The 124,812-nt window shown below is 40.1% G+C and overlaps 6 protein-coding genes and 1 pseudogene across 8 annotated transcripts; 3 read left to right on the top strand and 4 right to left on the bottom strand.

Annotated features, from left to right (window-relative positions):
• Positions 1–11,524: 11,524 nt before the first annotated feature.
• On the top strand, positions 11,525–12,787 carry RpS18 (ribosomal protein S18). Its single transcript, XM_065234531.1, has 3 exons — positions 11,525–11,631; positions 12,059–12,244; positions 12,322–12,787. Exons 1-3 carry the CDS (start codon positions 11,629–11,631, stop codon positions 12,589–12,591), a joined length of 459 nt encoding a protein of 152 aa, XP_065090603.1. The 5' UTR covers positions 11,525–11,628; the 3' UTR covers positions 12,592–12,787.
• A 9,100-nt stretch (positions 12,788–21,887) lies between these two features.
• On the bottom strand, positions 21,888–32,893 carry EndoB (endophilin-B). 2 transcript variants are annotated; one of them, XM_065234685.1, is made up of 7 exons: positions 32,591–32,893; positions 31,977–32,410; positions 31,845–31,908; positions 30,760–30,795; positions 30,356–30,546; positions 23,052–23,229; positions 21,888–22,986 (listed from the first exon to the last, which is right to left on the bottom strand). In XM_065234685.1, the coding sequence occupies exons 1-7, from the start codon at positions 32,666–32,668 to the stop codon at positions 22,876–22,878; spliced, it is 1,092 nt and encodes a 363-aa protein (XP_065090757.1). In that variant the 5' UTR covers positions 32,669–32,893; the 3' UTR covers positions 21,888–22,875. The 2 variants fall into 2 exon arrangements, with proteins under 2 accessions (XP_065090757.1, XP_065090758.1); XM_065234686.1 differs by lacking the exon at positions 30,760–30,795.
• A 1,016-nt stretch (positions 32,894–33,909) lies between these two features.
• Positions 33,910–36,015, bottom strand: LOC135711608 (putative uncharacterized protein DDB_G0286901; annotated as a pseudogene).
• Positions 36,016–43,402: 7,387 nt separating this feature from the next.
• On the bottom strand, positions 43,403–69,085 carry LOC135711713 (kelch-like protein 28). The gene is made up of 2 exons (XM_065234678.1): positions 68,647–69,085; positions 43,403–44,919 (listed from the first exon to the last, which is right to left on the bottom strand). The coding sequence occupies exons 1-2, from the start codon at positions 68,656–68,658 to the stop codon at positions 43,660–43,662; spliced, it is 1,272 nt and encodes a 423-aa protein (XP_065090750.1). The 5' UTR covers positions 68,659–69,085; the 3' UTR covers positions 43,403–43,659.
• Positions 69,086–69,273: 188 nt separating this feature from the next.
• Positions 69,274–83,245, top strand: LOC135711715 (uncharacterized). 2 transcript variants are annotated; one of them, XM_065234681.1, is made up of 5 exons: positions 69,274–69,394; positions 81,821–82,426; positions 82,486–82,670; positions 82,728–82,971; positions 83,029–83,245. In XM_065234681.1, exons 2-5 carry the CDS (start codon positions 81,863–81,865, stop codon positions 83,212–83,214), a joined length of 1,179 nt encoding a protein of 392 aa, XP_065090753.1. In that variant the 5' UTR covers positions 69,274–69,394; positions 81,821–81,862; the 3' UTR covers positions 83,215–83,245. The 2 variants fall into 2 exon arrangements, with proteins under 2 accessions (XP_065090753.1, XP_065090754.1); XM_065234682.1 differs by lacking the exon at positions 69,274–69,394 and adding an exon at positions 70,133–70,204.
• LOC135711703 (SET domain-containing protein SmydA-8-like) lies at positions 83,232–124,444 on the bottom strand. The gene is made up of 7 exons (XM_065234656.1): positions 124,310–124,444; positions 123,937–124,068; positions 112,907–113,459; positions 112,683–112,834; positions 112,526–112,620; positions 83,517–83,839; positions 83,232–83,462 (listed from the first exon to the last, which is right to left on the bottom strand). Exons 1-7 carry the CDS (start codon positions 124,360–124,362, stop codon positions 83,247–83,249), a joined length of 1,524 nt encoding a protein of 507 aa, XP_065090728.1. The 5' UTR covers positions 124,363–124,444; the 3' UTR covers positions 83,232–83,246.
• Positions 102,792–112,439, top strand: LOC135711607 (uncharacterized). Its single transcript, XM_065234477.1, has 7 exons — positions 102,792–102,803; positions 102,863–103,025; positions 103,814–103,981; positions 104,228–104,446; positions 107,531–107,967; positions 108,028–108,623; positions 112,421–112,439. Exons 1-7 carry the CDS (start codon positions 102,792–102,794, stop codon positions 112,437–112,439), a joined length of 1,614 nt encoding a protein of 537 aa, XP_065090549.1.
• Positions 124,445–124,812: the final 368 nt, after the last annotated feature.

Genomic DNA, 124,812 nt, shown 5'->3' with positions numbered 1-124,812 from the left:
AACTGCTTCTCGCTTCCAACAGTTGTTTTGGGTCTTCTTCAGGTTCCGCTTGACGATGGCCCAAATTTTTCGATTGGGTGAAGTCCTGGCGTGTTGGAAGGGTTGCCTTCCTTGGGCACCACCTGCACGTTGTTGGCTGTATACCACTCCTTGGCTATTTTCCCATAATGGTAGGAATACAATGCGTTGAGCAAGAATGCATGGCATAGTAAATTTCACTACATAAATGAGTTCAATTTAAATACAAAGAAACTGCGAAAATGACTATGACAAACTGCATTGGTGAATAGTACTTTTTTCAACATTTACTGTATTTTCAACAATATATTTCTTTATATTGACTGATTCTGTTAATAGTATTTCTAAAATTTGTTGTTATTACAACATTTGTTTCAGTGTATACATAAAATGTATACCCCTTTGTTAAAATAACCGAACGTACACAGAAAAACCCGAATTTATCCACCTATGGTGTGATCAGACCCTTCTTACTTATTCAAGTTTATTTATTTTATTGTCATTATCAGTGACCAAGCCCCCCACCCCCGTGTCATCCAGTGACGCTACGCCACTGCCTGGGGGTACCCGGAATATATCCGGGTGTAGTCTATTTGGTGAGGCTACCAATCACCTTATCATCGTATTTTAATGTGATTTAATGGGTTTTAATTCAATTCATATTCAAGCAACTTCCCCGGGGTACCCGGTGTGGGATATAGGCCACTCTATTATATAAGAACAGCCCTATTGAATGAGAGTTCACTCTTGACTATTATCCCGCCAGTTAGTGCTCACCCCTGCCATAAGTGAATATCTTATTGGAGAGTAATCATCAGCTCTCTCTCTCTCTCTCTCTCTCTCTCTCCCTTTTCCCTCCCCTGTTACGCTTCAATCCCTTCGTGAGCACTTGCATTCTCACGAGGCAGACTCTGCCTCTTTGCACCTCGGACCATCGCGTGGATAGGACGTATTATCAAGTAAGTAGCCGATCATCCAAGCATCGTCCGACCATCCGATCCCCCGCTGAGGATTGGATGGTAGGACGCCACATTGGCGATCCTGCCAGCTTCGAAATTATTTGTGACTTTATGCATCGAAAATAGGAAATTGTGATTACGAAATAACTTAATGTAGATCCTCAGAAAGTGATTTGCCGTATTTCCGATAATCGTTTCATTCTTGATATCAAACATTAGCTTTTCGTAGAAATTTAATTTTTTTTTTTTTTTTTTGCTGGCTGAGGCTAGTACCCAACTAACATTTTCAGCTTTGTAAGCCAACTTTTCCAGCGTTGTGCTGTAAAGTAGCTGAAAAGAAGCTGCAGATACAGCTACAAGCAAAAGTTAGCAAAATAGTTTTGGAGAGCGTTTACTCAACTTTCTCACAACCATTATTCAATTTGTCAGTCGCACTGAATAACATCAGCCAATAAACGCTAATGTCACTTCTATACACACACTACCCAACTTTCAACTTGTAGCTGCAAAACAAAGCTAACAAAGTGAATATATTACTCATTTGATGGCTTCTACACAACCAACCACTCTTGCTGAATAACACAAACATCAAAAGTGCTTTTTCAACAACTAAACAACCTATACTCAGCTTATAAACTGTGTTAGAGCTACTTCGGAAGCATTTTCACATTCAACTAGGTTTATTTTTAGACGGTGCAGTTTTACAGCTTTTACTCTGCTCTTTTATAACTAGTCGAGAAAAGTGATTCATGTGTACTATTATTATGCCTCTACTCAGCGATTTTGTTGTAGAAGGGAATGTTGATTTGTTTACATAAGTTCAAAGTGTTGGCGTAGCACAGTTGGTAGTGTCAAGGTTTGCCAATTAGGTCGTCTCGAGTTCGATTCCAGGTTCTCTCCGGTGCAGGGTAAATAATTTGGTGATGATTTGTAACTAATTTCGATTAATTTGATTCACAGCAAAATAAACTCAATAAATTCCTTCATAAAAAAAGCGTAAACAATATTTAACCCGGCTTCAAGAGAAAGCTGTGTAGTGATTATTGGATAACCGGGAAAAGGTTGAATAAGCGCCTTTCAAGTTCACACACAACTAAAACAGCAGGATAACAGCTGTATAGAAGCGTTAATGGATATGCAATAAGAGCTTCTCCCGACCGTTCCAACAGCCATAAGTAGCTGACTAAGTTCGCCAGATTTGCTTGTATAGAGGTTGAGTAAAGGTTTCCTCATATCGTATAACGTTTGAATACAGCTTGAGACTGTATAAATGAAATGAGTGAAGCGTTTACATTGTGAAAATTGTTAGTTTGGTAGTGCGGCCATTTTCAATAATTTTGCTTTGGATCGGCTAGTAAAAAAAAAAAGAGTAAAAAATAATAATAATATTGTTATGCATGTCGATTACAAGGCTATAGAGCTACGAAAAAAATTGTTACAAACATGGAGTGTAGTGAATCGCGTCGATTTCATTGTAGTGTGGGTGTGCTTGGAGAGTTACAATCGTCGTTTGTGGTAATCGACGGATCAGCTTGGAAATAGCGTTTCTAGCAATAGCGCGTTGAGTCAACCGCTGAGAGTGTGCTGTGGCAGCCATTACGACATGTTTATTTAAAGTAGCGCGTTGGGTCAACCGCTTCCGTGTGCTGTGACAGCCTCGGCGAATTCTACAATAACGTTTTGCAGAAGCGCGTTGTGTCAACCGCTTAGGTGCGCTGTGATAGCCACTGTGACAAAGTAGCGTGTTAGGTTAACCGCTTCCGTGTGCTGTGACAGCCTCGGAAAATTCTACAATAATGTCTTGCACAAGCGCGTTGTGTAAACCGCTTCAGTGCGCTGGGATAGCCACTGTGACAAAGTAGCGCGTTGGGTCAACCGCTTACGTATGCTGTGACAGCCACTGTGAGAGAATAAATGAATAGCGTGTTAGGTTAACCGCTTCCGTGTGCTGTGACAGCCTCGGTGACCGTCTATTGCGCTGTGACAGCCACATTTATGTATTTTTTGTAAATAGTAAGCTGGATCATGTACTTCCATGTAGATTCTTCTAGGAGAGATAATCCAACAGAATGCGTTGAGTCGTGTGCATCAGCAGTGACACTGACATTTCTTGATCCACTAGAACAGCCATTTTGGCAGAAAATAACGTGTAAACGAGTAAATCACTTTAGAGGACTGTGGCTGTCAAAAGTGGAGTGTTAAATTTGATGGCATAGTTTTTTTTTTGTTCGATTACTGACAATTTTGCAATTGCTCGTAATTACTTTTTTTTCAATTTATCCGGGATATTAATGTGTTATTTTTTTTTTTTCAATTTATAGTCACTTCTGTAAAATGTTGGCTGGAAGATACGTACGAGCTCCATCAGTGGAGTCGTTGAGTCACTCTGATGAGCCTTGTGATCCAGATGAAGAGTATTTGGATAACATGGAATCAGAAATTATCGGAGCCACAGTAGAGGTGGAATCTCAGGAATGTGAGGTTAACGGCAAGGCTCAACGGTCAACGACGGCAAAACCTCGTGAGTCGGAGATTGGCTGGCGCTATTCCACTCAACCAGCCGCTCTCGTGCAAGCAGGAAACTCTACTTCAGGCGGTACTCGTTTGGATAACGCCCCGCATTTTCCGAAGAATGTACCTACGAATAGGCTTTGGGAAGAGTGGTATCGTTTTTTGGAGAAATTCGAGATCGCAGCCTCGCTTTCAAATGTAAATGACCCTGCTCAGCTTGCGAAACATCTCTTCATGTGCATGGGAGATGAACTCCAAGACATTGTGAGTATCGCCAAACTGAGACCAGGCTTGAACGATCCACGATGTTATCAAGCCATGATCGATAATATCAATGCACACTTGCGGAAATTAACGGATCCAGTCACTGAGCACGAGACATTCAGCAGGATGACTCAAGGAAAGGACGAAACAATTATCAGTTTCCATGCTCGCTTGAAATCGAAAGTCAGGCTGTGTGAATACAGTGAACAGGATGAAGACCGATTTGTTTGCACCCAATTGTTGAAAGGTATGCGTGACAGAAAACTGGCGGAAGATGCAAGAATCTACGGTCACGGCATAGACCTAATCGTGAAGGCTGCTGCACGGAAGGAAGCGTTCACAGTGAACACAATTGCTCACAATAGCGCGGAGGGTGGATCGGAAGTTCTTGCTATTTCTCGGAAATCATCTCAAGAAAACCAACCATTTCGAAAGCACAGTGGAAATGCTGAATTATTTGGTCAAAGGAAAATGCAGCAATATGAAGGAAACCGTAATCAAGGCCGTCGTTCTCGTTGCTGGAGGTGTAACAGTTCGACACACACACAAAATGTTTGCCCGGCCAGGAACAGGAAATGTTTTGGATGTGGCAAAGTAGGCCATTTTGCTTCAACTTGTCGTCATAAGAGCATCCGGAATGTCCGCGCTAAGGAAGAGAAGCATAATGTACCATCAGGTTGGACCGATGACGAAAATCAAAGCCAGGTATGAATCGACACTAGAAGTAGCTATATGTTGAGAAATAAACGTACAGATACAGTTACTACATTAAAGTTTACTTTCAAAAATCATTACTCCTTACAGAATATTCGCACTCTTTCTCTTGGTGATGTTTTGGTGAATTGTCGTTTGGGTTCGTCAAGTGCTATCTGCTTTCTTATAGACTCGGGGGCGGATGTTAACATCATTGGTGGAAGTGACTGGAAGATTCTGAAACATGAATATCATCAAAAGGTTGCGGAACCAGAACCAATCAGCATTCTGGCGGGAAAGGAGTTACGATCTTACGGTTCAGACAAACCTTTAGAGAGCAGATGTGCTTTCCGTGCTTCTGTAGAGGTTGTCGAAGCCTGCAAACCCGTTGTCAACGCGGAATTTCTCGTGGTGGTAGACGGTCGTCGATCATTGTTAGGAAGGTCGACAGCCAGTGAGCTAAAGTTACTAGAAGCAGGTTTGTCGGTGAACCGCTGTGAAAGTGCGAAGACTGGCGGAGTTTTCCCTAAGATTCCTGGAGTAAAAGTAAAATTCAGCATCGACAAGTCTGTTCCGCCTGAGCGTAATGCCTACTTTAATGTTCCGGCAGCATTTCGGAAGGCGGCAAAGCAACGTCTAGATGAGATGGAGGCAAAGGGCATTATAGAAAAGGTGACAACCGCACCTGAATGGATAAGCGGAATGTCAGCCGTGGCTAAAGGAAAGAACGATTTCAGGTTGGTTGTGAACATGCGAGGTCCGAATAAGGCAATCAAGCGGGAGTACTTCAGGCTTCCTTTGTTAGAGGAGATGAGAGTGAAGTTGCATCGAGCCAAGTATTTCTCTAAACTGGATCTAAGCAATTCTTATTACCACCTTGAACTATCTAAAGAATCTCGCGACTTGACCACGTCCCTAGCTGAGAACGGCATGTATCGTTTCACTAGGTTAATGTTTGGTGTAAATTGTGCGCCAGAGATTTTCCAACGGGAGATGTGCCGTTTGTTGGAAAACGTAGACAACATAATCGTTTACATTGATGATGTACTTCTGTTCGCCGAAACCTTAGAACAACTTCGATTGATCACGGCACAAGTTCTCCAGATTTTTCGTAGTAACTGCCTATCGTTAAACGATGCTAAGTGCGAATTTGAAAAAACCCGAATCCAATTTCTCGGCCACGAGTTAGACGCTAACGGGTTTCACATTGATGAGACGAAAATTAAAGATCTACGGAAATTTAGGCAACCAACAACTGTGTCGGAGATTCGGAGTTTCTTGGACCTAGCGTCGTTTATTAGCCCACATGTAAGTAACTTCGCTGACATTGCTGCCCCATTGTGGGCCACGGCAACTGCCAAAGCATGGTCTTGGGGACCAGAGCAGGAGAATGCATTCGAGAGGATGAAGAACCATATTTTGCGCTGTACCACGACTCTGGGTTATTTTTGTGAGAGTCACAAAACCGTTCTATATACGGATGCTTCTCCACACGCTCTGGGTGCAGTCCTTGTTCAGGAAGATGAGAACAATGCTCCACGGATAATCAGTTTCGCATCTAAGGCACTTACGGCTACGGAAAAACGATACCCGCAAAACCAGAGGGAGGCACTGAGCGCTGTCTGGGCAGTTGAGCATTTTTGGTATTTTCTCCTTGGAAGGCATTTCACGTTGCGCACGGATGCAAGAGGTATTGTGTTTATCCTGAATAGGTTGCGTGAGAGCTCAAAGAGGGCACTGAACAGGGCCGATGGCTGGGCCTTGAGGTTGAGTCCCTATGACTACGATGTAGAATACGTCCGAGGGCGAGATAATATCGCGGACCCATCATCGCGCTTGTACATCGGCACAGACGAGCCTTTCAATGAAGAACAGAGTCCTTGGGAGATCGCTACTTTAGAGGCGAACGCGGTGGGATTTCTAACAGAGCAGGACATTCGGAAAGCGACCACGCTGGACGATGAGTTGCAAAATGTTGTCATTGCTTTGGAAACCGGTCAGTGGCCGGACGGATTGAGACGGTACCAATCTCTTGCGGAAGATTTGCATTTTGTAGACGGGATTCTTGTGAAGAATGGATGTGCTGTAGTTCCGGCCAAATTGCGAGATAGGACCTTGGACATAGCACACGATGGTCATCCCGGCGCATCAAAATTGAAGACCATCCTTCGAGAACGTGTGTGGTGGCCTGGAATGGCTTCAGATGCAATAAAGTGGGTCGACACATGCCGAACATGTGCCACAAACGGTCGACCAGAGAAACCTACACCAATGAAAAGAGTTTTCGCCCCTAAGACGGTTTGGGAATCGATCGCGGTAGATTTCAATGGGCCATACATCAAGTACGGTGGCATTTCAATTCTGCTTATCGTGGATTATCGCTCTAGATTTTTGATTGCTCGCCCGGTAAAATCCACTAGCTTCGACAACACCAGGCCAGTCTTCGATGAGATCTTTGAAAGGGAAGGGTTTCCAAAGAACATTCGATCTGATAATGGTCCGCCGTTTAATGGCGATGAGTACAACCAATACTGTACTGAAAGGGGAATTGACAGAATCTATTCAACCCCGCTGTTCCCACAACAAAATGGACTAGTAGAAAACTACATGAAGCTGGTGAACAGGGCGATGGCTGCTGCTGCTGCAAATAATACGGGTTCCAAGGACGAACTACAAGCGGCAGTGAACGCGCACAATGCGGCGGCCCATTCGGTTACCGGGATTCCTCCTGAAGAGGTAATGTTGGGTCGTAAGATCAAACGAAGACTTCCACTTCTTGTCCACCAGAAATCGGAATATGACGAAAACTTACTTGATGAACGGGACAAACTAGCCAAAATGAAAGCTAAGGACCGAGAAGATGCACGGAGAGGAGCGCGAGCTTGTCGCGTGAAACCAGGCGACAACGTTATTGTGGAACGTCAATCTAAAGGGAAAGCAGTATCCAGGTTCGACTCGTAGAGGTATACCGTGATGGAAGAAAATAATGGTAACCTTGTCCTCAGTAACGAAGAAGGTCAGATTCTGAAGCGACATGTTACCCAAACAAAGAAGGTGCACCAATGGCGGGAGGTCGACGGAAGCGTATCTACAAGCAACGACCCCAATTCTTCTGATGAAACGACTTCTCGACGACCCACAAGAGAAAGGAAAGCTCCGACATATCTCGAAAGCTACGTTCGGCGTGTGGAATCTTAACAATATCCTTAACGTATTAAAATGAGTTACTTTATTTTAAAGGAATAAACATAATGTCTTCGGATGCTCTCTTTTTATTTTTTGTTTGTTTCTAAAACGAATGACTAGACGTTTACTTATCAAAATTCAATTTTTTTCGGAGAAGGAGAGAGATGTGGGATATAGGCCACTCTATTATATAAGAACAGCCCTATTGAATGAAAGTTCACTCTTGACTATTATCCCGCCAGTTAGTGCTCACCCCTGCCATAAGTGAATATCTTATTGGAGAGTAATCATCAGCTCTCTCTCTCTCTCTCTCTCTCTCCCTTTTCCCTCCCCTGTTACGCTTCAATCCCTTCGTGAGCACTTGCATTCTCACGAGGCAGACTCTGCCTCTTTGCACCTCGGACCATCGCGTGGATAGGACGTATTATCAAGTAAGTAGCCGATCATCCAAGCATCGTCCGACCATCCGATCCCCCGCTGAGGATTGGATGGTAGGACGCCACACCCGGAACATGTCCAAGTGTGTCCAATATGGTCTGGAACACTTAACACGACTTGCATTGATCTTATTTTTGAATTCTGTAGTAATTTGATGTGTCGCATGATGGTTTTAATACGTTTTCCGTTAAATCCAGCGTGAAGGCCCATATTCACCGGATCTTATTCCGGCCATATCTCCGGAACCGGTTCACCGATTCCAAAACCGTTCAATAGCGTTCAATTGGACCCCAAGACCTATCATTTGGCGCCGAGGTTGTCCAAATCGGTTGAGCGGTTGCTGAGAAACGTGAGCGCATTCATTTCGTTACATATACACACACATACACACATACACACACACACACACAGACATGTTCCGATCTCGTCTAGCTGAGTCGAATGGTATATGACATCGGATCGATAGTCGGTTTTTCAAGTGATATCTATACCCTTCTTTGTAAGAAGGGTAAAAAAGTTGTTGAATATTACATCCAAACAGCTGCACAGAGGTCATTCCGCCGGTTGTGTAATATTACGTTGTACGATGTACATCGATTTTGCGAACAAAATTACACCTATTGATGTAATATTGTATCTGCTTTTTGCTATTACATCATTATTTCATACATCAGCTTGAATTACGTTGATCGATATTACATTTTTATTTTTTTGCTGTGTAGTCTAAATTCATTGTATGACTATGTTCGATTTATACATTCCTTTTTATGCATCGAATGAGTGAACGAAGGTGAGATTCTATTTTGCATACAGATAAGTTTAAATTGCCTTTTTTTAACTTCTGAGTGTACGGATACCGAGGAGGACGACACATCTTATTCTCAATTCTAGGTGCTCAACAAATCTCACACTATCTAATCAATCTTCGAAAAATCTTCTTTAATTTCTCGCATCTACTTGCATCGTGCATCATCTTTTTGCAAGAAATCTTCAGAATCGCCATAAATCTTCTTACTATCTACTCAGCTTGCGCGCAGCTAACCATTTCTTCACCGTAGATAGAGTCGCCCCCCTCGACGGATACTTAGTCTATATCCGGAAAATTGAAATATCAACAAAATATGTTTTATGTAGATATAGCAAAGATGTCCTATCCCCTGCATAATATTCATTTTGGCATCACTGGATGAAACGCAGATTCTGATCAACTGTCAATTTGAAAATTTATGAACGCGCACTTCCGTTCAAGCAGAGCTGCCAGGTTTCCCTTTTGCTGCTAAAAGCAGGGGGCTCTATCCAGGGGATGGATATGGCTGTCATATCGCTTAAGTTTGCTGCGTACCGAACATCTGCAACGTTGTCAGCGGTACCCTGATATGTTTTGTTGTTTTGATGTTGAGTACGTGTATGCAGCTATATGTCAAACCCCTGGCTCTATCCTCGCAGCATCCATGTCAACTAAAGAGGCTGAATATAATTCTGTTCGAGAGTCCATTGCAGTCATCCTTACCCCTATATTCATCAATCACATTGATGTGAGCAACGACGAAATGCTTGCCCTAATAAAAATGTTATGGTTAATTTGCTTAACGACGTGTTCAAGGTATCATCCAAACCATTTGTGGAATAGTTCAATGATTTGGGTTATCGTTCGTTTATGGTATTTTTTTATTAGGGTGATTGTTGCCCCCGTGGCTAAGACCGAGGCTAAAACCTCAGACTTGGCCGCAGATAAGTTTTATTATTGTACATCCAGCACTGAGGCAAAAGAACGTAAGATTTATGAATTTAAGCCACAAGAAATCGGTATGATTTCCATTGATTTGCCTTAAGACTAGTATCATAAAGGTAACTCTAAGACCAGAAGGTCCCGAAGAAACGTGCTCAACTTTTTGGCTCAGCTCTGGTACTCTTCGGTCCCAAGCTAATCGATGCATCCCTCAAAACATAGGAAAATCCACGAACTCCTCATTTTATATGTCAAACTTTCATAGCGAATCAAAATAAAAAAAAATAGAATTTCGAGTAGAATGGGGAACGTTAATCGATTTGCCAATAGGCTAATCAAGTAGTGAGCCAATTTATAATCGTTAAATCCCAAGCACAATGAAGGTGGAAGCGGAACGACAACGGCAGCGGAAAAGCCCGATCCTAATAAGCTTACTTGTCGGATTGAAAACTTGTTGGAACCAAATCGACTTCGGTTAGGCATCTTGATGTCATTTGTGACAACTGTCAAACTTTTCGTTTCCGTTCCGCTTCCGTCCACATTGCGTTTGAGCCTTTAGTTTCCACTGGTTGCTAGTATATAGTTCAAAACGAAGTGAAATTTGAAGCAAATGATAAATCTTGAAATTTCGCTAGCGCAAAAGGTTGCGAAAAAATGGTTGTGGAACATTTTTTCAATTTTCTCTTTTCGCAGTTCACAGTTCACGTGAAACAAAATCGATCAGTTTGCACTTCAGGTGTAGTAAAAATGTGACAGATACGCTCTTTCTTGAAACTCATGGGAGATCCGTCATCTTTCAACGCTTAAAAAAATCATTCATAAGGTCACGGTTATGAAATTCATAATGTATCGTTTATACACTGGAGTCGCTTTTTACGCGGTTTTTTTTTACACGGTTTTTTTTTACGCGGTTTTTTTTTACGCGGATTTCGGAATTTACGCGGTTTTTTTTTACGCGGATTCCGGAATTTACGCGGTTTTTTTTTTACGCGGATTTTGGTTTTTTTTACGCGGATTTCAGAATTTACGCGGTATATCGCTTTTTACGCGTTTTTTTCTTTCACGGTCTTTTTTTACTCGGTTTTTTTTACGCGGATTTCGGAATTTACGCGGTTTTTTTTTACGCGGATTCCGGAATTTACGCGGTTTTTTTTTACGCGGTTTTTTTTTACGCGGGACGTATCACCCGCGTAAAAAGCGACTCCAGTGTAATTCAAACCTTATGAAATTCGTTAATTTATTTACCTCAGTGAGGGATTTCGTGATGAATCAATAAAATGTAATATCTATGCAAAATATAAATGCGTAATATTTGCTGATAATATAAATGCGTAATATTTGCTGAAAATACATATTGTCGCTAGACTTGAAAACCGAAATGACCCACTCGCGACAATCGATTTTACTCTCGTTCTGTACGTTAAACATAACGTCACATCTATTGCGCTGTATTCGTTAAATGATGCGCTATAGTTCGCACCCGATGCGACGTTATGTTTAACGTACAGAACGAGAGTAAAATCGATTGTCGCGAGTGGGTCATTTCGGTTTTCAAGTCTAGTGACAATAATTAATAACGTTTGTAAAAAAAATTGCTAATCAAGTAAAATAATATTTTAAAAACTTAAATTCAATCACAACAATTCCGAAAGCCATTTCCTGGTAGCACTGCCACGCACTGTCAACACAGAACGCAAACTCTTCTGACAGACCGATGACAGCTAAAGTCTTCTCTTCAGAAACGGAAGTTGAAGATCGCTCTTTTTCCGGCATCTGCCAGTCGATTACAGTAGACACATTTTCGCTCTGCGGAAATAAAACTTTATTAAAATGGTAATTTAAGTGAAAATTGTACGATATTCCAGGTGATTGATTCGGAATACAGTGTCGTGACGAAATGATATCGATTTTTTTTTATTGTTGCCCCAGGAAATAATGGTGAAAACAGTAAAACTTGGTCACTGCTGACAGGTCATCGCTGATCGCTTCTCGGCGGTGGAGGAGAAACGAAAGCAACAAAAATTTGTTTTCGTGTTCCGCGATGTTTTGTCAAGTGGAATTCCAAATTTTACGTTCAAATCCTTCGGGATGGTTGCGATTTTATTCCAGTGCTCAGCAATGTTTCCCAAATTGAATGAATTATTGTAGAAAATTGTACCGTCACGATCCGAATCAACTTCGTGGAATGGGAGATTGTTTACATCCTATATGAGGTTAAGAGTGTTGATTGTTAATCGATTTTCTCGTTCCACCCTGGCAGTCGCTCGTGATTCCAGAGAAGTTCCAGCACATTCTTCGTGTGCTCAGCACCAACATCGACGGTAAGCGTACCGTTCCGATTGCGCTGACTGCCATCAAGGGTGTCGGTCGCCGTTATGCCCACGTCGTTCTGAAGAAGGCCGATGTCGACCCATTCAAGCGCGCCGGAGAGTGCTCCGATGAGGAGGTAAGTTCGAAGAAGCATAAGCATGAATTATTGGTCCCGACATAGTGAACTAACCGGTTTGTGTTTTGCTGTTTCAGGTTGAGAAGATCATCACCATCATCTCGAACCCCCGCCAGTACAAGATCCCAGATTGGTTCCTGAACAGACAGAAGGATATCATCGATGGCAAGTACTCTCAGCTGACCTCCTCGAACGTTGATTCCAAACTGCGTGAGGATCTGGAACGACTGAAGAAGATCCGTGCCCACCGTGGTCTGCGTCACTACTGGGGCCTGCGTGTGCGCGGTCAGCACACCAAGACCACCGGTCGTCGTGGACGTACCGTTGGTGTGTCCAAGAAGAAGTAAGCTCTTGGGCCCAGGAGAAGGAAGTTGCTGGTCTTCGGGAGTGTGTATTTGTATAGTTTTTCGATACAAAGAAGTGGGAGAAAACTGTGTGCGATCGTTTATTCGGCGCTATCGGTTTGTGCTGCGATATGTTAAAAATGGATTTGCAAATTCGATGGAGACGAATAAATGGTTGAAAAGATGAAGGAAAGCTGTTTTGTGCTGATGTGAGTATTGATTTGCTTGGTGACAGCAGATGCTGAATTGAAGACTCTCTGGTAATTGGTGGACAGTTGAAACAGTTAACTTGAATATTATGATGCGGGTGTACCAGTTCTGGCCTACGACGCTGAAAAAGAATAGTAATAGTGCCATAACTGGTACACTTGAATCAAAGGACAACCTGCTCAAACTATTTGAGTGGAGCAAGATGGATCATCTACTTGATTTATTTATATTTGAACATCAACAGACATTGATGGACATTGCTTAAAAACCTGTTGATATTAGAAAATAAATAAATTAATAAATGAACTAGCTGACCCATCTTGCCCCACGTTTCATTCCACCAAAATCCGTTAAAGGTGAATTGACGGATGAAGAAATCGTAAAACGCTTTATTGAATTCAGGCAAATGTTGCAAACCGAGAAACTAATTTATGTGGAGCAACACCTTAGTAATTTAAAGGGAAGTTAAAGAAATGCATTCACTTCTGCAACTCATGTTGAATATCACAGTTATCCCTTTATTGATCGATAAGAACAAGATAGAAAACTAAGTGCAATTAGTACCACTCGAAAGCGCACCTAGGAGCTAAAAAATCGGTTAGAATACGTTCACGGCGAATCATCGCTGAGTTCCTGCACTTTTGGCGATTATGAGTGAACTAAACTCAAATTTGGGTCGTTCTCATTCGCCGTGTTGGTTAAATGCACACGTCCAAAATAACTCAATGGTTCAGACGACTTCGAGGCACAAGGTATGTTCAAAAAATCTTAACGGAGCCGGGATTTCCATCGAGTACGGGAAAGTTTACTGTATTAAGTTAAGTTTTCTTTATTAGGGAACTTAAGTTTTCTCTAATTGATCATGATTCAAATTGAAAAGACATAGAGGTTTTGGGCCTACGGGAGAAGAGGTAGTAAAATTATTTTCACTCCCGCGGGTTTTGCCCTCAATCAATAAAAAAAATGATAAAACACGACATAATTCCTTCCTTTTAATTAGCTACGGGTGTGACAACGATGGTGAGTTCACTATGTTCACCCCTATTCTGTATTTCGTCCGAACGAAATTCTCATACAAAAAAATATTTTTTTGTATGAGAATTTTGTTCCAAAAGAAATACAGAATAGGGGTGGTTATATCTTCATTTTATTTCAGCAACTTTACTTTCCAGCAGACGCTCTGGACAGCAATTTCAACTTTTATAAAAAAAAAAATCTAAATTTGCCAGCAACACTGACTGGGTGTATCCTATGGCTTACCTTCCCTACTAACATTATTCCTAAATTCCCGAGACATTTATGAGGGGTCGTAGAGCGAGACGGTTTTATGACAGGTGGGCAGGAACTCACGGTCTCCCAGTGTTGGTGAGTTCTTTGCCGTTAATGTTCACGAAAAGTTCACTATTGTGCTATACAGAAATTCAAAACAAATTTTTTTATCTGCGGATTTGGACTGTTTTTGACCATAGGTGTATGCTGGTCACAAATGCCGTGCCAAACTGATTTCCTACGCAATTAATCAATCTTTGATGTGAATTTCGCTAATAAACACGAGGAGCATTTCTTATAGCAAAACTTGCCATAACAAAATAGGCGATTCATTTTAGTAAACAAACTAACACTTCTTCCGACTGTGGCACCTCTCTTACTCGCCTCGGTCGTAGAGTTCTCTGCATCTCTCAGTAAATGTTGGACTAACATACCTTTTCTATCCCTACCAGTTGTAAGGACGCGGTCAGGACAATCCTTAACTGTTGGAGCGGGATATGCTTTATCTGGGAGATAGTAATTATTTCCTACTTACTATCTATCCAGTAATAGATATCCGTACTGCTCTTAATAGTTTCGAATTCGTACCACCTACGATATTGTGCAACTTGTTCGATGCTAATGCTAAGTTAAGTTTTCTTTATTAGGGAGGCTTTCAGCCTGAGGCTGGTTCGCTTCCGAGTTTATAGATAGGTATTATTGACTAGTTAAGAAGATAAGATTTTCAAATTTGTGTGTAGAGTTCGGTGTCTTTCAGGAAGCACACACCAAGGCAGATTCGTATAAGGGATCTTTACTTAGAACGTCTCGCACTCTAGCGTGGATACCAAACAGACGTCAATGATCCTCATACTTGGGACAATTCACAAGTACAGGGGTTACTCAAAATAACTAGGATAGGCAAATTTTTGGTCAACTTTGGAGTGTTGTAACTTCGTCAAATATGATCCGATTTTAAATCTTTCAAGAGCATTTTACTGTAGAAACTAGTATTGTTCTACGTTGTAGCCACGAAAATAATCCTGATCACCGGATACCGGAGATATTCCGGGTTTTCGGAGGGCTTGTCTGACTTGCTAAATTTTTGGTGAAATTTTATGTATGATGCTGGTTAAATATAGATATATTTTTAGTAAATATAACGAAAGGAGAACCATTTCTAAAGCGAATCATATGCCAAGAATTAAAATCGGCCTATAATCAACCGAGATATGGCCACTTCCCTGGAATCGGTTCTAGTGGAGGGTTCTGAATGCGGGCAGATCATTTAATCACTCAAAATATGCCGTCAATAGACTTTCGACAAACTTTAAATGCATCATTGACCACATTGGTCACTCTCCAAGCATCCAGTATGCCCCCGGGGGAACCTGGAGCAGGGGACAATTGCATTTTTACACCAAAACATGCCGTGCGACAGCTCATTCTTCATGGTTTTTCAAGAATAGGCTTTCCATAAACTTCAAATGAATCATTGACCGCATTGGCCGCCCTTGGAATCACGGGATACCCCCGAGGGATCCTGTAGCAGGGGTAAATTGCGTTTTTACACCAATAGGGGTAAGAGGGACATAGTGAACAGGTGGGGCATAGTGAGCATCCCGTGCACCAGCTTGGACTTCCGGCCGTTCGGAACAATTTGGTTGGTGGTAGGATCGTAGGATCATTATCATAATGATATTGAACCTACTGCCAGTTGATTTGTTTCATGCAGCTAGAGATCCAGGGCCAAACTACGGGATGCTCACTATGCCCCACCTGTTCACTATGCCCATCCTCCCCCTACATGCCGTGTGACAGCTTTTTCTGCAAGCTTTTTCATTAATAGGCTTTTTATAGACTTTAAATGGATTAGTGACCACATTGGCCGCTTTAGGGACCTCCGGTATGCCCCCGGAGGAACCTGGGGCAGAGGACAATTGCATTTTTACACCAAAACATGCCGTGCGACAGCTCATTCTTCATGGTTTTTCATGAATAGGCATTCATTAAACTTCAAATGTATCAGTGACATGCCGTACGACAGCTCTTTCTTCATGGATTTTCATGAATATGCTTTCTATAGAATTGAAGTGGATCATTGACCACATTTTCCGGAGTCACTGGAATGCCCTGGGAGGAACCTGTAGTAGGATGCAATCACATTTTTACACAAAACAATGCCATTGGGGAGCTCATTCTGGAACCAGCAGATGCCCCAGGATAACTAAGAGGAAAATTGTATTTTCACTTCACAATGCCGTTCGACAGCTCGAACTATCTGAAGTCTACTAGCAGTGGATTAGGTCTTTAAACTCTGGTGGTAGACCATTAAAAGTCTCTTTCTTGTATTAATGTAAGATGTAGCAAGAGCACAACAACAACTCTTTAATGAACAAAATGATTGTCGACGTCAGCTCTGGAGATGTTCGCCAGCACTTTGTGCTCCCTAGTGACCATCAGTTAGTACCATTTCCTGTATTTCAAATAAACAATAGTGACAGCACACACAAACAGACATAACACTCGCAAGTTGTTCATCGAACAAGCATTTAACGGACAATTTAAAAGTATCGTTGTTGGTAGTACCGCCACTTGTGGCGCGCATACCCGCATAAACGCGAACCATCACATGACCTTACCGATAATGGTTATAAATTGTTTATAATCCCTGCTAAACTTCAACTGAAATGGTTATGGAACTTTACATGAACGTTTGTGTGATAAAGTTTTAACCTTATGTATTATGGTTTTTTGGAAGCGGACCTTACAAATAATGGGTTGTTAAGAACCATTACCATTCCAAATTCTTGTTTTCTCCATACACACTTAAACAGAGACCCTGAGTTCGGTAAAAAAAATTACCGTCTTAGATCGGTAATGCTAAAAATTACAGATGTTTCGGTATTTTCTCGCTTTATTGCTGAAAACTGTAAATGAAATGACCAAATTTCGGTAATTTTATTTTAATTTACCGAAAACGGTAAACATTTTTACCGGCAGGTCTGTGAATCAGCTTCATCACTGACTTCGGTGAAATATTTTACTGAAGTTTCGGTAAACAAAGCGTTTCGTTACTGAGTTCGGTAACGGTCTAGGTAAACGTCAAATCCACCATATTGTTATTTTCGATCGACATTAAAAGCGTTCGTGCTTGTGAAAAATAAAAAAGGTGAAATTATGCAACACCAAGATGAGCGAATCGTAGATATTTTCCGTAAATAGGGGAATTTACGTATTCTCGGCAACCTAAGCAGCGATCTTCTTTCTATAGCCTTTTTCTCTATGAAACGCACACATATGCAGTATTGGTTTGTTTACAATCTTTTGCTGCCAGCTGCTCTAACAATTTCAGTCGAAAGAATTGTCAAAAACTGTTTTGAAACGCTTTTACAAAGCTCCAATCTTCTCTAGTGAGAGCGAGTATTGTCGGCAACCGTTCCATTTGAACTGCATGTAAATCTGCTGTTCTATTATCGGCAACTCGAAATCAGCTACAATTTGTAGTGCGTGTGTTGCATTTCAAGAAAATCTTGCTAGATTGCTTTTTCTCAGTTGTAAAAATATAGTCAAATTGAAGCTGAAAGCATAAAGAATCGTTTGCATGCATTCAGCGAAGTGTTTTCGTAAGAAAATCCAGTGAAAATAGTGTTTCAATTTGTGTTGCCGAAAATAGTATGTCATGCCGAAGCCGTCATTTCCCCTAATTAATTTTTGTTATCTAAATAAATACCGATTACAGATGGCCAATGTTGTTGCTTGTTTTTTTTTTTTTTTCTGTCGTTCCAAGTTCCATTCCCGTTGGCGACGATCTTCCAATGCTTCCTTGTTTTCAGTGTAGCGCCGAATCTTTCAGACAAAAACTTAAGTTTTCAGATCTTTGCCAACTGTTTTGTTCATTGGTGGTGCAATTTGCAACACTAGCTTATTGATCACGACTGCAGCCAAATTTTTGCATGGGTTACAGTGACCGCCACATTGAAACAATATTAAAGCAAATTACAGTTGAGTCGGTGACCTTTTTAAAAAATTACAGTTCTCCGGTAAAGTCGACTACAAATCAAGCAATGCACATCGGTAAATGTTACCGATCGTTCGGTAAATTTGACAGCTAATTTTGCTGATCCAGTTTACAGATTTTTCGGTGATGTTCTCGATTACCGAAAACATTACCGACCGTTCAGCCAACAATCAATACGAAACTAACGATTTTAAATTGGCTCACCACTTTAGTAGCCTATTGGTCCCAAGCAAACGATTAACGTACCCTATTCTAGTTGAAATTCTATTACTACACTATGTTTGTTTTAATTCGCTATGAAAGTTTGACAGATAACATCAGGGGTGTGTGGAATCATGCAGAACATGCAGGGGTGAGTGAAATAGCTTGGGACTGCTTGGGACCGTTGTTCTGGTACTGAGTGAGCCAAAAATAATAATGATTTTCTTTGGGACCCAGTGGTCTTAGAGTTACCTCTATGATAATACTATTGTAGTGGTTATGGAATGATAGTCCCATAGAGGTAACTCTAAGACAAGTAGGTCCCGAAGAAACGTGCTCAACTTTTTGGCTCACCTCTGGTACTATCTTCGGTCCCAAGCTTGTCGAATCACCCCTCGAAACATAGGAAAAACCAATAACCCCTCATTTTATCTGTCAAACTTTCATAGCGAATCAAAACAAACATTGCGTAGTACTAGAATTTCGACTAGAATAGGGTACGTTAATCGTTTGCTTGGGACCAATAGGCTACTAAAGTGGTGAGCCAATTTAAAATCGTTAGTTTCGTATTGATTGTTGATAGTCCTGTGTCCAACAGAACTCCAAGATCCTTCACAACTGTCACACGCTGAACTTGCTGGCAGTTTATGGAATAAAGATATTCTATAGTGCTCTTCTTTCGGCTGAAACTGATTACAGAGCACTTCGGTACGCTGATATTGAGCAAGTTGCAAGCACACCATTCATAAAACGTCTCAATCAATTTCTGCATCTTAATGCAGTCATCAACTGTACGAACCTCAAGGTATATTTTAAGGTCATCAGCGTACACGATTTTGCATCCTGGAGGAAGTAATAAGCACACATCGTTGACATAAAGCGAAAAGAGTAACGGCCCGACGTTGCTGCCCTGAGGGACACCTGATGTACAGTGGAAGACTCGCGACTCAGCGTTTCCCAATTTCACAGAAAGTGAGCGATTTGCTAGGAACTATTCTAACCAGCACACAAAAGCATCGGAAGCACCTAAGTGCCTTAGTTTAGCCAACAATATAGCATGATCAACACGGTCAAATGCTGCTTTGATGTCCGTGTACACCGTATCGACTTGTGCTCCTTTCTCCATGTGTTACAGACAAAAGGAGCAGAACTCCACTAGATTTGTATTAATCGACCGTCCAGGGAAGAAGCCGTGCTGTTCAGTTGAGATATACTGCGCAACACTACGCTGCAATAAGCCTCCAATTAAAATCTCAAAGAGCTTTGAGCCAGCACAAAGCGAGGTGATGCCACGATAGTTCGTAACATCTTCTCTGTTTCCTTTTTTGAACAAATGAAAGATGAATGACTTCTTCCAGCATTCGGGAATAGTTTCCTGACGAAGCGACTGATTGATGATCATCTGTAACGGTTTTAATAGCGAAGTAGCACAATTCTTCAGAACAATCGAGGGTATTCCATCTGGACCAGGAGACACTGACGATTTCAACTGTTTCATAGCATCTTCAACTTCGTTTTGTGTGAAGCTAGTTATGGTTATATCACAAACGTTCTCAGGAACGAATTGCAAGGCTTTCTGGACCTCTTGAGCTGATGCCCTGCCAGAGGCGAAAACACCAGAGAACTGCTGAGCGAAGAGGTTACAAATATCTTCAGGTGTGCTGGCTGAATAGTCACCTAGAACCATTTGCGCTGGAAGACCACTTTCTTTACGTTTATAGTTGACGAAAGACCAGAAACGTTTTGGATTTTGTTTCACGCTCATTTTGCTTACGCAAAACATGTCGAATATAGATGACGGTTATAGTTTCTATACCGGTTGCTGGCTTTAGAAAAGTTGCGTTTGGTGATCACATCTCGCGCACGAGAGTATTTCTTCAAAGCAGCAGAACGCTTGCGTTTAAGCCGTTGAAGCCGTGCATTTGACCAAACTGGCCTAAGCTTTGGTCTGGGTCGAGGGACATAGGGTTAACTACCCCATTTTCGGCCTATTAAGCACAACCCGCACTTAGTCTTTCTTAATCTAGCGCAGTTTGGCACCACACGGAATGTTATTATTACTGATGGCTTCCAAGTTTATTTACCTTTCTGTACGTACCGTAAGATTTGATAAAGAGAAAACAATCGTTGAGATATTGTCAAAAGTCTAACACTGCTTCTTGACGCCAAACTCGGCCTACAGATTCTAAACTCGGCCTAACGCCTTGAAACGCCATTGAAAAGCAAATGAATTCACTTCGGCCTATCGGATGAAGATAAAAATTGACTCGGTCGGAGCGCTTCTTTTGTTTTTGTGAATTATGGGTGCAAACCTTCATATCACGGGTTCTCATTGACTTCGTTCGGTAGCTTATAAACTAAAGTATCGTACCAAACTCATAATTGACTTGTTAACTCAGAAATCATGGAATTATTTTGTGTTTTCTGCACGATAGGCCCAAAATGGGCGATTAGGCCGAAATAGTTCTCTACCCTATTCACGAAGAAATGATGTCAGTGTTTGGATGAAAAGTGAAACAGCCACATTCACGTCAGCAACATCCAGAAATGACAAATCTGTGGTCCGTAAAGCATCACTCAAGCCAGCATAATCAGCACGATAGAAGTCGAACTCCCTTTCCTCAGGTATGTCATTGTACCGAACCAGAGGCGGATAGCCAAGGTTGACAAAAACTGGAGGATGGAACGGGTCAGCATCAATAAGAGCTTCAGGTGTTTCAATTACATCACAGTGTTTAACTGCATCGGAATTAGCAAATATGTGGTAGTACATGAATTTCATGTCTACACATAAGAACTAGCGATAGTTGTGTAAAGAAGAATTGCATTATAACACACCTTCGACTGGAAATGCTTTCGGCAACGTGGGGCTTTAGGTAGTGATGAAAACGTCGCTAGAACTATTCCACAGCCGCAGTCAGTAATGAGCAAAAAGGAAAACATACTTCAAGTCTCCGCGTACATCGTACGGGTTAGGCAAAAGATGTGCGTTTGACTTTATACTGTCGCATTGATGGCCCTTTGCTCATTTTAAAATTCTATTCAATCTTCATACTGCCGTACTTTAACGGAACTATCCACCTACCCTCTTCTAAAGATCATTCTCTAGCTAATAAGTGCAACGGGAAGGACAGTAGGTGTATAAACTTAGGGGGTTAGACCCTAGATAAGCCAACTTAGCGGTTGGCATAGCCTATACACTGAACAATTACAATTACAAAATGTATACAGTACACAATGTGACGCTTAAAGAAACATAAATCACTGCAAAATCTATCTTTCGCTGACTGATTTAAACTCATGGAGTTCGGAAATGGTATAATAAAATCGATTCGACTAAAAAAAAGACTAACCTACAAAATGAAACACGTACCAAGTTTAATTTTTTCGCCTTTTATTTCATAGCATTTAAATATGCACAATGTTTGGAAAGATATAGGGCTAACGAGATAAAGTTTGTTTTCTGTGTCGCTGTTCGATAAATATCAACATGAAATATGGAAGAGATTAGGTTTCACACTTTTCTCAACAACGTTTCATCGTTACATCTGTTTTTTCCTCTTCTTGCATTTCGAAATGTGCTTTCAAATTTCAATTAGATTAACGTAACGCTCAAGTGAAGTTGATATTTTGTGTGAGTTTTTTTTTTGTTCAACGTTGATTACATTTTTGCGTTAGGTTTTTCGTTTAAGTATATATCATAGCTTAGTAGATAATAGTAATAAATAACATCTGTTCAATAGTTATTATCATCGACATTCTGAGAAGCAATATGTTTACGTTTCTGCAAGATTTTTCATCAGGTTCCATTACATGATGGAATATCATATGAGTAGAGAGAGATTAAACATGAATCGAGTATCTGTCTTTTATGCGCTTCGCTGTAGCATCAGTATTTTTGGGTGCATCCTTCAACAATATACGTACCAAATTTATTGTTTTATTTATTTAGATATTTGAGTCGTGCCGTGTACAAATTACACAGATAATGCACAATCGTAACAAGATTTACACTCGACTGAGGAATTTGGGCATTTGGGTAGGTTATTTTAATTTCACGAGGAGGAATGTGTTTTTTGTTTAATATTATTGTTCTCTCTTTGTTGTTCACTTTTCTCACATTTTCGTATTTCGTTTTGGTATGCTAAGATAATTGACAAAACTGTATCCACAACATAATAGACGCTGTTATCTGATGTTAGTGTTAAATTTTCTTGTCTCGCAAAATTCGTTGGTGCAACGATTAACTGGTAATGCGGTCTGTCTGTTCTATAACCTGGCCTAAAAGCACAATTTTGTATGTCATAGCGAGTGAAAATATGTTCGCCTTGTAAAAGTTTGATATTCCTTTTGTTTTAGCTTTTCTGCATTATTTATTATCGACGTAACACGCAACCAGGCGTAACAATTCGTATTAATATGTGGGGTTAAGCTTAAACGTAACATATAGATTGCATTTATCATTAAAAATAACAAACTCCAAACTAAATATAGTGAAGCGGAATTTAATAAGATTTTTCTCTCACATTTGCACTAACCAAGTGAGATGATTCTGAAAAAAAAAATGCTTGCCTAAAACACTAAAATTAATCGTAGGAATATCGTGTTTAATCATCCAGCAACTCTAAGAACGCCTTTGGTACCAAACCTTTAAGCAGACCCTGTTTACCGTTCATGTAGTCGCTGTTCGTTGGATTGCACTCGCAGACAAAGATGACCTTGATGTAAAACAAAAAAATAGTTATCTATTGGAATTCACAAAAAAAAATGGTGCAAAATTTACCTCATTAGCCGTAAGATTTAGCTCGGTGCCATCTTTGGCATCGTACGAGCAGAGTACGCGAGCTCGCTTGTAGCCGAGGTTGACACCCAGTTCGATGTTGTTGACCCGGCCGGACAGGCCGTTGGCTTCTTCGTCATTGTAGCCTGTCACCGGAACGTACGGCTGTGGACCTCCCAAACTGTAAATGGGCGCATGTTCAGTAGACTTATCTTATACACGGTAGGCCAATCTTGTAGGCAGAAGTGATGCAAGCAACTAACAAAGACAGCAACGCACTATTTGCAGGATGTGTGGGTTCTCGGAAGGATGTGTACTTTATCGTGGTTCCTTCCAATAATTTTCAATATATTACCTACTATGAAATTACGTTTGACACCGCTCCCAAGAGGGTGCTGTCAGATCTGCTATTCAGAACTGGTATTAAAATATGACTAGAAGTATGGCAAGTGTAACTATGTATATCTGAACATGTCCTAAATCTACTTATTATTTGAACGCAAATTACCCTTGCTGTCTTAGTGGACACTATACTTCAATTCGATTCAATTCATTTTCTAATTTCCTTTAGCGAAATTGTTTCAATAATGACCTTTCCCTAACTAGCTTTTATCAAATCCTATCCATGGGGTGATATTGAAGGCAATTTGGTGATGGGTAATGAGGGTGGGTAAATAGGGTGCTTCATTAAAAAAAGTGTTATTTCTTATAGGCCATCCTCCAGTTTGTTTAATAAACCCAACGTATGGTAAAGATTGATGAAGGTTTAGTATTTTTTTCTTGATTTGTTTTCCGTGCTGAGCACCAATGCTACCGACGCCAGGGAGGCAGCTCTCACACCTAGACCCTACCACCTATCGACCCATCAACTCATGAACCGGGGCCCAAGAGGGGACAGAGCCTCAGAAAATCCCGGCGGCGCCGACTGGGATTGAACCCAGGCCTGCTGCGGTGAGAGGTAATCACGCTTACCACTACCCCACCGGCGCCGCTATGAAGGTTTAATAGAGATCACGCAAATGGGGTTAGCATTTGTATGGGAATTACTATGGAAGCATTTAAAATTTCACTTAAAGACTGGAACGCGCAAAAATTGGTCGACAAAAAATCGTTTCTTTCAGTCAAAATTCATATCACAAAAATCGTCTTATTTTTCTTTTGGTAGTTCAATTCACATATTTAAAGGAAAACATGGTCGTTTATTCTTTTGGTTTGCCAAATCCGAACTGCCGTGCCTTCCGCTTAACCCCTTCCATTACATTTTGTACAGTGGTCTCATCGACCTTATTCGCCGAAAAACGCCAGTTAGATTTAAACTGCTATTCGTTTTCCATGGATTTATTAGTTTTTTTTGTTTGCGATTCCGTTTGACCAAGGCCCAATACCGTTCGATAGGGCGGAGGGTTGTGGTCTTTGGGTACCACAACCACGTTGTTCGCATCGTACCACTCGATTGCCTTTTTTCCCATAGTGGCAGCTCGCCAAGTCCGGCCAGAACAGCACAGGTCTATTATGCTGCTTTAGGAATGGTAGCAGCCGCTTTTCCAGGCACTCCTGGACGTAAATCTCTTGATTGATGGTTCTCGTAGTTATAACTGATGTAAGAACTCAGCACTCACCAACTACCTAAAGGGCGAACACGAAATTATTGCGACACATTCAACAGGGCATAACTTTTTTACCATTGGGTAAAAATCAACCAAATTTTGCACACTTTCTCATTGATGTGTATTGTGTACATGCTGTCAAACTCGAAGTCGTGTTTTTCGATTCAACGAAAATGGAGGTGAACCAACGTGAGTTGAGAGAACAAATTCTTTCCAAACACCTGGAATTTCCTGACCTGTCGCACCGGCAGTTGGGAAAAATGTTGAACATTCACCATTCAACCGTCTCCAGAGTGTTGAAGCGGTTCTAGGAGCGGTTGACGTTGGACCACGGCAAAGGAGCTGGAAGAAAACCGGGACCGGCGAACAAAAAGACGGAGGGAAAGGTGAAGCGGATGATTAAAGCAAATCCCAACGTCTCAAGCCGTGATTTGGCTAAAAAGATCGGCATGTCGCAGAGCTACGTCCAGAATGCAAAGAAGAGAGCTGGACTACATACATAAAAGGTACAGAACTTCCCAAACCGCGATGAGCGGCAACAATCGACGGCTAAAACTCGGACACGGAAGCTCTACGAGAAGATGCTGGCAAAATATGGCTGCTGTGTGATGGACGACGAAACGTATATAAAAGCCGATTTTAAGCAAATTCCGGGGTTGGAGTTTTTCACCGGCAAGAGCAAGTTCGATGTGGACGACAAATTTAAGAAGAAGAAAATATCTCATTTGGCAGGCCATCTGCTCTTGCGGACTGAGGAGTGAGCCTTTCGTGACAAAGGGCACAGTAAATGGCGAGATCTACAAATCTGAGTGCCTCGAGAAGCGCCTTTTGCCGTTCTTGCAGCAGCACGACGAAGCTCCGCTATTTTGGCCAGATTTGACATCATCCCAACAAACAATTTTAGCTGCAGAATAGCTTATACAGGCAAAAATTAGCTGTATAAGCCAATTTTTGGCTGTAAAAGCTAATCTGCAGCTAAAATTGTTAGTTGGGATGCCACTATTCTAAAAGTGTCCTGGAGTGGTATGAGGCCAATTCTGTCCATTTTGTTCCAAAGGACATGAATCCGCCAAACTGTCCAGAGCTGCGCCCGGTGGAGCAGTACTTGGCAATAATGAAGCGGGATCTTCGGAAGAGCAAGAAGACAGTCAAAGACGAGAAAGACATGTTAAGAAAATGGAAAAAAAAACTGAGAAACTGGTACCGGATGACACTGTAAAGGCTTTGATGGAGGGCATCAAGCGAAAATGCGTTCAATTTTACACTCAAGGCTCCATCGATTAACTTTTCTTTTGATTTTTGAAGTAAATATATGTATAAAACTACCCTAAAATTTTGGTTTGATTCTAAACATTATAAGAAAATTGGCATGACATTTTCGGTGTCGCAATAATTTCGTGTTCGCCCTTTAATCGGTAAAAAATTGATAAAACTAGATACAACTTAACTACAACATTTAGTAAAGCAAAATACGTCAGAGACGCAAATGTTAATTTTCAAGAAAATTTGCATTTCAAATTAAAATGCATTATTATTTTTAATTAATGTTTCATTAAATCTAGGCCGGTATTATTCAATAGAATCTCATAATGTAAGGGTGCTTTATTACGTTCACTAATTACTCAGAATTTATACTATACATAAATAACTGTAGATGATACAATGTTATTTAAAAAAAAAATCAAAGGTTACAATCAATACTCCTTTAGCTCAGTCGGTAAAGGCGCAGCTACAAAGCAAGTCCATGCTGGAGGAGACTGAGTTCGATTCCCGTCCGGTCTATTAATTTTTCGGGTTGGAAAATTTCTTCACTTCCTTGGGCATAGGATGGTACAGGCATAGAAAGCTCTCAATTAAAATGTGAATACTTCAAAGAACACTAAGTTGAGAACAGGCAAAAATCTAATATGCTACTATATAAGCAATAAGCTTGAAATGCCATGTAGTAGTAAACAAATGCTATTTTTAGGCAATGAAAACAGTTTGTTTTGTCGCGAATTAGTATTTGAAGTCGCGGATTTCTTTTGAGAAATCGCTGATTTCGCGTATCAAACTTAGAAAATCTTGTAACAGCCCTGTAAATGAAATAGATGAAGAAAAAAAATTACGTCTGTTTGTTTGTTATTTAATTATTCAAATACCAATAAAACATTACACAGATTATGGGCAAGTAATCAAATGTGGTGCAATCTTTGAAAAAGATTAAAATTTGCTCCCTTTCCCTCCAAGCAAAAATGAACTTCTAGAATACTAAATTCAGCATGCTCTTAAGTTATTTAGTTTCCTCTGCATTTTCATAAAAAAAAAACACTTAATGGTTGAATTACAGACAAACAGCCATACTACATTGAATATTTTGAAATAGAAAACATCGTCGCTAAAACACTACCGCCATCTGTTGGGTATACTGTGATGGGCAATACGCTAAACACATGGCGGTAATGTGTAGACGTCAAACGCAAAGGAATTTACTTTGCACACCACAGGTGGCAGTACTACCATAGAGGTAACTCTAAGACCAGAAGGTCCCGAAGATACGTGCTCAACTTTTTGGCTCAGCTCTGGTACTATCTTTGGTCCCAAGCTAATCGATGCACCCCTCGAAACATAAGAAAATCCATGAACCCCTAATTTTATCTGTCAAACTTTCATAGCAAATCAAAACTAACATAGTGTAGTACTAGAATTTTGACTAGAATGGGGTACGTTAATCGTTTGCTTGGGACCAATAGGCTAGTCAAGTAGTGAGCCAATTTTAAATCGCTAGTTTCGTATTGATTGTTGGTACTACCAACTAAAAACATTTAAATTGGGTTTTTTAATTTAGAAAAATATATCGGTTTTTATATACCATCTAAAAGAGCTTCGTTTTCTGAGCACAGCGATATTTTTTTCGAACCTACACTCTTTCATCTCGATTTTTAAATCAAGATTTTAAGCAAAATAATAACTTCACTGTTTGACACTAAACCCTGCACTAAACTAACAAACTGACAGCTCGCTCCCATACAAAGTGATTTGTAGGATGATTTTTGCAAATGTAATCGTACTTATTTAAAATAGTTCCAGTGAACAAAAATTGATGAAATTTTGGGTTTGGGTTCCATATTTAATGCAGATTACGAATATGCATTTACCTCAATACCCTTAAAGAACCCAATTTACCGTTGAATGCGGGTTCGATGGACAACTTGCAAGCATTATGTCCATTTGTCTGTGGTTGAATTAAAAGCACAGACAAACAGACATAGCTCATTGAATGTTTCTCACTGTAAAACATCGTCGCTAAAACATTACCGCCATCTGTTGAGTACACTGTGGTGGGTAGTACGCTGAACAGATGGCGATAGTGTGTAAACGTCAAACGCAAGGGAATTGACTATGCGCGCCACAGGTGGCGGTACTACCAACTACGATACTTTTAAATTGACCGTTAAATGCTTGTTCGATGAACAACTTGTGAGTGTTATGTCTGTTTGTCTGTGTTAAAAGGTTCTATAACATTCCCCAGAAAACCATTCCTCAGAATCTCATTCCCCAGAATGTGGGGGCGACCCCGGTGTAGTGGTTAACATCCTTACCTCTCACGCCAAAGTCACGAGTTCAAATCTCACCCCCGGATAAGTCACGAATGACCCAAGAGTGTTAAAGAGACTATAAAAAAAAAATCCTCAGAATGCACCATTCCCCAGAAAAGTATGGCATGTATTAGATTGACTATTTTTGTTTATCATAGTCACTCCTGGAATCTTCTTTCGCGTATATAAAAAGAATAGAAAAACTTCTTAATGGATCAAGGCGTTTTCCTTTCTTTGAAAAAAGGAAATAATTAATTCTTTGGATATACGATAAAGAAGGGAATATTCCCTTCTTTTAATATATAAGGAAAATATATAATCAATAGCTTTTCGCAAGGGATTCGGGGTAATGACCATTTGGGATAATAACGAGTGGAATAATGTTATAAATTTGAAATCGGTAGTTCAACGTTCCATGCACCGATTTTTTAATCCATCACGAGAAATTCTTCAACTCAGATCGAACAATTCTTCGATAAGGTTTAACAGTTTCCGACTCGTTGAATTGGATTGCATAATAGACCCTTTGACTTATTAAATGATGAACGAAGTGCTCGAAAACTTGAAGGTTGTCATTTTATAAAGAGCTAAAAAATGGAATTGATAAATACATAATTCCATAAAAGTAAACATAGTGTATTATCAATAGTAAAAAAAGAAAAGTGAAAATTACTAATTTCATCAACTTTTCTGGGGAATGGTATTTTCTGGGGGGAATTCTGGGGAATGGTTTTCTGGGGAATGTTATAGAACCAATTAAAAATGTGTATTTTTTATTCCACATAATCATGTTTTATCATATATTTTTTTCATCACACCCCTTTCCTGCCAACCCCCAATTAGTATAGTTTGTGGTTAACGGTCAAAGTTGTTGTTTAACTATTGACCGATTAAAAACCTCCGGAAAATTCCGTTAAAAAAAAATCTGGGTGGTGCAGCAGAACCATGTAGCATGGTTAACTGGACGGCTACATTTTTGAGGAAGTTACATTTCTAACGGTATGAAAACGGATCCATGGAATCCAAGATACCTACATTTTTTGAAAACCTAAAAAATTAAAGAAAAATTCGTTTTCAATGTGGGTCCCACAGTGTTAATATGATGTTTGTTTGAGAATTAGCCTCTGATAGCTTGCAATTTGTTACCTATTTGTTCAATTTAACTACCAAGAATCAGCATTTGATCTTAATACCTAGCTGCCTAAAATTGATTATTGGTTCTATTTTAAAATTAACACTATTTGACATTCAAATATCACACATCCGATTCATTAACTAGTATGATTACCTATCTAAAATGCTATCTAATTGAAATACAGAAAAGTTTGTACAAATTGAAGTATACAATAGCTATAAGCACAGAAGTAGCTAGGACACGTAAATCTATTAGATGGCAATAGCTGCCTAGTTTTAAAAAGACTGTTCACAATAAGACAAGAGAGAGAGAGCAGGACTTCACAATCGTTAGTTTCAGTTTTTGCCTTATCTCAGAGATAAGTAAAGGACAGATTTCGAAAGCTCATGTGTTTGTATGTTTGATGATAAATATTGATGTCGGCATATCAGGAAGAGAGATCTGGAAGAAGATCGACGGAAGCACAGTTCCATGGTACGGGTTTAGAGGACAGAGATATCGTTGGGATCACTATTGGCCACCAGCTCGGCGATCACACTGTCATCCGCGATCGGGAACGAAGCCGGCACGGGTCTCGGCCTGCGGGCTGCCACCTCCGCCGGATGTAGTGTGATCGTCTGCTGCTGCCAGTGCTGATTGCTGCCTTGTGTCAGTGATAGCTGTTGTTGTGATGGGCTAAGATAGGGAGGTCCACTAGCGAGGTCTACGTCCTCGCTGTTAACGCGCAAGCGGGGCGTTGATGGACGCATGCTGTCGTGTTAGTTTTTTGTTTGTTTTGTCGGTTGGTAGAATTTTGTCCGATGGAGAAGAAGCGAGAGAGAGCGAATTGTAGAGAGAAATAGAGTGATAAGTTGTTGTTTTTTTTTGGGAATTGAATTTGAAATGTTCGGTGAAATTGCGAGAGATTGTGTGTTTGGGTAGGATAAGGCATCAAAGCTAACAACTAGTTGGTCTAAACATCGATGTTAGTTGTTAAAATAGACGTACCTGGCCAATTCTCGCTGTAGGTCGTTCATGATCTTATTGCACTGGCCGTAGTAGCGGACTTGAGATTCGACGAAGGCATGCAAATGTCGTAGATGTGTGGCTTGGGTTGTATTGATTCCCTCCAGCAGAAGCTTCGTAATTTCGGCTTGTCGGTCAAATTCCGACTGTGCTACCCGCAGCTCGCGTTCAGCCTGAAATTTAGCAATGGGATTAATCTTCCATCTGGTTTGCCGAAAAAATAGGGAACTAGATAAATTAAGCTGATATATCTAATGTTGACGTCAATGGATAAACAGAATACCGTTTGATGGGAATCTACTAGAGCTACTAAGCATCCTAAATATATATGACACTACAACTGAAACGTCGATCGGGTTATAACGTTAGAACTACAAACACTGTACCTGGTCCAGAACAGCCTCAGGAGAAAGTCCATCCTTCTGTGTCAGTTTTACATTATGGATAATAGAGGGGATAATGGTAAAAGATTAGGTGCAATAGGTCAGTGGTTAGTTTCTGATAGACTGTTATAGGACAATCATGCACGGCACGTTACACCTAGGGAAGCCTGACATTGTCCATTTTCAAACGCCGAAGCGCGATCACTAGCTCCATCCGGAAAAACGGGAGAGAACCCCGTGGTCAGATCTGCTACCCCATTTAGTGTTGATAAAAATATCAACGGAATCACGGTTCTATCTGGCCAAGCTATCAAGAAGTATTGACGCAAGGAATTGTTTGACTGTTTGAATAGATTTGTTCACATCATTACAATCACTTGCTTCTCACAAATTACACACGATGTTTTTTTATTTTAAATTGGGGAAATTTTCAAAATTCTATGACACGAAAAGTTTTGTATGATTGCCAAAGATCTACATGGCCAATAAGATTGATCCAAATTTAAGTTCAGTTTACTCATAAATCGCAAAAAGTACAGGAACTCAGCGCAGAGTAAGTTTTATTCTGGATTTTTTTTCCTGGAAAACTCTGGGAAATTTACTCAACGTAGAGAAAATTCAAGATTGGATTCACTCAGTCTATTGGTACTACTTCTAGACTGAGTAAAATTTTCATCAATTTTCCCCACTTTTTGACAGATTTTTGAGGTTTTCCACAGGAAAACATGAAGCACATTTACGCATCGCTGATTTCCTGTACTTCTTGCGATTCATGAGCAAACTGAACTCAAATTGGGGTGGATCTCGTTGGCCGAGTATGCTCCGATTGTTTTTTTTTTCTGAAAAATTATCCCTCTAAACTAAAAGGGGTGCAACTAACGATAAGACTCCTTTCCCTTGCAAGCCCCACGCTAGAGAAAGAGCATGTTTCGCTCGCAAATTTACAGCTTAATAACCATTGTCCGGAAATCTGCACGTTTGACCAGCGCTTCGACCATTCTCCTCCCTTCTGTAAACTCAAAATCCTAGCAAACCACCTCACATCGATTCCATGATTAACTCAGTTAGCGACCAATAACAACTCTCACCGTTTGCTGTCCCAGCATGCTTCTTGCCTTCCGTACCCGGTTCTTGCATGCATCTAGATCCAACCTAAAATTATAATCCACATTATTTTCGAATCCAACGGATTCCCCCTCGGGCGGCCCATCGAAGCCTACCTCTTACTCTCCAGGATGCCCTTCTCCTTGGTGATCGTCTTCATCTCACCTTCCAGGAACTTTTTCAACGGCTGAACAAAGCACATCCCGGCCGATCCGATGAAATCCCGCTCACACGCGCCCAGCTTCTGCTCGGCCTGACCGACCTTAATCAGTGCGCTCCCATAGGCTCCGTCCTGGCCGAATTCTCCCCCTCCTTCGATCATATCCAGGCCCAGATATTCCAGATTGCTCAGCCTCTTGTGTTTCTGTTTTTCTATCTTCTCGAATATGAAATCTTCCATCCGGTTCGCCGGATTCGGTATCAGTGCCGCTTCTGTGTCGCGAACGATTTTCTCCGTCCACGTTCTGGTGCAATCGGACCGATCGTTGAGATGCTCAAAGTGGGAATCCATTTCGGTTTTCTCCGAGGTGCCCAGCTTTTCCTCTGTCAACTGCAAGCAACGGTAATGTTATAGAATAATTTTAAAAGCACCATCAGCACCCAAACAAATCGATAAATCGAACTCGGTGGTGGTGCAATCCGATTTTTTCACCTTCGATTTCGTAACGAGTGTAATTAGCTCCGTATCGAGTCGCAAACGGAACATCATTTTAATACCCTTCTCCCTTACCTGAACCACTCGGGAAAGTGTGGAACCCGCATCCTTGACGAACTTTTTCACGTCGAAATCTGGCATTTTGATGTTCATCGTGGATTTTGTGTTGTATGACTAGATGAAATCCTCGTTTTTTCCAAGCACTGATGGCTGATAGTTTTATGCAACTGAAATGTGATACACCACTAGGAGGACAGCTTGGACACACGAAGACGGAAGTTGGAAAAGCTGCAACGCAGAAATTAGGCTAAAATTTTCGGAAAGTTTCACGCGAATCGATTGTGAATGCCAAAAATTTTCTCTCCTTTGTGTGTTGTGAAAAAAGTTTGACAGCAAACTGTTATTGATTTTATTTTATTTTTCTTTCTTGTTCGCGGTGTTTTGCGTGTTTTTGCGGCTGCTGGTGGGTGGTGCTGAATGCGAGAAAGGGTTCGGCAGTTGAGTTACACCGTTACTCCGCATTAAATGATTTTTTTTTTCTTTTAACTATGTAGATATATTTTTCTTTAATATAAATTAGTTAAATAATTAATTTCAAGAAGAATTCATTCCAAATTGTTTTAAAATATGTTACCAAGTAATATATTTGACGGCAAAATGTTTATGCATTTCTCGAATTAGAGAGACTGCACTGTAAAAGCTCGTATAACTGAAAACGCATGCATTGACGAGTGCACGGATGGATTTGAGTTCACTCACTCGACAAAAAGTGACACAACAGCGGGGCCCTGTTTACTAAAAATGAACACATGAATAATGCTCGCGTAACATTTGTAAAGGGCCTATCAACTTTTGTAAATAATTTGCTAGGTCCTTTTCACGAGAACCGAAGTACGCCCACACAAACCAAGAGCACTATGGGGAAGGGGAGAATTTCCTTTGCCCGATGGTGTTGGTAGTTTACGTGAGCGTATTCGGTTCGCGCGAAAAAGGCTTAACAAGTTTTGTGTACATAATTTGATAGACCCGTTTCAAATGTTACGTGAGTATTATTCATTGTGTTCATTTTTAGTAAACAGGGCCCCGCTGTTGTGTCACTTTTTGTCGAGTGAGTGAACTCAAATCCATCCGTGCACTCGTCAATTTGTAGTGTTTTTAAATTTATCATTTTTGCATGTGTGTACTCAGTCTAGCTAAAGGCGCATTGAATGCGCGCACCATAAAATTTCCTTTATCTTCACGCTATTTCAAAACTCCCCAAATTTGGGTCAAGTCCACCCAGATCGATCAAAACTGAACCTACCCAAAAATGGGTAAACTATGTTGGGAGTGACAAGCTGACAAATGAACTAAGTCGATCGGATTCATGTCGATGTTGTCCATTTGTCAACTTGTCACTTCCAACATAGTTTACCCATTTTTTGGTATACACTTAATCTAGCTCTATAAACTCTCCGGTTGTTGTTGTTGTTGTTGTTGTTGTTGTTGTTGTTGTTGTTGTTGTTGTTGTTGTTGTTGTTGTTGTTGTTGTTGTTGTTGTTGTTGTTGTTGTTGTTGTTGTTGTTGTTGTTGTTGTTGTTGTTGTTGTTGTTGTTGTTGTTGTTGTTGTTGTTGTTGTTGTTGTTGTTGTTGTTGTTGTTGTTGTTGTTGTTGTTGTTGTTGTTGTTGTTGTTGTTGTTGTTGTTGTTGTTGTTGTTGTTGTTGTTGTTGTTGTTGTTGTTGTTGTTGTTGTTGTTGTTGTTGTTGTTGTTGTTGTTGTTGTTGTTGTTGTTGTTGTTGTTGTTGTTGTTGTTGTTGTTGTTGTTGTTGTTGTTGTTGTTGTTGTTGTTGTTGTTGTTGTTGTTGTTGTTGTTGTTGTTGTTGTTGTTGTTGTTGTTGTTGTTGTTGTTGTTGTTGTTGTTGTTGTTGTTGTTGTTGTTGTTGTTGTTGTTGTTGTTGTTGTTGTTGTTGTTGTTGTTGTTGTTGTTGTTGTTGTTGTTGTTGTTGTTGTTGTTGTTGTTGTTGTTGTTGTTGTTGTTGTTGTTGTTGTTGTTGTTGTTGTTGTTGTTGTTGTTGTTGTTGTTGTTGTTGTTGTTGTTGTTGTTGTTGTTGTTGTTGTTGTTGTTGTTGTTGTTGTTGTTGTTGTTGTTGTTGTTGTTGTTGTTGTTGTTGTTGTTGTTGTTGTTGTTGTTGTTGTTGTTGTTGTTGTTGTTGTTGTTGTTGTTGTTGTTGTTGTTGTTGTTGTTGTTGTTGTTGTTGTTGTTGTTGTTGTTGTTGTTGTTGTTGTTGTTGTTGTTGTTGTTGTTGTTGTTGTTGTTGTTGTTGTTGTTGTTGTTGTTGTTGTTGTTGTTGTTGTTGTTGTTGTTGTTGTTGTTGTTGTTGTTGTTGTTGTTGTTGTTGTTGTTGTTGTTGTTGTTGTTGTTGTTGTTGTTGTTGTTGTTGTTGTTGTTGTTGTTGTTGTTGTTGTTGTTGTTGTTGTTGTTGTTGTTGTTGTTGTTGTTGTTGTTGTTGTTGTTGTTGTTGTTGTTGTTGTTGTTGTTGTTGTTGTTGTTGTTGTTGTTGTTGTTGTTGTTGTTGTTGTTGTTGTTGTTGTTGTTGTTGTTGTTGTTGTTGTTGTTGTTGTTGTTGTTGTTGTTGTTGTTGTTGTTGTTGTTGTTGTTGTTGTTGTTGTTGTTGTTGTTGTTGTTGTTGTTGTTGTTGTTGTTGTTGTTGTTGTTGTTGTTGTTGTTGTTGTTGTTGTTGTTGTTGTTGTTGTTGTTGTTGTTGTTGTTGTTGCTGTTGTTGTTGTTGTTGTTGTTGTTGTTGTTGTTGTTGTTGTTGTTGTTGTTGTTGTTGTTGTTGTTGTTGTTGTTGTTGTTGTTGTTGTTGTTGTTGTTGTTGTTGTTGTTGTTGTTGTTGTTGTTGTTGTTGTTGTTGTTGTTGTTGTTGTTGTTGTTGTTGTTGTTGTTGTTGTTGTTGTTGTTGTTGTTGTTGTTGTTGTTGTTGTTGTTGTTGTTGTTGTTGTTGTTGTTGTTGTTGTTGTTGTTGTTGTTGTTGTTGTTGTTGTTGTTGTTGTTGTTGTTGTTGTTGTTGTTGTTGTTGTTGTTGTTGTTGTTGTTGTTGTTGTTGTTGTTGTTGTTGTTGTTGTTGTTGTTGTTGTTGTTGTTGTTGTTGTTGTTGTTGTTGTTGTTGTTGTTGTTGTTGTTGTTGTTGTTGTTGTTGTTGTTGTTGTTGTTGTTGTTGTTGTTGTTGTTGTTGTTGTTGTTGTTGTTGTTGTTGTTGTTGTTGTTGTTGTTGTTGTTGTTGTTGTTGTTGTTGTTGTTGTTGTTGTTGTTGTTGTTGTTGTTGTTGTTGTTGTTGTTGTTGTTGTTGTTGTTGTTGTTGTTGTTGTTGTTGTTGTTGTTGTTGTTGTTGTTGTTGTTGTTGTTGTTGTTGTTGTTGTTGTTGTTGTTGTTGTTGTTGTTGTTGTTGTTGTTGTTGTTGTTGTTGTTGTTGTTGTTGTTGTTGTTGTTGTTGTCGAGATTCATCTCCACCGTCAGCATTACTGCAACAGACAGTATTCCGAAATCGGTGTGGGGAGGGAGAGCGTGAAGTAACCTCCCCCCTTCCCAGGAGGGAAGTGGATGTTCAGGGGGACGAGAGTGGGACCAGTCACGAGTGTCTTGCACCCTCTGTTTCCTCCTGGAATCCGGCCGATATGTCAAGTCCAACGCGTAGACCGTCAGCATCATCTTCGTCATCAGCAGCAGTCAGCAGTAGTCATCCCACGAAATGTATTGCCCTCCAGTGGAACATACGTGGTCTACGTGCCAACATCAGCGAGCTCAAATTGCTCATCAGCCAGCATGAACACAGCAAAAAAAAAATGTAATATCGATCAACGTAATTCAAGCTGATGTATGAAATAATGATGTAATAGCAAAAAGCAGATACAATATTACATCAATGGATGTAATTTTGTTCGCAAAATCGATGTACATCGTACAATGTGATATTACACAACCGATGGATTGACCTGGTTGCAGCAGTTTCGATGTAATATTCAACAACTTTTTTTGCTGTGAACCGTCCGTTATAGCGCTGCAAGAGACGAAAGTGGATAATCGTGTGGTCGCGCCAGACTTTGCCGGCAAGAACTACACCCTGGTTCTTCAAACCGGTAGTCGTCGATACTGGCAGCAAGGAGTGGGCCTTGCCATCCGTGAAGGGGTTCCATTCGAGCGCATCGATATCAATTGTGATATTCAAGCCATTGCAGTTCGCATCCATCTTCCGACTCCAATGACGGTAGTGTCGATCTACATATCTCCGAACTCCCAGCAACAGTGCCAAACAGAACTAAATGATTTCTTTGAGCGTCTGCCCCCGCCAATTTTGGTACTTGGCGACTTCAATGCGCACCATCCCGTCTGGGGTTCTACGGCATCGAATGCGCTTGGCCGCTACATCGCTGAAAAGACACTGACGGAGCATCTGATAATCCTGAATGACGGATCACACACGCGGGTGGATCCAGCAAACGGTTCGTTTTCTGCCATAGATCTTTCGATCTGTTCAGAGGTGCTAAATCCTAGATTTATCTGGCGAACACTTCCGGATACCCACAGCAGCGACCACTTTCCTATCACCGTCTCTTCACCTGAATTCTCACAGATCGCCACGAAGCGAAGAAGATGGCTCTACGACCAAGCAGATTGGACATTGTTCTTCGTAGATCGGATATTATCAGCAGCAACCGCTAGCATTCCTCGAACATCAGGACGAGTTGGTTCCAAATCGGTACCATGGTGGTGCCCGGAAGTGAAAACGACAATTAAGCAGCGTCGAAAACTTCTGAGAGCACTGAAGCGCAGCAGAATAGCAGGATCAGACACAGCGGATGTTTTGAAGCATTTCCAGCAAGCGAAGGCAGCGGCTAAGAAGGCAGTGAAGGAAGCTAAGGAACATTCGTGGGAGGACTTTGTCGGAAAAATATCACCTAGCAGCACAACGGCAGAAATGTGGCGGACGATGAACACCCTGAGAGGCAAACGACAATACAGCAAGGCGGTTCTCAAGCGACCCGATGGCTACACGGAGAAAGTGGAAGAAATAGCAGAAGAACTGGCCGAGCACTACTGTGAGAGATCAGCGACCTCAAGCTATCCCCAACTGTTTCAAACAGCGAAGGAAAGAGCGGAACGGGATCGCGTGGATTTTCTTCCGGACAACGACGAGCTATATAACGCGGACTTCACCCTGGATGAGCTTCTGTGGGCACTCGACAAAGGACGTAGTGTCTCTACAGGTCCTGACTCGGTAGGGTATCCGATGATCCGACGTCTGCCTGTATCCGTCAAAATCGCGCTGTTGCAGCTTCTAAACAGAATCTGGCGTAGTGTCGTTTACCCTATCAGCTGGCGAACCGGAATAATAGTGCCGATTCCGAAGCCAAACTGTTCTGAATCTGGACCTGCTGCTTTCCGACCTATCACTTTGACCAACTGCATCGCAAAGGTGTTCGAACGTATCGTGAACCGCAGATTGACGACTGAGTTGGAGTCGAATGGACGACTGGATAAGAGGCAGCACGCCTTTAGAGCTGGGAGAGGCGTCGACACATACTTGGCGGTGTTGGATAGGTCATTGCCAAATCGGGACGAACACTGCTTGATTGCATCGCTTGATCTGTCGAAAGAGTACGACACCACTTGGCGGTACGGTATCTTGCGTACTCTGCGTAAGTGGCAGATGGGTGGGCGCATGTTCAACGTACTGAACAGTTTCCTCACCGACAGATCTTTCCGGGTGAACGTGGAAGAACATTTATCGGGTGAAATGCCATTGGAGAACGGAGTCCCCCAAGGATCAGTGTTGTCTGTCACGTTATTCCTTATAGCGATGCAGCCGATTTTCATAGTGGTGCCGCATACTGTTGCCGTGCTTCTCTATGCGGACGATATTTTGCTGGTAGTACGGAGGAGTAAGGAGCGTCCGCTGTATAGAGATCTACAGGCTGCAGTGAAAGCTGTCGACAAATGGGCGAAAAGCGTCGGCTTCACAATTTCCGCGACAAAATCAAAAATTTTCTACGGCAGTCCCAACGCCCGTCGAGAACCCAGCAACGATATATTCATCGACCGTACAGCTGTACCGAGGACGAATCAACTGAAAGTTGTTGGCGTCAACCTTAACCGGTCGCTGTACCTTAACCGGTCGCTGTCCTTCAAACACCATTGCAAGGTAGTCAAAAACACGTGCGACTCTAGACTGCGGATCTTGAAGATGATCGGGGCTAAACTTCCACGAGGGCAACGCGATTCTCTGTTGGGTATCGGATCAGCAATCGTCACGTCGCGACTTATCTACGGTATCGGGCTCGTCAGTAGAGCGAAGGATTCGGTGGTGCAGACTCTTGCACCCATCTACAACCGGATGGTCCGGTTCGCCTCAGGGGCGTACGTCACCAGTCCGATTCCAGCGATTATGGCTGAAGCAGGCACTTTGCCATTCGATTTAATGATTATGCAAGCCATAATTCGTGCTGCAATTCGTTTGATGGAGAAGGATTCCAGGAATATCGATCTTCCAGTTGTGGAACGAGCGTCCGATCGCCTGGCGACGATTGATGTAGAGCTTCCAAACATCGCTGTACGAACACGTCTAGCCAACCGAGAGTGGTATGAACCCAAGCCGCATATTGTTTGGGATGTGAAACAGAAGGTGAAAGCTGGGGACCCCCCGAATACAGTGCGTCCCATCGTGCAGGAGTTGCTGGCTAACCGGTTTAGCCGTGCTTTGGCTATTTATACGGATGGTTCTAAATGCGAGAACATAGTTGGAGCAGGTGTATTTAGTAGCAGCATTCAGCAAGCAATAGGTCTTCCGTCACAATGTAGCGTTTTTTCGGCGGAGGCCTTTGCAATCAAGTCGGCCGTCATCGCTGCAAGAGCATCAACCGAATGTGTTATAATTCTGTCTGATTCGGCCAGCTGTCTTTCGGCCATAGAGAGTGGTAGATCGCAGCATCCGTGGATCCAGGAAATCGAACGCTTACTACGTGGACGGCCTATCCACCTTTGTTGGATCCCTGGTCATGCCGGAATTCGCGGTAACGAAGAAGCAGACCGTCTAGCCAGTGAAGCACGAAACAGTCCACCAATCAACGTTGCCGTACCAAGAATTGATTCCATCAAGAACATGAACCAAGTCTTTCGTCAGCTATGGGAAGCACGTTGGGCACAATTGACAGATGTGAAGCTGAAGGAGGTCAAAAGGGAAACGAAGAAGTGGATCGATCAGTACAGCTCTGCCGATCAACGCATACTCACTCGTCTGCGCATTGGTCATACTAGGGTTACGCATGAATTTTTGCTGAAGAAAACAGCTCCGCCAGCATGTGAATGCTGTGGGACCGTTGTTGACGTTCTTCACATTATTCTGCACTGCAGAAAATTTGAAGCGGCCAGGAAAAATAATGTGGAAAAGATATATGGAAGATCATGAAGAATGAAGATGGTGAATATATATATAGAAGAAGTAAAGAAGAAATTTATGGAGAAGAAGTGTAAACCATGAGATGAGCATGCAGACGATGAACCAGGAAACGAGCAAACGATAAGAAAGCTAAGTGAATTTTGAATTGTATCGTAAACACTAACACTCACCCTCACATCACTCTGAACACACCCACACACTGTTTACACAAAAATTAATTGAACTGACATGAATGCATCCGCAGGATGTAAAATGTCAATAATAAACAACAACAACAACAACAACAACAATGCGGATAGGGGATGAAAGAATAAGAAGAAGAAGAAGATCAAAAGAAAAATTATGATGAAGTAAAAGCGGAGCGGAAAAAGACGAAGAAGATCAAGAAGATAAAGCGTAAATCGTGAAGTCGTGCAAGAGGAAATCAAAGCAATGGAATTAAAGAAAGATGAAGAAAGAAGATGATGAAGAAGTAAAGAAAATAATTTGAACTATGGTGAGAAGAAAGAAGAAGATGGATTAAAAGTGAATGAAGAAGAATACCATTAAGCAACAAAGAAGATGACGCAGCCAATTCAGCAAGATGAAGGAGACACGTCAACAAAATATCAAGATGGTGGACGAAGGCTACGAAAAAACACGAAGATGATGAAGAAAGAAGATGAAGAAAAGGTAGAAGAAGTAAAAGTGAAATTCATTGAGAAGAAGAAGTAAGAGAGATGCAATGTTATGATCAACGATGAACCAGAAGGAGACGAAACAAAGCTAAGTGCAATTAACCATAAACACTAACACTCACACCCACACATCATTAAACTAATCTGAAAGAGACATGAATAAATACAAAAAAAAAAACGATTAAATTGAAGTGCTGGAGGAAATATTCGATGCAAGCTGTTTCGAATCTTGTTGAGAGGAGCATGGATTTTCCATTCGTGGCCGGTAACTTAGATGAATCTACAGCTGTTCTTAATAACGCTTTGAAAACGTGTACCAATCAACTAGTTGAGCAAAAGTTTGTTTCTTTGAAAAACTCGAACAGCTGGTACAATTTGGATCTTTTGCGTCTTAAATGGAAAAGGGACAAATGGTACAAAAAGTTTTGTATATCAAATAATGACAATCATTGGAATAGGTACACAATCGCACGTAATAAGTATCCACAATCGATAAAGAAAACTCGTTGTGAATATGTACAAAGGAAGATTGATCAGCATCAAAACAACAGCAAAGAGTTATGGAAAATTTTGACATCTTTATTAAAACCTAGTAATTGCAAACCGCGGTCCATAACTTTTAATGGCATATTAGAACAGTCAGACCAAGTAATTGCATCTAAGTTTTTAATGATTATTTTGTAGACAGTGTTTCATTGATTAATCAATCTATTGAATTGGTCGATGAACCTGACGAAATAAAACAGCCAATTAATAGTAGTTGTAGATTTGAAGTTTTTCACCCAATTACGTTAGATGAACTTAGAGTTATTTGTTTTTCATTAGGAAAATCGGCTGGAGTAGATAATGTTAATGCTAGAGTTATTCAAGATTGCTTTCATGTCATTGGCCACATCTTGCTGGACCTTAGGGGCTGTTCATAAACTACGTAGACAGTTTAGGGGGGGGGGGGGGTTGAGAATTATCCACGGCCCATACAAATTTTAAATTTTTTGTATGGACATTTGTCTACGCAGGGGGAGGGGGGAGTCAAGAATCACAAAAAAACTGTCTACGTAGTTTATGAACAGACCCTTATTAATGAATCATTACAAACTGGACATGTGCCACAAATTTGGAAGGAATCCTTAGTGGTCCATATTCAAAAAGTTGCTGGAACGATTAAAGCCGAAGAGTTTTGTCCCATCAACATGTTGCTCACATTAGAGAAAATTTTAGAACTTGTTGTTAAAGGCCAGCTGTTGGAGTATTTAAATAGTAATAGTTTTTTGATACCCGAACAATCGGGATATCGGGAAGATCATTCTTGTGAAACCGCGTTGAATTTGTTATTAGCGAAGTGGAAAAATAACTTGTAAAGGTACGATTGTTGCTGTTTTTTTTATCTAAAACGTACTATTGAAACAAATTCTAGGCCCTTATTAGATCAATCAAGCGCGTTGGAATTACGAGTACTGCATATAAATGGTATTTGTCTGACAGAACTCAACGGACTGTTTTTAATGATTCTGTTTTCAGTCCCGTGGGGAATAATCTTGGAGTGCCCCAAGGAAGTGTATTAAGGCCCCTGTTATTTATTATGTATATTAATGACTTGCGACGTGTTTTACGATTTTGCGACATTAAACTTTTTGCAGATGATACTGTGTTGTTCATTGCAGCTAAGGATTTAGATGATGCCGTTTTACACTTGAATGAAGATTTGCGTTCTCTAAGTAGATGGTAATATATAAGCAGTTGAAATTGAATACAAGTAAAGCTACATTTATGGTAGTTTACCGGAATCAATTAAATGAGAACGTCTCTGTTGTAATTGATGATGAGACTATTGATCGCGTTCGGGAGATTAAATATCTTGGCGTGATTATTGATGACAAACTTAAGTTCAACTCTCAAATTGACAATGTCATCAAGAACATTGCCAAGAAGTATGGAATTCTATGTCGACTGAAAAACGATTTAACTATCGCCAGTAATATACAGCTATACAAATCATTTATCTCTCCTCATCTAGACTTTTTCACTTCCTCAACTTTGATACTAGACGCCTTACAATCAACAATCAATACGAAACTATCGATTTGAAATTGGTTCACTACTTGACTAGCCTATTGGTCCCAAGCAAATCGATTAACGTATCCCATTCTAGACGAAATTCCAGTACTACACTATGTTTGTTTTGCTTCGCTATGAAAGTTTGACAGATAAAATGAGGGGCTCGTGGATTTCCCTATGTTTCGAGGGGAGCATCGATTAGCTTGGGACCGAAGAGAATACCAGAGCTGAGCCAAAAAGTTGAGCACGTTTCTTCGGGATCTTCTTGTAATAGAGTTACATCTATGTTACAATGGTTGTTGGTGAAGCAAAGAATTGTATATTTGACTATGGTGTTCATTTTTAAAGTAGTTGACGGTTTGCTACCTTGATATTTGTGTGATCGAATTTAAAGAGAAAGCGACTTTCATAGATATAATACTAGAACTCGTGATTGCTTGTAATACTTATTTATATTTTAGGACGACAAAAAGGTGACCTAAGGGGTGCACACCTGAGCTTTTCCACATTTGTATCGCTGTGAAGCAACTGTAAACTCTAGAGGAAATTTATATCTGTAACTGAAACCAAATCGATTTTGTTTGCAAACCTAGTTAAATTGACTTATTTAATTATCTTAAAGATAAATCGTCCAGCTCAAACCTTTGTAGGGTTAAGAGCTGGGACCATCATCATCATCATCATCATAAATATTTTCGGACCAAAATGAATAGCACAACCCCACTTTTAAACATATTTTATTCTGCAATAATCAGCATACTTATGTGTTGCTTCAATTATCTGATACAGGTAATTTCAATCTTCGATTCAATAATTTAATGATAGCGTAAAATGATGAAATCTTATTTTAAACTGTTAACAAATATCTCAGCACAGTTAGCATTCACTTGTTTGCAAGTTATTTTTTATATCGAGAATAAATCATACATTTCACTTGGCAAAGCTAATTCATGCCTTCAATTCCGACAGCTTCCGCCCTTACTTGTACAGATCACAAATGATTCCATTTAAAATACTGCCTTCGGTTTCGAGGTATATATTCTCGCTAAAATTCACCCTGAACTGCTTGCTCTTTCCATACGATGATAAAATGCTACGTGGGTACTCGTACCCAAGGCTATCGGGACCCCACTTCAGTCGTACCAAATAGGCAATGTCCGGAAAGAGGACGATTTGATTTTCCAATTTCAGGTCCAAGTTGTTGTTGAAGGGAACGTCGCACATCAGGTATTGCTCCTGGTAGATCGGTTCGATTTTACCGTTAAAATTGGAGCAAATCTCCACCGCAATGTTCTCCGTATACGTATCGCGGTGGTGATCCATCGGGAGAAATTGAGGCATCAGTCGGCTGTTGATTGAGAGAGATTTCAACACGATGAACCTGTTACAGGTGATGCTGGCTTCAAAGCGCATTTCATCGCCGATGATCAGCGGTCGGACCGCCTTGTAGTGGATCCGTTGAATCGGCGTCCAGTGATACTTGTTTTCATCAGTCACTGGCTGGAAACTGGTAAAACTGCAGTCTATGATGGTGTCTTTTAACTTTTCCGGAAGCTCAATATCTTGCAGTACCGTTTTCAAGCTGTCGCTATTGACTTCGAGACGATTCTGTTCACATTCGATAATGCACCAGGCACGAATCATACAGATAATGTTATCCTTAACCTCGTAGTTGTCCTCTAGAATCAGATCTACACAGCTCTTCGAAAGGTGATGGCTACTCTCCAGGATGATGTTGCTGAGACTCATCCCCGAAGTCAGGAAGTGCTTCAGCACACACAAACACGAAAAGATAATATCCTCCAGGTTCATTCTATAGGCTATGTCGAGAATTTTCAGAACATTGTTCGGTTTGATACTTTTACCAAAATAGTTGACGCACTGCTTGTGAAGACTATCGATCATGTACTTCTGTGCGCAGTAGTAAAGCTCTAGAATTTCTTCAATATGAAGAATACAGTCGAAATCTATCGTTCCCACGTAGATGAAGTCCAACATCCGTTCAAACACGGCCGGTCGAATGTCTGCGATTTTGACCGTTTGCTTCTCGGCAAGGGAACCGTAGAACATGGCCTCGAATACCGGACTAGCGGCGGATAGGATGAGCTTATGGCAGTTGTAGATTTTGTCGTCTACCTTAAAGGAACAATCGACCAGATGGCTACGGTGACGCATTTCGTTGAATCGTTGACAGAAATCCGAGGCTTCCTCGTCCATCTTGTCCGCACTGACGTCGGTCTGGAAGTGGAAGAGAGAAAAACGATTTTTAAGTATGTAGGTATCCATCTAAGTTCGATGTCTGAAATTTATGTAAATTCCTACCAATTATTATGTGTATTCCCGTACTTGCTTTTCTGTAAGATTCTGTACGGCAAAAAGCAAAAACATGTTCCCGTATACTGTACCACATTATTTTCTTACAGCAACCCTCAACTTACAGAAAGCGGCAGCAACCTACAGCAAAAGCAAAAAAGCAAGTACGGGAACAGACCTACTGTTATCGTTGTTATGGCCCAAACAGTACCTGAATGGAGAATCAATGCAGTACTGAACAGTCCCGCGGATTTTCATCGTCTTCATCATACTACAAGCCATTGTAAATTTCGAAGCGTCTGTTTTTAATTGGCAGTAAATGTTTACTACCAACTTAATTAGAGCTCATTTCAGAGCAATGTTAACAAAACGGGTCGCTCATTGGAATGGACTGTGGTCAGTTCTTATCAGTGGTGTGCTATTTTGAAGATGATTTGATAACTAAGTCTTTGTTTTCCACGTTCGATAACAAACAAGGATGATTTAAAAGATTAGAATTTTTGCAGTTGTGAAATTTTGGAACCATCTTTGTTTGATTCTGGCTATGAAGTATCAACTGCAAACTTACAGTCTACTACCTTCCGGTTGCTAATGCGTGTTCATGGCACGTGCTTTATATAACGATGATAATAAATAAATGCTCGTTAAAAAAAAAACACACACACACACACGGTGGTCAGGTACTCTGCTCCGAGACATTCTTAATTGTAGCCCGTATTTTACTATAATAGTGCTAAAACGTGCGCTTGGTAAACAAAGCACACAAGCACTTAACAAGCCGGGCCTTATCAACACACAAACCACCGCTTGGTGCTCAATCACCATCACAATTATCACAACCGGCTTCTTCGGTGCCTACTATTTGTACACTGAGTACAGCTGCTGCGTCATCGAGACAGAATATTATCAGCACTTCTTCGGTAGGAAGGTGGATGTCGTCCAGTTGCAATTTATCGTGTTTACCATTTGTTAGCGAAAAATACGCAACGCTATTTGTCTTTCGATAGGAACCCTGGAACCAATGTAGCGATTGTACTGATAGCAGTTTTTTTTACGTCTGGTATAATGTTTACATTTTTCATCGAATTTTGTATTCTCATAAACGGTTGCTATATGGATATAAGGTGGATATAAGTCAATGAGGTACAGAGAGAGGTGAAGCAGATCGTGAAATATTGTTGTATTAGTAAACCAAGGGGTAAGTCACTCAGCACATTGTGCCGGAATTATATTCTACACACCTTGGGCACATCCATCGGCACATTTTCGGCATACCTTCGGCACAATCTCGTAGGCATTAGATTGTTGTAAATAAAATGGTAGCACTGCTGGACAACTGTCATTGAAGTTGTTCAGAACATTACGTTCTGTTTGGCTGTATGTATACCAGAGGAACTCAGACCAGCAGTTCACTTATAGGTCTAAATATGAAATGTAGGTTCTAGAGTTGGCTCAAGAGAAAGAGGCAGTTAATCAGACCTCATTAATACCCTTATTTCAAATAATGTTGCAAATCACACAAAACAAACTAAAGAATTCTATTCATCCCCCTCTACAGTCTGTCTCTGACAATGCTCCCCACCGGTTCCAACTCTTTCCGGCCGAAAGGCTAGATTTCTGGTCTCCCTTTGAGGGCATTAACACTAAAACACAGGACTTTTATTACCCTATGGATCACAAAACACCGAAAATTCACACACCCGCCACTTCCCGCCAGCGCTGCCATTTATACAGATTTATCTGTATTATACAGATTTTTTAATCTTAATACAGACCCGATACAGAATACAGATTTATCACAGATTTTTAAATTACAATACAGATTTATACAGATTTTTATAAAATGCTTGAGAAAAAAAATCTATATCAAAATAAGTTATCAAGCAGTTCTCATTAATATCAATATATGTTATAATTTTGATATTCTTCGCATATCTTTTAGCTCTCATTTTTGTTCTGTTAGCCATAAACTCCATCAAAATGAAATCAATTTGAGTTATCAGGAATAATGAAAACAACATAATTCTTGTTTTCATTTTGTTCGCACCCTCTGCTCGGGAACCTATCAAATTTCCATCGACAATTAATCATGTTATGGTGTTTTTGACAGCATTCACAACCAGAGGACCAACCGCTTTCGGATGCATATGGAGCTGGTAGTAAACGATTTGAGATTGTATGGGGATTTACAGTATTAATTGAATATTTCCAATATAAGCATGTATGTTAAATACAAGAAAAGTGCCCGAGCACATTAAAATGGTACAAATACAAGTACTCGTAAACATTTTACTTGCATTGAAAATGTATTTCGTAAGAAATTGCGGATTTTCTGATATTCTCCATACTGCAAAAATGATTTTACCAGCACTGGCGGGGCGACATCTCTCGACTTTTCGGTGTAACTACCACACAAATGATGTAATTAATTGTATTCATCTATATTAAAAATATCAAATAGTAATGAACTCGTGCACTTTTTTGCATTTAAAACTGCTTATCAGGAAGATAATGAATAGAAACTAAAATCTCCATACATTTTCAAACGGCATCATATAACTCTAATAAATAAGTACGGACGATATCACAAATGGCGCAATTATATCCCGTATGGTTAGTACGATAGCTCGAATAGGTGGTTAAGCACTTTTTATGGTTATTTTGTATGCACTGTATTTGTAAAACAACAAAACATGATTAATTAAGAAAAAAATCGTCAATACAGAAAATACAGATTTTTTAATAGAGTGGATACAGATGCTTCCCGCGTCATCCTCAATCCGATTTATCCTTGCGATTTCAAACCAAAACATTCAAGGTGTCAGAAATACCGGGTTGCCGGGATGGGTATTTTACAAACAATCGCAGTTTGCTCTATGACCGGCACAATCAGCATACTTGCGGCACACTGACAACAAAGATGACCCTAGATTGGTGTGCGGAGTGACCTACCCCTTGTAGTAAACCAAAAAATCAACGTAAACGCAAGTAGTGACGTCACTAATTGCTTGTATCGTACAGGGGTTTTACTCACACAACTTAACCGATTGCTTCACCTCTGTAATCCAGCTCATTGGATATAAGTGTTGTTTGAAATTCGTTCGCGTTTCAGTTTAGAGTGTTTTTGAAAGTATCGTGTTAATAATTATTGTTATGTAATGTTGGTAATAATTACTGTCGTAATTTGAGTAACAAATGTGCAGATAGTCGTGCAGTGCAGTGTAATCTGTAAGCAAAACTGCCTAAAGTAGGCCAGAGTAGAGACGCTGTGACATTCTTATTCTCGTAACCACTTCGAAACTTACATATGCTTCTACGACACGTGCAACATTTTAACGTTAATGCACGGATTTCCGAGATTTGTGTAATTGAAAATTCGAAGTCGAAGTGCATGTATAGCCTACGTGGCGGCCATTTGAAGACCCTACGAGGAAACATCTTCACCAACGCAGCTATCCATCCCAATGAAGTCTACAAAACCCACCACCAGATGCACGGAAAGCAATTTAGGATAGAGAAGGTCATTGTGTGACATAAATGACTGACAAATTTCCGGTATGGCTGTCCGAAGGGGAAGACAGTGAGAAAATAAGAGCAATCCAGAGTAACTCTGAGGAACTCTTTTGCTCTCTGATGAACGATTTTATTATCTCGATTGTTTTGACAGCGCATCCCAAGCAATCAATGTTTTTGGTGTAAAGGAACGTTAGTTTTTTCAGCCGGTGATCTTTGCCGTAAAATACACTCAATTCATCAGAGAACCTGCTAACAAAACAAACATCACGCAATAACGTTGCTGTTTTGATTCAAAATGGGGCTAAGGGGGCGTCTCTGGCACTTTGGTGGAATAGTTTTTACGTTTGTATTTTTCTGTTCTAGAAATCGAGATCCTTACAGGATTCATCCTCAAGTACCCACCGGAGCTGGTAGCCGGAAGGGAATATCCATTCGCTTGCTCTAAGCATCTGGATGCCCAGTACTACCAATAACTCTAAGACTAGAAGGTCCCGAAATAACGTGCTCAACTTTTTGGCTCAGCTCTGGTACTATCTTCAGTCCCAAGCTAATCGATTCACCCCTCGAAACATAGGAAAAACCAATCACCCCTGATTTTATCTGTCAAACTTTCATAGCGAATCAAAACAAACATTGCGTAGTACTAGAATTTAGACTATAATGGGATACGTTAATCGTTTGCTTGGGACCAATAGGCTAGTCAAGTAGTGAGTCGTTAGTTTCGTATTGATTGTTGGTACTACGGTAGCAAGATCCTGGTCAATTTCATTACCATTGCAAAGAGAAAAGTGCCCTGCAGAAAGCCATCAGTGATTTAAGAAAATAGCCAAAACTTAAGTGAACTGGTAGAAAACGAGATCATTTCTTTATTTAAATATTGCCAAATTTATTATATTGTTAATCCTTTCTTTCGCTTAGCTGGCGAACCACATTTTTAGCGATGAAAGCACCTCTGTGGCCAAAAAGTCTACCAATTTATTTGCTTATCGTCACGAGGGGTAAACCAAATGAAAATTTGTTTAATGTTTCAAATGAACGTATTTCAGCATATTATTTTATTTGATGACAACAGTGACATGACAGACAAATTTTAAAGTAATATACACAATGTAATTAATGAAAATAATGTGACTCTTACTTTTGTAATAAATGCTTTATTTACACCCCTAGATTGTAATTGAATGATTGTTGCTGACCTTTTCAAACGCTAGATGGTACGTGAAGCAATATTTTGTGGGTCGCCATTGCAATATTTGGAAAAGGCATGAATGGATCATATTGTTAATATGATATATTTTAAATTGCATTCAATTATTTTCTTCATTCATTGCTTTCGTTTTCTTTATCAAACTGACATTTACATTGTCAGATTCCAAAACTATATGCCCTACTAATTCTGTTTTCGTCACAAATTAGATCAGATCCGAGAGCAAACCATAGTAGCTCGGAGCAACTCTGAGTAAAAGAGGTACTCAAATGAAAGCCGTGACTGGGGGAAGTGACTGTCGTTTTTTTCGGAAATCTTCATAAAACGCATTGAAACCTTTACCAAAATGATGTATCAATATCGTCCCTTCCGAATCTGATGTTTATTTTTAACTTGAGGTACGTCTAAGGGGTGGTCACTCTAATTGCAACACAGAAACCACCATCAAGATAGCGCTATAACATGTTATAACCATAGAGGTAACTCTAAGACAAGTAGGTCCCGAAGAAACGTGCTCAACTTTTTGGCTCACCTCTGGTACTATCTTCGGTCCCAAGCTTGTCGAATCACCCCTCGAAACATAGGAAAAACCAATAACCCCTCATTTTATCTGTCAAACTTTCATAGCGAATCAAAACAAACATTGCGTAGTACTAGAATTTCGACTAGAATAGGGTACGTTAATCGTTTGCTTGGGACCAATAGGCTACTAAAGTGGTGAGCCAATTTAAAATCGTTAGTTTCGTATTGATTGTTGTTATAACTCTGTAGTCTGAACGTACTATTAAACGCTGTCCAGACTGGAGAGTTATAACATGTTATTACAAACAATCAATACGAAACTAACGATTTTAAATTGGCTCACCACTTTAGTAGCCTATTGGTCCCAAGCAAACGATTAACGTACCCTATTCTAGTTGAAATTCTATTACTACACTATGTTTGTTTTGATTCGCTATGAAAGTTTGACAGATAACATCAGGGGTGTGTGGATTCGTGCAGAACATGCAGGGGTGAGTGAAATAGCTTGGGACTGCTTGGGACCGTTGTTCTGGTACTGAGTGAGCCAAAAATAATAATGATTTTATTCGGGACCCAGTGGTCTTAGAGTTACCTCTATGTTATTACGGTTGTCAAATAATTGCAACACAGAAACCACCATCAAGATAGCGCTATAACATGTTATAACTCTGTAGTCTGAACCTCGGTCTGAACGTACTATTAGCATAGAGGTAACTCTAAGACAAGTAGGTCCCGAAGAAACGTGCTCAACTTTTTGGCTCACCTCTGGTACTATCTTCGGTCCCAAGCTTGTCGAATCACCCCTCGAAACATAGGAAAAACCAATAACCCCTCATTTTATCTGTCAAACTTTCATAGCGAATCAAAACAAACATTGCGTCGTACTAGAATTTCGACTAGAATAGGGTACGTTAATCGTTTGCTTGGGACCAATAGGCTACTAAAGTGGTGAGCCAATTTAAAATCGTTAGTTTCGTATTGATTGTTGCTATTAGCCTCATCAGCGTTGTCGTTGTCTTGATCGTCGGCTAGTAGTAACCATGACAAGAGAAGGTTTTGCTAAAAGGAAGGATGAACTACGTCTTTCAGGATAACAGTTAAGACAAATCCTTAGGAGAACATTTTGTATAAGGATCATCGGGTCAGTAGCGGATTCATCAGCATGAATACATTGAATACCACATGACGCTGTTTCTTCATATTAAAAATTAAACTTTCTTGATCATTCAATGTAGCTCTATTGATATTGTTATTGTTCATGACACATGTATAATATCTGATACGACAGATGATCGACTTCGAATTCTGCAAAGAAGCCTTGTGTTGAATTAAAGCCCTCTAGTATAGTTGGATCTCCAAGGCTGAAAAAGGCAAAATCTTTCCACAACAAAAGTAGCTTGATCAGTTATTGCCGGCAATCCAGGATTGAATTTTGAAGAACGTTCTCCATTGTGTTGTAGACACCTGCCAACACAAGTCTCCTTCGTGTTTCTACGTGGTTTATGGACAGTTTTTGATCTGTAATGTGATGTTGACCTGAAACGTAGAGAAATGGGAATGTCTTGGGAAATGTAGGTTATTTTTACTAAACAATTAAAAATGCTGAATAAAACCTTACCTCGTGGAATTTTATCGAGAAAATAAATATACACACGTAAAAGCAAACCGCTGAACACAGATTAAAATAAACGATAAGTAGGGCGATAAGTTATAAAACCTGCTCCAAATCCAAACATTCGCTGATATCCTAAATAAACCAATCGTTCAAAATATTTTCAAATTTGACAGGTTAGATTGCTTTGTTTACTCATTAGAGAGGTTCAGAACAATAAAAAAGCATATCATACTATCAATGAATGATGAATGATAAAATCAGATCATGGATTGGTCCAAGGTGACTACATATAGGTGTTCTAATGTGTCAAATTCATGATTCAGCCATGTTGGATTTTTGTATGGGACAGCGACCGAGTTTGTTTACAATTTGCTCTAAAACCACACTTCCCCTCCCCCTCCCCGCGACCTCCTCACCTATATAGTGACAAAGCTGTATCACCATTTGTATACCCACCATGGATTGGTCTATTATAAACAACACATGATGTAAACACTCTTGGAAGTGGTGCCAGAATTGATGAAAAATTATCTTTTATGTGGTGGCAGCTTGGGTGACAAAACTCACCAGCTGCAAATCTCAACAAACTGTGGTGAGATTGAGTTTCATGATTTTTGCTTTACACCCGAATGCAACCGAAACTTCCATAACGGCTGGCAGCAGTCACTTCGTCTCTGCCATCGGTGAAGAGTAAAAAGTGATAGCTAGCTATACCTTCTCTTTCTAATAGCGAATTCGTTTATTATCGGGGTTGGAACCAGTTCCAACCCAGTGTGAAACCGAACTTTTTGTCAGTGCGAACCTCAACCTGAGCTGGGTTTTAAAAACAAACGATCAAACTGACGTTTGTCAGAAAACAAGCAGACCCAATCTTGATACCCGATCCAGGTTGGAACTGAATAATAAACGAATTCGCTATAAGAAAACCGATGTTCAACGGAATCATTTTTGTGTCGAGTCAACTCTCAGCTTGATTTTTGCACGTTGTGAATAGTCTCGCATTATCAAAGGAGCTTGTAAAATCAAAATCAAGCATGATATTTTGTTCCAATATCACGCATGAGAGCGGAAAAATATCAATTGATTTCTGATTTTGCCAACACTGGTTTAGAGTGTGTTTTTGTGAGTGTTAACACAAGGTGTCAGAGTGATAACCCCTGCTGTCGTCCAGCTAATGAGGCAAATCGCATGTCTTTTTGACTGTTTATGATTTGCTCATTTTCAGCTAAAACAACTGAATTACTGGGTTTTTAATAATAGACAAGTGCGCTGCTGAACCTTCATTCCACTTGATTGTTCTTCTTCTCTGTTTTCTTCGATCGACTGCATACGAACTAGTTTTCAAACTGCTATCACTTCGATCTTCGTCCTGGTCGCGCTTTTCTTCATCCTGCTTCCGTCCTTCGTTCAGTTGTCCCTTCTCTTTCAGCTTCAGAGCCTTTCGCTGGGGGCAGGAATGCATTCGATGTCCCTCAATCTTGCCAACAAAACACACGTTCTTGTTCCCTTGATAGGATATAGTATCATTCCGATCAAGGACATGCTGCGATGTAGGAATTTCTTTTTTCAAATCATATATGTACGTACTCAACGTACTCCAGTGTAAATATCGAAACCCAACTTAAAGCTTAACAATAGCACAGACACACAGACACACAGACGTAACTATTTGAAAAAGTTTTTCTTGAAAACGTATATCTCAAAGCATAGGACCTCAGTAACGACATCTCTCGGGCTTCTCGCGGAAAACAAGCTTACTCGCTAACTCGCAAACAATATTGCATAAAAGTTATATAGAATGTATAGAAACGAAATCAACCGTTGAATGCGTAAACGAAGATACACAATGAAGAGTTACGTCTGTGACAATAGTTTCAATGTTAAGTTTGTTAAGGCATAAATAACATTAAATATTCCAGTCCTTGTTCATCTTCTAAGTTTTAATATAAAAAAGCTTTATCCACGACCTCGCCCCCCCCCCCTTCATCCTCTCATTTCTATTATTTATTTATAGAATTGCTAACTGAGCAACCAATTAATCGGGGGTTTAATAATCTGTAAAGTATGTATAAGACAATAATTACCATCCTCATCGGAACTCTAAACAGGCATCCACTGATGCAAAGGCGTCATTCATACTTCCTGGACCACTTAAGCAGATGTATTGCATTAGTTACGATCATAACTTGAAGCACGTCAAACTCAAGTCGAATAATAGTGACTGGAAGGGTAATAATCTGCTTAAATTATACTGAAACCGACTGACAGTAAAACACGCCGCTCCATTTTAAGTGCGGTAACCAGAACATATTCGCCAACCAGAATTTCCTGGAGGGTGCCAGAATCGTTGATCACATTGACCCGGTTGATCTGGCCATCTACTATGATATGCGAATATTGTTACTACGGATTTGACATGGAAAACAAGATGTTAAATGTATCATCTTTTTTCTCCAATCCTCATTGCATAAAAATTTAATGTCTGAGGAAAATCAAATGAAACCCCCGGGTCGCCCAGTAACGCTTGGTAGATTACATTTCCGTGGTGCGTTACCCAACTAACAATTTTCGCAATGTAAACGCTTTACTCATTTCATTTATACATTCTCAAGCTGTATTCAAATGCTATACAATATGAGGAAACCTTTACTCAACCTCTATACAAGCAAATCTGGCGAACTTAGTCAGCTACTTATGGCTGTTGGGACGGTAGTGTCAAGCAATATTGCATATCCATTTACGCTTCTATACAGCTGTTATTCTGCTGTTTAGTTGTGTGTGAACTTGAAAGGCACTTACTCAACCTTTACCCGATTACCCAATAAATAAACTACACAGTTTTCTCTTGACGCCAGGTTAAATATTGTTTAGGCTTTTTTTGGTGGAGGAATTTATCAAGTTTATTTTACTGTGAATTAAATTAATCGAAATTAGTTATAAGCACACCACCAAATGATTTACACGGTAGCGGAACCTGGAATCGAACTCGAAACGACCGCATTGGCGAATCTTGATACTACCAACTTCGCTACGCCAACACTTTGAACTGACGTAAACAGATTTACATGCCCTTCTACAACAAGATCGCTGAGTAGAGGCTTTATAATAGTGCACATGAATCACTTTTCTCGACTAGTTAGTTCAGCTTTGTAAAGAAGTAGAGTAAAAGCTGTAAAACTGCACAAGTCTAAAAATAAACCTAGTTGACTGTAAAATAGCTTCCAAAGTAGCGGTAACACAGTTTATTAGTTCAGTACAGGTTGTTTAGTTGTTGAAAAAGCACTTTTGATGTTTATGCTATTCAGCGAGAGTGGTTGGTTGAGTAGAAGCCATCAAATAAGTAATATATTCGCTTTATTAGCTTTGTTTTGCAGCTAAAAGTTGAAAGTTGATATTGATATTTGCATAGAAGTGACATTAACGTTTATTGGCTGATGTTATTCAGTGCGAATGACAAATTGAATAATGGTTGAGTAAACGCTCTCCAAAACAATTTGGCTAGCTTCTGCTGGTAGCTATTTGTGCAGCTTTGTTTCAGCAACTTTACAACACAACGCTGGAAAAGTTGGCTTATAAAGCTGAAAATGTTAGTTGGGTACTGGTTTAAAGATTATTATTATTTAGCTTTATTAAGGAGGCTTTCAGCCTTGGGCTGGTTCGCCTCCAAACTGGTTTAAAGATCTACCACCTAGTCTAAACTTTTCAAACTAAAGGAACAGAAATGTTTTGTAATCAAAGGAACATATCTTAGTCCTTATTACTTTTTATGCCTTGTTGATAGTGACAAGAGTCCGCCTCTGTAAGGGTGCCAGTTACGGGGGGAGTACACTTTGATTTTTCAAAAAAAAAATGCAGGCTTAAAATGTTCCTTGGGATGTATACCTTAATTTAGAAAAGACTCCAAGTCTTTTCTTACCGCTTTACGAAGCGATTTCCTAAAACATGTACCGGCGCACTGAGAGAGCATTTTTATCTTTAAACACATTTATCTCGAAACGGGGTTTTTCAAACTGGCGTGGGAAATAACTCTAACCAGTTATCATCAAATTTGGATATCGCCTAGGTTTTCTTGTTCAGAATTAAATTCTGCTTAGAAATACGTATCCACATTTTCGATTTTGTCAAAAATGGATTTTTAATCCACGATTTTGTAAGCATTTTTAGGGTGAAAAAATGGACTTTTTTTCCTAAGGCCACAAGTTTTGAAAAAATTAATTTGAAAAAAATTGGAATACGTATTTCTAACCCAAATTTCATTACTAATCAGGATTTTTGTTCGATTTATGTTCCAGGATCACATGGAAAGGAGTATTTTCCCACGCCGTTTTCCGACTTCCGCGCGAGGACGCCCGCGCGACCTGGTGCACTGGCCACGGGGAGACGCCAATCGAGTTCAAAAATACAAATTGTAGTTCGAAGGATGACTAATAAATGGGTTATAACATATTTGCCCTCCCTGAGTGTTTTATAGCTTAAAAAAAATAACGAAAATGGCTTTATTTTTTGGACGTTCAAAGTGTACTACCCCCTTAAACAAAATCAATATGAGCGTCGTGTAATTGCGATTTTAGTTATTCAAATTAACGGGGTTCTACGGTACTAACTCGAGCAGATTTTTAAATAAAAAAATACACGTTTAACTATCTGCAATTCAATGAATTAAAGCTGAAATTTTCACGTTCTTGTAGACTGTAGATTTGAAGACATACTTCAAATCTCCGCGTACATCGTACGGGTTAGGCAAAGAAGTGTGCGTTTGACTTTGTACTGTCGCATTAATGGCTCTTCGCTCATTTTCAACTTCTATTCATTTTTGCCGTACTCTAACGGAAATATCAACCTACCATCTTCTAAGACCATTCTCTAGCTAACAAATTATCACACTAAAGCTCATCAAGAAAAATGGATTTTCAAGGCGTGTTTTTTTTTCTGTTTTCGAAAAAAAAACTTGTGATTATATGGCTGTACTTATACACATAGCACTGGTACTTAGTTCTGAAGTAGCGTACCAAATGTTCCGTTGATTTGTCCGCGGTGGAATCATAAATCATTGATAGACCACGCACACTGGGGCTGCGAACCCGGTAGCGTGGCCAAAACCTCTTGCGCCGTCGATATGCATCCTACAGATTTGGAGTCTTGGACAAAGTTGCTCTGCTTACAATGAGTCAGTTGTTAATGGTTTCTGATAAGTTCGTATTCCTGCCGCATAGGTGGCGATCGATTCTATCTTCAAACCGACCATCCTAGAAGGATGGTTTCTTCGGCCAAGTTGCGCATTTTCTACTTTTGAGGAATGTTGTCCAAGACCAAAAGCGTGATACCGGCCTACACAAAATGTCGTGCCCCCAATCAGAACCATGAGAAATAAGGCTTAAATAGTACCTCACCTTAATAATGAAACAATTTTACCTGTAAGCTGTAGCACAATGATGGCGAGCCAACACGATAGTTCCGACACCGAAAACAAAACTCACCCAATTGGATTGAATTAATGTCCATTTATTGTTCATCAATTGAAAATCATAACGGTCAGCCATCACACTCGATAATAATAGAGGCGGGCACGAACCGGCTTGTGCTATTGTATGGAACCTCCATGGTCAGCACCGGCTATTGACTTCAACATGACGACTACCAGAGCAGTCAGTCAGTGTGAGAAGTCAGTAGCCTCTTGTCATCGTCATCCTCACAGCTACACAACGGCACGTACCAAAGTTTAAAAAAATGCAACGGTGCTAAATCCGTTATCTGTATCCTGCGGCTGTTTTTTTTTATTATGTATTCAGTCATACCGCATCGTGTCTTCGAAACAGCTGGTAGCCACCAACAGACACGCGCTAGACTGACAACAACATGATAGATAACCCGTTTGGTGATACGGTTTCAAATTGAAAACAATACGATCACACCTACTTGGATGCTTGAACCAAAATTTTTTTTCTATATTTGAATCTTTTTAAGGTGATTTCTTACAAAGATGGTCGTAATTAGAAAGGGTCTACAGATGAGCTGATTCAAAACAAACTGCCTAGGCAACCTATGCGAGGAAAGGGGAGATTTACAATTTTATGGATGGGGATAGACTGATGCAAAATTTGAAATTTTCGCTTCACAGTGTTCAAACGGTTTCAAATCGGGTCCTGATTAGCCTCCGAAAGTTTAAACTCATTTGATAAGAAACTGACTTGGCACAAACCATTTGAAGTGGATTTTGAGATAGCTATGAACCGAAATTATGGTTTCTCCGTAGTAATTCCCATATAAACTTCAAATGGTTTGTGCTAAGTCAGTTTCTTACTAAACGAGTTCAAATTTTGAGAGGCTAATCAGGGCCCAATTTGGAACCGTTTGAGCATTGTGGAGTGAAAATTTTAAATTTTGCATCAGTCTAATGGGGAGAGGGAGAAGGAGATTTTCACTGTACCACTAAACACTAAACGTTAATCCGTTTACTTATACAGGAACCAGTTTGAAATGTTTGCCATGATAGGTGACACAGTTTCTCCCAAATTGTGTTGTTTTGTTATGTATAATTTTTGCAAACGATTAAATCAAACGACTCAAGTTTCTTTTTCGGAACCCAAAAATATATACATTTTTAACGGTCATCGATTTCCTTTCCCTTGTGTTTTGGATTCTTCGAACAGAGCCAGTTTCTTGTCTCAACCTAACTGTCTGTCGAGGGAACATTGAACTTTTCTCTATAACCTGATACCCACGGCTTGGCTTGTGTTGAGTTTCTTATTCAACGGAAAAGAATTCCATCCCTTGAAGAGGATAACTTGTTCTTACCATAAAAGAATGTTCTCTCATTTTGAAAGCGTAATATGATGCAAGATTCAATTGAACCAACAACGGTCGGCCATGCAAACCCACATTGGTGGTGGTCTGTTACCTACGCCTATCATCGGCGTGATGTGGTGATTCTCTCGAACGAGACAGTAATTAATGTCCTTTCCATGACCGTCCTGTCAATGGCAGAATAGCCCCACACGCAAATGTCGTGCGTTCCATCGCTCATCTCATTTAAACTGGTTCGCACGGTAGTTGTCGTTTCAGTGCTGGTTGCATGGCCTACACACCTCCAGCTGAGTTCGATGAAGGACTTGTTTTAGGCGAGTGAAAATACAGGGGAATGTAAGATCTAGTTTGGTGCATGCTTGAATTCTTTTTAGCTCATCCTGCGATTTTAGGCATATTATTATGGACGGTGGATATTCGCGGCCGACGATACCTGTCCATCTCTTTGTTCTCTTCCTAATGCATAATGAGAAGGTAAGGGACGGGAAGTGCTCGACATGAAAGGAAAGGGTGCCAATCCAGGGAAATGCAACGAAAATTGGTCAGACTTTAAATGCTAATAACTTGGCCAATAATTGATGGATTTGGATGATTTGTATGCCTATCAATTCGGCAATTTTATAAGATTTGTGTGGTATGTTGCACATTATAAATGTTTAATATTTAAAGCTAAAAATTAAGAAATATGGATGCATTCAAATTTCTCACCCCTAACACAGCCATCAGATAGTTGTTCCCTAACAACACTTGCCGAAGCCGCGCAATCATTCAGCGTTGCACGTTGGATGGGTCGACCTCGAACTTGTTCGCTGCAGCGTGAACATCGTAGCATGTTTCTATTCATTCATCTACATCAGCTAAATAAGCCTGGTACGCAGCTGGGAAGGACACGGAATGCTAAAGAAATTACTGGTATGCAGTTCAAAAGAAATCGGTAAAGGAAAGATCGATTACATTAGTATAGTGATCGACATGAAGGTGGCGCATTCTGAATGCAATTTCACTTTCCTTGCGGAATAATGGTCGGATTAATTATTCCGTTAGGTAACTTTAACGTTTGTTGTAAAAATGATGTTTTGGATGCATTTTGACAACATAAAAACTGATATTTTTAATTTTAAAATGAGACGATCCCAAAATTTAGCAAAAGACACCTCCCTATAGCTGTCAAATTTACTTTTAGGAATATTCCTCAAAAATTACTTTTCAGTTTTCTTTTCAGCTGCGTATCAGGCTATACAGAAAAAAGGAGGTGCATAGAATGATAATCCAAATGCTTAAGTAACATTTAAAGTTTTATGAAATACTACAAAGCTACTATAAAACAACATTCATAAAACCCTGGTCAAGACTGCTTTGCCATTGATGCATCCTCTGTCTAGTTGGCCCACCCTGGAGAAGGTTCTGAAGGGTATATTTTCGAAGCTCTTCAAGATTGATTTACTGCAAAATGGATGTACGATAAACACATTGAGATCCATTTTAAAACCGTATTTAAGCTACAATAAAAGCTTTTTGGCAACAATTAAAACCATTATCCGAGCCATTTACCCTAGCTGCTTGCTAAGTTAACTAGAAAAACAACAATCAAGATAAAAAAGGATTCATAAATACCATCCGATCTTATCAAAATAATTAAAATAAAAACTGATCGTATAAAAATCCTGCCGGATGTCCAAAATTATAAAATAGTTCTCATGAAGTGGACTAGTTTTATGTGCCATATAAAATTTGATGTAAAATGTACGTGAAAACATCGAAAAACTTGAGTCCGCCCAAGGAAAACATCGATTTTACTAATTATTTTACATTAAGAAAAAAAAATCTTCAGATCGATCATTAAGCTTAGTCGAGATTTTTGTTTCTCATGATGTTTGCATTCTATATATTTTCTCATTGCTAAATTAACTTAAATGAAGTTATATCCAAGGAAATATAGATTGAAAATCGAAGATTGTAAAAAATAAACAATATAATTTTAATATGGCGGAGGCATAAAAGTTGATTTTTATGGGTCGATTGTGAAAAAGTTATTTTGCTTTCAAGAAATCCTTAACAAATTCATAAGATTTTGCAATGGCATTTATGAAGAAAACTTGTAGACTGAATTCAGATAAAGAAGCCATTTTGCTTGATCCTAACCCGTTCAGATTTATGGCAGCATTTATGGCGACAATGTTGCCTACAAAATGTTAAACGTCAAAGTTTGTTTATATTTCGATAGTTGCGCGATAGAATCGCCTGGAAGAACGCTGAATCGCACAGCGTTCTTCCAGTCGATTCTTTCCCGATGCACAGTGGGGAAAAATGGACCCAAAATCCCACTTAATTAGACGGCCCTGGATAGGAGCCTTCTGAAATAGGTTTTCTTATGTAAAAAAATGCGGGGAATCGAATAGTGATGGTTTCAGATTGTGCAGACCTCAGAAAGTGGTCCGTTCTGCCCGATTTTACACAAATTTTCGTAGAAAAAATGAATTAACACGTTGAAAAAGAAATTGGGGCTACCAAATTAAGCTTACATGTGCTATTCTATTGTTAAAATGTTCATAGAGCAAGCTCGTTTCGTTTCAATCCCAAAAAAGTCCATTTTTCCCCAATTCCCCACAAACTAGTTAAATAAGCTAAATCACACGCTCATCTTTATTGGTGCTGTTAAAATTGAACCCACTTTCACTTAACTAAAGTAAAAATGTCTGGTGCATCGATTGATGATGGTTTCAGATTACACAGATATCATAAAAGGGTCCATTTGGCCCGAGTTGCCCTCACACTTGGATTATCTTTGATTTCTTACGGTTATTATAAATGACACTAGTTATATAACACACACTTTCACTTTACTATTGAAAAATGTCTGATGCATCAATTGATAATGGTTTCAGATTACACAGACATCAGAAAAGGGTCCATTTTGCCCGAATTCCCCTCACACTTGAAATATCTTTTATTTCTTCCGGTTATTCTAATTGGCAGTAAATATATAACATATACCTTTACTTTATTATAGTAAAAAATTATGGCGAATCAATTGACGATGGTTTCAGATTGTACAGACATCAGAAAAGGGTCTATTTTGCCCGAATTCCCCTCCGTCCAAGTTGGTCTGACCCGAAGATGTCCCATTTGGAAGCACATTCTAACAATCTAACGCTCAAGTCTAACACTAATCGATCAACGAAGGGAGATTTCGCCAGGCAGCTGGCACACTACTATTTAGACTCGAATGCGATTTTAGATAATGCTGATGACAACTCATGCTTAAGTAAACTTCATAAACCAATTCGTGTTAAATCTTACTGAATAATACATAATTTGAAAATCAAAAATGGGCAAAAAACAGCACAACTCTTTTTAGGTGGAGGTAAGATGGGGATAATTAAAGTGTGAGAGGAATTTCAGGCAAAATGGACCATTTTTTGATGTCTGTACAATCTGAAACCATAACCAATCGATTTGCCATATTTTTTTACTATAATAAAGTAAAAGTATGTGTTATATATTTACTGCCAATTAGAATAACCAGAAGAAATAAAAGAAAATTCAAGTGTAAGGGCAATTCGGCCAAAATAGACCCTTTTCTGATATCTACACAATCTGAAACCCTCACCGTTTGATTCTCCTGACATTTTTTTCAATAGAAAAGTGAAAGTGAGCGTTACATAACTAGCGCCATTTAGAATAATCGTAAGAAATAAAAGATAATCCAAGTTTGAGGGGAATTCGGGCAAAATGGACTTTTTTGGGTTTGAAACTAAACGAACTTGCTCTATGGACACTTCAACAATAGAATAGCACATGTAAGCTTAATTTGGTAGCCCCAATTTCTTTATCAACGTGGTCGTGGGCCGTCTAATTAAGTGGGATTTTGGGTCCATTTTTCCCCACTGTGCGATGGCTTGGAAGCAGTTACTCAGAAAGTGTTCACAACATTTCGCATTTCGCACAGCTGTAACTTCGATCATTCCCGAAAAGATCCCCTTCTTCCGGATGTTTCTGGAAGTGCACCATCAAACGATGCAGGAATGTACGGTTGAATGAATTTTTTTCCAAGTGATGACCCTTTCGCCGAATAATATCGCAGCTATGGATCATATGCAGCTATGTTTGCTGTCGGTATTGACACAAGTTATTCCGATCTTCATCGATTCGCAAGGTCTGGAGAAGGCTGGTCTGTTTTCAGACTGTTTTGACAATGTTTTATGAATTTGAGGAGCACGCTCTCTTCACTCTTCTCCAAAAGATGCTCAGTCGTTGATGGTACCCGTTCCGCTGGACGTGCTGGTTCTTCTAAAGAACTAAATTTGACTAAAATCGACTTCACTTCGGTCGTTAGCACCGCTTGAATTTTTCCTCCAACTTCGTTTATCTTTCGAGATATTGTCATAAATTTGGATTTTATTCACTGTGAGGATCCATCCTTAAAATTCAATTTGTAAACAGAGGAGATTTTATGATACACTTTTAAAAGCCTAAAAGGCAACAATATATGCCATTTGCTCTCATTTAAAACCTAATGGTTTTATGATTGCTTTTATAATGATTGAACAGGTTTCTAGAGTATTTTATCAAGACATTAATAAAAAATTGCTAATGAAGTTTATGATTGATTAAGAGAACAGTTTTATGGTGGGATTGAGAACTACTTTAAATTTAATTTTAGGACAAGACAGTTTTTGACTTCTCGCCAGACTGTAAAAGGTATTTAAAACAGCAAAAAGGTGAACTGCTAAACAGGAACGTTTTACACTGTGAAATAATGTATTTAAACTAAATGGATTACATATTCATTGCCATTATAAAACCATCATAAATCAGAGTCGATGCCAAATGATTGCATAATTGTTATTTGGGAAGTTTGACTGCAGTCATCGTTTGGCTACCGAGTGATAAACAGGGGTGTTCGTTGCGTTGCACACTGAAAACGAAACTAACTCAGAGAGTGAATAAATTTTACTCAGTTGTGAGTCACTTTTACTCATTCGTATGAATTTTTGCTTAAAGCGTAGGTTATTCAACATCGCATATCAGCAGAGATGCTCAAAGCTGACCCCATGCTATCCGCACAAATGTTGCATCAACTATTCTGTAATATCTGGGACACCACGACTTTTCCGGCCGACTGGATGCAGGGCATCTTAGTGAAGGTCCCAAAGAAGGGGGATCTGACTGTGTGCGACAATTGGCGAGGCATCATGTTACTGTGTATTGTTTTCAAAGTTCTGTGCAAAGTTATCCTGAATCGGATACAGGAGAAGATCGACGCGACTCTCCGACGGCAGCAGGCAGGATTCCGTGCCGTAAGATCTTGTGTGGACCATATTGTCACGCTCTGCATCATCCTGGAGCAGGTCAATGAATTTCAAGAGTCCCTTTATTTGGTATTCATTGACTACGAAAAAGCTTCCGACCATCTCAATCGCGAGAATCTGTGGGGTGCCCTGAGACGCAAGGGAGTCCCGGATAAAATCGTCAACCTCATCGAAGCGCAGTATGAGGCTGTCACGTGCAGAGTTCTGCATAACGGAGCCTTGTCCGACCCTATCCGGGTAGTCGCTGGTGTGAGACAAGGATGTATACTATCACTGCTACTGTTTCTAATCGTAATCGACGAGATCATGGTAGGTGCAATTGACCGTGTACCGAACTGTGGGCTGCTTTGGCAGCCTATCACCATGGAGCATCTCAACGACTTCGATTTGGCTGATGATATTGCTCTACTAGCACAACGGCGCTCTGATATGCAGAATAAGCTCAATGACCTAGTCGAACGCTCCTCTGCGGCGGGTCTCACCATCAACGTCAACAAGACCAAATCGTTGGATATCAACACGGGCAACCCTTCCAACTTTACGGTAGCGGGGCAAGCAGTGGAGAAGATCGAAAGTTTCCAATATCTTGGCAGCCAAATAGCGTCTGACGGCGGGACCAAGAGCGACATAGGTGCACGAATCAAGAAGGCTAGGGCTGCCTTTGCGAGTTTACGAAACGTATGGAGATACAACCAGATAAGTCAACGCACCAAAATCCGAATTTTCAACTCGAACGTGAAATCTGTGTTGTTATACGCCAGCGAGACGTGGTGTGCATCAGCGGAGAACACTCAAAAGCTGCAGGTCTTCATCAACCGATGTCTGCGGTATATAATTCGTGCCTGGTGGCCTCACAACTGGATCTCGAATGCCGAGCTTCATCGTCGATGTCATCAGAAGCCGATAGCAACAGAAATTCGAGAGCGAAAGTGGAGGTGGGTCGGCCACACACTTCGACGGGGCGGAAACGAAATCTGCAAGCAAGCGCTGGATTGGAATCCGGCAGGACATCGCAGCAGAGGCAGACCCAGGGGCTCATGGCGGCGGAGCCTCAATAAGGAAATTAAGCAAGTCGATAGGAATCTGACCTGGGCCCAGGTCAAGGCAAAAGCGAGCAGCCGCCCAGGATGGAAGTCTTTCACGTTGGCCCTTTGCACCGCTGGTGGTGCACAGGACCCTTAAGTAAAGTAAGTAAGTAGGTTATTCAACGCATGAGTAACCTAAGATTTAGCCCCGTAACGTGGGTACGGGATGTAAGATCTACCACCGATTCTTGATTAATTCAAACTAGGGGAACAGGATTTTTCAGTAATCAATGGAACACATCTTAGTCCTTGTTACTTTTTATGCCTTGTTGATAGTGACAAGACTCAGCTTTGTCCACCGAGGATGATCTTGAAACAAGGAAAAAATGAGTTAGTTAGTATTCATCTATGTGATTCCTAATCTTCCATTCGTTGTTCCCTAGTTTGAAGTGGTTAAGACTAGGGTTCTGATGCATGGTCATTATCGGTGTCATTCCTTAATTTTATTGCTAACGAATCCGATTTTAACTGACAAAGGGCGCGCCTTTGGAGGGTGTTCCAACACTCTGAAGGGTATAAATAGCGAGACCTTTCAATCAGAGTCGGATCCTTGCGATAAATGCGAGAATGACAACTGTAAAAAAATCGAATACTTCACCATTTCTCAATAGTGATGGAGTAATACGACATGTACTAAACTAAGGACAGGGGCCCCCCCTTAGCTCAGTCGGTAAAGGCGCAGCTACAAAGCAATACCATGCTGGAGGTGGCCGGGTTCGATTCCCGGTCCGGTCTAGACATTTTTCGGGTTGATAAATTTCTCGACTTCCCTGGACATAGAAGTATGATTGGACTTGCCACACAATCATATCAATGCAAAAATGGTACAGGCATCGAAAGCTCTCAATTAATAACTGTGGAAGTGCATCTAGAACACTAAGTTGAGAGCACGCAATAGGCTAATATGCGATATGCAACATGCTTGAAATGCGAAGAAGAAGAAGAAGAAGAAGAAGACTAAACTAAGGACACGGGATATACTACAATAGATCAAATTGGTCGCAGTGGTTTTAAATCCCGAACAGAGGGGGAAAAAACCTGAGATTTAAAAAAAATATCTCCATACGAATCAGTAAAAGAGACTCATTCTCTGAGTATTATTCGTTTTCAATGTATCTTGTTTGCCATCTCGGCTAGAAATTGGATATTGGATAGTCAAGCTCAGTGTGCAATTTGCATCAAATTCTATGTTTTAACTTGACAGCACGGCCAGAAAGCAGGTTTTTGTATTCAGTGAAGTTATTCGAATGGACAATACCTATCGCATGATTGGCCTCTTGGTTCAGAATTCACTCACCATGCAGCGCTAGTAACATAAGTAGAATTATTAGGCTTGCTTAAGCAGTCTACATTCACTGAAAACGAATCTTATTCAGAGAGTGAGTCACTTTTACGTAGGAAGCTCATGCGCTGAGTATCCAACGCTGTTAGAAATGTATCCTTACGAATGAGCAAAAGTTATTCACGCTCTGAGTTAGTTTCGTGTTCTGTGCTTCGACTAAACTATCTCTAGTAATGTTATTCAGATCGATAAGACCTATTGAATACTGGACACAGGGTGACCAGTGAACCGGGAATTCGAAAAAAATCCGGAAATTCTAAATCACCGGGAGAAGTTTGTGAATTTCGATGATGAACCGGGAAAAATATACTTCGTCCTCTTTTTGGAAAAAAAAATAATCTTCTCAACTACTATATTTTCCGGATACAATCACTTTGAAGCACTTATTCGCTAATTTTGATGAAAATTCCAAATGAATTTAATGGAAATTTAGAATGAATTCTAGAGATAATAAGGAATGTCAGATACAAATTCCAATGGAGTTTTTTGAAGTATTTTTATAGAGTTTTGACTACAACGCCAAGTCATTTACTCTAGTTCGTCATACATAAGAGATACAGATTTGAATTGTTTATGGAAGTTGTAGCTAATTAGCTATATAGATATTAATATCAAAACCTACAGAACCTTAATACATTATTTTATAAAATCCTGATGACGAAAAAAATTAGAGGAAAATGAATGCACGAAATGAATGTAAATGATTTTCCATGCCTTGTGGATGCCCATGGTGGTCAAAATAATTGTCACCAAATGCGGTTGTGTACTGTCCGTCGATTAAGTATAAATAAAAAAAATGACTATGGTTGCATTATTCATAATCATTTTCAAGAAAGAGCTTCTAATACAAAGTCAAGATATTAATTTCTATAACACAATAATCTTTACATGCCTGCTTAATATAAAAAAAGCCTTTAGAAAGTCTTCTTCAATTTCAATATGTCTTCAAAAATCGTTTTGTGACAAATTTTCAAAATATCTGCGAGAAAAAAAAATATCACAGAATTTCAAATATGTCTTCTAAATGAAGAAATGTCTTCAAATCTGACACCCTTGGTGAAAATCAATATTAAATTAAATTAAATAACATTATACTGAAAACATGCTTACCTACTGGCGGAAAGAACCATATTATCGACATCCGGCCGTGTTCCGGGGAAGAGAAGTTATTTGTTAGAAAGAATTAATTATTTGTGAGTTAGAGTAGTAATCATATAAATTGATATTTACAGTTATAAGTTTGCATTGCATTGTATGTATTGCATTTCGTTCAGATTGGAGATATTTTTAAAAATTGCAAGGCACGGAAATGGTCTATATCTAGCATATTAAGTGTCAAAGATCATTTCACCAAGCCAGTGACATAAATCAAAGTAGTACATGTTCAAATGGGAGGAAGACACTTGTCACCGAAAGGCGGATTAATCAGTGTTTTTTTCAACTACAATTATTAAATACACACTAGGATCGAAAACAATTTGGGAAGTGGAATGCAAGAATGGTTTGTGCAGACATTCTTGAAATGGGTCGCTGGATCAACTATCTAATTGGCTAGTTCTTTACTCTGACTCAAACTCCCAATAAGGACCTAGCGTCCATGGAATGCTTCACATCTGTACCGTTGCCGTACTTGATACATCAGACCTAAATACCGTTCACTTAACAAAATCTATAGATCCTACCGATCCTGCTATATCCTATGCTCAATCAGTTTAATCTTATTCAACTCTTCTAACTTTCACATTGATCCGGCACTTTCTCCCAACCTAAAGCAACATAAACACAACACCACCGCACCGGTGCCGTCGACGATCCGCCGCCAACAACGCATCATATTTATAACCGACCACAAAGTCACACCACAGTAAAGTCAGGCATATCCTCAGAGTGTATTGTTGTTGCTGTTGTTAAATCAGTTCAGTTTAATACCCCACTGACTTGTCTGCTGGCAGCTGTTTTGATCAATGTACGTACCTACCTACCTGTAGCGAATGAGCAGAACGAAGCAGAAATAAAAACCTGAACAACTTGAACTTGAACTCCATTCAAATCGTCATTCAACATTCAACGAGGTTGCTGGCTGCTTGATGCCTGCCTGTTGGAATCTCGATATCAGCTTGGGATACTGCAAAATCGCTGAAATATGTGCACCATACCCGTGTGATTCCCTACAGATCCAGAAGACGTAGGAGCTGATGGGTGTAAATTTTATTCCGTTCTCGAACACTTGAACAACTTCTTCGACTTACTTTATTGCTCATTTTTGCCGTTCCTCCTTAGATCGTCGACGTTTGATGGTTGTTTTGTTCTGGTGATGCTGCTTTTGCAAAGATGGTTGTTATTCTTGCTGTTGCTGCAACTATGACGAAGTGCTTGCGTAACGGGATGTCACTTATTCACTACTTATATTCATAACCAGAATCCCACTTCACGCTCACTGCACTACGTATCGATTATTCACAATTTATTTTTATGGCAACCAAGTAGTTCGAGAGTACATGCGACGTACGTAAGTTTTCTAGGTCAGCCCAGCAAAGGCAAAACGAAATCGACGCAGTTCGAAGTTCAGCCCGATAATGGCGAGAAGAAAGATAATCAAATCTACAGAGAAAGTCCCGTGTGCGAAATATAATACTCCTCCGCGAGGCGAGTCGACTGGGAGAAGATGTTGCCCGAATCAAACAAATTCTGAGACTGGCCAGGCTGCAGACAAGCGTTAGGTCGCTCTCCGTATCTATCTAGTGTGCCTTGCGACTGGTTGTTGTTGGTGGTTCACTCACTTCTCACTCTGCTCTCAATGGGCCACCGCCTCCTGTATGGTACGGTACGGTAACTTGGTTGTAGTAGGCCGGCTTCTGGTGGTTGTGCAATGTTTTGAATCGGCAGAACGAAGATGTTAGGAACCATAGCCAAAGGGACGGTGATATTAAAAATATAATAGTGATTCATTTATGAACGTGAATATTGAGTGCTTTCGAAATCATAGACAGTGGAAAGGTATTTCATACTAAAATTATATGCCTTATTCAAGGCAGATGCTATAACACAATTTTGTATGCTAACATTCAGAAAGAAAACACATGAATCGAGGGATAGAACCAATACGAGGATGAAATTCTTGTTGGTTGTAACGAGTAACATGTATTAGTAAATTAATTCTTCGTCCGAGAAATCTATTAAACCAAAAAGAGAGTGAGAATATAGCAGCGAGACCGAGAACGCACGTTCTTCCGATCGGATTGTTGTTGTTTGTTTTAGCAATAAAGTTCTCGGTGTGACTGACTGGATATTAGTGATCATCATTGCGGTGACTATTATTGGCGATGTGTTGTGTTTACTTAATGCGGTGCGTCACTGAGCCTTGACGGTTGTTATTCCTCGGTTACCCATTTGAATTATGTGCGAGACGGATAGAATAGTTCTACCACAGACAAACAGACATAACAGTCGCAAGTTGTTCATCGAACAAGCATTTAACGGTCAATTTAAAAGTATCGTAGTTGGTAGTATCGCCACCTGTGGCGCGCATAGTCAATTTCCTTGTGTTTGACGTTTACACACTACCGCCATCTGTTCAGCGTACTACCCACCACAATGTACTCAATAGATGGCGATAATGTTTTAGCAACGATGTTTTACATTGAGAAATATTCAATGTGTTATGTCTGTTTGTCTGTGGTTCTACGTCCGCGTGTTTTTTTTTTATTGCGTTCTTTTGTGTTCTACCGCTTTGTTGATAGTTAATATGGATTCCATTCATTAGAGATGAGTGCTTACAACCTACTACACCATCATGCGGTAGTTTTTGTAAGTGTATGGTTGTTTTATCATTTCCAGCTTCAGAAAAATGGAAAACCTATTTTGAGAATAAAGTAACGAATTTGAAATGACTGAATTTATACGCAGATAGCACGTGGTTTGTTATCTACCCTTGGGCCACCATGCGTCTCCATAGCATGTAAACGTTTAGTAAACGGTGGAAAACATAGACTCCTTGTATCGTCACTAAACAGCTTACAAAATATAACACTAGTTTACAGCATTTTTGAACTCGGTAAGGTGATGATCATTTCCAATGCAAAATCCTACGCTGAATTCAATGCCGTGGTCAGAAAAAATTAAAGTAGAGCCATTTTTGAGATATACAAAAATTTTGATTTTTTGAATTTTGGATAAAAGTACGATTACTAAAATGTCAATATCTTTGGAACTAGTGCACCAATTTTAAATCTTTTTTATGAAAATGAAGCTAAATAAATTTGCTATCGTTCACTTAAATATTATGTCTTAATTAAAAATTTAATTTTGAAGTCATTTAAAAATTTACAGCATTTTTTTTTTATTTTTCCTGCGAATTTTCCATAAAAATCTTGTTTTAATCAACATTTTTAATGGGATAAAAAGATTCAAAAAATCATTCCATAATTTATTCTTAAAGTCCATTCAAAACCGGAGAAAATGAGCCTCTAATGGATGAAATCGGTTGGAAATTGTCGAAGTTATGAGCATTTTTGTAAAACACTTAAAAATGTTGCTGTAATACAACAGCTTTAGAGTTCCTTTTCTAGGTGTCGTTGTAAGCATCCAAATCGCATGTAAAGTTTTCATGGGAGATTCTTTTCTCTACATATCAATTTGATTAAGGCATATCAGGATTTAAAACCGAGTTGATACAAAAGAAATTTATTTAGGTTTTATTAAAAATGATTGAGAATCGAATGACTATGTCTTCGATGTTTTGAACTTGTTTCTCGAATCAGAAACCAACAATAGTCACCCATCATTGCTTCATCCCAAAACCCTTGGTAACGACGTTCCATCATCTTCATTTGTTGGTGAAAACGTTTGCCGTGCTCATCACTTTCGTCACCAAGATTTTCCGGGAAAAAATCCATGTGAGAATGTAGGAAATGTATCTTCAAAGACATTAACATTAACATAAGACATTAACACTTATCAAAAATAGATGAAGTAAGATAATGTCGATCAGGAAAAAACAAAGCACTACCATGCTGTACATAAATTGTTTATATGAAAGTTATTCAAAAAATCAATTTACCTTGCGCCTGACATCCACCTAGCCAAGCACGTTTTGCACGAACTACATAATACTTTTGGAATCCACGGTTTGTCAAAGTCTCCAGGATCAATTTTAAAATAAAGCCTGTATGCACTTTGCAATGAAGCAGTGAAATTGACCGATTTTGTAAATATATAGTTGCCACACGCGTAACAAAACTTTTGAGGATCATTTTTACACTTGAATTCACGTTTTGTCGTATACATCGTTAAGCAATGTTAAAGAAAGAAAGCTGTCAAATTGAGTTGGTTGCGTTAGGTTCTCGCCGAGCGGTCTCACAAACACTAGCGTAAATTATATTGTTGAAAATATCCCATTTAATTTTGCGTGACAGCTGGTAGTGTTAGTGAAATGCACCGTATGCGTACACGTCCGCAGAAAGGCTTACTGGAAGTGGTGCATGAACCTAGGAGCGGGACAACGGCCAATCTTGGAACATTCAATTTCCATGATTTTACAAAAAATTTCATAACTTCGACAATTTTCAACCGATTTCATCCATTAAATGCTCATTTTCTCCAGTTTTTAATGGACTTTAAGAATAAATTATGGAATGATTTTTTGAATCTTTTTATCCCATTAAAAATGTTGATTAAAACAAGATTTTTATGGAAAATTTGCAGGAAAAATAAAAAAAAATGCTGTAAATTTTTAAATGACTTCAAAATTAAATTTTTAAGATTTTTAAGATTTAAAATTGGTGTACTAGTTCTAAAGATATTGACATTTTTGTAATCGTACTTTTGTCCAAAATTCAAAAAATCAAAATTTTTGTATATCTCAAAAATGGCTCTACTTTAATTTTTTCTGACCACGGCATTGAAGAATTCAGCGAAGGATTTTGCATTAGAAACGTTGGTCAACCACTAAAGTTCACACTTTTTATGTTGTTTTGTAAACTAGTGTAATCTATAAGTTATTAATCGTGTACTTAAAAATGGGACATCTCTGATTTTGTGTGTGATTTTGTTGATAAAAAGGTTCAAGACACAACCGTAGATTTGACGTAGAATTACGAAAGGTAGTTTTGATGTCACAGCAAAAGTATAGTGTATATTAAATTGATTTCTTAACTCGTTATCAGTGAAAAAGTTCGAAAGGTTGAAATTTGGAAGCAATTTGAGAGTTTTGTTTGTGAGGTGCTCTGTCGATGTCCATGTAGTACAAGCCAATCCTGGACAATATGTCTTGGATGCAAGCTCTTACTCTTTAGTTAACTCTTTTATCAGTCATTTGTGGTCCTGAAAAGGACCGATGGATGGGAAGCTTGAAAACCAGTTTAGAAAAATGCTGTGGACATTTGTCCTCGATGTTCTTGGGGATGATAGCGGTGCGGAAATGAAATATGTATTAGGGAAAACACAACAATCACAGAATCTGAGCCTACCGGACGGTACCTACGTTTATGCTTTTTTATGCAAATTTTAAACCCCTTCTATTGAGAGATTCGGCAAGATCTTTTTTTGGCTTAATTCTCTTAATAGGAAGGGCCTAACATTTGCATCAAAAGGCATAAAGATAGGTACGGTCTGGCATGCTCAGTGTTTGGTATAAATATTCGGCAACTGTGTTAGGGAAACCACTTTTCCCATCACGGAAACGCCTTGTTTTCTGATGTCAAAATTACGCATTTTCGTGCAAAACTTTTGATGTATTCAATACATAATATAAAAGCAAAAAATGATGGGAGGAATGTCTTGCTAAAATTTTTCCAATCGCGAGATATCCGCGATAAATCATATAAATACGAGATTTTTTTGCTTTTTCTAGCGTCCTGGAGAAAACCTTACGAAGCGTTTGACATGGTCATGTGATGTTCGATCATTGCAAAAAATTTTATGTAGGGGAAATGGATGTAATGTCGGCCTAAATGCCCCTAATTTGGGCCCATATATAAATTCAGAAATCGACTAAATTTTCAATAGCGACCAAAAATACCCATTAGTACGGCCCCAATGAAGCGGTCATCTAGATAAAATTCATAAATAGCAGATTTTCAGCAATGGGCCCAATTTTAGATCCATAGGCCATTTTCCCTACCACTTCTATACTTGACGGGTTTGACCACAAACGTTTAGTTTCTGGGTACAATATCAAAGAGCTTGGAGGTGATGTGGCTGGCAGCAAGGCGAGCGAACGTTCAATGAAAATGAACTCTTAAACAACAATAATTTATGGTGGTCCTGAAAAGAATGAGTAATGCTGAGCTATTAGGGTATTCAACACGGATACAGCTGACGAGCTGTATGTTGTTTGGAACGAGGGTGACGCGCTCGGCATAGACGGATCACGACGAGCAACTCAATCCGATCAGCGGTTGAAGGCAGCCTTGATAGCTAGCTGCTTGTAGCCTTTCGTTGTGTATTGGAGAACACCACCACTCACCACACATTGAATGAACAGCGTTCGGTGAGACCGGACGGAATTAAATATTGAAATCTATGTTAGGGAAAGCGCTTTTCGCAGGTAACCGGTGACCATTTTAATTATCATAGCAACAGTTTCACATTCGTGCAATTTTCAATAGCGACAAGTTGAAAAATGATAAATCCTTAATTTTAACAGATTCGTAGAAAAATTTCCTATCCATTTGCGTATTCTGAATTAAAATCCATCGTCTCTGGATCAAAATCAGACCTTTTTCATGCCACGACCGACTGGATTCTGAAATTGCACTGCCAATGTTGCCTTAAAAATATAGGGTATGTCATATTTAAACATTATGGGAACTGGAACCTGACGTTTGTTTTTTTCCGTGGAGTTTTTTTATCTTTAATCGGTTGCTGATCTGGCCAAAACCAGGCCCAGGAGACAATTTATAGTTCCTCAGTCCCTATTATTTGCCGCTGAGAAGCTGTTTCAAAACCAAGTAGAACCTCCACGAGGCGTTCCATCATTAGTTCCATCATTAGTTGAGTCGCAGCGTTGAACCTGACTATTGGTCACGAAAAGACAAAAATCGACTACATTCATCCGAAAATTTGTTTATCTCAAATCGACGGAAAACATTCCGCGCAACTACCATAAACCGGACTACTTCAAGTTGATCTTCGTAAAGCTTCGTCTACAATTTGGACTTCTACATCAACACATGTCAAGCTGCCTTCAGGTTCAATTGGATAACTTGGTGAGTTCGTTCGATTTTGTAAATTTTTATCTTTTCAAACCAGTAACGTTGAGAGATCACCTTTTTTGTGGTGCGTTACTGGTATAAGATCTACCACCGAACCCTAGTCGTTACAACTTCAAACTAGGGAATCAGGATTTTCCAGTAATCAAAGGATCACATTTTAGTGCTTTTACTTTTTATGACATGATAATAGTGACAAGACTCGGGAAGTGACCACTGCCGTTATGCATTTTTATATTGTATATTTCAAATCAAAAATATTGTTTATGTTCATAGAGTTTACATAATCCTTTTCCCTTTGTCCTTTTCCTTTCCCTCTTCTCTTTTAAGAAAGCGAGTTATGGCGCTATAGCCATAAGCCATAAACGGCTAGGACAAGAGTTTGTGCTGATGTCCCAACCGTCAGAAGAAAATGGAGTATCACTTAACCTTTCTAGCTTTGATGCTTCCAACAACCAACCAATCATATAATTACCAAAATCGGAACGTACGGTACGAGGTGTCCACGTTTCATCCATTTATTGGATTCTGAAGCATCGTGTTTAAATCTTCGATTTAAACAGGCCCGATGTTTTCTGAATCATCTTGCCCCTTAAATGCTGCGCAGTAGGCCTGGCCGTTTTGATATGTGTGATGCATCTTCGATGTGAAACATATATCAAATAGACAAGAAAAATGATGGCGGTATATCCATCATTTTCCAGGATGCTTTCAAGAACTGGCTGTGTTGGTGTTAGATTAGATTAGATGTTATATTTAAACATATGGGAACTGACATCCGTTTGATGACCTTAAAAAATGTTCAAAAACTACACTTTATCAAATTTATGGTGGTCCTGAAAAGGACCGTTTTGTCGTGATGGTTGAGTAATGCTGAGCTATTAGGGTGTTAAACACGGATGAGGCTGGCGACCTGTATGTTGTTTGGAACGAGGGTGACGCGCTTGGCATAGATGGCCCAAAGCGACTCACGAAGATGGATCCCGATCAGTATCGGTGAATGGACGCTCATATGGGCTGCAGCTCGCTGTTTACGGGCAGCCTTTCGTTGTATACAATGTTCAACGCTATGCGCCCAAAGCACCGAACACCACACCACACGGTGATTGAATAAGCACCGTTAAGTGAGACAGAATCGAATTCGATTTTGAAATCTGTGTTAGGAAATGGGCTGTTTGCAGGCAATCGGTGATAATTTTGATCACTATTGCAACAGTTGGACATTTGTGTAATTTTTAGTAGTGACCTATTGAAAATTTATAAAGTGTTCAATTTAGCAGATTTGTAGCAAAATTTCTAATCGATTGGCTTGTTTAGAGTTAAAATCCATCCAATATTGACAGAGTTATATCAACAATCAATTCGAAACTAAAGATTTCAAATTGGCTCACTACTTGGCTAGCCTATTGGTCCCAAGCAAATCGACTAACGTACCCCATTCTAGTATAAATTCCAGTACATAGGGGAAATGACGGCTTCGGCATGACAGACTATTTTCGGCAACCCAAATTGAAACACTATTTTCACTGGATTTTCTTACGAAAACACTTCGCTGAATGCATGCAAACGATTCTTTATGCTTTCAGCTTCAATTTGACTATATTTTTACCACTGAGAAAAAGCAATCTAGCAGGGTTTTCTTGAAATGAAACACACGCTCTACAAATTGTAGCTGATTTCGAGTTGCCGATAATAGAACAGCAGATTTACATGCAGTTCAAATGGAACGGTTGCCGAAGAAAAACTGGTTGCCGACAATACTCGCTCTCACTAGAGAAGATTGGAGCTTTGTAAAAGCGTTTCAAAACAGTTTTTGACAATTCTTTCGACTGAAATTGTTAGAGCAGGTGGCAGCAAAAGATTGTAAACAAACCAATACTGCATATGTGTGCGTTCCATAGAGAAAAAGGCTATAGAAAGAAGGTCGCTGCTTAGGTTGCCGAGAATACGTAAATTCCCCTACTACACTATTTTTGTTTTGATTCGCTAAGAAAGTTTGACAGATAAAATGAGGGGTTAGTGGTTTTTCCTATGTTTCGAGGGGTGAATCGATTAGTTTGGGACCGAAGATAGTACCAGAGCTGAGCCAAAAAGTTGAGCTCGTTTCTTCGGAACCTTCTGGTCTTAGAGTTATAGTACGTTCAGACTACAGAGTTATAACAACAATCAATACGAAACTAACGATTTGAAATTGGCTCACTACTTGACTAGCCTATTGGTCCCAAGCAAACGATTAACGTACCCCATTCTAGTCGAAATTCTAGTACTACGCAATGTTTGTTTTGATTCGCTATGAAAGTTTGACAGATAAAATGAGGGGTTATTGGTTTTTCTTATGTTTCGAGGGGTGAATCGATTAGCTTGGGACCGAAGAGAGTACCAGAGCTGAGCCAAAAAGTTGAGCACGTTATTTCGGGACCTTCTAGTCTTAGAGTTACCTCTATGGTTATAACATGTTATAGCGCTATCTTGATGGTCGTTTCTGTGTTGCAATTATTTGACAACCGTTATAACATGTTATAACTCTCCAGTCTGTACAGCGTTTTATTATAACATCGACTCTGGATACATGGATCTCGTTAACCAGGTAAATGCTTCAGTTGCTGCGTCGGCATCGGCATTTTCCGACCGAACTGCGATGCATCTGATAATCAAAGAAAAATCAACTCTCATTCCGTCTACCCATTCTCATATCTTACTATGGAAATGTCTACACTGGTTCGCAACTGTCGCAACAATTTCCGAGATTTGTGCTCTATAGAAAACTTGAAGTGATACACGGTGACCCCAAAATACCCAATAATGACTACAAAGTAAGCATTTTGGAGGGAAACTGGAACTAGAACACTGGAATAAGAGACCAACGGAGACACTGTTATGATTCCAATCGAACTGTCAAAAGCGGTTCCAATCTGCAATGTTTACAAATAGTTTGCTTCAATTAGGGAGGAGTATTAAAATCGTTTAACAATCGCTCATGAACTCGCTCGTCGGTGCATTTGCGAAGTCAATCGCAAGCAGTTACAAATGCAAGTGATGCCAGGATTGCTTTGATGTTTATCTTGTTGCCAAATTCATGTTTTTTTTCTCCGCTGGTCTCTTATTCCAGTGTTTCTAACTGGAGCTACCCATTAAATGAGTAAAATTTTGCCCATTTATGAGTAATTACAACTACACAAATGAGTAGTAAGTATTGATTTATGAGTAAGAAATATTAGTCCCAATTTCCCTCGAAAATGCTTACTTTGTAGTCAATATTGAGTAATTTATAGCCAATATTGGGTATTTTGCGGCTACCGTGTAGGGCAGCTTAGTCATCATGACGGCCATTTGTGGACTCTTCAAGGAATCACTTTAACTCTTTGGGACCCAAACCTATTTTTGCTACATCTTCGGAAAATTTTAAACGGATTTCTGGTGCTTTTGCCTTGTTGGAAAGGGTATCAGTTGTGTTGTGGTTCAACTGCATAGTCACATGGTGATTCATACCTTAAGTTCCGGATTAATTTCTGTCGAATCTGTGGACAAGCAATTTTAGCAAACTAGAACTGATTAATATCTCCAATAATATTTTTCCCTTAAAGCTTAAATCAAGAGCAAATTTTCATTATGTCGAAAGTAACATTCGCACTGATCCGAGAAAAAATAAAGTTTTGTATTGAAGACCGAAAAGTTATTCCTATTTCAAATTAAACACATATAATCTTTTAGTGATAGCAATGTTTAACATATTAAGCAGGAATTTAATCATACAAAGCAGATCGCTAGCTTTCATGCTAAAAAATACTGGTTTTTGAGTCAAAAGTTATTATACCCTTTAATGTTACTTAAGTCAAAGTGTATTTACCAGGATATTCGGGAGAATTATCAATTACGTCTCCTTACGTGTAGCCCATTCATCATGTTAGGACCACCGAAATATTCTTAGGAACAAACAGTTCGATTTATTCACTTTAATAATGAGAAAACGAAACGACGAACGTACACGGGTTTCTCTGCGATGTTGCTCAAGACAAACGGCATCTCCATAGAAATCGGGTGACTTAAGAAACATCGAAAAATATTTTGATAGGTGTTACATAATTCCCGGTCGGGTAGAGCCAAAACTACCATGAGCGGACAGAATCACAAACACTGAATAGCAAGTGCACAAACAAATCAAATAAACGCAAGAAAATCATCTTAACAGTCGTATATTCTTGCTCCCATTTTCCTGCGCTTCTCCTACTCCTCCTTCTCTCAACTATGAGACTCTCAAAGGTCTCCCTGCTACCTTTCTTTTCTACTCTACTGCTGATAATTTACATAAAGGTTTCACTACTCACTGATGGGCCCATCATTGTTGTTCGGCTGCTGCTGCTTATGGGTGCACCGGTGCTATCGATGTCGTTCGGAGGCATGCATTCTGTCGTCGGACATGGAGGCGCATCGCGTACTTGTCCCTTCATGCGAACACGCAATAGCCCGACCGAGCGGAGCGCCCGTCCGGTGATCTTCAACGATCCGGGTGTATGCGCTCGAGTTTTCCGCCTACTGCTTCTGCTATCGTTGGTAGCCGTTTCGACGTCTGATCCTCACTCAGATAGCACAGCCGGATTGCCTACGCCTATACACCGCTGCCTGCTTCGGCCGTCGCTGACCGCTCCTTGAGCTACTCTGTCGACCGGCCCGTCACCGCCTGACTTGGATGTCTCTCTTCGATCGTCAACCAGGACACTCGTATCGATCCCGACTGGCCGAAAGGTTGACCCTCGACTCCTGTCCTTGCTCGTATGCACAATCGTTTCAGCTCCTCCTTCCGTCACTGGTGTGCCAGCTTGTTTAGTGGGTGATCGTATCGGTCTGAAGGTTTCCCCGATCCTCTCCCGGTCGGCTAGCAACTGCCCGAATGTTGACCGTGCCCGCAGATGGTCTCGCTCCGCTTTTCGTCCCTCGCGTCGCACACCGGACACCGCCGCACTAAACGGAAAGATGAAAATCAAGAAGAAAGTGCCAAATCTGTTCGGAGCTAGAACGATTTGCCTTGTGTGCCCCTCTCTGGTTCGTTTTGTATCCTCAGACGGCGTGAAGGTGGATGCGGTGCAAATTATCTTCCACCAATCTACCGGAAGACAGTAACAAACGCTGTATTAGTCGGGCTATCCAGAGTGAGGCATATTTTACACTCACCGTGCACTTTTTCCCCGTGTGCGTCTGGGAAGGGGTCAAATCCAGCCGGTTGTGGGAGTTTTTCTTCCGTTGCTCCGTGCGAGTGCAGCACCTCGATCTGCATGGAAAATGCAAATGGGGTTATCATGACGCACATGCAGAAAATCATCTGCCATTACCTGATTCGTATCTCCAACGCCACACAGAGTTCGATCGGAACGGGTGTTATCTCGCAGCACTAGTTGTACGCCACCGAAATTTCTATCGTCGCTACCAGCGACTACCCGCGAGTTGCTTTTTTCACTCCTTTTTCTCCGCACCGGGAACTGTTTTCCGGACACCAGCAGCGATTTTTTTTTCCACGGACAACCAGCGAAAATGCGACTAATCGGCGGGAGCACCAAAACGACTTTGCCTCTCTGTGTACCTTTCCTTTTGTCTGCCTAGTTCCTCTTTTGGATTCAGCGGAAACTGAGCTGTATGGCATAGCATTGAGTCCGCTTTCAATCGGTGCACCCCTGCAGCATCTGTTTACGCTGTTCAGCCTACACTGAAAGCTTTTTCCTTCTACTTTTGCTTTATGTTTTATTAACTATATTGTTGACTAACGTTAACTTAACTAAACGTAACATAGGAAGGTGACCACGTCAAAAAGCAATTTGACTGGTAAATAAATTCAAAAATGGGATGTGATCCTATATTCGGACAGTATATAGTGTAATAGTAGGAGCATCGATTGACACTGATAGCTCGACTTTGTTTACCTTTGTTACTTTCGACTTAATGAAAATTTGCTCTTGAAATAATATTAAATAGAACGCATGTTCAAAACTAATAATTGCGCTGTTACAACATAATCGTGTAGGGGAAACGCTCCAATAGTTGCGGTCTGTTGCGGTATGTTAGAAGCGTTAGGTTCCTATAGTTGTGCATGGAGACTCAATACACAACTATAGGAACCTAACGCTTCTAACGTACCGTAACTGTAGGAGCGTTTACCCTAGCATATGTTCAGTTCGAAAATAAATAGAATCCTAGTAACCTAATTTTGAAAAAAAATGTCGACTTAGGCTGTGAACCATTTGCCGAGTTAAAATTAACTCGTGGTTAAAAGTGACATTTCGAAAGTTATTTTCTATGTTCGAAAATCCCCGTGTTGTCGATCGACCGGTTTTCGACCCACTGTTATAAAAATTTAACTTCTTGTCTGTCAGAAATAACCATGCTCGGATAGCAGGGTTCATCGATAACTTTCCATCTGTCAAATTTTAACCAAAAGTTAAAATAATCCACCATATGGTTCAGAGCCTTAATTTGTAGATTCTGTTCCGAAATTGCAAATAATGTTTGTCATAAAGATTATGGGTGTATCCACCTCGGAATAACCTAAAAAATGATAAACAGTTTGCACCACGATTATTCCATAGAAGTAGATTGTCCTTCAACTCATCATTCACCAATAAAACATCTGATTTTTATTATTCCTGATAACGAAGAGCTATCAGCTTCGAGGGGACTCCCACCTTTATATTCCTATTAATGATTTTATTTCATTGTTTTGACTAGAAGCGTAATAGCATTAGTTATACCTAAAAGGGCTAATGTTCTGTTCTTTTGTGGCTCAAAAATTCTGGCACATCGCACCCACGTTTTCTCCAACCAGTTTCTTGAAACGTGCGTCGTATCATATGTCTTTGTTATTAAAAACGGTCAGTTCAAGGTCGAGAATGTTTTCGTGTCGAAATTTGTCTCAGACAGCGACTGTGTCGTCCGCTTTGATTGGTAGTCAACGAAAGCATAAGCAACTAGTAAGACAACCAAGACGATGGATATTACCTCCTCTCCTTTATTTCCGATGTCCGCAAACACAACCACTTATGATTCATTAGGGCGTTATAAAAAATGAGCGCCGGCCGGCATTTAGGTCATTACAGGTGTGCGATGAACCGCTTGGACTCTCAGCTTTTGTGGGGAAAAGTCATCAGCTTCACATTTTTGGTCATTTGTGTCCCTATTGGAATTCATTAATTGATTTTGTTTACACCTGTTATTTTCTTCATTACAGCACTGAAATCAAGCCAACAAAAAAGCATGATCTGTTTGCAACATGCCGAGCCATCGAATGCTAGCCCAGTTCCACTTGATAGCAGTGTTTTTATGCATAGTCTTCTACTACTACCCTAAGGATAGACTATCATCTGTTCAACTACTCACTGAACAGTGCCAATATGAAACCGGAACGCTATGCCCGGAATGTTTCCCGGAACCAGTCAACTGCAGCTTCTTCGAAAACCACATCACCTTCGATGGATATGAACTGATGAGTGAGATTGTAAATCGATTCAACCAGCATGGCGTTCGCTTTGGTTTACTGAACGGTGAACGACGGGTTGTGATCAAAAATCTCAACAGAAATGGAGCTATTCAATCGCTTAGGGACTCAACATGTGAAGAACTCGGCATAGAGCAGGAAAATTGTCATTTGAGAAACAATGAACAATTTCTCCAATTACTGCGGCAACGGGTGCTGGATGAAGATCTCCTTGAAGGTGCCATAATTTGTCCACCAGGGGATGAGGGAGCTCTTGCACGGTTTGTGCAGAAATTTGATGCACCAGACCTGATGACACTGTTGTTGATGAGAACGAACGTTCAACCACTAGTGTTACGGGTAAATCTGTTTGATTTTTTGTTGATCTAACTTTAAAGTAACATGAAATTTTATTGAAGCTGTTGTCCCAACATAATCTACCGGTGCCAACGTTCATATTCCAAGGAGGATTCACATTGGTCGAAAGCTACGACGGTGAACCATTGGGTAATTTTTACGAAAGTCCATTGAACTTAAGACTGAAGATAGCAAACGAGTTAATTAAGGCAAGCATAAATTTCACTACAGGAGTTGATCATTTCAGGTAATTTATACTGTTAAAAAAATAAAGCCATGATTTAAACCTCTTAGTCTCTTTCAGATTCTACCTCACGGACATCAGTCCTGATAACATCGTCGTGAATGTTCTGCCTAACAACGAAGCGAAAGTTTCGTTTGTTGACATGAACAACGTAATTATTCTCGATAGTCACAGTAAAAGACTGGATCCTGACAAACGCACAACCTCGCATTCTCGAATCGATTGCGATGGCTGTTTTGCCTACGTCCAGGAAGATCTTTGTACCTATCATCATAGCGATATTAATTTGTTCGCAGTTTGTCAGGTACCTAATTGAATTCTCTTGCATTTTGTTACACCTGAAAACAATATTACTTTGCAGTTACTTCTGGAAAACCTGAACGGGAATAGAGATAAAGGTTTTCTCCACAACACAGAAAACGACTCAAAGCTTATACCTCTGAGAAAATTGCTGCACCATTGTGTGTACTGTCAACCACCCAACTGCAAAGATCGCCAAGGAGTTCTCGCGCAGATTCAGGAAATGATCCATACAATTTTGACTTAATGTTTATTTGTTGACAGTAAAATCGATCTCACCTAACGCTTTTTATTTGAATTTTGGTTGTGCCCCTTGAAATCATGTTCTTTTTCATCTTCGATTACCATCTCTTGCACTTGTGCTAGCTCCTCGCGCAACTCCTTCAGGTCACGCAAAGCTCGTTTGGTCAGCTGACCCTCCGGAGTTGTAGGATGCTCAAACAGTAGCATACTGATGGATTCCTTAAGACCAGTTTCCGCCTTGGCTAGATTTTCCTGAAAAAGATATTCAAGTTTCATTGGATTTTGATATCAGCTCGAGTCCATTACTAGCAAGGTCTTCGTGTTCACTTCCTTGGATTCGAAATTCTTCCTCGACAGATCCCACAATGCCACGTTGTATTCATACAGCGCGATTCCATTGAGACGGGAAATGCCCGGCTCCAGTATCCTCAGGACTTCCAGCATCTCTTCGCACAGTTCAAATTTACGTTGAAGAAGCTGCTTTGGCACGTTGGATGCATGGGAAGATAGGCAAAGATTCCGCAGCTCTCCGGCCAGGATTTGTTTGAGTTCCAAAACAACTGAATTTCTGGGATTCAGAGTTGTTGAGTGTTTGGCGATTATCCGTTCCAGTTCATCGATATCGACCGCTGAAATGAGAGATAATTAAATTATTTTAAAATGTTTGCAACATCCATGCTGCAGCAGTCACAGCGTTCAACTCTTTTGGATTAAGGCGCATGTCGGTAGATCTCCATTTCAACAGCTGGCAGAATACGGATGGATCATACCATTCGAACAGTTTAAAATTACGTATTCACGGCAAGTTCGAGTGGTAGAAAACGTAATTTTAAATTGTTCGAATGATATGATCCATCCGTATTCTGCCAGCTGTTGAGAGGTTTTTTTTATGGAAATCACGGTGATATGGTAATATGATTTCTTGTCTAATTTTGCTATTAAAACGCTTCCTAATGCAATTTGTAGCTTCATTCGTTCCGGAGATATAAACAAAAGAAAGTAGTGCTTTCTAAAAAATAACGAAAAATGGAAAATGCGCCCCTTGATTGAGGGGTGCTCCGATCAGCATACAACTTTGGATTATAAGAATTTGAATTTAAATGAACGTTCCTTCCAAATTTGGTCCAAATAAGAGGTCAATTGCATGTGCTGTACAGGTGGCGCGGAAATGACCCATATGCATTTCAATTTGGGATGACAATCATTCTACAGAGAGCATTACGTATTTAAAATGAGGTTCATTTCCTTCTCGTATCAATGTTCATCCCGTATTCGAGATGAGCATCATTTGATTACAAAACAACCGTCATCCGGTGGCAGCTATCATTTGAAGAAGTGATTTCGATATATAGGTTTAAATGGTCTGATGTTTCATTCGAACAGATGATTATGATTTGGTACAGTGCAAGGGAGCAAAATTTAAGAAATGGTTCATGTCTGATCTATTCTGGACAAATTATTTTTATCTAGATAAAAAATCCTATACACGGCCAATGAGATCAACCCAAATTTGAGTTCAGTTAACTCATAAATCGAAAAAGTGCAGGAATTCAGCGATGAGTAAATTTTCCTGAGTTTTCCAGGTTTTTAAACGAAAAAAATTCCCGAATATGAGAAAATTCAAGATTGGATTCCTAACCTTAAAATCTGCCAGAAAATGAAAAAAATTGACTAAAATTTTACTCAGTCTAGAAGTAGTACCAACCAATAGACTGATTGAATCCAATCTTTACTTTTCTAATATTCGGGAATTTACAACTGGAGGACAAACCTGGAAAAAAAACACTAGACAAATTTACTCATCGTGAGTTCCTGTACTTTTTATGATTTATGAGTAAACTAAACTAAAATTTGGATGTTCTCATTGGTCGTGCGCAAGTAACCGACAGAGCCAACATACACACTATTTCAAAACTACCCAAATTTGGATAGAATCCACCCAGAATTGTCAAAACTGAACCTACCCAAAAGTGGGTAAACTATGTTGGGAGTGACAAGTTGACAAATCAACAACGTCGATCGGATTCATGTCGATGTTGTTCATTAGTCAACTTGAAACTCCCAACACAGTTTACCCATTTTTGGGTAGGTTCAGTTTTGACAGATCTGGATGGATTCTACCCAAATTTGGGTAGTTTTGATAAAGCGTGTATGAATCATTAATGATTGGTTTGTTTCCGTGTACAACTCAAGCTGAACATTGCATTAGGGCCTAAGTAACATTGATCGATTCTCTTCGTCGACTTTCTCTTTCGTTAATAACATGAGCACATAACCTACTAGATGCTAGATGAAAGCTTCTTTTATCGATATGTGTGCTGAAAATACCTGGGAATGTCTTAAGATGGCCGTGGGATACAAAGAGAAAGTCCACGAAGAGAATCTGTTAATGTTACTTAGGACCTAATGCAATGTTCAGCTTGAACTGAGTAGAAGCGAGTCTCACTGTGTTATTCTCAGTGGCCGTATACCACTTTTTTTTTTCCTTTCTCGCATCTGGTTTCAGTCGTCCATACTTTTACTAGAAGGCTCTTGATGCTCATAGAGAAAACACGGACAAAAAGGCGATTCGTATGTATCGCTAATGATCATTAGCTTCTACTATACAATGCAGGAAAAATGTTACTTGATAACTGTTTCTTCAAAACTAGGTCGTTTTAAAATTAACCTTAATTTTTTGCCATTCATCTCGTGAATCAAACTCACGGGATGAAAAATAATCTAAATAATGAAAAACTGTCAAAGCCAGTGTTGCTAGAAATCACCTACACGCTATTTCAAAACTACCCTAATTTGGTTATAATCCACCCAGATCGGTCAAAGCTGAACCTACCCAAAAATGGGTAAACATGCATTTACCCTACCTTTGACATTTGATAACAGGGTAAACTTTACCCATTTTAATATAAATCAGTTCAAATGACCGCTACAGTAGCTGTATCAAACAACCTCACCCGACTAGCTCCCTTTGATTGTTGAGGTCGTATTGTTGGAAAAAATATATAACTATACGGAATTCGACATTGAAATATTGAGATTTGATTTTAAATGAGTTGTATAAATTAGGAACAACAACAAGCATTTGGCATCGAGAAAAATAACGCGGAATATCTCGATAACCTAGAATTAGGACAATGTTCAAAGTCCAGAAACTAACAATATACTTGCTAACTATAGCTGCTGGTAGCATTCACCATGAAATAAGTTCCATATATATAATTTTTTTAGCATCAGATTTATATATTTTGAGCATTAAAACTTTCACTGGCAGCGCAACAATCTCCCTTTTATACCTGCGCCATTTTTTACAAAGAGAAAATTTCTATTAGAACTATTTACCCAGAAGCTGGGTAGATTATACTCATCAGAACAAAACTAGTTTACCCAGATTTTGACAGCCCCTTACTGGATATAAGAATGGGTGCCATCCACCAAGTCACTGGGTAGATTCAGAATAGCGTGTAGGCATAAGCTGCCAAGGCAGTTTGTTTTGAATCCACTCCTCTCTTACACAGAAAAACAAAACTACCCACCGCTTGGGTTTTTTAAACTCAAATTTGAGTTATTTGACCTCTGCCCGTTTCATTTCCTCTCGCTATTGTTGTCAAAAATAGAACGAAAGATTCGACTCAACCGTCTAGTTCCGTACGAGAAGCCAAAATTGAGTAATATGCGATATACCCAAATTTGAGTTAATTGAACTTAATTTTGGGTAGAAAAAATTGAAAATAACTTAGCGATGGGTAATTTGTTTTGCCGTGCTTAAATGCAAACTACTTTGAGCCGGTTTACCCAAATTTGGCTTATCGTACGGAACATGGGAGATGAGTGAAAAGAACTTAATTTTGGGTTGTTTTGAATTTCTGTGTACACTAGACCCTCTCTATGAAAAACTCAGGCGTAACATTTTAAAACGGCACAAAAGCTTTTGTAAACCAACTTTTTAAGGCCCTTTACACGCGAACCGAAGTACGCTCATGAGCACTCATACATCTAGTTTTCAATGGAAATCCTATTTATTAGTGTTCATTGCAAGACAATATTACTTGCTATACACGCTTATTCTGGTCAACTCAAAATTGAGTCGAATGTACTCATCTCAGCGGCAAGTAGGGCTACTCAAAATTGAGTAGCCTTATGTTGACTCACTTTTGAGTAAACGACGTTCTCAAGCAGACTGATTAAAATCCACTCAGCGATATTTTCAGTTGCGGGGGGGGGGGGTTTTGTTTTGATTTTGTTTTGTTTTGGAAATGAAAATTGTCTGCTCCGGATTCATTATACCGGAGCAGAAAATGGTTCAACACCATTGCCCTAAGCAATTTCTTCTTACCTGAAGGAACTTTCGCTCATTTTGAGTGAAACATTAAGGCTCTGAACCATTTGGTGGATTATTTTAACTTTTGGTTAAAATTTGACAGATGGAAAGTTATCGATGAACCCTGCTATCCGAGCATGGTTATTTCTGACAGACAAGAAGTTAAATTTGACAACGGTGGGTCGAAAACCGGTCGATCGACAACACGGGGATTTTCGAACATAGAAAATAACTTTCGAAATGTCACTTTTAACCACAAGTTAATTTTAACTCGGCAAATGGTTCACAGCCTAACCCGTTTTCTAGGACGTTTCCTCCAACATGGTTGACATTTTTATCTTAGTCCAGGATTTTGCTGCCTGAGTGGCTTTTACTCAGTTTATCATTTCTCGTTTACTCAATTTTTGACAACTCAATACATCGGACGAAAGTGAGTACGATCGACTCACCCGGTGAGTAAACTGAAGTTAGCGTGTAAGCCATAGTCTGTACGGGTATTAGCACCGACAAACCGACATGAAACTAAGCTTAACTCTTGATCGAGAATCCATAACGGCATATTCAAATGTGCAGCGATCCCATCTGTCAAAACCATAGAAATTTTCTATTTACACGGATAGAAATCTCCTTATACTTTTTGGCAAATTTCTATTGCTGATTATTCATAAAACTGTATAAGTCAACTTATAAGCAGACGCCTTGCAAAAAGTTAATGAAGATCATGTGTCAAATGAAATGTATAAGCGGTCACACATACCTTTTATGCATTATTATAGGACCTATGTGGTTTGTCTTATGGAATGTATAAGGCTGATGTTTTGGCAAAAATGTATAAGTGAAACACATGAATAAAATAATTGATTTTCGTTTCGTGTAGATAAAAATAATTAGATTAGACACGAACCAACTCATACATTTTGCATGCGTGTTCGTGGCTAGGATACCTAATTTCCGCAAACACGGCCACTGATGTTAGTTTTGTGCTTTGATCTTCTGATTCTGATTTGATGGCATTCTGTATGGTCATTCATGTCGGTTTGTCGGTGGTATTAGAGCAACCGTACCAGTGAGAAAATAAGGTACATTTACCAACCTCTACCATAACGCTACTTGCTACTTGGAGTTCTCAAATTTAGCAACACGATAGCAACATAGAGGTAACTCTAAAGCTGAGTTTAGACAGGGTAAGTCAATTGATCAAGTCAGTTGAATTCAACTGACTTGAACGCGAATTGAACGTGTAAACCATGTCATTCAACTGACTTGATCAACTCACATGAATTAAAAAAAGTTGAACCAGGCTCAACTTTTCAAGCCAATTGGCGTTGACGGCACCGTCGAAAAATTTGCTCTTTCAGCAAATATAGACAGTTTCTTATGGGAATTTTCGGTGGAGAGAAAGGATAGTACAAAGTCCGCCATGTTTCACGCACAGTCTGACGTTTACTTATGGATTTTCTCATAGGAGTAAAGAGCTACAGAGTCGCCGTCAACGCCAATTGAATTCAACTGAGTTGATCATTTGACTTGCCTAGTCTAAACCCAGCATAAGACTAGAAGGTGCCGAAGAAACGTGCTCAACTTTTTGGCTCAGCTCTGGTACTCTCTTCGGTCTCAAGCTAATCGATTCACCCCTCGAAGCACAGGAAAATCCACTAACCCCTCATTTTATCTGTCAAACTTTCATAACGAATCAAAACAAACATTTTGCAGCACTAGAATTTCGACTAGAATGGGGTACCGTAATCGTTTTCTTGGGACCAATAGGCTAGTCAAGTAGTGAGCCAATTTAAAATCGTTAGTTTTGTATTGATTTTTGGTACACACACAAAATTATCGTCAATTAAATTGAAAAAAAACATTGGTTGAATTAAAAGTTTACGTTGGTTCTTTTTGGTAGAAAGTCTTTAGCATTCAAAACAAAAGTCAGCCAACTGTCAATTCAAAAATAACTCGTTTTTTTACTTTTAAAAGTAAAAACTTTCAAATCGAATTGTAGAACTGTCAATATAAAAACCCATGTTTTTTTTAAATATACTCACGAAAGGATTTAATTTAAAACATGGGCATTTTTATATATTATAACGATGTATTTTTTCATCTCAAATATGAATTATTTTTAATTCGACTGCTATATGCTTTGAAAAAAAAACAATAGAAATATTTTATTTAATATATTTTCGTTTATTTATATTTTTGATGATGACTGAAAGGGCACTGCATTGTGGAATCTTCCATGGGTAGCTTTTTACGCAAATGATACAGTTGGTGATGGTGATGGTGGGAGTAGCCTTCCTTTCCGGCAAGACTGACGAGGCTGCTCAAAACACATAAATTAGTAAAATCGGAAGCAAGCTCGAAAGTATTCGAAAATTTCATCAACCTACCTCCAAATCCTGTAACTGGAATCGAGACTGGAATATCCTTCCGATCCTTCCACTCGATAGCGTCTGACGAGAAACAAGCGCGCCGGCGGATGAAAATGTGGGAAACGTGAAGAAACTGCTGCTGTTCATGTTAGCTGCTGGTCGATTTGTACCTTCCTTAAAAGTTGTCCTAGCTCGCTATTCTACTATCTATATGCAATTTTCACACTGCCGTACTCTAACGGAACTATCAACTCTATACTTTCATCTACTTCATCTATCGTATAAAAATTACCACTACAGTCTGTAATTTGAAATTAGCATCTTCAACTATGCTGGTCTCGTTTGTTTTTACATGTCCATTTTGGCGGGAAACGGTGGCCCAGTACTGTCAAAAACTTTGCAATGAAGAGGTTTTTGACAGTTTTTCGACTTTTATTCTACACGGCGAATGAGAACGACTCAAATTTGAGTTTAGTTCACTCATAATCGCCAAAAGTGCAGGAACTCAGCGATGAGTTAATTTGCCCAGGCTTTTCCAGGATTTTCCAGGGGAAAATTCCTGAATTTGAGAAAAGTAAAGATTGGATTCACTCAGTCTATTGGTACTACTCCGAGACTGAATAAAATTTTCGTCAATTTCCTCATTTTCCGGCAGATTTAATAGGTTTTCCACAGGAAACCATGAGACAAATTTTACTCATAGCTGAGTTCCTGCACTTTTGGCGATTATGAGTGAACTAAACTCAAATTTGAGTCGTTGTGTGTAAAAAATACACTTTTAAAATTAAAAGCCGAAAGTGAAAGAAACACTTTTAAACCAAAAAATATGTTTTTTTTGAAAATTTTCATAGTTAAAACTACGAAATTTGGAAAACTTTTAATTTGATCAGGCATTATTTTTATAGCAACAATTTTTGTTTTTTTGTGTGTAGCAACGCATCGGTAGGTTGATATTTTGAACAAACGTTAAAAGTTTGTTTTGCTTTCTATTTTTATCGAGTTTGTTGGAATTTACTGCTGTGAATTTAGGGTAGAGCGCTACTTCGTCGTAATCGCCCATTTCCGTTCTATCGATCAGAAAAGATCAATAATATATCAATTACCGTACACAAATTAATAATAGGTTTGTTCCGATGTGCTAGTTCATTAGCTATAACATAAATCCTATAAGAGCGCATTGTATGAATATTTACGCTGATTGTTCTCAAAACTAGAGTCGGTGTATAATGAGTCACGCCAAGAGTGAAGCCAAGTCTACCTATTGAACTGTCAAACCGGCTACCTATCGTGCAAAGTAAACAAGCATTACGATGCTATGAAAGGTCCACAAAAGGTATTGCAATTAAATATAAAATATAATCGAAGAAATGATCATATACACGCAGTGAGCATTACATTTGTCATGCGATACGTTTTGTAATGATCAATAATGACAATTTCTACTATTTTCCTTTAAGATAATTCGACAAAATCACTGATATAATGATTTACTACAGCCGTTAATTTTTTTCCTCGCTAGAAGTCATTTGAAGTTGATGCAGAAGTCCTCTGTTGCCAAGTGAAAAGAAAAGGAATCTTTCGAAAACCGTGATGCGAGTTCAACTGTTTTTCTCTTGGCGTGACTCATTATACACCGACTCTACTCAAAACAAAAGAAGCGCTCCTAGCGAATCCCCTTTTTCTACGTTTATCCGTAGGACGAAGAAAATCTTATGGCGATTGAAACGCGTTTGGACAAAATTGAAACTCGTAGGACGAATTTAGAATCAAGAAGCAGTATTAGATTTTAAACAATATCTCAACAATGAGTGACTCTTTATCAAATCTAACGGTACGCCATCATTGACAGCAAGCTTGCAAATGCTCATTACAGCTAAAATGCTATTTTTCGGATTTATGAAGCTATGAAATGTTTTAATGATAATTCTTATTTATAAGATGCAAGAAGAGCAGGTAAAGTGTGTATATGATACATAAAACCTGTCAATTTAGCTTTCAGAGGGTCACAATAGCGATTAGCTGTAACGATGAGCAACGTGATGAGCGAGCAATCAACGATCATACCATCGCTAGCTGTGACCTTCTGAAAGCAAAATTGACAAAATTTTTATACTTTGACCAACTTCTGGCAACTCTGTTCGTATAGATACATCTACGTTCTAACTGCTGATAAATTTTCGTCTTTTTATGGTTGTCAATCATCGTCTTTGTTGCATTACTTGAACATCCCTACAGAGTATGTGCACCCCTTCTGGGTTGTCATTCATTCTCTTGCCTCTCACTTCATTCATGCTTTTGTTGATTCATTGATAACTCTACTGCGTATGGAAGAGTACAGTTCGCTAGTGAATAAAGAGACTATTTGGTGTTACTAAACTAAATCTAGTGTGTTTTATTAAAATAGAACATGGTGTCAGAAGTTACCGTGTGCTTCAAGTGAAAATTCGCGTCATTATCGAAATCGCGAATCGGAAATCGGTCCGGGGAAAATCGTTCTCAAGTCGCGTCGTGTCAGCGGCCATTTTGTATTTTTCGGTCGGGATCGGGAGTGAAGAGTGATTCGCTTAAAAATGGATGCAAATCAAATGAAAATGTTGTTGGAGCAACAAATGCAGATGTTTACGAAGATGATGGAGGGAATGCAAGCGACGCAGAATCAGGCTCAAGCGATGCAGCGGCCAAGTGCGTCGAATGTGCAGGTTCCGCAACCATCGCCGCTAGCAGTGGAAGGCGACATGCAGGAAAACATGGATTTTTTTGAGAAAAGCTGGAAAGACTACGCTAAGGCCATTGGTATGGATCGGTGGCCGCCAGAAGAAAACCCACAGAAGGTAAGCTTCTTGCTGTCGGTCATAGGAGAGCCGGCAAGGAAAAAATACTTCAACTTCGAGTTGACAGCAGCGGAAGGTGCAGATCCGGAGGCCACATTGGCCGCCATACGAGAGAAGGTTGTTGCGAAGAGGAATGTCATAGTGGACCGGCTCGACTTTTTCTCTACGACACAGCAGACTCGAGAATCAATCGACGATTATGCCTCTCGTCTCAAGACTCTGGCAAAAATGGCTAAACTCGGAGTGCTAGAGACGGACCTTATCGCATATAAGGTGGTCACGTCCAACAAGTGGCCAAGTATGCGATCAAAAATGTTAAGCATTGCAGACATAACATTGACGAAAGCGATAGACATGTGTCGAGCGGAGGAGATCACGACTAAGCGGTCCCAGGAACTTTCAGTTTTCTATCCGGAAGTAGAGGTGAACAAAGTCGCGAAAGCTAAGTTCCGTTCCAAGCCTCAATCACAGCGGTGCAAGTTCTGCGGAGACCGTCATGACTTCTCTAAAGGTTCCTGTCCCGCTCTTGGTAAGCGGTGCCATAGGTGCAACGGAAGGAACCATTTCGGAAAGGTATGCAAGGCCAGCAACAGATTCCAGAACAGGAAGTCTCGTAGGGTGAAGGAGGTGAAGGACGAAAGCACTGATTCGGAGGAGCAAGCACTTTCTTGCAATGAAGGTTCATCGGAAGCAAGCGAGGACGAATACGAAATCGGCAAGATTTTCGATAATTCATCGAAAGGAGGTGGCGTGATGGCTGAGTTGGATCTCAACTTTGATAACAAGTGGAAGTCAGTGATTTGCGAAGTGGACACCGGAGCTAATACCAGCCTGATTGGCCATAATTGGTTGGTCAAACTCACAGGAGAGGAAACCCCGCAGATGATGCCGTCGACGTACAAGCTCCAAAGCTTCGGTGGGAATCCCATCAAAGTGCTTGGGGAAGTGAAGATACCGTGCCGTCGGATGAAGCGTCGATACCGATTGGTTCTGCAAGTTGTGGACGTGGACCATTGCCCCCTACTGTCGGCAAAGGCATCACGTGTTCTGGGCTTCGTCAAGTTCTGCAAATCGGTCACATTCGGTAAGTCTGATGAAGCAAATTCGCCAAACTTGTTGAATGTTCACAGGATCGAAGCGGAGAAGATTATCCAAGGCCACAAAGGAATCTTTTCTGGTTACGGAAAATTTGAAGGTCAAGTATCGTTGGAGGTAGACCATTCTGTTACACCTTCAATCCAACCTCCTCGTCGTGTTCCGATCGCCCTGAGAAGCAAGTTGAAGAACGAATTGGAATCATTGGAGAAGGAGGGAATGATCGTGAAGGAAGCCAGGCATACCGATTGGGTCAGCAACATTGTGATTGTGCAACGGGGTGACCCGGAATCTTCAAGCATCAGAATCTGTCTTGATCCTATTCCACTCAACAAGGCGCTGAAGAGACCGAACCTACAGTTTGCTACACTGGATGAAATTCTTCCTGAGCTGGGCAAGGCGAAGGTGTTTTCTACTGCGGACGCCAAGAAAGGGTTTTGGCACGTAGAGCTCGACGAACCCAGCAGCAAGCTTACAACATTTTGGACTCCTTTCGGTCGGTATCGTTGGACTAGGCTGCCTTTTGGTATCGCATCAGCTCCTGAAATCTTCCAGACGAAGCTGCAGGAGGTTATCCAGGGTCCCGAAGGAGTCGAATGTTTGGCAGACGATTTGCTGATATTTGGAGTTGGGGAAACTTTGCAAGAAGCGCTCATTAACCACAACAGATGCTTGAAGAATCTTCTAATTCGCCTGGAAGAGCACAACGTAAAACTGAACAAAACGAAGCTCAAGCTCTGCCAAACGTCTGTGAAATTCTTCGGACATGTCCTGTCAAGCAAAGGTCTTCTACCAGATGAGTCGAAGGTTGCTACGATCCAAAATTTTCCTACACCTCTCAACCGGAAGGAAATACACCGTTTTATTGGAATGGTGAACTATTTGGGCAGATTTATTCCAAATCTTAGCAGCAACCTGACAAACCTTCGTAAGCTGATTTCAGATGAAGTTCCCTGGCGCTGGACGAATATTGAGGTGGAAGAGTTCAACCGAGTAAAGGGCTTGGTTGCAGACGTTGGAACCTTGCAGTACTATAACCCAAGAAAACCATTGACCATTGAATGCGATGCAAGTTGCTTTGGATTGGGAGTTGCTGTCTACCAGGATGAAGGAATAATAGGCTATGCCTCAAGGACGTTGACTGCGACTGAACGAAACTACGCGCAGATTGAGAAGGAGCTGTTGGCGATTCTGTTTGCGTGTGTTCGTTTCGACCAACTTGTGGTTGGAAATCCGAAAACGATTGTGAAGACCGATCATAAGCCCTTGATCAGCATTTTCCGGAAGCCTTTGTTGTCTGCTCCAAGAAGATTGCAACATATGCTGCTCAACCTACAACGTTACAATTTGGTAATTGAGTTCGTCACAGGAAAGGAAAATGTTGTGGCTGATGCGCTATCCCGTGCACCGTTCGATGACAAGGCAGTGAAAGACGAATATAACAAGATGCACATTTACAAAGTGTTTGATGATGTCGAAGGGTTGGAGCTTACGAAGTTTCTTAACATATCGGACAGTTGCCTGAACGAGATCATGGATGAAACGGTGAGGGATCCTTGTATGCAGAGCATCATCACTTTTGTTCAGCAAGGTTGGCCTGGAACGGCTGATAAAGTACCAGATGGACTCCGTGTGTATTTCGGGTATCGGGATGAGATATCAGTACAGGATGGAATCGTTTTTCGACATGATCGCATTCTTGTTCCACATGCTTTGCGAAGAGAGATGATCGAAAAGTGTCACGTTAGTCACAATGGGAGTGAAGCGACTCTCAAGTTGGCTAGAGCAAACCTGTTTTGGCCAGGCATGAGCAGTCAAATCAAGGATGTCGTGAAAGGTTGTCCGGTTTGCGCAAAATTTGCTTCGTCGCAGCCGAATCCACCCATGATGAGTCATCAAATTCCCCTGTATCCGTTCCAGTTGATCTCGATGGATGTTTTCTTCAGTGAGTTCCGTGGTCGCAATCAGAAGTTCCTGGTCACCGTCGACCACTATTCAGATTTCTTTGAGGTGGATATCCTAAAGGATCTGACACCGGAATCGGTTATAGCAGCTTGCAGTAGAAATTTCGCTCGACATGGAAAACCACAAACCTTGTTGACCGACAATGGAACGAACTTCCTCAACCAGAAAATGAGGAAGTTTGCAACGGAATGGGACATCAAACACATCACTTCGGCTCCTCATCATCAGCAGGCTAACGGGAAATCGGAGGCAGCCGTGAAGATTGCAAAGCGCTTACTGAAGAAATCGGAGGAAACCGGAACGGACTTCTGGTATGCACTTTTGCATTGGAGGAACATCCCGAATAAGATTAGCTCTAGTCCTGCTGCTCGTTTGTTTTCTCGTTCTACACGTTGTGGAATACCAACATCCGGGGCGAATCTTATGCCGAAAGTTGTCGAACATGTTCCTGAAGCAATCGAGGAGAACAGAAGGAAGATTAAATTGAATTACGACAGAAAAACAAGAAACCTACCTGACCTACAGACTGGATCACCCGTTTATGTGCAGATGAATCCGGAAATTTCAAAACAGTGGACGCCGGGAACCGTTGCCAATCGCCTCAGTGATCGGTCTTACACCGTGAATGTGAATGGCAGCAACTATCGTCGGAGTTTGATTCACTTGAAGCCGCGTAAGGAACCCGAATCGTCGGCAGAAAATTTAACAACAAACACAGTTCCAAAGCCATCGGAGGGAGAAAACGAAGAAGAAAATTGCAGTTATCCAGTTGACAGTTCTCAATCAGTTCTCACCCAGAATTCTCACAACAAGTCACCAGCTCAGGCAGTGGTGCCAGTTTCGACTTCGCCGATTCTACCGATCGCAGCGCCTCGTATGTGTCAGTCACCGAAGCCTAAGGAGAATTTGAATTCAGCATCCAGTTCCATCAACAGTCGTCCGAAACGGGTGTCTCGTATTCCAGAGAAGCTGATGGACTATGTTATTGAGTACAAGTGATGTTTTGTTGAAACAGGGAGGATGTTGCATTACTTGAACATCCCTACAGAGTATGTGCACCCCTTCTGGGTTGTCATTCATTCTCTTGCCTCTCACTTCATTCATGCTTTTGTTGATTCATTGATAACTCTACTGCGTATGGAAGAGTACAGTTCGCTAGTGAATAAAGAGACTATTTGGTGTTACTAAACTAAATCTAGTGTGTTTTATTAAAATAGAACAGTCTTCATTTGTTATTTCCTTTCCGTTTGATCATTTCGGTGTCCCATTGCAAAGCGTCGGTGGAAGATCGTATATTTATTGCGTGTAAAGTGCTTCAAAGTGGTGTGTGCATAGCAGTGATTTTGATTGAGCATATAAACAATTTCCTACTACAACCCACGCAATTTTTTTTCGCTCAAAGCGACATCTGCTAGTGTATGGCAAAGTCAAGGATTGCTTGCAAGTTCTGCATAACAGCATACAAGTTCATTGTCACTCCATCAAGCTTTAAGTGGATCTAATCTGCATAAACGTAGGCGCATTACTATGGCAAAGCAATGTTCCAAATGCTCTGATGCTATCACCGGCATCGATTATGTTGTTTGTCGCGGTTATTGTGGTGCAATCTTCCACATGAATACGTGTTCAGTTGTGACACGTGCACTGCAATCCTACTTCACGACGAACAAGAAAAATCCCTTTTGGATGTGCGACAAGTGTGCTGAGCTGTTTGAAAATTCACACTTCCGTTCTATTTCGGCTAAAGCTGACCAGACATCACCACTAAACTCACTCACCACTGCAATTACGGAGCTGCGTGCTGAGATCAAGCAGATAAACTCGAAGCCTAATGTTGGTTTTTCTCCAGCTGTCAATTGGCCCACAGTAACACAACGAAGGCCCAACAAAAGATCACTCGATATTAGCGCAGGAGCACGACCCACGGAAAACTGTCGTGTAGGTAGTAAGCAGCCGTTAGATAATGTCGTGTCGGTACCTGTCTTTAAGAACGAGGATCAGAAATTCTGGTTGTATCTCTCCAGAATTAGACCAGATGTTGGAGTTGAAGCTGTATCGGCTATGGTCAAAGCCAATCTCAATGTCGACAGTGATCCTGCTGTGATAAAACTGATTCCAAAAGACAAGGATATCACAACTCTTTCATTTGTGTCCTTCAAAGTTGGTCTTGATCCATCGTTGAAATCTAAGGCTTTGGATCCAGAAACTTGGCCTGAGGGTGTGTTATTCCGGGAGTTTGAAGATTACGGATCCCAAAAATTTCGGGTTCCTTTGAAGTACCGGAAACCAATAACACCGTTGCTGCCAGTTCAAACATCTTCTCCAGCCACTCCTGTAATGGACTTGAGTTAATTTGCTTCATCCCGGGACGCACTAGCTTGAGCATTTCGGAAGCCCCTGATCCCCCCATCACAGTCGAGCCATTCCTGCCAGCGTTCAGCAGTCGTCCTGGTCCTGTATTTGGGTGTGGAGAAGGGGTCTTCCAATCCGCTACTACAGGCAAGTACGCATTCATTAATGAAAATGTTGTACCTGATACGTTCGACGCTTCCAGTCAATCACTTCCCGCTCGTCTCTCATCATCTGGACCAACCGTTCCGGCTCCGGGATGCACGCCTGTAAGCCTCATGGAAGCCCCTGATCCCCTCATCACAGTCGAGCCACTCCTGCCAGCGTTCAGCAGACATCCCGGTCCTGTGTATGAGAATGGAGCAGGGGTCTTCCAAGCCACTACTACAGGCAAGTATGTATTCAATATCGAAAATGATATACCTGATACTTCCGACGTTTCCAGTCAACCACTTCACGATCGTTTTTCACCATCTGTATCAATTGTTCCGGCTCCGGGATGCACGCCTGCCATCCTCATGGAAGCCCCTAATCCCCTCATTACAGTCGAGCCACTTTCAGCAGTCATCCCGGTCCTGTGTATGAGAATGGAGAAGGGGTCTTCCAAACCGTCATCGCAGGCAAGTATACACACATTTGGAATACTTCTCCTCCAGTAATGTCCATCGCTTCTAGCTGCCACACTCCAACCGAAGCTATTGAAATTGTTGAAACATCTCTGACCGAAGCTGTTGCAACAAGCGTCGTTTCACCCAGCATGCCAACATACCATCTAGTGTCGCATCTCGAAGTGCCCATCGCAACGAAGCGTGTTTCAGATCGCATGTTTTCTGTGTACTACCAGAATGTCAGGGGTTTGCGCACAAAAATTGCTCAGCTGCGTTTGCTGTTGTCCAGTTGTGATTATGACGTACTTGTCTTTACGGAAACATGGCTCCGTGCAGATATTGATAGCTGTGAAATCTCGTCTGATTACGTTTTGTTCCGTTGTGATCGCAATGAATTGACCAGTTGCCATTTGCGGGGTGGTGGAGTGCTGATTGCGGTTAAGAACACACTGGAGTGTGAATCTGTTTCGATGGCTAACTGTAATGAACTAGAACAAATCGCAGTTTGCATAAAGTCACAACTTCGTTCGCTTTACGTAGTTGCTATCTATCTCCCACCTAATTCGAGTACCGAGTTATATACTGCTCATGCTAATGCAGTGCAACTTGTTGCAGATCGTCTATCGGAGTTTGACATAATCTTGTCGGTTGGCGATTTCAACCTTCCTAATTTGCGATGGCATCTTGACGAGGACATTAATGGATTCATTCCTTCGAATGTATCTATTGATACTGAGTTGAACTTTACAGAAGCAATGTTTGCCAATGGGTTGAGACAGATTAATAGTTTCGTCAACACAAATGGCAGACTGCTGGACCTTGTTTTTACCAATCTACCGGAATATCTTGACCTGATTGCACCATCTACTCCGCTGTTGCCTATAGATAACCATCACACACCAGTTATTTTACTACTTGACGAGAGTGACGCACCAACACTACTTGACGATCATGATCATTGTTTCAAATTTGACTATTCGGCATGCGACTTTGACTTGTTGAACTCTACTTTTATGGATATTGAGTGGGAACGATTATCGAATAATGGTACGGTAGATCAGATGCTATCAGCTTTTTACGAATCTCTCTCAGAAGTTATCAACCGTCATGTACCTCGAAAAAGACAAAAATCGATATCTGTTTTCAACCAACCGTGGTGGACTCCTGAGCTACGTAACCTTCGTAACAATGTACGTAAGATGCGCAACCGATATTTCCTTACAAAAACTGGGTCTGACAAAGCTAGACTCCGTGAGCTTGAGTTGGAGTACAAAGTCATTCTTTCTGCAACACATGAAAACTATTTGCTCAGTATTCAGTCAACCGTCAAGCAAAATCCTTCACGCTTCTGGGACTTCATCAAGAAACGGAAAGCTGGAAATGGAATCCCTGGCTCAGTCAACTTCGATGGAACTACTTCTCGGTCAAGCTCAGAAGCAGCCAATCTTTTTGCTACTTTCTTCGAGAGCGTGTTTAGTAAAGCATCACCCGTGCAACGTCAAAACTGTTTTGAACAGATACCGTCCCATAACATTAATCTACCGTGTATACAGTTTTCTCCAGACGAAGTACAGAAAGTTCTCGATGAGCTTGATTCAAAGAAAGGACCCGGAACAGACAGCTTGCCTCCTGTGTTTTTGAAGAACTGCGCCGCTACGCTGGCGACGCCCATCGCTGCTGTTTTCAACCGTTCGCTCCAAGACAGAACGTTCCCAAATGCATGGAAAATGGCGTCCATAGTACCGATCCATAAATCCGGAAGCTACAAGTGTGTCACCAATTATCGAGGTGTATCCATACTTTGTAGTCTCAGTAAGGTATTTGAGAAACTGATCCACACCGTTTTGTACAGAGCTGCTGCACCGATCATCTCCAACAGTCAGCACGGCTTTATGAAGCATCGTTCAACAACATCGAACTTAATGTGTTATGTATCAGCGATATTCCGTAGCTTAGAATCGAAGCAACAAGTGGATTCGGTTTATGTTGATTTTGCGAAAGCGTTTGATACAGTACCGCACAATCTCATCGCTGCCAAAATGAACCACATTGGATTTCCGACATGGATCACTGAATGGCTCTATTCATACCTGTCTAATCGCAATGCTTTCGTGATGGTGAATTCCGCACGCTCCAGGACTTTCAACATACCATCTGGCGTGCCATAAGGCAGTGTTCTCGGTCCTCTTATTTTTATCATTTATGTTAATGACCTGTGTGACATGCTCTCATCATCCAAACTTTCTTTTGCCGATGATCTAAAATTTTTCCGTGTGATTGTTTCTCCCACTGACTGTGACGCGTTGCAAGAAGATATACATCGTGTGATAGTCTGGTGCGGTGACAACGGCATGCGCGTAAACAGCAAAAAGTGCAAAATAATATCCTTCACTCGCTGCAACAACGTTATTCACCATCAATATTACATGGGGCCGGATTCTCTAGAACGTGCAATTTCAATCTGTGATCTAGGCATTACGATCGATTCGAAGCTAAGGTTTAACGAACACATAAACATCGTAACTGCTAAAGCATATACCGTGCTTGGTTTTATTCGTCGTCATGCTTCTGGTTTCACCGATGTTTATTGTCTCAAGACGCTATTCTGCTCGCTGGTTCGCAGCATTTTAGAATATGCTTCCCCGGTTTGGTCTCCATTTTACGTTACGCATATCCTTGCGGTTGAAAGGGTTCAGAAAAGTTTTATAAGGTTTGCATTGCGTCAGCTCCCCTGGAATGATCCAGTCAATCTTCCAAGTTATCCCGACCGATGCAAGCTGATTGATTTGGAATCCCTCTCTGCCAGGCGTCTCAAATTGCAACGACTGTTTATCTTTGACCTCATAACAGGAAACGTGGACTGTCCTGAACTTCTGGAACTGATTCCATGGAATACTCCTCCTCGACGATTCCGTAATTCCCCGTTTCACAGAACGAACTTTGGATTCAATAATTGTTTTAATTCTTGTTTGCGTTCCTTTAATGATGTTTGTAGCGAGTTTGATTTTATTTTGACCAAACATGTGTTTAGTGCTAGAATAAGACGTTTAGATTAAATTAGGTTTTAAGTAATGAGTAATAAGTCGAAGATGGTGATCAAATAAATAAATAAATAAATATGTTTAGTATCACTTCTGCGTGAAGTCAACGATTTACATTGTTGAAAATGCTAATTTCAAATAAAAGACTGAAGTGGTTCCGTTTAGGGTACGGCAGTGTGAAAATTGCATATAGAGAGTAGAAAGCGAGCTATAGACATCTTTTAGGAAGGTACAAATCAGTTTTATCATCTCTCTTTACCAAGCTCCCCCTTTGGAGAGGGATGCCCCCTCGGCACCACTGGCAAAAAGAGATGATCACCGACGATGTGTTTGAAACAGAGTTTTCGATAAAAGTTGTAGTTAATCATAAAACCTTAAAAAACTTCATAAATCATTTAACGGAATTCTGTTGATGAAAAAAAATAGAGGCAAATGAATGTAAATGAATGCACGAAATTAATATAAATGATTTACCATGCCTGCCCTGGACTACACAGATAAAAATTTTGAATTTTAATTGTGATGTAAACATTCATTCACGTAGACTTGTATTTCATTTCACGCAACCGAGCAACTTGCAAACAATGTTGTTTACAAAGATGGGCTTTTGTAAACAATATTTGCTACATTGCATGAAATCTCGCGTCACTTTTCATAAGGTCCTAAGTAACAAATGTAAACAAATCGAGTTAATTGGTCCAAGCTATCACTCCTTAATCAATGTATGTAATGCAAAAACACCTATCCAGATAACCATCATTTAAGTAATAAAATCAGTAATCAACAAAAAGTCCAATGTACAGATTTGAATTTTGAGCGTTTGACTGCTACTTCAGACGTTTCAATCGTCTGACGTCTGAAGTGCCAAAATCTTCAAAACAATGAAAATCTGTACTTCGGTTGATTTGTTAGTGCGCTTTGTTTCGGATGTTTTCTGCGTTTTTCTGTAAAATTTGCCAGCCACTTATTAAAAATAACCTTTTTTAATGGAGGTGCACGCATTCGATGTGTTGCTTGGTAAGTATTTTTGTTAATTTTGTTGAAAAATGTTTTATTCAAAATGGTTATTCTTGTAGCCGCAGCAGATGCTTTGGAACAGAAAAAAGAAGAAAAAGAAGCCCACAAAAGTCGGAGCTACTTGTCGACTCCACGCCGTTCGCACGGCTGTGCTCTGGGACCCGGAGCTGATGTTGATGACCGAAATCATAAGCTATCATCCGATTCAGAACGGGAGCAAGTGTTCGATGAAAATCAAAACCATTTAACCTCTAGCTGGAGGATTTTGCACGGTGGTGGTCTGAAAACCAGGGCTAATACAGATCCTCGAAAAGATTACAGTCGCGTCGGTTTGAAAGAAATAACAAATCATCTTTCGATCGGTGATTTTAGAAGACGTGAAACTTCTCGAAGACACACTAATGGTAAGTCATTCAAAACTATACATTCTAGATTTATATAAGCAGTGTCGGTTTTTTTTCTTTATTACTGTGATTTTTAGCCGTAGACTAGTTCATCACGTCGGTGCCGGTGGTGTAGTGGTAAGCGTGATTACCTCTCACCCCAGAAGGCCTGGGTTCAATCCCAGTCGGCGCCGCCGGGATGTTCTGATGCATAACATCTCTGATCACGAAGGGAAGTTTTTTTTTTTTAGACTTTATTTGAGAGATTTTTAGCCTTAGGCTAGTTCATCTATCGGAAGGGAAGTAAAGCCGTTGGTCCCCGGTTCATGAGTTGATGGGTAGATAGGAGGTAGGGTCCAGATGTGGGAGCTGCCTTCCTGGTGTCGGGAGCATTGGTACTCAGTAGGGAAAACAAGATAGACGTGTAGAAAAGTAATGAGCATGGCATTAAACACAATATTAAATTTAATGTTTAATATCGTGTTTAATGCCATGGTCATTACTTCTCTACACGACGGAAAACAAATCAAAGAAAAATAAATGATTTCTGCAGTGCGGATGCTTCTGAATGCTGGTATGCAACTATGTAACCGATTCTAATAATGTGTATTTTTCTTTCATTTGTAGATTTGCATGAAAGCAATAGTCGGGAAGGCACTCGGCCGTCACCATCGGGACGAGAGAAAGCCTCCGACGTATACCGGAACTACTCGACTCGCGCAGATCTTTCTCTGTCGGCCCAATCAGATCGGGAGGAAGCCACCGACGAAAATTGGAACTACTTGGATACTTCCCGTAGTTTTCATGGTCATGTATTGGGACCATGGGCAAATCTCACTCATCCAGACATTTCCAATAGCCTCACAATCAGCGACCGCAATATCCGTCGTCCTTTTTCGAGAAACAGTAATGGTTAGTTTTTCAGAACTATGTTAACGTTTATGAGTGGGGGTACTTCCGCATAAACCCGAACCATTACTTGATTTTACTACGTAACTATGTAACCGATTCTAATAATGTGTATTTTTCTTTCATTTGTAGATTTGCATGAAAGCAATAGTCGGGAAGGCACTCTGCCGTCACCATCAGGACGAGAGGAAGCCACCGACGAATACCGGAACTACTCGACTGCGGGCCGGACTTTGCACGATTGTGTCCTGGAATCCCGGGCGAATGCCAGTCGCGCAGATCTTTCTCTGTCGGCCCAATCAGATCGGAAGGAAGCTACCGACGAAAATTGGAACTACTTGGATACTTCCCGTAGTTTTCACGGTCATATATTGGGACCATGGGCAAATCTCACTCATCCAGACATTTCCAATAGCCTCACAATCAGCGACCGCAATATCCGTCGTCCTTTTTCGAGAAGCAGTAATGGTTAGTTTTTCAGAACTATGTTAACGTTTATGAGTGGTGGTACTTCCGCATAAACCCGAACCATTACTTGATTTTACCAAAAATGGTCTATAATCCCTAATAAACTATAACTGAAATTGTAATAGAACTTTACATGAACGTTTGTGAGGTAAAGTTTTAAACTTATGGCTTGTTAAAAACCATTACCATTTTCGGTGATGTATCTATATTAGAACCGTTTAAAAAAAGGTATTGAGTATTTTTTACAGTAAATCATCGCCACTGAAACACTATCGCTATCTGGTAAGTACACTGTAATGGGTAGTATGCTCAACAGATGGCGGTATTGTGTAAACGTATACATATCACTTGGTAAACCTACTTTGGATCCAAGTCATATACCAATCGACTCAGCTCGACAAGATGTGTGTGTGTGTAACGAACTTTTTCGAAGACGTGTTTCTTGGCAACCACTGACCCAAATTGGACGCAAAAACTAACAAATGAAAGGTTTCATAGTCCCACCATAGAATGAAATTGAATACACAGACAAACAGACATAACTCATTGAATATTTCTCATTGTAAACCATCGTCGCTAAAACACTACCGCCATCCGTTGAGTATACTGTGATGGACACTACATTGAACAGATTACGGTAATGTGTAAACGTCAAACACAATGGAATTGACTATGCGCGCTTCAGGTGGTGGGACAACCAACTTAAAACATTTAAAATTACTGTAAAATGCGTGTTCGATGATGAACTTACGAGTGTTATGTCTGGTTGTCTGTGGTTTGATTATCAATCAACTGGTTCCGGAGATATGGACGAAACAAGATCTAAAAACACGGATTTGAGCCGCAACAAGTTCATGGTTGTGCCACAGACAAACAGACGTAACACTCGCAAGTTGTTCATCGAACAAGCATTTAACGGAAAATTTGAAAGTATCGTAGTTGGTAGTAACGACACATGTGGCGCGCATAGTAAATTCCCTTGCGTTTGACGTTTACACACTCCCGTCATCTGTTGAGCGTATGGCCCACCACAGTGTACTCAACAGGTGGCGGTAATGTTATTATTATTATTATTATTATTATTTGATATAATTCATCTGACACTTTTTTTTGTCTTAATGAATAACATAATGTAGGGTTCATACAAACATACATATATCATAATATACATATGTTTAAGCGACGATGTTTTACAGTGAGTAATATTCAATGACTTATGTCTGTTTGTCTGTGGTTGTACATCCATGAGACTAAATCTGTCCAGGAACGAATAAAACCTATCATGTGGCACATAGTGTAGCACGTCATAATACATGCGAATTTAAAAACCATACCAATGGAAGCCATTTGGACTGCCACTGGCCACATCCGGACATGTTTCCAGTGGCCAGTTTAATTAAGTAAGCCCACTATGGTTTGAGAACTTTAATGGTAATTGTTATGGTAGTAAGTCAACTTTATGTGAAATATATCGCGAATTGATACCAGCATAAACGCGAACTATAACTTGACCTTACCGACAATAATTAGAAAAAAAATATAATCCCTGCTAAACTTTAACTGAAATGGTTATGGAACTTTACATGAACGTTTGTGTGCTAAAGTTCTAACCTTAAGTATTATGGGTTTTTTGTAAGTGAACCTTACAAATAATGGGTTGTTAAGAACCATTACCATTCAAAATTCTTAACCATTACCATTAAAATTCTCAAACCATAAGTAATAAGTTTCTAATAAAGTTTTCTTTCCGAAAATGTATGGAGAAAACAAGAATTTTGAATGGTATTGGTTCACCTAAGAAAAAATAACCATAAACGAATGGTACCCCAAATGATTGAACTATTCCACAAATGGTTTGGATGATACCCCAAGTCATTAAGTAAATTGAATTGTTTTATTAGGGTCTTAACAAGCCATTATTTGTAAGGTTCTCTTCCAAAAAACCATAATACATAAGGATGAAACCGAAGACAACAAATCAAGAAGACTGGCAACTCTTCTACTTTTTCATACGAACGCTATGAGACAGGTACAATCACGTCATCTACCGCTCAAAGGTAAATGCTTCGAACGAATTTGATAGCAAAGATTACATCCTCAGACGAAGGGTTTGTGTATTTGCTCATTTTCTATGCGTTGCTTCCACTTTCACTCAAGCGCAGCGCTACTGTATCTGTCGCTTGGATTCTGGCAAAGTTGCCAGTCTTCTTGATTTGTTGTCTTCGATAAAACTTTATCTCACAAACGTTCATTTAATGTTCAATAACCATTTCAGTTGAAGTTTAGCATGGATTATAAACAATTTTTAACCTTTTTCGGTAAGGTCAAAATATGGTTCGCGTTTATGCGGGTACCCTTAAATTAATGATAAATAAATATATAAGGTTAAAACTTTATCAAATAAACGTTCCGTTACTATATCAGTTACAGTTTTCCAGGGATTATACACTATTTTTTGACATTTTAGGCAAAGTCAAGTTATAGTTCGCGTTTATGCGAGCTGTGTAACCGATACTTATCAAACAATTTTTCTTTTCTTTTCAGTTTTCAATGAAAGTTACAAATGGGAAGAAGCCCCATCGTTCCAACGCGTTGAAGCATCCACTCCTTTGAGTCATGTTTCGTTTGCTGTCAACCTTTCATGGGATGGAAATTGTTCACCATTAAATTTAGTGATCCCAAAAACGGATACGCCCAGCTTTACACGTCACGAGCGGTCATCAATGGTGCTTGATCTACGAGCTAAAAAAATTGAACCACAAAATGCGTCCCCGGAACCGACAACCGAAAAGAAGAGTGAAAATCACCTATCACTTCCACATCGATTGGTCAAACCGTTGAACTCTATCAAGCGGCATATGGTACCACATGATCACGATAAATATTGTAAAGTGAGGAAGAGTAGTGTTGACATTGATACTGATCAACCTAATCTGATTGAAAATAACTTGGAACTATCTGAACCAGAATCTGACAATGACTACACAGCGGATGACGACTGTGATCCAGAATGGATGCCAGATGGCGACGCTAGTCAGTTGAATGACTTATCGGTTTATGAATATTTTGAGAAATTTAAAAATAATGTCTTATCCGACCATGAATCTGGTGCTTCCTCTGCTGGCGAAGACGAGGTGGATGAAGAGCCTCTGGATAATAAGTCAAAGATGCGAAAGAGGAACCGGATTCTTAAAGAAAAAGGTTCGTCTTATAAAAGGATGGACGGAACTGTTGTCCAAGCCAGGCGGGTACAACCACCATGTGGATGCAAAATGCGGTGCTATGACAAATTTTCTGAATCTGTCCGACAAAATCTGCTATTAAAGCTGCTGACATTAACTCAATCCGGACAGAATCAGTTTTTGTCCAATCACATAGTCGTCATCAATACGGTTCGCCCTAAGGTAATAAATAAATAAAAATTCATCAAATTAATATTGAAACTTTTTCGTTAATTCATGTAGGTTCTAATTTCACGGCGTACTCGATCTCGGATTTATAGGTTACCGGGTGTTGGTGGTCCCGTAAAGGTTTGTAAACTTATGTTTATGGCTACATTTGACCTGAAGGACAGGAAAGTTCGTACTCTCGCCAACAAGCTTGTTTTGGGACAAGGGGTTGCTTCAGATGACATGAGGAAAGGCAATTGTTCTCGAAAACAAATTAGTCCTGAGCACGCCGACTACATCATTAAGCACATCAAGTCATTTCCGGCTGAAGAAAGCCACTACGGTCGCGAGAAATCATCAAGGCTCTACTTATCGTCTGATTTAAATGTCCAGCGTATGTATGAACTGTACCAGGACCAGTGTGGAGTGGATAATTTCATACCAGTTCATTACAATACCTATCGGCGTGCATTTAATACTCAAAATCTTAAGTTTCGAAAACCTAAGATTGATACATGTAACACATGCGACATGCTTAAGGTAGAGTTACAAGTAGAGAAAGACGAAGAAAAGCGGAAGGAAGTAATCGTTCGGAAGGAGGCACATCAACTCGAGGCTCAGCGAATCTACGACGAAAAAAGGGATGACAAGAAGCGGGCGGACCAGGATATGTCGGTGCGAACAATTTCATTCGATCTGCAAAAGCAACTTGCAACACCTTACCTGACATGCGGTCGAGCTTTCTATAGCCGGCAACTGTATACGTACAATCTAACGATATACGAGACTCAGATGGGTGCAAATATTCCAATGTGTTACCTATGGGATGAAACACGTGCCAAACGAGGCTCAAGAGAAATCGGGTCATGTTTGTGGAACTACTTTAAAGGATTACCGGCATGCGTGGAGGAAGTGATTATGTATAGCGATCGATGTTCTGGGCAGAACAATAACCGCACTGTTCTTTTTATTATGGCATACGTTACGGAATTAGCAGCAGCAGATGGTCGAAAGTTGTCAATATATCATAAGTTTATGGTCAGTGGCCATAGTCACATGGAGTGTGACACAGTCCACTCTGCAATTGAGCGGGCCAAAAAGAGAGTACAAGGGAATATTGAAACTCCTCACGATTGGAATTTGTTCATTTCGTCAATCCGACGATCTCCTCCAATCATCGTAAAAGATATGGAGCAGAGTAAGTTTTTCGATTTTTCGGTTCTTGAATCAAGGTATACAGTTCCAAAATGTACAAGTAACAACGAAGCATTCAGGTTTAAGGAAGCTCGAATATTCTGGTGTTCTTCAGAGTTTCCTGGAATGGTGCAATTTAAAAAGGATGTTGGTGACAAAGATTTCCAATGTATAAAACTGTTAACTTCGACGACTGTAATGCTTAAATATATTCAGTTGATACCAATATTAACAAAGCCAATAGTACTTCCCACTGCGAAACTGGAGGATTTACGACGACTTCTACCATTTGTATCACAAAAATGGTACTACGAAGCTTTCTTAAAAAACTTGGCTCCTCCTGGGCGGGGCAGAAAGTCAAAAGTCGCCGATTGCGACAACTTTGATGCTGATTTCGATTTTAAGTAAGTGACTAAACACCTAAATATCTAAAGAGTTGGGAGATACTTTTAGAGAAGAAACATTGTTTTTTGTTGTTGGAGGAGTTAAACTAAAGAAAAATGTTAAACTACTGCATTTAATTGTTTAAACTTTCATTGTTAAAAATAAAGCAAGTCAAAGTAAATTCTTAACTGTTTTTATTTGTTTTAAATCACAGATTTTGAAGAACATAAGTTGGGTCTAGAACACAATTAAACAACACACTACTTTCTTATATCTTTTTATGACAATACCGACCAAGAGCTGTTTCCCTTTCACACATTGGTTCTCATTTTCAGTTGACAGCAGTCTCCGGATATTTAACTCTACTAGGCTTATAGGTTCCACCGGCTCGGGCAAGTGTGAAAAATATCGTCCTTGTTGTCATCCGCTTGGTGTCCAAATCGGATTGGAAATCTTGGTAATAGCTAGAATGGTAGTTGCAGTCCTCGTACAACTCAGCAGTGTCTTCCGTTTTAATTACAATTTGCCAACGAAGAACTTTTCTGATAGTGGCACTCGTGATGTCCTCGATTGGCGGATACAAGTTGCTTCGAATACTGACCTTCATGCGATGAGTTGTTGAATAGCATGGGATTCTTGATTATAAAAGTGCTCTCCGGAGCATCACGTCTCTCATTTTAGTGATCCCCGGCATCTTCCTTAATGTTCACCAATGTTTCTTGTTGTATCTTCAGTCTCGAAGGCTCTTCAGGTGCTTGGACCACCTGCAGAATGTTTCCTGTAGTCAAACACACAGAACCAGACAAGTTACATTGGACGTTGATTGGCACCATTTGCTCAACACAATGTCGCACAATCCTCTAGAAGATTAAGTTCTTCTCCTCCGTAGAGATCTTCCTGGTGGGTGTCCTATGTAGGACACAATCGGTGCTTGGTGACTCACTCGAATCGATGGAACCGCTGTGTTGATATTTTTTCTCCTAAAAGTGATCGTTCATTTAAAATATGTGAAAGGGAAATACTTCGAATGGCAAACCTGTACACGCAATTCTCAAAATCGATAGGTTTGAAATGACGATTCCATATGGCACTCCACTTGGTCTGCATAAAATCGGGGCCCCGACCAGTAAACTGGATCCGTCGCTGAATCTATGAACACAACAGAGATGAAGTAAATTATTTTTTGTCCAGATTGAGTAAACACTTACTTGTGGAGCATACTTCATACGCTTTTCTGGTTCACTCAGATGATATTATCAACCAATCAAACATCAAAATACCTCAAAACTTAGAAAAAACAAACCGTCCAAAGTAACTGTCATTGAAACAAAACGTCCAATGTAACTTGTCCAAAGTACAGCATGACTTGTAAAAAAGTCCCATGTGAGTTTTTCTACGTTATATCACAATTTATTAAATCAAATTGGTTTTTTATCGATTCTATTGAATTTAGATCATTATTATTATCTTACCACGGTAATAAAATGAATGGAAATAGTTATATTTTAAAACAATTCTAAAAACAATCCGCCGATCTTCAACTTAATTTTTCTCAAAATGGAGGAATTGTTACTTCGGACCTTATGAAAAGTGACGCGAGAAATGTGTCAGAACTTCACATGATATATAATGAATACGTATATGATATGTGACGCTCCATTTATGTGCATCATATTGAACAGCAATTTACACTACTTTTTCGAACTGTGTAGATTTTCAGGATACAGTCACTTTGAAGAACTATTAAGAGAATTTTTGATTGGTTTTCCAAAACAACTTTGAGCAGATTTAAGAATAGATTCTAGAGATAAGGTATTTCAGAGAATACTTTCTAGTGAGCTTTAGGAAAATTTTGTAAGAGAATTTTTACTAGAACTCCCACGAGTGATTCCAGGAATCGTGAAAAATACCAAGTGAAGCGAATTTTGAGGGCATACTTCTGCGAAGATCTATTAGGAAATTCCGAGGTTAATTCCAACCATATTTCGAATGGAATTTCTCGAGAATTTTAATGAACATTCCATGCAATTTTCAAATGAATTTAGAGAAGAACTCCAAGATAATTCTGAGTAAGACAATGAAGACAATTCTCTGCGGAAGATTTTCTCCTGCCCGATTGGGTTAGCAGGGAAGGGGGATTACAAGTAAGCGCGTTTTCCCTTTTAAAAAATGTGATAAAAGTCCGAGTTTTCGTCTAATCGTGTTGGTGTCTTTGGTGCACTTATATGATGCAAGCAATGAGTGTTCCGAAGACACCAAAACGATTTACCGGAAGCTTGCACATCGCACTTTCTGCATTTTTGGAGCAGTTCAGTTTCAGATGCAATCAGCAATATCTACTACTATATACCTATACACAGAAACAAAATCCATTGGCAAAAATACTATATTGATGGTTTAAATTAAATACTCCCACCAATAGATTTGTGCAGAAACGAAATTCATTTAATTTGACTAATTTTTCTATCGAAACTACTATACCGTTTGAGTCAGCATAGTAGTTTTGACAGAATGGTAGTAAATTTGATTATATTTATAGTCAACTATACTGAAATCCTGGTAGATTTAACGGTATTAAGCGTAGTTATACTGAAAATAAGTGTTTTCTGCAAAATAGTATTCCTAACTATTATCTTTGTTTCAGTGTAGGACTAGTACTTTTCGACACTGGAAAACTAGGCCATTATGTTATTCAACATTCTTCTTCTCCTTCTTCGCATTGCAAACATATTGCTTATCGCAAATTAGCTTATTGCGTGCTCTCAACTTACTGTTCTAGATACAATCATACTCTATGCCCAGGGAAGTCAAGAAATTTTCCAACCCGAAAAGTTCCTAGACCGGACCGGGAATCGAACCCAGCCACCTCCCGCATGGTCTTGCTTTGTAGCTGTGCCTTTACCGACTGAGATAAGGGAGTAAACAATGTCGAAAAACCAAAAACAAACTTGATTCTTGGGAAATTTTTCAGATGAATAAATAAACAAATACTCACAACACATCATGGCTTCCTTCCTAGCAGCTACAAACACCTGTTTCACATAATCTCCTCCGAGCTGCTGATGACAATTGTTACACATCCATTTGTCTCTGAAATGATTTCTAATTAGCCAGCATATTCATTCCTAAAAATGCACCACGGAAACACCCACTCGTTAGCAAAATACGAGCAAAGTCCACCATCACATCCTGTACAATAGAGCGAGCTCAAATGCGTTCCCAGTTCAGTGGGATCCTCACACCGGCTGCATTTACAGACAAAATATTTCCCCAGCTTCAGATGAGCTCTTCGCTCGAACGTTCCCTGTGAGATAAATAAATATAATTGTTTGTTTATAAAATTCGACGCGTTATGAACGAATGTGGAAAAGCATACAAATAGACTTCTGGTGTAATTGTACTGTAGCATTTCGCCTTTCTTCACCGGAACAGTCGTGTACAGTCTGAGGTTGGCGTTACCGTCCACCGAAATCAGCGTGTTGGATACGCAGTTGTGTGCCATCAATGCCGCCTTCGGATACAGGCCCCGAACCATGTTGTCTATTTGCATTCCTTGGTCGTCCATTTGGCCACGAATTTCAAACGCGTTGACATCGAAAAATCCACAAATCTGCTGTATCAATTCGCCGGTCAAACTGGGATTCTCCATCTTTGCGAACGCTTTGCTCTCCACCAGAGGTTGCACAATTTTCCTCTCATGGGCGTTCCATATGTCCGTGTTTCTTCGCGCGCTCAGGTGTGCTTCCATTCCCATCATCTCGTCGAATTTGGCGCGGTTGGACTGGGCCAGCAGCACACCTCGCACCGGGGTGACGACGTTGAAATGGTCGAAAAGGAAATTGATGTCCAATCCAGAGCTACGATAGAATTCGCACTCGCATTCGTCGTGATCCGTGCAATCGAAGCAAAGTGGGGCTCGTTTGCATTTTCTAATAATAAAAAAATATCTTGCAATTAGCTCAATCACACCACCTCAATTCGATTGTTAATATCGGTAGATATTTCAGAAGAAAATGGTCGAAATTCAATGAGTGACTTTCTGAAACAAAACCCTCAATACATAACTATCAATGCTAAAAAAAAGTAGAATGGGGCAAAAATATGCACTTACCACAGACAAACAGACATAACACTCGCAAGATGTTCATCGAACAAGCATTTATCGGTCAATTTAAAAGTATCTTAGTTGGTAGTACCGGCACCTGTGGCGCGCACAGTCAATTCCCTTGCGTTTGGCGTTTTCACACTACCGCCATCTGTTCAGCGCACTACCCACCACAGTGTACTCAACAGATGGCGGTAATGTTTTAGCGACGATGTTTTACAGCGAGAAATATTGAATGTGTTATGTCTGTTTGTCTGTGCACTTACTGTATCTTTTGACGTAGGACTACGTCTGTGATTTCTATATGGGGGTAAACTTTGTAAAAACCGAAAATATAACATGTAACAAATGAAAGATTTTGAACGTTAATAACTCAGCTGCCCCTGAACCAATTTCAATAATTTTATCACCAATCGATCAGAAATATTTCGACGCATCTTTTGAATTTAAGACTTTAACATTTTTCAAAATGTCACTATTGAAAATTGCACGAATGTGCAACTGTGATAATTAATTTTATCACGGATTGCCTGCAAAAAGTGATTTCCATAACACAGATTTCAAAGTTGAATTCCATCCGATTTCACAAAATGGTGTTTATTCAATCACCGCGTCATGAGTGGTGGTGTTCTCCAGTACACAACAAAAGGCTCCTCGCAAGCAGCTAGCTATCAAGGCTGTCCACAACTGCTGATCGGAATCAGTTCCAATCACCGTGTGTGGTGGTGTCCGGTCATCGGCATCAGCAGCAGCAGCAGCAGCAGCAGCAGCAGCAGCAGCAGCAGTGCTTTCAGCGCGTGGCGTTGAACATTGTTCTTCAGTACACAACAAAAGGCTTTCTGCAAGCAACGAGCTGCAGCCCACATGAGCATCCATAGAAGGAGGAAGAAGCCGCACCGCTATTGATCGGAATCAGTAGCTCTTCGTGAGTTGTTGTGGGCCATCTATGTCAAACGCGTCATACTAAAGAGTATAAACAGAGAGAACCCCGTTCAAATTCCTATTTCTACACAAAACACAAGCTCCTGCTGCAGTTAACAAATAAGATTTATTATATAAGACCACGCAGTTCTACGTCACCATTGCGTGCAACCCCATAGGGCTGTCCCTTGTAATTTTTCATCGTTGCTTGAAACATCTAACGAATTCGTAAGAGAATGTCGAAATAGCTATTCATGCCAACAAGTTACAAAAAGAAGATATTTTCAGCACGAGTCGTAGTTTATCCAATGAGTAAAAAATAAAATCCCATCTAATGTCAAATAATGATTTTTGCACCGAGTATATTCCAAAGGCACCCTGTCCTAAATCTGCCTTTAGTAAACAAATCGAACACATACCCACATATAATTCAAAAGTTAACTTAATTCTTGTCTCTATATGTGAACTTTAGCAACTTTGTCGGAATTTAAATAAGTAAGAACTCACTAGACATACATTCAGGTTTTCAATTTAATGGGCAATCTTGAACGTTTTCTAAAATAACGATGAGAGCTTAAAAGGTTTCATAATCTTCTGGTGGTCATTAGCCTGGCCTAGCTTTCGAATCCTACCAAATCATTGCCACTGCATAAACCCACATCAATCCCGTTACGACCAAACATAGAATTTCGTCCATCCCTGCCACATATCTAAATAGAGCTGGAATTAGGGCGTAACAGCTTTTGTAAACAATGACTTCTCTCGATGATTTCTACAAAATCAAGGCTCGCCCACGCAAATCAACATCATCATCGAGTAGAGGAAGACTTCCTCTACCTGATAGTTGTATTGGATTGCGTGGGCGTGCCTTGAATTTATAGAAATCTTTAAGAGAAGTCATTGTTTACAAAAGTTGTTACGCCCTAATTCCAGCTCTATCTAGATATATACTGTCCCGGGACGAGACTTGACAATCCAGCTTCTCACTCTTCTTAATGTTTTTTTTTTATGAATGATTAGTGTCATTCTATCCTGTCGTCTCTTCGAGCAGATCCCCTTCAACATCAACAGAACCACTTTCGATCAGTTTTCATCCTATTTGTATTGGCTTCATTTCGTCTTTCATTGTCACATGAACTTACTTTCGCATTGAAGCGAAGCTGTTCGATCCAAATTCGCCCACACGGCGAATGAGAACGACCCAAATTTGAGTTTAGTTCACTCATACTCGCAAAAAGTGCAGGAACTCAGCGATGAGTTAATTTGCCTCATGTTTTCCCGAGGGGGACGACTCTATCTACGATGCAAAAAGATTGTGTTTTGCTGTGGCTAGCTACGCGCACGCTGAGTAGATAGAAAGAAGATTGATGACGATTCTGAAGATTTCCTGCAAAAAATTGATGAGCGATGCAAGTAGATGCGACAAATGAAAGAAGATTGTTCGAAGATTGATTCGCTAGTGTAAGATTTGTTGACCATCTAAACTTGAGATTTAGATGTGTCGCCCCCCTCGTGTTTTCCCAGGTTTTTCCAGGATTTTCCAGGGAAAAATTCTCGAATTTGAGAAAAGTAAAGATTGGATTCACTCATTCTATTGGTACTACCTCGAGACTGAATAAAATTTTCGTCAATTTCCTCATTTTCTGGCAGATTTTTAACGTTTTCCACAGGAAACCATGAGACAAATTTTACTCATCGCTGAGTTCCTGCACTTTTGGCGATTATGAGTGAACTAAACTCAAATTTGGGTCGTTCTCATTCGCCGTGCAGTTTTTCTGAGTTTTGTTGATTGTTACCTCGGTTAATTTTATTCGCATGCCCATAGATCTGTGCACGTGGATGTCGAATTTATCATTCTCGGGTGGTTTGTTACCCATCAATGTGGGTATTTTGGGAATCGGGGTGTCTTCTAGAGGCCGCAAGTCGATATCCGACGACATTTTGAAATCCAATTCTACCAAATACCCATACATACTATTTTTTTTTTTAGAATCAGGTGAATATGTCATGTGGTATCAATGTGGGTATTTTCAAAATCTCAGTAACGTCTAGAGACCAGCAACCGAAAACATCTAAAATCTAAGATGGCGGCTTTGGTTCAGGAAAATTGTGAAATACTGTCAAATAGCGATAAATGTGGGTATTTTGACGTAGGACTACGTCTTTGATTTCTATATGGGGGTACACTTTGTGAAAACCGAAAATGGAACATGTAACAAATTAAGAAAGATTTTGAACGTTAATAACTCAGCTGCCCCTGGTCCAATTTCAATAATTTTATCACCAATCGATCAGAAATATGGCTACGCATCGATAACAATGCTTCCGAATGTTGATTTTCAACAAGAAACTTTTGAAAAACTGGTAAATGTCCAGCATTGTCCAAAAGCGTCGAATTAACTAACAAATCCACCAATTACCTACATGCATATGCTGCTTCCCCAGCACAGTCGTCACAGAGTAGTAAGTAGACGAAACAAGTCGAAGTGGCATTCGCCTCTGATCCTCGGGTGCGTGTGAATAAGGAGGATGGAATTGCGTAATATTTTGCACACTCATCGCCATACTCAGAACCACACGCTGCCAACGACCACAGCAGTGCAGTGCTTTCGGCGTGTGGCGTTGAAAATTGTTCTCCAGTAACAACGGAGGCTGCCTGCAAGCAGTAAGCTGCAGAGCCCACATAAGCAACCATCAAAGGAGGAAGAAGCTGCACCGCTATGCTATGGATCGGAATCAGTAGCGCTTCGTGAGTCGCTGTGGGTCGGTCATCTATGCCAAGCGTCACCCTCGCTCCAAACGACATACAGCTCGACAGCCTCATCCGTGTTGAACACCCAGCTCAGAATTACTCAAACATCACTACAAAACGGTCCTTTTCAGGGCCACCAAAAATTTGTTAAAGAGTATTATTTGGACATTGGTCAAGGTCATCAGTTCCCGCAAGCAGCTAGCTATCAAGACTCAACCTGTCTATAGAAGGTGTGGAATTGTAGGCCTGAATATGCTGGTGAGATTAATCATCGTCCGACCATTTTCCAGAAAACGCTGATAGGAAGTGTTAAAAATCCATATAGAATTTGAGAGAAGTGGGAATAATTCGCTTTGGGTGTATAAAGGGTGATACGGTCAAAATTTGGTCAATATCAACTTGACGTATTTCTTTCAATTTTGCATTTAAAAAACCTGAACACCCCTCATTTTGAAGGTGTGTGTGTGTAGAATGTTGCTCCTATTTTGATTTTGGAATTCACTCTTCAGTTGTCAAAATGCCGTCCAAGCAAGAAGAGCAGCGTATCAAAATTTTGCTCGCGCATCGCGAAAATCCGAGCTACTCGCACGCAAAGTTGGCAAAATTGCTAAAAGTTGCCAAATCAACCGTTACAAATGTAATTAAAGTGTTTGGGGAACGTTTGTCGACAGCCAGGAAGTCTGGATCGGGGGGAAATCGAAAACCGGAAGCCGCTGAGACGACAAAGAGAGTTGCCGGTAGTTTCAAGCGAAACCCTAACCTCTCTCTCCGAGATGCCGCAAATAAGCTGGGTGTATCGTCTACAACCGTGCATCGAGCCAAAAAACGAGCCGGACTATCGACTTACAAGAAGGTAGTGACTCCAAATCGCGATGATAAACAAAATACGACGGCCAAAGCGCGATCCCGGAGGCTGTACACGACGATGCTGACGAAGTTTGACTGCGTGGTAATGGACGACGAAACCTACGTCAAAGCCGACTACAAGCAGCTTCCGGGACAGGAGTTTTATACGGCAAAAGGAAGCAGATGTTTTCAAGCACATGAAACTGTCAAAGTTCGCAAAGAAATATCTGGTTTGGCAAGCCATCTGTACCTGTGGCTTGAAAAGCAGCATTTTCATAGCTTCCGGGACTGTCAACCAAGAAATTTACGTGAAAGAGTGTTTGAATAAACGTCTGCTGCCTTTCCTGAAGAAACACGGTTGTTCCGTACTGTTTTGGCCGGATTTGGCATCTTGCCATTACGGTAAAAAGGCCATGGAGTGGTACGCCGCCAACAACGTGCAGGTGGTTCCCAAGGACAAGAACCCTCCCAACACGCCAGAGCTCCGCCCAATTGAGAAATACTGGGCTATTGTCAAGCGGAACCTAAAGAAGACCAAAAAAACTGCTAAGGGCGAGCAGCAGTTCAAGGCAAACTGGCTTTCTGCGGCGAAGAAGGTGGACAAGGTGGCTGTACAAAATCTGATGGCAGGGGTCAAGCGTAAGGCCCGGCAATTCGGATTTGGAAAAGCGGAAGCCTAACTGAATATTTTTCCTGAATTTTATACTAATTGAACTTGAAAACAAATTTAATTTGATTTTTTAAATAAACGATTTCACCGATTTACACGCGTTTTCCCTTGACCAAATTTTGACCGTATCACCCTTTATTCAGTCCCCAGAAAGCCAATAAAATCAAATTTGTGAGAAAATTAGCTCTCACGAGTTCAATCTCTCGAAGTCCCTCCTTTTTACATATTCTGCACAAACGCCCCCGCCCCATTCATATAATTCAGAAAGAAATCCTGTGAGGGGTGAATTGAATACACTTTAATACCAAAATGCACAAAACTTAAAAAATTCATAAACAACAAAAAATTTAAAATACACCTTTTAAAGTCGGGTAGATGAATCGAAAATACTCAAGTTGAATGTCCCTTGGATTCTCTTCATCAACTTTCTCTTTGAAATAAATACTACAAATTTGATACGCTTACAAATAAAAAACGGAAAGAGTTAAGATAATTGATGATTGATCAATTAAAAGAACTAAATGTTCACATTTGTTCCGTCCACTAGCGGTCCTACGTCCAGCTTCCGTTCATCCCCTAGGTACAGACCATTCTACTTTTTTTTTAAATATGGACCACTGTGGGCCGGTTCGGTTTTTTAGATCGGGATGACATCTAGAGGCCAGAAATCGATGTCCGATGCCGATGAAATACAAAATAGTGTCGAATATCGATTTTCAGCATCCACACGTCGTCTTCATTCCGAAAATACCCAGATCTTAGGGTATTTGACACTTTCTCTGAAACCTGATGGCCACCATATTGGATTGCAAATTGGCGTTGGATATCGTTTTTCAGCATCTACGCGTTGTTGCCGTTCGATAAATACCCATATTGTAGGATATTTGAAACTTTTTATGAAACCCAAATGGATTCCAAAATGGCGTCGGATATATATATATAGTAGGGTATTTTACACTTTTTCTGCAACCCGATAGCCGCCATTTTGGATTTCAAAATGGTGTCGAATATCGATTTTCGGGATCTACGCGCCGTCCCTGTTCCGAAAACACACATATCTTAGAGTATTAGACACTTTTTCTGGAAACCGATGGCTGCCATCTTGGATTTCAAAATGGCATCGAATATATCGAAATTACTTTTTTACCTAGGGGATGAGTACTTAAGGGGGTTAGATTTTGATAAGTTCTTTAGTGGGAATGACACTGATGAAGACTGCACATTGTAGTCGAAATACGTATCTGTCATGGATACCAAAATTAATTAAGTGGAATTAAATGGAAGTTGATACTCGCATCGTACGACTCAATAGCGCTTACCGTCTCCGAACGCGTTTGGAATAACGAAAGCAAAGCATACATTCCTGAACGAACCGAACGATGCCATTAACGTGAAGCTTCGTGAGTGACCTATGTGCGAAGAGTATTCGTGTTGCCTTCCATTCACTCTCGTTCCATTCTCATCTTTCTTTACGAACTGGTGTGATCGGATAAGAGTGCAGGCCTCAATGAACGTTCACCGTGAGTCAGTTTAATACTCGCGGCGAGTGCAACGAGTTGCCGATATGAGCAAGACGAATCATGGAAATTTAACAAGGGAGATAAGTGACGCGGACACTACTAGGGGTGATGTGCTCCTGGGTACGTTGCAAATGGTAACGGAACACAACCTTCCCATAAGGTATCCAGAATGGAAAGGTGACAATTTGCTTTTGGACCCCCTGTGGAAGGCGTGCGGTCTCAAAATCTCCCGGAATACTCTGCCTCCGTTAATCCACAGAGGCGCTGAAATAATGCGGCAAATTGTGGCAAAATTTTGGCAGAAGGTAATTTGCCTAAAAGTTGATGAAATTTTTGAATAATTACCGAAAAACTAATAACCAGTAAAAAACACCACTCTGAAATCTTCACCATTGAAAGATAAGAAGTTTTCTTCCATGACAAAAATCATTTCTATACAGAGCTGGAAAAAAGCCCTATCTGCTTTGATCGATTATCTTCATCGACTTTGTCTTTTGATAACCACGGCTATGCAAACAGTTTTCGTGCTATTTTTGCCACATAGCATGACAAAGGAGGTTTTTATATATCGTCCATATCGTCAAATACAACAGGAAATGTTGTTGCAATTGAGTTATTTACGAAAGAGAAAGTCGATGAAGATAATCGATCAAAGTAGATAGGCCCTTTTTCCAGCTCTGTATAGATTTGACAAATTTGCATGAACCTGACTATGGATTTTCCTTTTTTTATGGCTTGCTGAGATAACTTCTCTATATTTTAAAATAACATTAATTCTACGATGATGAATTTGAGATGGATCATGAGTGTTATGTATTTTCAATGTACCTGATGTCCGGAAACTTCAACTAAAACTTTCGGGAAAATTAACCACCCAGAATTTTTGAAATTAATTTTCGTACACAAAACTATAACCTCTATCTGTAAGTACAAAATTCAGATACATTTCAGCCCAGCTTACACGGCAAGTGTTCCTATTGGTGGTGAGTCGACCAGGTTAATTCCTAACGCTGATTTTTTTTTAAAGTTATTCCAACTAATACCCCGTGTAGTAATACAGTGCAGTGTGTGCCATAGTGAGTTCGTTGAAAGATCTCTTATATACTTCCGACCACATGCGATTATGCTTACGTTTTTTCTTAATTAAACACATCAAAATGTGTTTCACATACTGCCTTTAGATTGCTTGAAATTGAATAGATCTTCGTTTTACATTCAGTGGCGTTACCGACTGTTTAGTGTCACGCGGTTACCAATTTAGGCAATGAACCAATACCTTTCATTCAATACTACACATTGCAACCACATATTTAATTGTGCCAAACGCGTTATAGATGTTGGTCAACGGCACCCAATGTTTTGAATCCGGAACTGTAGCAGTAAAGGCTAAAGACATATTTTTCCTAACTCAAAGTTACGTTCTCGCGCATTGGCGTTGACGGCACTGCCGAAAAATCGTTTCTTCTAGCAAATATTGACACTTTCTTATGGGAATTTTCAGTGGAATGAAAGGAAAGTGCGAAGTCCGCCATGGTTCACGCACAGTCTGACGTTTGCCTATGGATTTTACCATTGGAGTTAAGCTGGGTTTAGACTAGGCAAGTCAAATGATCATCTCAGTTGAATTAAATTAGCTTGAAAAGTTGAGCCTCGTTAAACTTTTTTCAATTCAAGTGAGTTGATCAAGTCAGTTGAATGGCATGGTTTACACGTTCAATTCGCGTTCAAGTCAGATGAATTCAACTGACTTGATCAATTGACTTGCCCTGTCTAAACCCAGCTTAAAGAGCTATAAAGTCCTCGTCAACGCCAATACACCTGATCTGTACCCACAGTAGTGCGATTGCTGAATGATAAAAATTATTCACTCCAGCGCAGCGTCAAGCTACCACTCAAGCGTCCAGTTCAGTACATTGCATCGCCGTGAACGCTCGTGGCGAGTGGAATCTTGCATTCTTTGTGAAGATTACCCAGAAACGAAAGGCAATCGAATTGAATAGACCACGCTATACTCGTTCAGTAACGAACAATCGGATGAGTGACGATTGTTGTTTTGCCTAAAGCCGTAACTCAGCGAACGACCGGAGAATGTAAAAGAAGCGCAAAACCGAATTATTTAACATCATTCGTGGGAGATATATTCTCGTGCACGAGAAGAGAGCCGCTCTACTGTAGCACTACTTCAGCAAAAGTGAGATCAGCAACCTTTGGAAGATAACCTTTTTTGCTGTTTTATTTAGCATTCCGCTAACAACCCAATTTCATTACTTCATGGCATCGAATGTAAATTTACGGCATCTACGCGTCGTCCACGTTCCAAAAATACCCATATCTTAGGGTATTTGACACTTTTTTTGAGCCCAATGTCCGCCACATTGGATTCCAAAATGGCGACGGACATCGATTTTCGGCACGTTAGCGTCGCCTGCATTCCGACATTGTAGGGCATTTGAGACTTTTCCGGACTTAATTTAATTTCGTTAATTTAATTTTTGTTTAATATAAAATAACATACCTGACACGTCGAATGAGCCCCGAATTGAAGTGAAAGTGGAAAAAACGAAGGAAGTAGTTTTTGAGTCATTCATTGCGTCAATTGAAAAAAAAAGTCTTTGCTTGAAATGAAATGAACTGATGCACTTGACGAATGAAACAAGCGATAGTCAAGTCATGTTTGACAGGAGGAATGTTCATCGTGACTCGATAACAAGAAACACAATGACTTACACAAAAATGATATTGTTCGAAATGAAGCGATTCTGCGGAGTGTTCATTTTCTTTTCTTTGTTTCGAAAATGTAGAACCCTGGGCTAGGATTGCAGAATGATTTTTCTATTTTAATTTTAATTTAATTCGGAGCTTCTACAGCAGTTTAGCACCTTGTACATCATTTTAGCTTAACACAATAAAAACAACCATAAACAAACAAGAATATCCATCTCCTTAAGCACGCCGTGGACCCTATTTTCCAACTTTACTTTCGCAAATATAAACAATTAACAATGCCATTGAGGTCAACATTGATTCCGGCAACACTATCAGTCAGATTGATGTGATCCCTCTGTCCTTTTTATTCCACGATTGCAACTGTCAAATCAACCAATCAGCAACTGGCTCGGATTTGACAGCAAATTGGCTCGAAATCGCTACCCAGTCCCGTTCCAGATACTGCCTATAATCACTATAAGTCCCATATGGAAAACAGTAGGCATTGAGAAAATGGCAGTTGAAGTTACGAAGTACAATTCCCATGTAAATATTTGAAAAATCATTGAACATTTATTACTATTTTTTCAAGTTATAATTAGTTGCAATGAAGCTTGCAAGTTTTGTTAAATCAGCGAAAAATACGGCAATTAAAAAAAAACAGAACTGTAACTTGACCTCTAGACGATTGGATTTCAGAATGGGACTGATATGCGATTACTTTGCACGATAGGACAAACTGAGCTGATGTTGTTTTCACATAATATGAAAATAGATGCCGATTGATAGTGAATACCGTTGTTATCTCAAAATTGGCGAAAATCCATATGGGACTGATGTGTGATTATGGACAGTATACACCACTGTGCGCCATTCAATAACTAACCTGCAAATGGTGCACGAATTCCTGAAGCAGTTCAAACAGCATATCTCCGAGTCCCAATACGGTCCAATCACAATCGGCTGCTCCACCAGTATTTGCTGTCCACGAGGCAAATCCCGCTTCGCCACCAAGTATCTAAACCAGCCAAAGATAAACAAATTGTCCATCACAATTGCTGAAACAACGGAACAGAACACACAACGCACAACTAGGTCATCGTCATGGGGGATGTCAAACCACTTTGACGAGCCTGATTGACTGCCTGACTGACTGACTTTAAACGGGAAGAAACGCAATAAATGGAGCACTTTGTCCCATGCTCAAACGATGCACCTTCAACACTATGATAGCCATAAATCACAAACATTAACCTTACCGCCCCAATTCGTCCGATTCCGAAATCTCACAATTTTCCTCGAACTGTGCCATTTTCCAAAATTTCTTCCGCCCACTGATCAACCGACCGATCTGAAGCACTGGCTGGATCACCACAAGACAGAGTTTCTCGCAGCACGCGCGCGATGTGAATAGACCGAACGAATGATTAAACCGGACTGGCCAACAAACGGCCAAACTTTGCTGAGTGGGTGGAATATGGCACAAACACGAGTTAAAAAAAATGTACAAATTTGTTATTCGTGTGGATAACCATGCGCAGCTCGCTGGCCGACAGTGCTTGGTGAATCATGGAAAATGGCGAGAAAATCGTTGTATGTTTTCTTCACTCAGGTGTTCGGAAACTCCATGTTGCTGCTGTTGGTGTCCCAAGCCAGCTGCGTGTCAGGCGGTTAATTTCACAGGAAAAACATATCAAATGCCTCTTCCGCTCCCGCCTGGATGCTTGCCATAAGTGAGTCAGATAATTAGCGATATGGGTTT

This window comes from Ochlerotatus camptorhynchus, unplaced genomic scaffold, assembly GCF_037179485.1.
Source record: "Ochlerotatus camptorhynchus isolate MF236.1 unplaced genomic scaffold, CSIRO-AGI_Acam_v1.1 ptg000434l, whole genome shotgun sequence".
Taxonomy (NCBI): Eukaryota; Metazoa; Arthropoda; class Insecta; order Diptera; family Culicidae; genus Ochlerotatus; species Ochlerotatus camptorhynchus.
The sequence above is the reverse complement of the archived record's forward strand: the minus strand, read 5'-3'. Positions and strand labels throughout refer to the sequence as shown.

What these genes read in the sequence shown, in the direction of transcription:
- RpS18 (XM_065234531.1), top strand. An exon ending in GAGAGTGCTCCGATGAGGAG is followed by an intron (nt 12,245 to 12,321) that starts GTAAGTTCGAAG and finishes TTGCTGTTTCAG; the next exon opens with GTTGAGAAGATCATCACCAT.
- EndoB (XM_065234685.1), bottom strand. Translation starts at nt 32,668, where the DNA reads ATGAACATCAAAATGCCAGATTTCGACGTGAAAAAGTTCGTCAAGGAT. An exon ending in CTACAGCGAGAATTGGCCAG is followed by an intron (nt 23,230 to 30,355) that starts GTACGTCTATTT and finishes GCCCATTTACAG; the next exon opens with TTTGGGAGGTCCACAGCCGT. An exon ending in TAAATCTTACGGCTAATGAG is followed by an intron (nt 22,987 to 23,051) that starts GTAAATTTTGCA and finishes TTTTACATCAAG; the next exon opens with GTCATCTTTGTCTGCGAGTG.
- LOC135711607 (XM_065234477.1), top strand. An exon ending in GATTCAGAACGGGAGCAAGT is followed by an intron (nt 103,026 to 103,813) that starts GTTCGATGAAAA and finishes TTTCATTTGTAG; the next exon opens with ATTTGCATGAAAGCAATAGT. An exon ending in TCAATACGGTTCGCCCTAAG is followed by an intron (nt 107,968 to 108,027) that starts GTAATAAATAAA and finishes TAATTCATGTAG; the next exon opens with GTTCTAATTTCACGGCGTAC.
- LOC135711703 (XM_065234656.1), bottom strand. Translation starts at nt 124,362, where the DNA reads ATGGCACAGTTCGAGGAAAATTGTGAGATTTCGGAATCGGACGAATTG. An exon ending in AATTCGTGCACCATTTGCAG is followed by an intron (nt 113,460 to 123,936) that starts GTTAGTTATTGA and finishes TTTTATTATTAG; the next exon opens with AAAATGCAAACGAGCCCCAC. An exon ending in TGCTCGTATTTTGCTAACGA is followed by an intron (nt 112,621 to 112,682) that starts GTGGGTGTTTCC and finishes AAATCATTTCAG; the next exon opens with AGACAAATGGATGTGTAACA.
- LOC135711715 (XM_065234681.1), top strand. Translation starts at nt 81,863, where the DNA reads ATGCCGAGCCATCGAATGCTAGCCCAGTTCCACTTGATAGCAGTGTTT. An exon ending in TTCAACCACTAGTGTTACGG is followed by an intron (nt 82,427 to 82,485) that starts GTAAATCTGTTT and finishes ATTTTATTGAAG; the next exon opens with CTGTTGTCCCAACATAATCT. An exon ending in ATTTGTTCGCAGTTTGTCAG is followed by an intron (nt 82,972 to 83,028) that starts GTACCTAATTGA and finishes ATTACTTTGCAG; the next exon opens with TTACTTCTGGAAAACCTGAA.